A 144,179-nucleotide genomic window follows, 5' to 3' on the forward strand; every position below is an offset into this window, starting at 1 on the left:
TTCTGGAGTAGAAACCTTTTCCTTTTTGGCCTTGAGGAACTTCCTAAATGGTTCATTGATTCTATAGATCTAGAAGGACATCTGAAGAGGGGGGTAGTTGTTCCTTCGGTGATTGGGGAGTGCCTCTGAAGGAAGGCAGAGAGTCCCATATAAAAAAGCATCCTTTTTGAATGATGGCTGGAACCCAGGAGTCTTGAGTTGTGCTTTCCCAGACTGGCAGAAACAGAGAGGGGTGCTGGGAAAGTGGAATGTGAGTGGGGTGAACAGGACAGTCAGAAGTAACCAGGCTTGTCTGGAAAGGGCCGCTTCTGAACCAGAGTTACAGGGGCATTAGGCAGAGGAGGGCGGGAGTGCCTACGTACAAAAACACTCTTTGCTGAGTAATTTCTATGGACAAAAATGTGCTTTAATTCCTGCTTCTCCTTTCCCTTTTCCAGCAGAGATTTAAATAAACTAGCAGCTGCAGGACCAAATAAAGTGGCTGGAGTCCTAACCAGGAGAATCTGCTTAAGACAGAGCCTGAAGCAGCTGCCCTGGCTGAGGCCTCTGCAGCATTATAGCTGCATTTGATGGAATGGTGGACTACTAGAGAGGAAGCTCCAAGCAGGGATGCAGTCAAAGTCTTATTGTCTGGAGTCAGGTAAATCTAACATGATCTGAGAGAGTTGGGAGAGAAGGTCAAAGGCAAATTTGGTCATATGTGTCTGGTAGTTAATGGCTCTAAATGCCAAAGTGGCTGATGTGTGCACGTTTTTGCCTAGTCTTTCCAGGTTCTTGTTGCCCTCATCTGAAAGACAGAGGTTGAAGATAGTAACCTGGATTGATTGTCTGAAGCCACTGAACTCACCGATGGATCTGCTGAAGGACATCTAAACATGAACTTGCAGTCCTCAGGGACATTGTAAATTTGGCCAGACTTCATAGGAGCAGAAGTCTTGGAGTCTGGGTCCTTGGAAGCTAAGGTGATGGCATCCAAGAAAGCAAGAAATACAGGAGGAGTAGCTGAAGGACTGGGTGATTCCACCTGCAGAAGATTGTAGTACATTTTTTGTACTTCAGATACCTGAGTACTATCCCATTTGAAATTATCTCTTATTTTAACTAAAGTCTCACCAAAGGAGAGTTCTTCCATGGGTGAGTCAGTTCCATTGAAATCTTTCTCCTCCTCTGAGGAAGCATAATCTAGAGGGTAGGTGATCTGTGAGGAGTAAGCCAGAGATTCCTCTTTTGAGGAGGTCTCTTCATCTGAGGAACCTCGCCTCTGACTCTTTTTTGTGGAGATCTTGTACATGGTGTTGTAGGGGACTGAAACCCCCAAGGGGTGCTCAAGGGCCATAAGGACCTTGAAAAAACCTTGGTTGAATTTTTCCCAGTCACTATGAGGTTCTTTTGGAGGGATTAATCTGCCTTGGGAAAGACATCGGTATGAAGAGATGTAGCAGCTGCTTCAGGCCTTGGACTTTTGGCCTTCTGCTTAATGACCAACTCGACCTTGGCCCCTGAGGATCCCTCCATCTCGCTCTTCACTGATAACTTTAAGTGCTGGTTTTCCAAATAAATGGCCAGGGAGAAAAGCCTCCTTCTAAGGGTCTTGGGTACAAAGGCCTGTGAAATGGGACAGGATTTGTGATGGAAGGGTATTTTTTTCCTTATATTTTCCATGGGAAGAGCCTCCCTTTTCATGTTAAGGCTCATTCTACTAGGGCTGACTTATTTGGGTGGTTTCTTTAAGGGTTTGGATAGTAATATCATTGCTACTTGGTATTCCATACATACCTTCACCAAGCATTACAAATTGGAATGCATCTCCAGATCTAGTGCTGGTCTTGCTAGATCCATTCTTCATTGCTTTCTAGAGAGCTATTCTGGTTCTTCCTCAACCCAGGTTTCCTCTTAAGCTTTGGTACTCTCCTCATGGAAAGAATACTGCAACATTAGACTAGAAGGACATAGAATAGCAGTGTAAAATCTTACCATAACCATATATGTCCTTCTCTATGCTGCAGTATTCTATCCCTCCCTACTTCCCCTCAGTGCTTGCGTTTGTCCCGGATATCTGACAACTTTCTTGTTTCCTTAAACTGGTGTTTTTCCTGGGGCATTCAGTTCTGAGGATTGTACATGCTGACGTTGCTTTTACAGCTGATGTACTCTTAAGCCACCCATGTGATGTCTCACATACTAGCAGTACTTAAAAGCTCTTATATACTGGCAGACATCAGGTCACCCTTGGCGGAGGAATCCTTCATGTAAAGAATACTGCAACATTAGAATGGAGAGGCCTATATTGTGATGGTTAATGCAGTAATGTTTCTAGGGATACTAAAGAGTGTGTAGACAGATGCTGTAATAGAAGTAGAAGGGTTTCAAGCTTAGGTTGCAGCTGACTAAGGGAGGAGTAAGAGGCATTTTTGGGAATCTCTGCAGTTTTTCTCTAAATGTGCTGCATGCGGGGAAGTTAAGAATGTCACCAGGGAGTGAGTCCCATAATTTAGGTCCAAACGCTAACAGTGTATGATCTATAGTGGTTATAAATGTTGAAGCTCTAGCTGGACAGTCACACTGTCAACTCAGGAGGACAACTGCTTATGGGATATGTTTAGTAATTTGTCAATGTCTTGAGGGCTAGAATGCTGTCACTATCTAAGGCTTTATACATGAGACATAGTAGAAAGAGATCAGCACACTCTTTTACAGGTAGCCATTTTGTTGGTTGGGATGTAACACAATTGTGTTTAGAGCGTTGTGACATAAGAATGAAACAGAAGAGTCTGTTTGAGAGAATTTGCATTTTTTGTGATTTTCCTTGCAGGCATAGGTAAGCAGGTTTAAGCATTGTTCTAACTGCAGAAGTAAAATATTTTTGCTAGTGCTTAATATATTTACTATTCAGTTAAATGTTTATAATGTAAATGTTTTAGCATAAGTGCTGTTTGATATACACTAAGAAGAAGGGATATTAAGCAGAGGAAGACATCAGTGAAGGGGTTTATTGTAAAAATGGGTACTGTATGGAAACAGTGGCAATAGGTTTGAATCCGCTATACAATTCTGAATCCTGGCTACACTCTTGGCACAGAGCCCACAAGATGAATCGGCAAAGCAGCACCAGATCATGAGTCAGATGAGATACCCTTAACACTGCTTTGACCTTTGGCTTTTGTCAGATTATTTTCCATTTCAAAACAGCACATGAGTGTAATGGAATTCACTGTGTAATGTTGAAATTCCTCTTATTGGTGACCTTGCCAGTTATCAGCTTATTTCAACAAAACTTACAAACAGGGTAAGACTTCAAAAATAGAGGTAAACAGGGCCATTACATCTGCAAATCAGAATTACTTTCTACTGAGATTATTTTCACAAATGTTTAATATATTATGATGTCATATATTTTTTTTTACTGTAATAACATTTTTGGTAGCTGTACAACTCCAGTGGGCATACCTCTCTACCTCTTAAGAGTAAGGAATCTGCAAAAGCCATAAAAAAGGGTCTATGTTATAAGAACAAAAGATTAAACTCTTGAACGTTCACATGAGCAAATATTGAAAAACTTGAAATCGCTATCACTCCCTGCTAAATATATATTTCAACTCCGAGATCACACTACAGTGAGGAAAGGGCAAATATTCTGATCTTCAGTGGTGGTGCTGCAGTAGCATTGTCGCCTCACAGTAAGACATCCTGTTCGATTCTCAGCTAAAGTGTCTTCTGTGTGGAGACATGCGTGAATGGGCGTACCTTCGTTGAAGGTTGTGCGTCAGGGCTGACAACTTGGCACGTAAAAATCTACTGCCAATCATTAGCGGACCGGAGTTCCGCTGTGGTGACCCCTAACCGGGAAAAGCCGAAAGACACAACAAAAAAAAAAAAAACTGTAGTGCAAAAAAAAAACCAAACAAAATTGAGTTTTTAAATATTCGCTCATGTGAGCGTTCGAGAGTTTGATCTTTTGTTCTTATAACAGACCTTAAAAAAAGTGGTACAAATAGGGACAATTTGATATTACAAACTTAGAAAGTTGATAGAATAAAAGGTTTTGCATTAGCATGAACTTTCTGAAGGGTATGAAGTCTAAAACTCAAATGTCTGTCATTATTTTCTAACTTCAGTCTTTAATGTTTGAATAACAGGTTTTGCATTAGCGTGAACTTTCTGAAGGGTATGAAGTCTAAAACTCAAATGTCTGTCATTATTTTCTAACTTCAGTCTTTAGTGTTTGTCACAAATTTGCCAGACAGCCACAGTTTTATGAAAGACGGACCAAAAACATAAGGCAAAAGTCTGGACATTCTGCAAAAATCTGTACGGTTGAGAGGTATGCCAGAGGGATATATATATATATTTTTTTTGCTGGTAACAATAATATTCACATTACTATGAATTATCAATTGCTCCATTCTGTCTATTCAGCTTTTCCCTGTCTTGCTGCTACCTTCCATTCTATCGCTCTTACTTTTACATTTTCCATCCTTATTCAACATTTTCTCCCTGCTTCTCTTTTTTCCAACCTGTTTCAGTCTGCTTTCACTACCTCCTACACATACACCATCCTTTTGTATATGTATTTTTTCTTTTGTAACTGAAAGATGTATGCAAAGTTTCAATACTAACCATCATTTACTGCCACTTGACACCTATTTTACAACTTCATACATTTCATGCATAATGTTTTGCTACATATAGAAAGTACAGTTGTGTACACTTAACATTAATATAGATGTTCAAGTGTATTCACTGTTGCAGTAATCACATTTGTGTTATCCCTGCCAGGGTAGCCCTTAGCTGGCCCAAATACCACAGGCTTAGTATTTCTGCATCGGTTGCTGTCGCTTGAGGACTGACGTCAGGTCGTCAGTAGTATAAAGTAAGACAGCCGATGCCATTAAATCAGTTTTTCTTGCCCTAACCTGTCAGGAGCCCCCAAAGTAGGAGGCCATGTTCTAGTGGAAGAACACCACTAGTGGAAAATAAGAGAAAAGGGGGATGGAGGGAGGGAAACCAGGACTGCAACAGTGAATAGATTCGAACATCTACATTTATGGTAAGTGTACAACACTGTACTATGTTCTTCATGTTTCACTGTTGCAGTCATCACATTTGGGTAGATTCCCAAAGCTGAGGAAATGGGTGGAGGCAGTCGAGGAAACTAGGGGCTGGCTAGGATGCCCTGCAAGACTGCAGAGGCAAGCCCTGTCCTGGATTTGGAGAAGAGAGGCAGGTGGTAATGCTTGGTAAAAGTGTGAACAGATGTCCAGGTGACAGCCTCAAGGATGTCCCTAGTGGGGACTCCTCTTAGGAAAACTGCAGAGGTGGAGGCTGCTCTGGTGGAGTGTGTCCTGACCCTCTTGCGGGGAGGCTTTCCATGTTGTTTGTAGCAGAGCTGACCAGGAATTGATCAGACTTTCTGAAGGATTTAGTCCTGTCCAGATATACTCTGAGCTGTCTGTGCACATCTAGAGAGTGAAGAATCCTTTCCCCCTTGTTCTGGGGATTAGGAAAGAAGGTGGGCAGATGAATGGATAGGTTGAGAGCCACAGTGGACACCACCTTGGGCATGAAGGATGGGTTAGTTCTGAGGGATACCCTGTCTGCATGGAAGATGATGAAGGGTTCCACAGCCATGAGTGCTTGCAGCTCAGAGACTCTTCTGGCTGAAGTGATGGCCAGAAGGAAAGCTGTCTTCCTGGAGAGAAATTTTAGCTCTGCAGAAGAAGCTGGTTCAAAAGGGGGCAGGGTGAGCTTTTCCAAGACAAAGTTAAGGTCCCAAGCTGGCATTGGTGCCCTTCTGGGGGGCCTCAAGTTGCTAGCCTCCCTGAGGAACTGTTTGATCAAAGGGTGTGAGAAAGAGGGACCACTATGTAGTAGGTCAGCTATGTAATCCAGGATAAGAGAGATGGAGGGCTGTGCCATATTGGCTCCCTTAGCCTGGTGCAGTACCTTTTCCATTTATCTGCATAAGACTGCATACGACTTTCTGGTGCTAGGATGTCTGGCCTCACAGATAACATCCAGAACCTGTTTACTTAGAATGGCAGATTGGATCAGGGTTAGGGAATAAGCCAAGCTGCCAAGTTGAGTGTCTGCAATTTGGGATGCATGAATTCCCCTTCCCTCTGGGTCAGGAAGTTTGTAATCTGAGGAAGATGCCATGGAGCCAGCAGGGACAGGCTGCACAGCAAGGGGTACCAGTACTGTTGGAGCCAGTCTGGAGCTATAAGAATGGCCCTTGGTTTTTCCTCCCTTATTTTGAGCAGCACCCTGGGGATGAGAGGTAGAGGAGGAAAGGCATAGACCAATAGATTGACCCAGGGGGAGGACAGGGCATCCACTTTCCAAGCCATTCAGTGATGCTCTCTGGTGCAGAATGTTCTGAGCTGATGGTTGGTGTTGGAGGCAAAGAGGTCGACCTTTGGTGTTCTCCATTTCTGAGTTATTAGGGTGAAGGTACTTTTGTTGAGTTGCCACTCAAGTGGGTCCAGAATGTTTCTGCTTAATTGGTCTGGCAGAGAGTTGAGGGAGCCTGGTAGGAATTGTGCTAACAGGTATAGTTTCATAGAAGAGGCTGTGAGCCAAAGGGTCATGGTCAGCCTGCATAGAGGGTAGGAGTGAGTCCCTCCCTGCTTGTTGCTGTACCACATCACAGTGGTGTTGTCTGTTTTGATCAGAAGAACCCCTGGAGAGAGAAGGGGTTTGAAAGCTATAAAGGCATGCTGCACAGCCACCATCTCTTTTTGACTGATGTCCAGAGGGATTTCCTGAGGGCTCCATTGGCCCTGTATGCACCTGCCATCCAGGTGTGCATCACAAGTGTAGCCTGATGTATCTGTGGTGAGGGTCTGTGTGGTGGGGGGTGGGAGAAGGGCAGCCCCTTGTTGTGAGAGCATGCTGTTCCCCACCAAAGAAATTCCTTTTTGAGGCAAGGAATTATAGGTAGAAGAGTTTCCAGGTCTTCAGAGTGTTGAAAGGCTCTTTAGGTACCACTGAAGTTTCCTCATATGCAGTCTGGCACATGGAATGAGTAGTATGCAAGATGCCATGAACCCCAGAGCTTGCAGGTTCTTCCTTGCAGATAGCTAGGGCCTGGTGGCTAGTTGAAAGAAGTAGGTTGCCAGGAAAACTTGTTTCTCTGGTGTAAGCAATGCCATCTGGGATGCTGTGTATAGATTTGCTCCCAGGAAGATTATCCTTTGGGTGGGCACCTGTTTGGATTTCTCTTCATTGAGTGTGTATCCCAGGGAGGTTAATATAATCTTTACAAAAGCCAGGTCCTTGAGCAGCTTTTCCTGGCTGTCTGCTTGAATAAGGCAGTTGTCTAAATAAGGGTAAATTTGAATATTTCTTTGTCTGCAAAATGCAATGGCCAGAGCCAGACATTTTGTAAAAATTCTGGAAGCAGTAGATAAGCCAAATGGAAGCACAGAGAACTGAAAGTGTTGCGATCCTGCCCTGAAGCAGAGATATTTCCTGCATGATTCCCTGATAGGAATGTGGAGGTAGGCCTCTTTTAGATCTAGGGTGGCTTGCCACGCGTCCTTGGATAGCATGCATAGCAGCTGTTACAGGGTGAGCATTTTGAATTTTGGGATCACCAGGAAGGTGTTTAGAATTGATAGATCGAGAATCGAGCACCAGCTGCCCTCTTTTCTGGGTACCAGAAAAAGTCTGGAGTAGAAGCCTTGGCCTATCTGTTCTGCAGGAATGTACTCTATGGCTCTTATAGAGAGAAGGGAAAGGATTTGCTTTTGGGCCTCTGCCCACTGATTTGGTGGAAGATTTAGAAACCCTTTTGGGGTTGGAAGGGTATAGAAGGAAAACTTGTATCCCTGAGACACAATGTTCAGAACCCATTGGTTCTTGATTATGGTGGCCCAGGTGCTTGAATGAAATGAGAGTTTTCCTCCTAGGGATAAGTGAGGGTGGGCAGAGGGGGGAGGAGGAGTTGAGTCATTGTGAGTTCTTACCATAAAGGGGTGGCTTAGTACTCCCTGGTTTTGAAATGGAGGTGGTCCACTGCTTGGATCTCTGCATTAATTGGAACTGCTGTCTCTGTAGTCTGCTGCCATGCGGCCTAGTCTGGACTGGTTTACTCGGAGCAGGAAAGGTCCAGTGCTTGGAGTGGCAATGTCTGCTGAACCTAGGGGGGCTGGACTTGTAAGAAATCCCTAACTGTTTACATAGATTTTGCTTTTTCTTCCATCTTTTTTTAAGAGCTCTTCTGCCTTTGTGCCAAATAAGTTATCTTTGTGCAAGGGGGCATCCAACAATTTAGATTTGCATGGTCTGGCAGGGTTGTTCCTTAAGCCATGCATATCTTCTAATGACAGATCCACTGACTGCTGCCCTGCAAGAAGCTTGTAGGGCGTCAAAACCACAGAGCAAAGTGTGTTTAGTTACTTGGCTTGTAGAATGCATTGTCTTGTAAATCTTTAGATTTTGTCCAAGCAAGAAGGGAAGATATTTTTTGTTTAAGGAGTTCCAGGGTATGCTGCTGAAATATCAGCATACAGAACTGACAATTTAGTGCCCTGATAGCAAGAGTAGCTGAGGTGTATTCTTTTTTACCCCATCTGTCCAATGCTCGGGAATCCCTGTATGAGGGTGTGGGATTCTTAGCAGTGGTTGCTTTAATCCCGTTTGGCCCTTGAGAAATGACCTCAGGGTCAGCTGTTGGATTTTTAAAAAAATATTTGTGTGTCAGGGACTCTGTAGTACCTGTCTGGTTTTCTGAGAGCAGGAGGTAGGGCATCAGGAGTCAAGCTGGATTCAAGGAAAACATCATCTACAACATCCAGGACTGGGGGTATGGCCAAGGGTCTGTGCTGTGGAAGATCTAGGAATTCCCTGAGTCGCTTTTTAGACTGAGGGTAGTCCTGACTCTCCCATCGGAAATGCTCCCTTAAAGTATGCAGGGTTTCCCCAAAGGAAAAATCCTCTGGGGGAGAGGCTGAAAGAATGGAGTCCTCTGCATCAGAATCCTCATAAGTGGAGAAGGGTTGCATGTCTTTAGAGTCAGATACATCAGATTTATCTGACTCTTGTTCGGACAAAACTACAGGGGGAAGATCTCTTTTCCTTTTTGAGGGGGTAGCTTGGCTACCCCTGATCAGCATGATAAGGTCGTCTGCCATTTTAAGCCTTTGAGACTGAGGCAAGGTAGCAGGTGCCTGAGAGTGGGTCGTCAGTTTCTTGAGTGTGGTACAAACCCTGGGCCTAAGAAACTCGGTCGTATTTGAAAGAACGGTAGTCACAAAAGAAGACATTGGTTTGTGTTGAGATTCGGTAGTGCAAAGGACTTCCTCAGATGCTGGTGCCTGCTCAGCAGCTCTGGACCCATTCAAGGTAGAGACAACTGCAGGATCCTTAGTCGAAGAAGAGTTTTGCAGCATACCAGACTCAGAAAGGGTCTCAGTAGCGGCCTGCAAATCAACAGAAGTGGGCATCAGGGGCTGGGAAAGCGCCTCACTGAGTACCAGAGAAAGTACAGTTGTGTACACTTACCATAAATGTAGATGTTCGAGTGTATTCACTGTTGAAGTCATTACATTTGGGCAATCCTGCTGGCAGGTTGCCTTCAGTCAGCCTGAATTCCAAAGTCTTGAGTCCTGCAAAGGTTGCTGTCACCCCTTCCCTGACGTCAGGTCATCAGGGGTATAAAAGATGCAGCCGACACCATTTTCTTCAGTTTTTCTTGCCCCAGATGTCAGGTGCCCCCAAAAGGGTAGGCTAGATATATAGATATATATTATATATATATAAAACATACATGCACCAAAATAAACTTTACCTTCATCTACAAGCATATACACCACATAGGTTGTATAGATCAGAGAAGTAAAGATAAGTTCCAGCAGAAATAAGGGGGATGGCGGGTGGGTAACCTGGACTGCAACAGTGAATACACTCAGACAGCTACATTTATGGTAAGTGTACACAACTGTACTATGTTCTTTGTGTTTCACTGTTGCAGTCATTACATTTGGGTAGAGTCCCAAAGCTATGGTTGGGGGGCTGGAGCTAAACAACATTAGGAGTGGCTATGAGGCCCTGCAGAACTGCAGTGGCAAAGCCTGCTCTGGATTTAGAGTAAAGTGGAAGATTGTAATGCTTTGTAAAGGTGTGCACTGAACTCCAAGTAGCAGCCTGTAAAATGTCTTTGGTTGGTACTCCCCTGAGAAAGGCTGCAGAAGTGGCTGCAGGTCTGGTTGAATGTGGCCTAATGCCCTTAGGCACTGGATTGCCATGCTGAGAGTAGCAGAAATGAATGCAGTGACCTATCCACTTTGAAATAGTCTGTTTGGAGATAACCTTTCCTTGTGATCCTGCAGCATATGCCACCAGTAATTCTTCTATCTTTCTGAAAACTTTAGTTTTGTCCAAATATAATCTAAGTTGTCTGTGTACGTCAAAAGAATGCAGAATTTTCTCCCCCTTGTTCTGTGGATTTGGATAAAAAGTTGGCAAATGAATAGTTTGGTTAAGGGCTACACTGGACACTACCTTAGGCATAAATGTAGGGTTTGTCCTCAGAGAGACCCTGTCTGGATAAAAAATGATAAAAGGTTCCACAGCCATGAGAGCCTGTAGCTCTGACACTCGTCTTGCAGAAGTTATTGCTAGGAGCATAGCTGTTTTCCAAGATAAAAATGTATATCCGCAGTAGCAGCTGGCTCAAAAGGAGGTAGGGTGAGTTTTTCCAAGACATAATTGAGGTCCCATTCAGGCATTGGCGATCTCCTTGGAGGCCTTAAATTTTTGGCTCCTCTGAGGTACTGTCTTAATAAAGGATGAGAAAAGAGTGGTGGCTCTGTATTGTAATGAGCCGAAATGGCAGAGGCATGAATTTTAATTGATGAAAAAGATAGGCCTTTGTCCAGCATCTCAGTTAAGTATTGCAAAATCTGAGGAATATTTGGTACAGCTGTGCCAGTTCCTTGAGCTTGGTTCCAAGCACAAAATCTCTTCCATTTTCCAGCATAGGATTTTCTAGTACTAGGCCTTCTGGCTTCCAAAATGACATCCATCACAGCTTTACTGAGAGGTGTGCTTTGTATGGCTACATTATCCGCCATGCTGCCAGGTTTAGAGTCCTGAGTTGGCTGTGCAGAATCTGATCGTTTTGTTGGGACAGTAGGTGAGGTATTTGAGGTAAGGTCCAGGCTGGGCATTGCGACAAGTTCCTTAAGATCGGATATCAGTACTGGCGGGGCCAGTCTGGGGCAATCAGAATCATTTTTGGTTCACCTTTAGGAGTACCTTGGGGAGGAGAGGCAGTGAAGGAAATGCATATATTGATAGGTTTTTCCAGTTGAAAGATAAGGCGTCTACTTTCCATGCTTGTCTGTGATAAATCTTTGTGCAGGATCATTTTGTTGATAGTTGTGATGGGAGGCAAATAGATCTATGTCCAGGCGTCCCCATTTCTTTGTTATCATGCTGAAGACTTGTGGATCCAGGTGCCACTTGTGGGGATCCATGAGGTTTCTGCTTAGTTCGTCTGCCAGAGTATTGTCCTTTCCTGGCAGGAATTGTGCCTGCAGATGAACTTGGTAAGTCAATGCTGTGTCCCATAAAGCCATGGCTAGTCTACTAAGGGGGTAAGAATGCATGCCCCCCTGCTTGTTTATGTACCACATGACCGTGGTATTGTCTGCCTTTATCAGCCGTTGTCCTGGATGAATTAGGTCCTTGAAGGCTGTCAGGGCATTTTGAACAGCTAGCATCTCATTTTGATTGATATGTAGATGCATTTGATTTGTGGGCCAGGTGCCCTGAATGCCTCTTCCTGCCATGTGGGCCCCCCAGGCATAATCTGATGCATCCGTTGTTAGGTTCTGCCCAGCTGGGGGTAGTGAGAATGGCTGTCCCTTGTTTTGGTGACAAGCCTTTGCCCACCATCGAAACTCCTGTTGCAGGCAGGGAATGAGAGTAATCATTGTTTGTAGGATGTGGCAATGTTGTGTCCAGACACTTTTTAGGTACCATTGAAGTTTCCTCATATGCAGTCTTGCATATGGAATTAGTAGGATGCAAGATGCCATGAAGCCCAAAGCCTGCAGAATTTTTCTTGCAGATAACTGGGTCTTTGTTGCCATTGCCTTGAAATAGGTAGTCCGTTGCCTTTGTTTGTCTAGCGTGAGATAAGCCATCTGGGCAGTTCTATTTAAGCTTGCACCTAGGAATATTATCTCTTGTGAGGGTACTAGTTTTGATTTATTTTCATTGACTGTGTACCCTAGGCATGTTAAAAGTCTTTTCGCAAATGCCAGATGCTGTAGTAGAATGTACTTGTTCTCTGCTTGAATGAGGCAGTCATCCAAGTAAGGATATATTTCTATTCCTCTTTGTCTGCAGAAAGCAATTACTGGTACCAGGCACTTTGTGAAGACCCTGGGCACAGTAGATAAGCCAAAGAGCAGTGCAGAGAATTGGTAATGCTTTGAACCAGCCTTGAATCTGAGGTATCGTCTGCATGATCGTCTGATTGGGACATGCAGGTATGCCTCTTTTAGGTCTAAAGTGACGAGCCAAGCCTTTCTGCCCGGCAGCATGGGCAGAAACTGCTGTAAGGTCAACATCTTGAATTTTGGTATATCCAGGAAAGTGTTTAGAATAGATAGTTCCAGTATTGGTCTCCATGTTTTGTCCTTTCTGGGTACTAAGTCCCTGCTCTTGCTGTGGCACTTGTTGAATAGCCCCCATGTCCATGAGGGATGAGACTTGTTTTTGAGCCTCTGCCCATTAATTTTTTGGCAGGTTTGGCCAACTGTTTACCCTTGGCAGGGTATGGAAGTGAAACTTGTAGCCTTGTGACACTATGTCTAGAACCCATTTATCCTGGTTTATAATGTGTCAATTTTGAGAAAAAAAGTGCTATTTTTCCCCCTAAGGGTGCTGCCAGTAGATAAGTGCTTGGTGCAGACAGGGAGAAGTCATTGGGACTGTTTCCTGTATGGTTGTGATTTGTCTTCTCCCTTTTTGGAGGTAGAAGCACCCCATTGCTTAGACCTGTATGAACCTTGCGGCTGGGATCTGCCTCTAGGCCGTCTGGATCTGCCCCTTTGAGGTCTGTCTGACACTGGAAAGGACCAATTCTTTGTAGGCCAGTGTCTGCTAAACCCAGGTGGCTGCACTTGTAAAAAATCTTTGACCATTTGCATAGATTTAGCTTTGTCCTCCATTTTCTTTAACACCTCTTCTGCCTTAACACCAAACAGGGTATCATGCTGTAATGGTGCATCTAATAATTTAGCTTTGACATGCTCAGGCAGATTTTGTTCCTTTAACCAAGCATGCCTCCTAATTACAGAACCCGTAACAACGGCCCTGCAGGAGGCCTCCAGAGAATCAAAACCACATTGCAAAGTATGCTTTCCAACTTGTTCAGCTTCATGCAATAAATCCTGTATTTCTTTGTTATCTGCACATTCAGAATTTACCAACATTTTCTGTTCAAGCAGTGTCATGACATATTGCTGATATTTGAGCATATGAAACTGGCAGTTTAAGGCCCTTATAGCCAAGGTAGCAGATGTGTAAATCTTTTTTCCCCATCTATCCAGTGCCCTAGAGTCTCTGTCAGAGGGGGTAGGGTTTTTTGCAGTGGAAGCCTTAACCCCTTTGGGACCCTAAGAAATAGTTTCTGGGTTTGCGGTTTTTGAAAAGGAATTTATGAGAGTCAGGAACCCTGTAGTATCTGTCAGGCTTAACAGGAGCTGGAGGTAAGGAGTCAGGGGTCAGACTAGACTCTGAAAACACATCATCTACAATGTCTAACACAGGTGAAATAGCTAGAGGTCTGTGTTGAGGTAATAGAAGGAAGTCCCTGAGCCTCTTCTTAGATTCTGAAAAATCTTGGCTCTCCCAGTGGAAATGCTCCCTCATGGTATGCAAGGTTTCCCCAAAGGAATAGTCCTCAGGAGGAGAAGCTGAAGGAATGGATTCTTCATCATCAGAATCCTCATAGGGGGGAAGAGAATATTCCTGATCAGAAGAGGAATCAGAGGAAATGGAAACCTGATCTGAAGATTCATAGTCTGTCTCTTGCCTAGGCCTCTTATCAGGAGGGGGATGGGAACCCATGATCAAGGTAATTAAGTCTTCGACCATTTTGAGCATCTGTTTTTTGGGCATGGAGGCCTGTCCATGTGGCTAGTGAACTTGTTTCTTTGCTTTTAAAGGTGCTTTAGTCTTTGCCTTTGAAGCTGTAGTCGGTTTAATATATAATTGTTTAGGTCTGAATACACCCTCAGAAGCCGATGCCTGCTCAGCGGCTCCGGACCCATCTGAGGAAATAGTGTCCGAGTCTCCAATACCTTGAGTTTCCAGCAGCCTGACCGACTCCACGTGGGAGTTGGTAGCAGCCTGCGACTCTAAAGTAGTGGGCGTCAGGGGCTGCGAAAGCGCCTCACTGAGAACCGGTGAACCGGCAACTGGCTTAGTAGATGCTTCGTTGTCGGTTTTGGACCTCGGTTGCTTGTCTTTTTCTTTGCATTTTTTTGTGAACTCTGGTAGTCGGATGGCTGTCCGACGACATTGTATAATTAAATCTGCGCACAAAATAGTTTAGTGCAAAATCGTACCGATGCTTAATAGTGCGTTGGTTAAATCTAGCACAAAACCGACAACTTGAAACGTTGTGGTCAGGGCCTAGGCAAGGAATACAGTAAGAATAAAAGTCCTTATGAGGTATTTGCTTCCCACAAGAAATACAATTATTAATTTTTTCTGACATCGGTCTGGAGCAAGAAAAAAGTTTCCCCACTTAGCTTTTAATAAAGACTTCGGATCTGAAACTCGAACACGAAAATCTCAGGAGTCAGCCGACCGGCACTTGCAAACTGCTTTTGCTTCGGGCTCTGCGTGGCAAGAAAGCCTGAAGAAAATGGCGTTGGATGCATCTTTTGTACCCCTGACGACCTGACGTCAGGGAAGGGGCAACAGCCATGACGCAGGACCCAAGACTTTGGAATTCAGGCTGACTGAGGGCAACCTGCAGGATTACCCAAATGTAATGACTACAACAGTGAAACTTGAAGAACATCTGACGAGTAGCTTAACGGAAGTGTCGTCGGTAGGTTTGGACCTGTGTGGTCTGTCTCTGTCTTTATCCTTACATTTTTTCGGAAGATCTGTTGTCGGACGGCTTACTAAAGCCATATCGGAATTTGAAGACTGTAAACAAAAATATCTGGCTAGAATAAGGGCCCGATAGTTTTGGTGTTGAACAAAGCACAGAAGTGAAAATGGGGGACATCGTGGTTTGGGCCTAACAAGTGATGCAGTAAGAGTGGAAGTCTTGGTGTGGTATTTGCTTTCCACAGGTGAGACAATTGTTAACTTTTTCTGACATCCATTAGTGCAAGAAAAAAGGATCCCCAATGGGGTACTTAGCTTCAGAAGACTTCAACTTCAATTCAGAGACGAAAACCCAGGTAGCAGCCAACTGGCACTTGTGCTAACTGCTTCAGCTTCGGGCTTCATGGCAAGAAAGACTGATGTAATGGCATCGGCTGCCTTACTTTATACTACTGACAACCTGACATCAGTTCTCAAGTGACAGCAACCGACGCAGAAATACTAAGCCTCTGGTATTCGGGCTGGCCGAGGGCTACCCTGGCAGGGATAACCCAAATGTGATGACTGCAACAGTGAAACACGAAGAACATCTGTACACACTATACACTGTGACTGCTCTCAGGCTCACCCTGAAAAAAGGTCCACACGGATCAATATTATTTTAGTTTTATACAGGTGATTTTTGTGGAAAATTGCTGTTCTTGAATGATTGTTTGGATAAAAGTACAGACAGCATAAGATCATATAAGCTTGTACTCTCAAACTTGTTTTAAATTAATAAAGTAGCACCTCAACCATCCACATTTGTTGACTCTCAGAATATTCCTAAAAATTGATATCACCACTGAACTAACCATGCATCTCTACTTGTTATTAATGATCTCACATGCATGCGCAAAAGCATATTAGCATTTACAAACAGTCTGGCAACATTAATGTTACTTAGTGCTGGTGAAGAAAAAAAATCATAGCACAACCCTCCTGGGGGTAAGATAAATGACCGTGCTGCAGCCTTGGTAACATCATTCTACTAAATGTTAAACGGAAATTGACAGTTCAGTGATCTCTCTCCTTTTCCTCCTACCATTGGTTGTATACTGATGTTATACCTTCTGCACATTCACATACGGAAACTAGTAAATGCCTGAAGGCAGTACTGTTTACATCCATAAATATGCCTTGTGTAACTTTAGTAGCTTATCTTTTCAATGGGGACCATTGTTGGTCATAGATAACATTCACAAGTACATAAAGTATATACTGTGCTCCTTTTTTAAAGTAAAACTCCATTGCTCAATTTATATGGTTGTGAAACCTGAGCTACTTGGGCAGGAATCCACTGGAATATGACATTTTGTTACTTACAATTTTGAACCATGTGGAAGGGACCAGAATCTTCTTCCATAAGTCTATATGTCTGTTCTATTTGCAATATGAAAACAAAACGGATGTTTTGTTTTCATATTGCAAATAAAACGGATGTTTGGTGCTGCAAATATTTTGCAAGGGATGCTGTGTCCACAGTACCTAACAGATTAGACTAAGTTGTGCCATGTTTGCTCATAGATAACAGAAAACTGTAAAGCCCAGAATGAGCTGGATAAGGGAGAGCACTTAAGTGTGGTCGGTAGGACCATTGAGCAAATAATGTACTAGAAGACCACTTACATAACTACGTAGTTTATATTGCTACCTTTAACTTGGCCACTTATAAGTCCCTCCAAAGATTCTGACTTCTACTCCATTGGTGACAACTGAGACAGGAGGTACAATTACATACCCGCTTCACCTCCTGCATTGCCATTTCCAAATGTTACCAGCAGACAAATGCAACACTAAACAAATACACACAAGCTCATTAGCAACCTTATATGATCAGACAAAACAAGCTCAAACGTACGATCAGGTTCAAGTTCAGAGAACAGTTTCTAAACCAACCTAGTTCTTCCACGTTTGCAACTGCAAAGTCATATGATCCTAGCGTTTACACACAGTGACATTTTTTAATACTCTACATCGCGGCCTATCCCACTGAATAACAGTCAGTGCTGATTAGGCATTGTTTTTACATCAGAGCACATCAGAGTACATGTTTTGCTATTGACTGTCTTCAATATGTGGACTAAAACCATTTTTTTCCCAGGCATTTCAAGCAACAATAATGACTCACTTACATTAAGTAGATGAAAGTAGCTTCCACAGCGATTTTCATTTCAAGAAAAGTTTTATTGAAAAAAAAAATTGTAGAAAACTTGATGTACAAAATGCATTCAAAATTTACAGAGATTCAATGTACATTTATATCTACAATACAGAGAATTACAGTATATACAGAGTGCTACTGTGTGAGAATAAATGCTTCATCACTGAGTGCATAGCCTTTTCTGTGGTAAAAAGAACCACCAATTACAGCATTCTGGACTCAAGTCTTCAGTGATTGTGGTCCTATAGCAAGAAGTACATCTGCTGAATGTTCACTGGTTCAGAAAGGAAGGTAAGAGTTAAAACTGGAAGTCTTTTCACTCCTCTGAATGTTCATTAAGGATGGAAATGGAAGAGTGCAAACCCCTCAGATATGGTTGCTGTCTCCACTGAGCAATAATTTTGTTGCCTTATGTAAACTGAACAAACTACTTATTTGTAGATCAGATAAATAGGCTGGTTTGTGGGCCCTTTTCAGCCATGACCTAGGCTACAATAGCAAGGGTATTTAAATAGACTCTGAGAGAGAAAATTAGTGTAGCCAGTCAATCAGCGTGCTTTGGGAAGGTGGAAGAAAAATAGATTACTGGAGAAATCCACAAAGAAAACATGAATTCTTCATAAAGACAATGACAAAAGGTCAGAAAGGAACCATGTACTCTGGGGATGCAAGGCAGAGACCATTCCACTTAAGCACCATGCTGTCTAAGTTACACAAGGCAGCTCTTACCATTAATCTTTGCATAAATGCCAGACTTCCTGTATTTAGAATTATTCAGCTCTCTCTTTAACAGTAGGCCTCACAAGCATTCTAGGAAATTACATCCCAGGACTACAATGGATGTCTGAGATGTCAGTGGTGACAGCAAAGTGAACAGGAGCTCATGAGTATCAGTAACACCATAGAAAGACATTCTGGAAATGGCACCAGCCAAACTCATTTGATCTAAAACTCTTGAATCAATGACATGTATAGGCAAACAGATAATGAAAGTAGGATGCCTAAAAGGGGTATCTAAAAAGTTTCAGCGTCACACTGTGATGATCTTTAAAGAGCTAGGCCTGCAAGACAATACAACTTAGCATTCTCAGCAACAACATGTCCATGATACAAATACATTTCCGAATTAATTTTTTGAACATTAGTGACATTTAGAAGCAAAACGTACACAAAGTGCCATAGCAAGGTGGATGCCACAAAAATCATGTTCTCTAGGCAGTGGGCTAATGCGTTTGCACACCTCATCAAGTTTTCTAGCCTTTGGGAAGGTCTAATTTGATAAAATGAAGGCTTTAAATAACTTTTAAAACAAAACTGAAAAACAGAAACACATGGGAAAAATGCCACAGTAAAACTCATGATGGTATTAGTTCAAAAGGCAAATACATTTGAAACAGTTTTTCTCTGAAAAGTTAATAGGAGGCTCAGATGTAAACTCTGTCATATGACTATATTAAACAACTGAACACATACTTCATAAACTGTATTCATTAGTACCATATATATTCAATTGCAAGTAGCCTGTATTACTTATTTTATTTTTACAAAATTTAGTAAACGTTCCTGTAAACAGCAGGTGGATTTTAACTGCGTATACCTGATCGCCAGTGAAGTAAACTACAGCAACTCAGATAAAATAAATCTGATTTACTTACTGGCCATAACCTCTTTTTCCCATTTTTTCACATGGGGTCAGGTGTACAGCCAAGGTTTACATTGCCAGTTGGCTAGCCCTGCTGTAGTAGTTCTTCCACACAACACACTCGCAAGCACACTCGCATCTATAGCCAATTTAGAGTGTCCAGTCCACCTACTCTATGTCTTTGGAATGTGGGAGGAAACTGGAGGAAACCCACATGAACACAAGCAGGACATTCAGACTCAGAACAGAATGCACCCCAGATGAGAATCAAACTGGGCAACCTCTTGCTGTGAGGCAACAACACTATCCAGTGTACCACTGTGCCACCCCACTTACTGGCCTATTGGTCTGTGAAAAACATGATTTGCTCTTACTCCCTCATCCCAGCTCAACAATTCACACACTCACACACTCAAATGTTCATAGACACACTAATAAAGGCACAAACCAGACATTCAATCATACAATGCCTACAAATGCAAATACTCTTTTGAATATGCTCAAAAAATCAGGCGCCAGTTCATTATGCCATTCATTAAAGCACATACACATTTTAACATTCAGTCAAGCAGCACTTAGCATACTCATGGATGTATGCTTACCCACCCAACATGTCATGGATTTATTTTCTTATTCATTAAATGCACAGCTGACACTCATTCGTGCATCTCATACAGCTCTAGCCTCATACCTGAACATGTCAGTCGCAGTATCCCTTCTGCACATTCATTCCCAAGGCATACAATGAACCACATTACAGCCAAAAAGCAGCATACAAATAAAGTAGAATGAAATTTAAAAAAACAATAAACAAAGAAAATGTAAACGTTAATGGTACACTTTTTATCTCCATAGTGCAAAAGACTGTGGAGTGGTGTTAGTAAAACTAACCGACTCTGAGCCTACAGCCAGTATCAGCCAGTGGCTTCTAATCAGAGGCACTCTGTAACTGAAGATATATGGTACATGTATTTTAATTTACTGGTAAAGTTACACATACCGTTTGAAAAAATTGACGAGAAACATGATCTGTTAATAGAAATAAATTCATTACATTGGAATTGTATTTGTCTTCAAAGTTCACAAAGACAGAAAGAGACCTAGGGCTACAGAACAAAAGTAAGGAAACCTGAGACATATGTGTGCTACAAAAGTGCAACTATATTTATCTCTGCCACACCAAAAGTCCTGCCATGTCATTAAACATCCAACAAAACTTGTATTTTCTACTTTTCACAAGGACGGGACAGTTGGCATGAATATAAGCAACCCTGAGAAATGATGGTGCAAAGTCTGGGTATGAATGCAAGAAGAGGTCCACACAAAATGATGAAAGTGGTTCTAATCATATTTCATGGTTCTGTTTCTAAAGATGTCTGCCAGCTACGGCCCAATAAGTATACAGCAATATTTCTAGTGTGTACTGCAAAGACACATGGCAATATTAGGTCCAATTTATGTTAGAAAAAGAAACAAAAGAAAAAGTATAAGAAACACACAGCCTTAACCAAAATGTGTTAAAATAAATACATGGACCTTCCTTTAGACTGTTTAACTGAATTTCTAAATCACTTCAGTATCAAATACCATATTCTTGTAGTAAAATAAATAAATTAGAAGAAATAAATTAGAATGGGCCTGTTCAAATTGCTTCAAAAATTCAGATCTATTCAGCATATTGATATTTTCTTAGAAAAAAGAAATAAATAAATTAAAAGAAATAAATTAAAAGAAATCTGTCAAGAAACAGGCTCAAGCACTAAATCGGATTTGCAGTACACAGCATGTGGACCTTTAATATACTTTTAGTTGGACTCATTTTTTCAAAGAAATGATTACCAAAACTATAACCAGAGCCCACAAAAACAAAATAAACCTTTGGCACTGTGACTTGATCTAACAGCTACACACTCATTGTTGTATCACAAGTTTTCAGTTTTATGACACCAGGCTTTCCTCTGGTATGCTGAAAAGTGGCTTTCTCATACGTTGCTCTCAAAAAATATACAGTATGTGCCCTCAGTGGTACCAAAAATATTTAAGTGGGAGTTCCCAGTACTGGTTGTGATAACACCACAGGTGTCGAAAAATCAGCGGAAGTGGTAAACAGTAGCAATGGCTTTCACTCACAGAAAAGACAACAACAAAATACTACATTTTTAAAGGAGTCAGTCATCATTTTCTTTTGTATTTTCATTTCCGCCAGCGGAATTCATATATTGCTAACCCGTTCCCGAATTTAGTGCTGTGCAGTATTTTGTTTGGCTCCATTTCCAGCACCATGTTTACCTCCAGCGTGGGATGTAAAAGGCAGCAAGTGTATCAGAGATGAAATTATACAGTCCCACCCAAACAGCTCGCCAATGATGTCGCTCTCGTTCTTGTTGCTGAAAAACACAAATGCAGAAGAAGAATTAAATTCACTGAACTGATGGCAGCAAGCTCTAGTAATCAAAATGTACACAGCTTTTAAACTAGATATGTAAAAGTTCAGTGTGTTCATCATACAAGCTGTGTTTCAAATGTGCTCCTATGGTACCCCAAAAACCCAATATATTCTTGAAATGACCTTTCTAACCTTCTGTAAAATGGACTTTAAATCGATGATAACAATGTGCAGTTAGCATCACAATCTACAGCAGAGGCATTCGGAATTATTGCCGAACTTACCATGGCTGTCATGAAAATCTGGGCATAAAAACTGAAAAAAAAAAATATTTTCCATTTTGTACGAAATGTGTTTTGTTTTTATCCCTTTAATTAGTGAGCACTTTCAGGTCTGACCCCAGAATCCTGGCTGGTTTTGGCTATTTTTGCTCTTTGCATTTAAAACCCGTACCTCCAAAAAATTCAGCATTTATTTATGAAATGTTCATTGAATTTTACAGTATTTTTTTTTCTTGTGAAATGAAATGCAAAAACAGAACACCCAAATGGCTCCTGGCAATAAAGGCCCATTTCTCTGAAACTGTACAAAGTAGTATAGCAGATTTCTCAGAATAATGGATCATGACCCAGAACTACAAAATGCAGTTAACTGCTGACTCCAGCTCTAGAGACACTTCCACAACTTCAGCTAATTGCAACGTGGTTTACTGCACGTGTCTAAATGAGAGGGAGTCATAAGTCCAGTAACAGATATAGATGCATTCAAAAGAAATATATGGGATTTTTTACTCCTGATGTAATGACAACTTGGAAAAGAAGCACTTCTTGCCATCACTAAATTCATGATATTGAGCTTAATTTCAGCACTGAACCCACAACAAAAAACGAGTAACAAAGTAAAATGTCAAACTGTGGCAGTACTGGCATGTGGACTAAGGCCATTGGGCTTTCAAAGGCTATATCCCTATTTCCCCCTTTTTGGAGATTTTTTAAATGACATTTTTAGGTAATAATAACAGAGGGTTCAGATAAAAAAAATACATACTTAAGACTACAACTATAATCTCAGTACTTCCAGTGCAGTGCACCTCTGAATTTGACCCCACGGCTTCTCCTACGATATGTGACTGCCAGAAGTGGTAAAACAACAGACACAGTAATGTACTTCTACTTGCTGCTTTCATAGACGCCCCCATACATTTACATAAATAATAAAGAAATAAATATAAGCGTACAGTGATTTGTGTGCAGTATGTACTGTTAGCAATGCACACAGATCCTTCCTGTCAGAAAAAAAACAAACAAAAGAACATATAATCACAGAAATGTATTTCAATGTGTAGCTTCCAGAAACTTTATTCTGTTCCTCCAAGCCATGGCAATAATTACTTTATTGTGATTAGTCTAACTATCCTTTGTTTCTCACAAGAGACTACATCCCCCCTCGCCAAAAGCATACCTTCCAACTGTCCAGATTTTGCAGTTTGCCCACATTTTTGCCTTGTATATTTCTGGACTATTCCTCACAAAATGTCTGATTTTCTTGCAAATCATTGAGGATTATAGTCACTAAATAATGACAGAAATTTGAGTTTCAGACTTTATACCCATCAGAAAATGTTTGTTAATACAAATATTGTTATTCTAGCAACTTTCTAAGCTGATCACATCAATGTTTAAAATTTGTCCCTGACTTTGGGCCTTTGCTACCCGTTATGCTAGGCTTTGTCCAGAACTCTTGCAATAAGAAGTTGAGAGTTATCCCCAAGAGACATTTACCTCCTACAATCGTCTGTGATGTATCACTGCCACAGATGCTGAAATCACAGCCAGAGTAATCTAGTTTTAAGTTGTTGCTACAAGGCATTCCCCACAATGATCACAGCAAAATTAAACAATGAAACAATGCAACTGCACTTTGCTGTTAGCACCGGAACTATATCTTGTTTCCTAACAGAAAAAAAAAATAAGATCCAAGCATCTGTAGCTCACAATAATCTATATGAATGTGACGAGAGACTGCCAGGAAGGTATTACAATCAGATGCTAACAGTAACCAACTGCAGGTGCCTAGCATTAGCTACCCATGTCTTATTACTATGTCATGGAGTAGAGGTGAGAAATCATGTTAATGAATACCATGACTTCCCAATACTGTGTTGCATTTCCGATTGAATTTAATCGGAACATAGTAACTGTTAAGTGCTGAGTATTCTCCGCATCTGCATTAAACAGGATAGCAGCTTACAAGTGTAATTTTCCAGTACACATTTCATTTACTTGTTTATATATATTTGCTTACCAGGGTAGTGCACTGATCTTTGCAGCCAAAGCCCAGGTGAATAGGATCACATAAGAAATTAACAAACACATTTACAGATACAAGGACATGCTTTAAAACATTACACATTTACAGGTGCAAAAATATGCTACAACATTTAATTCAAGAAGCAGTTTACAAAGTCAAAACGTGAATGGAAAAATATAACTAAATTTAGCAGAGCCTTTTAGATAAGATGTAGCCATAATGACGGAGATGGCTTATGCTACATAGATAGCAGCAGATCACTATTTACAGAGATATGAAGACATTAGAAGAGGCAAGTGAGAACAGTTACAGTAAAGGACACCATGGGAAGAAGACAGAGAAATGGATAGAGATGCATGCAACCGGAAGAGGAGTAGAAAGAAGAGAAGTGTGAGAGATGCAAAGAGAGGAGGGAAGCAGGATGAATGAGAGGCAGTAAGTGAGGGGACGACAATATGAAATAAGGATGAAATATTCCTTCTGCGAAGACAATAAATTAATATTGACATGTATGCTGGCATAAGGAATAAACAACAGAGTAGCATAGTAAATAAATGTGCCAAGCTATATAAATAATAAATTTGAGAGTTCAGGAGTGTGATTTTATCTTATAACAGATGTCACATTTCAACTTAAGACATATTTTTGAGGGAAATTACATGGGCAAAGTAATGTTTTATTTTCTACCAATGCATTTTACAGTTATTTAATGTTGTCAGTTTACTGTTTTACTGTTCACAGTCAAATTTATTTAACCGAAAAGTGCTTATGTTCATTAAGTTTAACTGATAGACCTAAATCACAATACTTCACTAAGTGAAGTTTATTACATTTCAAAATTAAATGCAGCAAAAGGAGACACTCTTCTTGCAAAAGCATGTTGCCAAATTGGTCTTAGACAACTTTGAAAGTAACACTACATGACGCAGTAGCACTGAAACAATAAACAATGTAAACAAGAAAAGGTTTAATATATAATTTCGTTTTGATTACTCAGAATGCTATGTGTACACATCACTGACTAAAATCCTTTAATGATGTCAATGGTTGGGGGTGTGTACATGCAGAAAAACTGAGCAGGCAATGGAAAATAAAACATAAAAAGATAGACACTATAATTTTCCATTTAACAAACAGCATGAAATGAAATAATATTCATTGTAAAATAATGCACTACAAAATAAGTAATACAATTTAAGAACATTTAAAAAATCATTTTCAGATTTGTTTTCTTTAAGCAAACTGACTTTTTTGGCTGACAAAAAGAATCATCTGGACATGGTAAAGTGAAGTACACTGCGAGGATTTAAAAACTTTAAAAGGTGAAAAAAAGCCTGAATGACCATGGCAATCAATCACACACAAAAAATACATTTTCTAGTGCCATCTATCTACGTTCAGAACAACTGCCCACCAACTCATGTCACAATAAGGACGTCCTTTGCACAGCATCTACATATACTTAAAGGTACTTCAGTTGTGAGAAGTACGCTGCATAGATCACAGTCAAGTACAATGTGAAAACAGCTGTAATATTATAAAGAACAAGGAGGCATGTTTAACTTTGCCCCCTTTTTTCTTCTAGATACTAAAACTGTGGTTTCCACATAATCAATAAGCCTAGATTTTATATCCTAAATTTACTTCTTGCCTTTGCAGGGTTAATTCCAAAATCTGATGCACCGTTTAAAATCATCATTCCTCACATGAAATACAGTGAATGATTTGTATGAGATCTACATGAAATATTTCATTTTTTCCATGCCTGTTAAGAATCCTGTAGATTGTGGATAACAGGCACATAACATGAGACTTGTGCAAAGTGGGGCACCATTAAGCCAAGCGACTCATATGCAAAGTGAGGCACCACTAAGCCAAGCGACTCATGTGCAAAGTGAGGCACCATTAGGCCAAGCGACGCATGTGCAAAGTGAGGCACCATTAAGCCAAGCGACTCATGCAAAGTGAGGCACCATCAGGCCAAGTGACTCATGTGCAAAGTGAGCACCATTAAACCAAGTGACTCATGTGCAAAGTGAGGCACCATTAGGCCAAGCGACTCATGTGCAAAGTGAGGCACCATTAGGCCAAGCGACTCATGTGCAAAGTGAGGCACCATTAGGCCAAGCACTTAGAAAAAAGTGCTTTAACTCCATGTAGTTCCTTACAATTCTCCTTCTTGAAATGCAAGCTAGTTTTCCATCTTACATTTAAAAAAAAACTGTAGCAATATTGCAAGACTCTTGTATAATGGCAAAATGAAATGGCCATACCTCTCAACTTCTTAGAGCAAGAAATCTGTATAAAGTCTAAAATGATGGGGGGGGGAGGCCCAAAAATAGGTACAGATGGTTCATAGGTTCATAGGTTGGTAGTAGGCTATCGCCCTATGGCCTATACAAGCCTAGCCATAACAATTCCCTGGCTATTTCTTCCCACACTATTTACTTCCCTGTACCCCTGTCTAGCAAGGCGACTGACGTGATCCCTGGGGTGAATTTCCTTTCTCCCATCCAATATTGTTCTTATAAACTTAGCTTTTACAATAACAGAATGTGTGCATTTATTTTCTGAAGGATATGAAGTCAAACTCAAATGTACGTCATTATTTAGTGACTGCAATCCATGGTGATTTGCCAGAAAAACATATGTTTTATGATGAACAGATCAAAAATATGCGGCAAAAATCTGGATAGTCTGGGAAAATCTGGACAGCTGAGAGGAGCTGAGAGGTATGGAGATGTTTGGTCAAGCACCTGGCAGTCACTGTGGAAAATATATAGCTCTGTTTTGCCTGTTGCAGCTTTCAATCCTTCTAGATGTAGTCAAAAGGAAGAATTACCTGTCTTGGATGTAAGTATTGCATACTAGTGTAAATGGTGATGTCCCTTCCTCCCGTGTGCGTACATGCACACTTTTACCAATGAACTCCAAATAAACAGGTTACAGACAGAAAATAATTTTTTAACAGGATTAAACATTTTCCCACGTTCTGTTATCCATGATGTGAGCTATGATCCCTCCTTCAGTATTTTACTTCAGTTTCACCCAAGCCTGAAAGAAACCTTACAATACAGCAACACGGTCTACAGCCAGACTTAGACAATATGCAACTGCTTGAAAACCATGTTCTGGCACAGCAGTTGTATCAGACCCACAAGCACTGTCAAAGATGACTCTCTGTGGATCCTGGTTTGCTTCTTGCCTTATTACACGGTTAAGTTTGTTTATTTTGTTCTGTGTTGTGTAACAGTGTAAAGTTCACTAAACCTATATAATTACACCGCAATTACCTTTCAAAATATAGCAATGTCATTATCCAAGCCTTGATACACCTGAAGAGTTAGTCTGATCACTTCTGATGTAAACATTTACACCATAAAACAAAGTCCCCATGACTAGCAAGCCCCTACATCTACGTAGCAAACAGAAACAATCACTTGATAACTGATACTGCTGCCATCTTAGGCAGCAAAGCACATTTCAGTTCTGACTACTGAAACAACTACAAGTATTCAGAGTCAGTGGAATACATTTAATAGGCTTTTATACAATTTTGCAAGGATCACCACTTAAGGGAATTTTTGAAACATGAAGTATGACAGCAGTGTCCCTAACTGACAAATATTAAATGAAAGTCCCTGCATGGCGCACAGTATGGAGCAAAACAGAAAAGAGGAGTTGCAGACCTGGAAATGTGTTTACATTACTATGGTTGTAGTAATGGAAGCAGAAGGCACACCTCATCCCGGGAGCATCAGTTTGGACAAGGTACACTCACATCTTGCAGTTAAAAGGTCCTGAGAAGTATGGTGGGAAACAAAATCACTGCAGTTGGTTTATGCCTTTAAATGGGCAACAGCCAAGCAATTAAAGGACACGGTCATAAATTAAGCAGTGGTGTTTCCCATAAGGACACTTTGCACATTATGTTTGTACCCCATGAGACATTACCATACTTCTCAGAAATGGGTTACAATAATGACAAGTAAAGCCGAAAAAAAATGGCAATATCTTTGAATCAGGGAGTAACACTGCAGATTATGTAAAATAATTTCATTACATGCAGAGATTTTTCCTCTGCTCAAATTACAAAAGAACAATAATGTTTAATAACTGCGTCAACAAACAGGTCAGACAAACCTGTCAAACCAGTCAGCCCTCTAGTTCTCATAAGCAGTTCTGCCTAGTACACTGCACTACAAAAGCAGAACAAAATCTGATTTCTTTACTCTATAGTCTATACTCTTACAAGTGCAATAGCAAAACAAATACATGTAATACAGCCCTTTCCAAACTGTAACAATGACTAAGGTTTTTGGTAATGGCTTCATCATGTGCATTTCTAGAATATGAAAAATGAATGGGTCTTGATTAGAGAGACATGTTTTTCTACAGAGGAAAAGAATAAGACAGACTAAATGCTAAAGGTATTCTTTTCATATAGGATACTGTCTGCAGAAACAATGCTCTCAGTACAGAAAAGTAGCATTTTTGAATAAGGTAAGAGTCCCAGTGAGAAATAGCAAATTCCCAAGGCTTGTTATCTGATGCAAAATTACAATGAACTCCAAATGTGCCATACCCACGTTGACTGCTAGAAAGAAGTTAGAAGACAGAGACAGACCTCTTGCTGACATGGTACTCCTACTATCTTAACCAAAACCCACTCCTGAATTGGATCTGTTAAAAGCCAGGGTATGGTTAGTCCTAAACTTTTAAAAATCCTTCCAGCTGAATCAATAATATCTCTACTAGGTGCAACACTCTCTACTTGTTGTTTAATCAATGCAACTTTATCCAAGGATACATTGGCTCATGCTTCCATGAGCTTCTCCCATTACCCACGGCTTTTCTTGTCAGTTCAAGATTTAGCCATGACTACTACACCAAGAACATTCAATGCTAAGGAGCTGCATCTGAAAATTCTGCTTTAATGTGATGTTGAGTCTAGAAGAAACTGACCACCAAGCTGCAAAGGCAACAGAAAATGTTCCATGCAGTATCAGTTACCGACACAAAACATGAATAACTTTCAACTGAAAACAAGCAGTTAAACGTTCTTCTGACTGGATGTCAGATTTTTGGGGGCTTTAGGAACAAGGTTTTGAAATTTGTAGATGGTACAGTTGTGATAGGAACTTATAAGTATTGTAGAAGTTTGAATATGTTCACTGTTGCAGTAATAACTCTAGAGACTTTTGCCACAGAAGGCCCAATGGCCAAACCTTCCACAGCTTAGTACCTTTCTCCTTCTAGGACTGGCAGACACCCTTCCCATGTGAACATCAGGGCATTATAGGTGCATATACAGGAGGATGTCTGTCAATGCCATGTTTGGTTCTTTCTTGCCATTGTAACACAGTTCTGTATGGTCTAAAGTCACAGCTCTGACTGTCCTGCCTACAAGTAATCCCCATCAAGGTAGTTCAAGAAGAAGCGGCAAGAACCACCCAAGCTGCTTTTTCACATTCTAGGCAAACCTGAGGAGGGAATGTGCCTAGTCAAGATAATAGAGGGGGAAGGCAGGAGGAAAAGTACCCAACGTAACCTAGGGATGCCTGCAGAAAGAACAGAAGAAGGGCAGAGAGTGGGAACTGGCACTGCAACACAAAGCATCAACAATTATGTTAAATACCTAATACAACTGAATTAAGGCCACTGTGTTTAATAGTGCTGTACAACTCCTGGGAAGCTTACCAAAGATTATGGAGCAACTGATGGATGATCAGTGGTTTCAGAAGTCTCTGAAGAATGGCTGTTGCAAACACTGTCCTAGTCCTAGATGCAATGTCCAGCCAGTTGTGCTTGTAAAAACTGTGGCTAGGTAACCACAAAGCTGCTCCGAGGAGAGACCCGGTACTGTATTGCCAGGAAAGGATTAACAGAAGCAAAACAGTATGCCAGCCATTCGGAAATAAGTCTGTTTACTGACTGGCTTCCTTCATTCCTTGCTCTTTGAAAATTAAGTGAATAACTGTTAAGTATTTCTTATTTCTTCTGTACTGCCCAAGTAAAATCTAAATTGCCTATGCACATCCAGGTAGTGCAACATCTTTAACTTTGTTCTGGTGTGATGAAAAAAAAAAACAAAGGGAAGTGAACAGCCTGATTTAGAGATAATGAACCTATAGAGATAATGAATCTATGAACCTATATTATCACCATTTTCGAGATGAAAGTAAGATGACTACGTATAGTGACCATATGCTTGTGGAAGATGAGAAATGTTTCTTTGTCCTTGAGGATCTCTAACTATGAAATCCTTTCCAGATTAAATGGGTAGGTTGTGGTACTGAGAAGCTAATCCAAAGGTTGCCAAAGTTAGTTTCTCTACAACATATTTATTTATTTACCAGCAAAGTCTGACTTGGAACGAAACCAATTTTCAGCGAAGGCCCGGGGGAGAAATGCTCCAGACACATGTCTTTGTAACATGGGAGGAAACCGGAGCACCCGGAGGAAACCCATACGAAAGCGGGAAGGACATGCAGACTCTACACAGAAAGCACTCCAGCCAAGAATCACACTGGAGAACCTCTTGCTATGAGGTGACAACACTACTGATGTACCACTGTGCCGTCCATGAAGTCCCATAGTAGAGTGAGTTCCCTCATACGGTTTCAACTGCAAAACCTCCCCCCACAAGGAATTGCTTTACTGGCAACAAGGAACAGAGTGGGGGATCTTAAGGTATACAAGCTAAAGTGGTTCAGCTGAGACATGCATTCAACAAACCATAAGACAACCCTGTTTAGTAAAGGCCTGACAGAGGAAAAAGACTTTATTACTGATACATTTATAAATATGGATAACAAATTTAATATACTAACTTTCTATAATTTATATTGGGTTATTTGCTTAACTGTCAATATTTATTTCATCAAGCACAGTAAATAACTTACAAAAGCAAGCCTCTAGTAAAATGAAGATGTCAGACTTGATCTAGCCTTCAGTCAATTAATAATGGAAGAAACTCAGCAATTCAATTCTCTGGCACATAAGTAGACTAATGTTTCTTTTCACATTATTCTAAAATGACTTCAGAGCTGACTACCTCAGAGACAAAGTGATAAAGATGAGCGTGTTAAGGTTAAAGCACCATTGGTCTAAGGTGCATTTCATCAACATTTGACATACTAAGGTTGACGTGCCGCTTAACGTCCAGGATGGGTTTTATCCCATTGAAAGGTAAGCAGCGCAGACATTAAGTGAACATTGTATTCTTTACTTTGTGCTTTGCTTAACGTCCAGCTGCACAATGTCCGACCGCATTTATGTCCTCTTAGTACAGTACGGATGTAAATGACTTTGCACACTGTGTGTAAGGGCATTAAGCAGCGCACACCTTTATATGACATCAGGAACAGACTGTGTACCATTTTTCAGCCCTTTAGTTCTATCTGAAGAAAGTGAAAGGGAAAACAATGTCCTGCTTTCTACTGGCAGTATCTTGCTGTTAACATCTCAAGTGTCCCATTATGTCTGCTAGCTGCTCATCGTGATGCTTATTCACTGTTAGGTCATCTGACAAGACTACCCCGGATCTCATTCCATCTTTGCTGTTATTACTACTTCCCCTACAGCTATGTACTCTCACCATGGAAAGAAGTCTATTTTGTTGCTCAACATTTGAATTGGCTCGATTCATATTAATCTCTCATAATAACCACCCTCCTTTTTACTCTTACTGTCATTCATGTGTATCACTCCTGCCATCTCTCTATCTCTCTCTAGCTTTCACTTTGCCATCTGTAAAAAAACTTGCATCTTCCCTTAAGACCTTTCATAATGTTACTTGCTAAGACTGAAAAGAATCAGATTTAGAGATGAGTACTATAGCACACCATTAGTAACCGATCTTCTTCTATGAGAAGATGCAACTTTCGACTGCCTCTGTGTATTTATTACCTAACCAGTGTTTTACCCATGATACCATGCAAGTACTCAGACCAAAGTTGTGTTACATGTGCATTCACCTTTGATATGCCATTGCATCTTTCTGGTCAACTATTCTGTTTGACTAGTCAAGGGACTGTACAAGGTTCATCTAATACAGCACTACTCCCTCTGTGAATCCAAATTACCTTCAGATTCGTTCATAGGTTGGTACTAGGCTATCAACCCAAGGGCCTATACAAGCCTAGCCATAACAATTCCCTGGATATTTCTTCCCACATTATTTTCTTCCCTGAACCCCTGTCTAGCAGGGTGACTGACGTGATCCCAGAGGTGAATTTCCTACCTCCCATCCAATCGTCAAGGTTCCTTTTGAAGAGGGCCAAGGAGGCGCTCTGCTTGACATGTATGGGCAGTCTATTCCAGAGTATGGGGAGTCTCTGGGTCAGGAACCTATCCCTCCAGCATGTTTTGTTCATTGTGGTGACAAGGTTTAGATCCCTGAAGCGTATGGCTCTGAGGGATTGGGATTTCTTTAAGTGAAGCATGTCCAACAGCTCAGGGCTTGACATGGCCTTGTACATTAAGCAGAGATCGCCTCTGAGTAGACAATATGCCACAGAGTATAGCTGAAGTTTTTTAGACTTTCAGCATAGGGCATCTGCTTTAGGCCTGTGATTCTTTTAGTGAGGTATTTCTGCGGCCTTTCCAGCTGTTGCAGATGTCTTGTGAGGTACATACCAAATGGGGAGTTGTACTCTTATAATGAGTCTAATGAGGGATGAGTACAGTAGGGCAATGACCTCTTTTTTCTGGATGAAAAGCCCTTAGTGATGAAGTGTGCCACATAGAAGGATTTCCTGATTGTTGTGGCAATGTGGTTATCGAAGGTGAGACCACTGTCCACCTGTGTCCCTAAGTCTCTCATCACACTTTCGGTGTTTAGTGTACTGCCACCTATGTGGTAATTCATGGGTACATGGTTTTTCCCAAAGGGAATAACTATACATTTCTTGGCATTAAGCTTGAGCCCATGGCTCTGGCACCAAACATCTGTTTCTGTAAGGCCCTTTTGTAGAACATCCACATCATTTGGGGATTCAGTAATGGCTCCCAGTTTGCAGTTATCTGCGAACTTTGTTAGCCAGAGTCCCTTAGTGTTGGCCTGTACTTCAGAGAAGTACATGCCAAACAAGAGAGGTCTCAGGACTGACCCCTGAGGTACTCCACTTGTCTGGAGCTGGACTTGGAGTCGGCTACTTTTGCAGTGTGGGTTCTGTCAGTAAGCCAGTTGGCAACCCATCAAGTGATGTAGGGATTTAAGCCCAGTAAGTTTATCTATGATTCCAGAGTGGGGGATGGTGATGAAGGCCTTGGCAAGGTCCAGATAGGCTGTGTGGGCTGCCTTACCATCGTCCACAGCTTTGGAGACTGATTCGAAGAAGTCAATCAGGTTCAGGAGACAAGATCGGCCCTTCACGAACCCAAAGTGGGTGGGGTCCAGTGTTTGAAGGTTGCCAGTGTCTTTGTTTTTAAGTTCATTGATATTGTGGTTCATGCCCTTGCAGAGCAGGATCATCAGACTGATGGGATGGTAGTTCCCAGGATCCAAGGTGGATCCCCCCTGGTGGAGTGGGATAACTGTAGCTGTGCGCCACTCAGGTGGGCACGAAGCCTGAGGTGAGTCTATGATTAAACATGACACTTAGGTGAGGTGCCAGTTCATTTTGTAGTTCATGTAGTACACAACCTGGGATGTCATCTAATTCCATGGATGCTGTATTCTTAGCTTTGGAGAGTGCAGTTTCTACCTGTGTGGCCATGATTACTGGAATTTGGCAATCTTTAGGTATTGAGATGGGCCTTTTAGGGGGTGAGAGGGGGGTGAAGTTGGCACTAAATAGATCTGCCAGGATATTGGCAATATCCTTGGGATCACATGCTTTGTCATAAACCACAAGTCATTCCCTGAAATATTACCTCATGGTTAATTGTAACTCTCAAACCTTTATCTCCACAATTAGGAGCTAAGCACAACATGATTAGGGAAAAAGTTCCCAAATTAGGGACACTATTTTAAATATTGGTGCTATTAACTTAGAAAGTTGATACAAAAATGATGATGTGAATTGATATATATTTTCTGAAACAAAAGAAATGTGTAACTAGAATGATTACCTGTACTTACTGACTGTAGTCTATCACCTTTTCTCAAAAAATGTTTTTAAGAGAAATGGAACAAAATTTTAACTACAATTAGTGATGCCCTAAAAATGTCAAAGTCAGTTGTCTGCATTTCCATCTCTTGTAAAAGGGGGCGGGCCTGCATCTGTCTTCTTAAAGACATCATGGACGTTATATTTTCCCATTATATGATAAAAAGTTAGTGATTCTTCCTGACAGATCTCCTTCAGTTGTTTTAAGAATTTCAAGATAAGCTTAAATCACTTTCTATTACTTGTCCATCTTAAGTTTTGGAAGTGGAGTTCATCCATAAGCCTATCTTTTGTGAAAAGCATAGGGAAACAGTCTTGCCTCTGGGAGTTCAGCTGAATGGATCGAATGACTCCCATTTTCTAACTTCATAAATACTAAGTAACATAGCTCATACCCTGCAGACTTCAAAATGTGGAACACTACGTCTCAAAATGTGGAGCACTACGTCTCATAATGTCTAATGCTATGTCTCAAAATGTGGAACACTGAGTCTCATAATGTGGAATATGATGTCTCAAAATGTGGAACATTGCAAATCATAATGTGGAATACTACGTCTCAAAATGTGGAACACTATGTTTCATAATGTGGAATACTAGTCTCATAATGTGGAATACTACGTCTCAAAATGTGGAACACTACATCTCAAAATGTGAAACACTGCATCTCATAATGTGGAAAACTATGTTTCAAAATGTGGAACACTACGTCTCAAAATGTGGAACACTACATCTCATAAAGTGGGACACTACATCTCAAAATGTGGAACACGGGTCTATATCAGAACATCGAAGTATTAAAACTTCAAATGTTCTGATACTGAACACTATTCACCGAACGCTAAGAATAGCGAAGCTGCAGAACAGCGAATTCTTTCCTTGGGAAAGAATTTGGTTGGCCATTTCTGTGGCTTCGCTATTCTTAGCGCTGTGGTGGAAAGTTACTGGTTGGGTTCAGGTAAGTGTGCGATTGTTTGTACGTTAGGGTTAGGGGCGGGTTAAGTGAGTTAGGGTTAGGGTGCAGGTTAGGCATGTGTGCAACAGTGACAGACTTTAGCGTTAGGGGCGGTTTAAGTGAGTTATGGTTAGGGCGCGGGTTAGGTGAGTGTGCGATAGTGACGGACCTTAGGGTTAGGGTTTGGGTTAAGGTAAGTGGGTAGATAGTAGTGTATGTTTAGTTTAGTGTAGCGTTAGATGTAGGAATTTAAGTGTATCTGTGTGGTTGCTGTTTGTTTGATGTGCTTGTGTTGTGTGTATGTGTTTTGGAGCAGCAAAGTTTTTCCATGGGAAAAAAATTTGCTGTTCTGAATGTTCGATATTTTCATGTTTAGATGTTTTGGGGCTGATGAAATAGTGTTCGCTATTTTCATCTTTCGATAACATGATATAAACGCTGGAACACTATGTCTCATAATGTGGAACAAAGGAGCAAAATGTGCAGTGCTTAACAACTTCCACCTAGGAAGTTCACAGCATGGTTAATAATTGTTTCTTCACACATACAAAAAGTTATTTTAATTGATGAATACAACTCAATATTATTTACTATAGATATCTGCTTAAAAAAATAACAATGAACATTATCAGACCCTTTTAATGTGGAACAGCACAAAACATGGAATTTTTAAGACTCAAAATATGGTCAACCATAAAAAACTTCTTAATACAGTAACCCCCCTAAACATCTCCACCCCCTCAATCACATGGTTCAGAAGCTACTTATCAGAATGCCAACAAGTAGTAAAATGGCAGACCCAACTATCCCCACTTCTACCAGTATCCTTAGGGGACCCTCGGGGCTCCATACTGGGTCCACTACTTTTCTCTTTATTTACCAACCAGCTCTCATCTGCCATACCCAATGCTGCTGTACAATACGCTGACAACACCACCCTCATATGTTCATCCCACACACTAGAAGACCTTCACTGCATAACCCAAAACGGCTTCTCATCAGCTGAATCCTGGTTCACTAACATCCACCTTATTCTAAATCCAAATAAAACAAAACTTCTTTTTGATCCCAGTAGATCCCCTCCCCCATGTGACATTCACTATAATGTCTAAGAACAATACTATTATCACCCCTACCTCCCACACTAAACTATTAGGAGTAGAAATAGATTGCCTAAAATTCGACAGTCAATTAGCCCAAACTATCAAGAAGGCTCAGAAAAAACTAGGTCTCCTTTACCGGAATAAGCAATTTCTCACTAATCACACCAAAACGACTATTGCCAGGACACATCTGTTGTCTACCCTCCTCTACGCATTCCCAATTCTAACCAACCTCCATAAAACTGACCTACAAAAACTAGAATTTTGTTGCAATAAGATTGCTAGATTTGCAACTGGGATTCCTTCTAGGACCCATCACTGTATAGCTCTCAAACAACTAAACTGGATAGAGTTACATCACCTACTGAAACTCAATCAACTGACATTAGCCCACAAACTATATTACCACCCAACTAAAACTCCGGCTCTTGAAAACCTAATTATCCCTTATTTTGCAACAAAAACATAAAGATCTAGCAACCAAAACCACCTAAATATCAGCCAACATAACAACGATGCAGGGAAATCTCTCTACAGCTATTCTATCTCCAAAGCCTGGAATACACTACCTACCTACCTGACTTCCATTAGCTCTACCCCACTATTTAAAAAGCTGCTCAAAACCTATACTGATGCATGGCTATGCTCCTGTGACACTCCAGGATAAAATACCTACTGTACAGTCTATTTTTACTCTTTACCAATATGCACTACTAATCCCTCATCTACCTAACAGTACCCTACGACTTAACTGGAATCTTACTTTACACAACATGCCTGCTTCTCTGTTTCATCTCATCCACTAATAATCATTCCATATTAGCTGCAGCTTTTCCACACCACCTTCAAATTTAAAAGTATTGTACATATCATATCTATACCCCCATGTTGAGTTGCAAGGCTCATACATCCTAAGACCTGCAAAAATGGGTTAATACACTAAATCTGTTAATAGCAAAACTAGAATATGCATGTGAATCCCATTAATAATTATTGATTTCTTTAGCTGTTTTTAACAGCACTATTGCAAGATACACTTACTGTGTTATAATACTCTACAAGAAACTACCTGCAAAATGTTTATATTTCTCATCCTGTTGCTATGTGACATCTTAGGAATTTTATTTTATTTATTTTATTGTTTTACAACATAATATTCTTAATATATGTCATAATAAATAAAACCAAAAGTTACCCCCGAACGTAGGATATCACACCAGCAGAGACAATAAGTAAATCTTTTTTAAAGAATTTGTTGCTCCACATTGCTATTGTTAGCGTGGTGATTACTTTTTTGGAAATATTGGCAGTTGAAAAGTGGATTCAGTGAAGGACTTCCTTTCACCTTACAATAACTGTTGGTGCCTACCGTCTAAGTATTGGAAGAGGGCCGTTTTACACCAGCAACCGCTGTTTTTTGGATTTACTTAATATATGTCATGTTTATATCTGATTTCTCTCTGATTTAATGTATTATATCATATCTAATTTAATTTATGTTATAATTTTATGATTTTATGTATTATGTTTGGTGCTTTTCTCACCAGGCCTCCGCTGAAAATGGACCTATGTCCAGTCGGACCTTCCTGGTAAACAAATGTAAAATAAATAATAAATAAAAATGAAACCAGCCTTTTTTCAGTTTCAGTCTCACCTCCTAATGTATTATTATGTAGCATCATTTCTTTTGTTTGCTATTAACTTAACATTTATTGACCCAACACTTAAGTAACAGAGCTCTAAAGAAATGGCTCCTGTCATCTCAAAACTACCAACGACCTCCTTCCCTTTCTTGTTCTAGATATCTAAGAATCAGTTACATCCTGGACAACATGATTCTGTACTCTTTCACTGGTAAGCTGTACACTTGCTCACTCTTTTGCATTCCCCAAATACACCAAAGCTCACTGTTACACATCAACAAAGACAGATTAAAAAAAAAACACTGAAGTAGCTGAGAGGCACTAACTCCCAAGTCTTAATCTAAAGGTTATGCAATAGTAACAGTCTCTGCAAATGTTATTAGGCATTAGACATTCCTAAAAACAGAAAGTCTGACCTTGTGTCCTTTCCACTAACTCAGAGAATGTGCCTCAGATCACGCCTGCTCTGGCGTTCCACATACACTTCATACAGAAGCAACCAAATTAAGAGGGATAAAAGTAACGGAGCAACAGAGAAAGTACAGTTGTGTACCTACCATAAATGTAGATGTTCGAGTGTATTCACTGTTGCAGTCATTACTCTTGGGTTATCCTGCTGGCAGGCTACCCGCAGTCGGCCCGAGTTCCAAAGTCTAGGTCCGGCGTCGGTTGCAGTCGCCTCTTCCCTGACGTCAGTGCGCCAAGGGGTATAAAAGATGCAGCCGACGCCATTTTCTTCAGTTTTTCTTGCCCCAGATGTCAGGTGCCCTAAATAGGTAGGCTGAAAAATATATATATCAAAAAGAAATGCATACACAAAAATAACATTTCCTTCATCTACAAGCAAATACACCAAAAAGGTTGTATAGAATAGAGAAGTGCAGATAAGGCCCAGCAAAGAGAAGGGGGATGGTGGGTGGGTAACCTGGACTGCAACAGTGAATACACTCGAACATCTACATTTATGGTGCACAACTGTACTATGTTCATCGTGTTTCACTGTTGCAGTCATTACTCTTGGGTTGAATCCCAAAGCTGAGGAAGGGTGGCTGGGCTAAATAGGATTAGGAGAGGCTATGAGACCCTGCAGAACTGCAGTGGCGAAGCCTGCTCTGGACTTAGAGTAGAGAGGCAAGTGGTAGTGCTTTGTAAAGGTGTGCACTGAACTCCAAGTTGCAGCCTCTAAGATTTCTTTGGTTGGTACTCCCCTGATAAAGGCTGCTGAAGTGTCTGCTGCTCTGGTGGAATGAGGCCTAATGCCCTTAGGCACTGATTTGCCATGTTGAGAACAGCAGAAACGGATGCAGTGGCCTATCCATTTAGAAATAGTCTGTTTTGAGATAGCCTTTCCTTGTGATCCTGCAGCATATGACACTAGAAGTTGCTCAGTCTTTCTGAAAGCTTTAGCTCTGTTCAAGTAGAAGTGTAACTGCCTGTGTATATCCAAGGAATGCAGAATTTTCTCCCCCTTGTTCTGTGGATTTGGATAAAAGGTAGGCAAGTGAATGGTTTGATTGAGGGCCACACTGGACACCACCTTAGGCATAAATGAAGGGTTTGTCCTCAGAGAAACCCTGTCTGGATGAAAAATTATGAAAGGTTCCACAGCCATGAATGCTTGTAACTCCAAGACTCGTCTTGCAGAGGTAATGGCTTGGAGCAGAGCTGTTTTCCAGGATAAGAATTTAATATCTGCTGTTGATGCTGGCTCAAAAGGAGGCAGTGTGAGTTTTTCCAAAACAAAATTGAGGTCCCAGGCCGGAACTGGTGCTCTCCTTGGAGGCCTAATGTTTTTGGCCCCTCTGAGGTACTGCCTTATTAAAGGGTGAGAAAAGATAGGTGGTTCCGTATTGTAATGTGCAGAAATGGCAGAGGCATGAATCTTAATTGATGAGAAAGAAAGGCCTTTGTTCAACATCTCAGTTAGGTATTGTAAAATCTGAGGAATGTTTGGTACAGACGTGTCAATGTCTTGTTCCTGGTTCCAAACACAGAATCTCTTCCATTTTTCTGCATAAGAGTTTCTGGTACTGGGCCTCCTGGCCTCCAAGATAACATCCAAAACTGCTTTTGAAAGGGGAGTGTTCATTATGGCTACATTATCCACCATGCTGCCAGATTTAAGGTCCTGAGTTGGCTGTGCAGGATCTGATTGTTTTGTTGGGTCAGCAAGTGAGAAGTCTGAGGCAATATCCATGCTGGACCTTGAGACAAGCTCTTCAGGATTGGGTACCAGTGCTGGCATGGCCAGTCTAGTGCAATCAGAATCATTTTTGGCTTATCTTGTCTGACCTTTAGGAGTACTCTGGGAAGGAGAGGTAGTGGGGGAAAAGCATATACTGTTAGATTTTTCCAGTTGAATGACAGGGCATCCACTTTCCATGCTTGCTTGTGGTAAGTCCTTGTGCAAAATCTCTGCAATTGACAGTTGTGAGTGGAGGCAAATAGATCTATGTCTGGGCATTCCCATTTCCTTGTTATCATCCTGAAGACTTGTGGATCCAGTTTCCATTCCTGGGGATCCATGAGGTTTCTGCTTAGTTCGTCTGCCAGAGTATTTGTTTTTCCTGGCAGGAATTGTGCTTGCAGGTGTAGTTGAAAGGCCAATGCTGTGTCCCATAAGGTCATTCTTGTCTGCAGAGGGGGTAGGAATGAGTACCTCCTTGCTTGTTTATGTACCACATGACCGTAGTGTTGTCTGTCTTTATTAGTAATTGTCCTGGATGAAGCAGGTCCTTGAAAGCTGTCAGGGCATTTTGAACAGCTAGAATCTCTTTTTGATTGATGTGAAGATGCATCTGGTTTGCAGGCCATGTGCCCTGAATACATTTTCCTGCCATATGGGCCCCCCAGGCATAATCTGATGCATCCGTTGTCAGTGTCTGTCTGGCTGTGGGTAATCTGAATGGCAGACCCTTGTTGTGGTGACAGGCTTCTGCCCACCATTGAAACTCCTGTTGTAGGCAGGGAATGAGTGCAATTACTGTCTCCAGGCTGTGGCAATGCTGAGTCCAAACACTTTTCAGATACCATTGTAGTTTCCTCATATGCAGTCTGGCATATGAAATTAGTAGAATGCAGTACGCCATGAAACCCAAGGCCTGTAGGATTTTCCTTGCAGATAAGTGGGTTTTTGTTGCCAATTTCTTGAAGTAAGTAGTCAGTTGTTTTTGCTTGTCTGGCGTGAGATAAGCCATCTGGGCAGTTGTATTTAAGCTTGCGCCCAGGAATATTATCTCTTGAGAGGGCACTAGTTTTGATTTCTTTTCATTTACTGTGTACCCTAGGCCAATTAGTAATCTTTTTACAAACGCCAGATGCTTTAGAAGAGTGTCTTTGTTCTCTGCTTGAATTAGGCAGTCGTCCAAGTAGGGATAAATTTGAATTCCTTTTTGTCTGCAAAACGTAATTACTGGTGCCAGGCACTTTGTAAAGACCCTGGGCGCAGTAGATAAGCCAAAGGGCAGTGCATAGAATTGGTAATGCATTGAGCCAGCTATGAATCGGAGGTATCTTCTGCAAGATTGTCTGATTGGGACATGCGGGTATGCCTCTTTTAGGTCCAGGGTTACTAGCCAAGCCATCTTGCCCAGCATGGGCAGTAGCTGCTGAAGAGTCAGCATCTTGAATTTTGGAACTTCCAGAAATGTATTTAGTACAGATAGGTCCAGAATTGGTCTCCAGGTTTTGTCCTTCCTGGGCACTAGAAAAAGTCAAGTAAAATCCTTGCCCCTGCTCTTGTTGTGGTACTTGCTGAATGGCCCTCATGTTCATGAGGGCTGAAATTTGTTTTTGTGCCTCTGCCCATTGATTGTGTGGCAGGTCTGGCATGCCCTTTGACCTTGGTAGGGTGTGGAAATGGAACCTGTAGCCTTGGGACACTATGTTCAGAACCCAATTGTCTTGGGTAACCATTTGCCAATTTGATAAAAAAAGTGTTAGTTTTCTCCTAAGGGGGCTGTCAAAAGGAAACTGCTTGGAACTGGAACAGGAAAGTCATTGGGACTGTTTCCTGTAAGGTTGTGACTTGTCTTCTCCGCTTTTGGAGGTAGGAGCACCCCATTGTTTAGACCTGTATGAGCCTTGGGGCTGAGATTTGCCTCTAGGATGCCTGTATCTGCCTCTTTGTGGTCTGTCTGAGACTGGAAAGGACCAATTTTTAGAAGGCCAGTTCTCACTAAACCTGGGTGGCTGTACCTGTAAGAAATCTTTGACTGTCTGCATGGATTTTGCTTTATCCTCCATTTTTTTCAACACTTCTTCTGCTTTAGTAACAAACAAAGTATCATGCTGTAATGGTGCATCTAATAATTTTGCTTTAACATGATCAGGCAGATTTTGTTCCTTTAACCAAGCATGCCTTCTAATAACAGAACCTGTAACAGCAGCTCTGCAAGAGGCCTCCAGTGAATAATAACTACATTGCAAAGTATGCTTTCCCACTTGTTCAGTTGCATGCAATAAATCCTGCAATTCTTTGTTCTCACAACATTCAGTATTTGTCAACATTTTCTGTTTAAGTAGTGACAGTAAATATTGCTGATATTTAAGCATATGAAATTGACAATTTAAAGCTCTTACAACCAGGGTGCAGGTGTATACTTTTTTGCCCCATCTGTCTACAGCCCTAGAATCCCTATCAGAAGGGACAGGGTTTTTAGCAGTAGCAGCCTTAACCCCCTTGGGACCCTGAGATATAGTTTCTGGGTTAGCAGCGGGGTTTTTATATAGGAATTTATGAGAATCCGGGACCCTGTAGTATCTGTCTGGCTTAGCAGGTGCAGGGGATAAAGAGTCAGGGGATAGTCCGGATTCTGAAAATACATCATCTACAATGTCTAAAACAGGAGGAATGTCAAGGGGTCTATGCTGAGGAAGTAGCAGGAAATCTCTGAGCCTTTTCTTAGGATCAGAATAATCTTGGCTCGCCCAATGGAAATGCTCCCTCATAGTATGCAGTGTCTCCCCAAAGGAATAGTCCTCAGGAGGAGAGGCCGAAGGAATGGATTCTTCAGCATCAGAATCCTCACAGGGAAGCATGGAAAAATCCTGTTCAGAAGAGGAATCAGAGGAAATACATACCTGATGAGAAGAGTCATACTCTGTCTCTTGCCTAGGCCTCTTATCAGGAGGGGGATGGGAGCCCCTGATCAAAGTAATTAGGTCTTCGGCCATTTTGAGCATCTGTTTTTTAGGCATGGAAGTCTGAGTAGGAGAATGCTGTACTTGTTTCTTTGTCTTTAGAGCTGCTTTAGTCTTTGTCTTTGAAGCTGAGGACGGCTTAATATATAGTTGTGTAGGTCTGAAGACACTCTTACAAGCCGATGCCTGCTCAGCGGCTCAGGACCCATCTGAGGGATTGATTTCCGAGTGTCCAATACCTTGAGTTTCCAGAGGCCCAGTCGGCTCCATGTGGGAGTCGGAAGCGACCTGTGGCTCTGAGGTAGCAGGCGCCAGGGGCTGCGAAAACACCTCACTGAGAACCGGCGACTGACCTAGAAGAGGCTTCGCCATCAGTTTTGGACCTTGGATGCTTATTCTTGTCCTTGTCCTGCGTTTTTTGTAAACTCCGGTTGTCAGCTGTTCCACCGGCATTATATAATTAAATCTTCGGCCAAAGTAATGAAATGCAAAATCGAACCAACGCTTGATAGTGTGTTGGTTGAATCTAGTGCAAAACCGACAGCTAGCAACGTTGTGATCAGGGCCTAGGCAAGGAATACAGTAAGAGTGAAAATCCTTAAGAGGTATTTGCTTCCCACAATAAATACAATTGTTAACTTTTTCTGACATCGGACTGGAGCAAGAAAAAAGTTTCCCCAACGGGGTACTTAGCTTTAATGAAGACTTCGGTTCTGAAAATCAGCTTTGAAAATCTCAGGAGTCGGCCGATCGGCACTTGCGAACTGCTTTTGCTTCGAGCACCTCGCGGCAAGAAAGACTGAAGAAAATGGTGTCGGCTGCATCTTTTATACCCCTGGCGCACTGACGTCAGGGAAGTGGTGACAGCAACCGACGCCGGACCTAGACTTTGGAACCCGGGCCGACTGCGGGTAGCCTGCCAACAGGATAACCCAAGAGTAATGACTGCAACAGTGAAACACAATGAACATCTGGGATCACTGCAGTGGCTCTGCTGGACAGAGGCACAGGGAACTAAATGCTCTGGCTTCTTCATTGCTGCTGATTTACAACCCTTTTTAAGACTGCATGGTGTTTTATGATTATCTGTTTATCTGTCTAAATGTGTACTTTGTTAACATATTCCAGTCCCTCTGAATGAAAACAATTGTTAGAAGTAGCCTTTTTCAAGACACTGTATGTACCAGAATGTAGTTAAGATAGCTACCTACTAGTCACAAAATTTGAAAAGCCAAGAAATAAAAAAAGTTAAAAAAACAGAGAAGAAATTAACTGACAATGTATCAGAAAAAAGTAGAGAATACAATACAACAAAGTATCAAAATAAGGAAGGATAGCTACTGTTCGATTCACTGCTAGTGTCAATAGTGACTATAAAGAATTACTAGCAGTCTGTAAGTCTGCCATGTAAAGGCAGTTTGGGCAGCATAGGACAGTGTCATTTTTATTTATTTACCAGGTCATTCACACTAAGCGAAGGTCAATTTACATGGCAGACCTCAGGAGAAAGCCTTTAAATACAAATAACATGATGAGCAAAAAAGACGTCACTGTAACACTGTCTGTTACTGCATGGTTGATCAAGTGTGAATAGTACAGCGGTTACATTAAGTTTGATATGAGGTCATCCCAGTATTGTTTTAATACAGTGGCAACAGTGTAAGTAAGAAAATTAGACAACGTTACAATGAGAAAACAGTGGCAGCATTCTTAATCAGCATTAGATGGTGGGTCAGGTAACAAGAAAATAATTCAAGTGTACTAGCATTACTTTTGTAATGAACAAACATACACCTATATAATAAACTGAAGTAACTATATACAGGTCAATAATGGTGGTAATAACAGTCACAGTTGGCAACTCGTATTAGAAAGCTTAAAACTGTGAGCAACTCAGCAGAAGATTCAACCATGGGACATCAGGGATAAACTATAAATCTGACACATCTGCCCAGTGAAAGGAGCACATGAAGAGCAGGAAAGTATGAATGATGTAACTGTATGAAGATTCAGAGAGGGGACATGATCTTTAGACAAAAAACATATTTTGAACTATGGGTTACAGACAGTAGGAAACTTTAGGATGAATGACTAGATTAGGTCTATGTGCTAAAAAGTGAGGTTGAATGCATGCATGATATGATATATGTACAGAAAAGAAGCAGTTTACACACACACACAATGTGCATTTAAAAGGGTAGGGTTTGGCATAAAGGTTAAGATGTTTACCTCCCAGACATAAAGTACAGGGTTTGATTCTCACTTTAGGGTTGCGGGTGGCAAAATGGTTAAGGTGTTTAATTCACAGATATACAGCTGTGTGAGTGCACTCAGTACAACAGTGGATGAATGAATATAAAGATCACTGCTACAGTCGCATTCATGTTTTGGAATTAGCCATAGGAGGATGTCATTCATATGGACTGACTTCCAGAGCTTTGTACCTCCCCTGAGTGTGGCTAGTCTCCTCCTATGCCAAGGATGTCAGTAGAATGTACCGTATAGGACAGACAGTAACTTTCAATTCTTTTTTCATATGATCAAAACTGTCACCAACAAATGTGCTGTAGCAGTTTGCACAGGTAGACCTGTCCTATTCAGTTCTGATTTTTGCAGTCTTCCCAAATGCTGAAGGAGAGAAGGGCAGGATATAAGAGAGGGTATCTCTATCACCATTAAGCTCTTTGTTTTTTTTTGTTTTTTTTTTTTTTTGACTGCAAAAGAAAAAAGGAACATCCTAAGGAGGTTGATGGGTGGGAGTCTTTACTGCAGCAGGACCTGCCTCCCGCAAGCATTTCCTGTTAGGGTAGGTGTGCTCATAGAACTGTACTATATATCAAAAGGGTCTCTTCTGCAATATCAATCATCATGCTACATACTTAGGCCAATGCATGCATCTGTATTCTGGAAGTTGGGAGGACACACACAAGTTCTTCAAGACTAAAATGGCAAATTCTACTCTGCCCCTAGACATAATGTGCAGTTTATAATCCCTAGAAAAAGGAGTGGATAGAAAACCAGATAGCTGCTTCCTAAATTCTTTGTGCTGATACATTCTGGAGGAATGCAGTTGTGGTTCCTGCAACCACTGACTAATGAATTGCAACTTGCTCCTGCAAAGTTTTCCCATGTTTGTCATAACATAAGATAACATAACATACCATAACATCTCATAACATAAATAAAACATAACATAAAACAGTGACTAGCTAGCCCTTTACAGATGGACTGTTGAAGAGTGGTCTCTCTTGTTTTCCTAGCATAAATAAGACAATCAGCTTGTCTGTATGAATACTTTGGTTCTTATACCATAGCTGCCTGTGCACAACCATTATACATAAGACATTTTCTTCTTTATTCTCAGGGGCTGGATAGAAGATTGGCAAATGAATGGTTTGCTTCAACAGCATTTTAGAGATCACCAAGGGCAGGTAGAATAGACTAGTCCAAAGCCACCTCCTCCGAGAATGGATTGGTCCAAAGTCACCTCATCCTTGGAGAATGGACTGGTCCAAATCCATGTCATCCTCTTATAATGGACTCGTCTAAGGAGACCTCATCCTGTGGAAAACTATGGAAGCTTCTTTGCAAATTAAGATCAGCAGTTTGGAGATTATCATAACTGAGGTAATTGTTGCCAAAAATAATGTTTTCCAGGACAGGAACTTGACACAACAACTGTGCTGATGGGTTCAAATTAGAAGAGTGTCAAACTTCCCTATTACAAAGTTGAGATGTTAAGAAGGTGAAGCAGTCTCCTTGTGGGTTTCTAATGAAGTACTCTCTTTATTGAACCACCTGACTAGAAGGATGACTTGAAATGGAAGTAACAAGGGCAAGCAAGCTGAAAGACCTGACAGAAACACTTTAAGACAGGAGTACCTGAAGCCCTTGCCTAACAAGGGCTGGCAACTAAAACAAGATGTCCTGCACTGTGGCTAACTTAGGTTGAATAGCATCCTCACTACACCATGAATCTACTCAATTTTGCCAGGTAAGATTTCAAGATGGTAAGCCTCTTGTCTTCCCATTTACACTTCATAATACATTAAAAAGAAAGTAGTTCTAGCATGGGATCAAGATTGAACTCTTTAGGTTTTGGATGTACAGGGGTCCCCAGATTTGCACAGTACATTATTAGCAGAAAGTATTTCCTTAGCAGATGGACTGGGCAGCACAATGTTTCTTGAGGCCCTGCTTTCAGAGCTCTGATCCAGTGGTACAGGTGGGCCCATGCTCCTTATCGTGCTGTTGAAAACCGTTTGTCACTGAATGCCATTATGTCCTGTAATCTTTTAGCAGAGATGTTACAGCACCCAGAGGCAAACAACTAATTTTGTTTAAAAAAGACTAACCATGTCCTTTAGTCAGCAACAACGACTCAATTAGCAGACTGCTTATCTAAGAAAGACTGTACAGTCTTAGACCTTAATAGCTCTGTGCACTGTGAGTGATGAAATATGACTATAGGAAAGGCAAAAACATTTTGCTGTAGATGTTATGCAATTTTGGACTATTTATACATTTTATTTCTTGTATCAGAAACGTGTTTTGCACTGTATATGTGATTCTTGTTTTGGAGGGCAGATAAACCTGAGATGGACTATCTGGCATCAGTGTTATATGTCTGATGTAGTCAATGGCCGACAGGATGGCATTGTTAATTTAAAAACTGCTGTTTGGATTACGCATTTTAAGGTTTTAGGCCTAAAAGGTAAGTGTAGGCTTCTATCTCTTGAAGTCACCCTATGTTTATTAGCAAGTGTGTTGTACTTTGCCATTATGTGTGAACTGGTAAAGCTTAATGCATTGTTTGTTTTAGTTAAACACTCAATTGCATAAATGTTGCGTTGCTCTAAAGTGTATATATAGTCCATTAAACCACAGGCAGTCACTTTGGCTGCCTGTTCAATAGTGTCATACTGACGATGAAGATATATATATATATATATATATATATATATATATATATATATATATATATATATATATATATATACATATACACATACATACACACACACACACACACACACTATACATATATATATATATATATATATATATATATATAAAAGGGATCCTGCATTTGGCCTAAATGCTTGTTTGTCAATATTTGTTTAATCAGCCGCATTTGGTCAATAAATGCAGATGGTCGATGGGTGTTTGACCCTGACAATCCCCGTCTGGAGGAATATTGGAATATTCCTTTTCCCTGGGGATTGTGTGATCTCGGAGTTAGTATATATAATTAGCAGGGAGTATGGGAAGGAAGCTGCCTTCTGCAAAAACTGCAAAAATTAATGTTATTGTTTTTTGTGTGAAATTTGCATGTGTCCAGGTTTTTTCTTGAAGCATGTGTCCTAGTGTGTTGATGTCTACTTTGTCAGCCTTCTGTGGTCAATGTTTCTGATGGCAATGCATGGGCTACTGGAATAAAGTGAGCAGACTCACATAAACATTATATATTTGTTGACAATGTATACATGCATTGTTAAGTATCTCTTTTGTGATGCAAGTGGTTGTCACTATATATAACAGACATGCTGGGTTCACCAGAGTGCTGTGCATATGGGGAGAAGTTTATCAGTGAGTTTTCTAGTGTATACAGGTAGACATGTTTAGCAAGTATTGCAAAGGTAAGTGTGGAATGATTTGTTAAAAGTGCACTGTGGATGGGGATTTGTTAGTGTTTGAGAGATATCAGAAGTGTGTGTGTGTGTGTGTGTGTGTGTGTGTGTGTGTGTGTGTGTGTGTGTGTGTGTGTGTGTGTGTGTCTATTTGTGTGTGTTTTGAAAAAGGTTTTGGAAGACTGGCATGGACTACATGATATGGAGCTCGAGGTGTTTGTATACAAGAAGAGTTACAACATGCTTGCGTTGATTGGTTCTGTGCAGTGAATGAGTACAAGCAGGGAATGCAATGTTGTTCTGTAGTGAAGACTAAGAATTGTGTGTTTGTGTGTGTGTGTGTGTGTCTGTGTGCATACACACGTGTACACATGCTTGTATCTGAGTGTGACAGCATGACTGTTTATGTGTGTGTGTGTGCAGTTGTGAAGATGCAGTACATGCCTGGACATGTCTGTTAGGTGTGTTTGATACAAGCAGTATGAAAAAAGTGTCAAATGTATGCTGTCCTAGTCAGCTGTATGTTGTGTGATACAGATCACTATGCAACTCTGCATCCTCAGAAGTACTTACTTCAAGTGCAATTTCAGAGATGTTACTTAAGTATTATGGGAGTGCAGGTGGTCTCCCTGCAGGCTGGAAGTATGTTTGGTGCATTTTGTGTTTTACTTTGGTTACGTGGATTTTGACTAGCATGTGGTTTGTGTGTTCCCATGCACACATGTGCTATGCATTTGTGATGAGTACTGTCAATTTACTGTTGATGCATTTTTTTTTGTGTGTGTGTGTGTGGGGGGGGGCTGGTGCTGATGAGCAATTTGTGCCTGGTCTTGATATAATAGACCATGCAATTTGCAAACTATTAAAATATTAAATGCCTGCAACTGCTAAATAAATTACTGAGCAAAAGTATTTCATAAAGCTTTAATGGTATAGGCTTTTGGTTGTGAGACGTAAATTAGAAAACCAGAAGCAAAAACATAGGATGACCAAGAATAAGCTTTGGAGAATAAACCACTGCCAGTCCACAAGGAGCAAGCACAACTGAACAAGAAAAATAAAATATAATAAAACGGACCACCAAGGTCAATTGCTCCACTTTATTTGGACACACCAACCAAACGAACTAAGCGCTTTCGCCAGATACCAAGTCCAGCTTCAAATGTTGAAATGTTCAAATTTTTTTAAAAAACATTAGGATTAATTTAGTGTTTTCCTGCATTTTCACCCATATATTATTTGATAGGTTTTAGGTGATAACACTTTATGAATATATTTATAAGTTTCATGAACTGTTCTTTTAAATGTGGAATGATATCTGTGTAAGGTCACTAACAGAGTACCAATGATTGGTTCCTTGAATGACTGATTATGTATTTAAAAACTGAATTAATGTTTAACCAAACGACTCTGATGAAGCTGGACTTGGTATCCGGCAAAAGCTTTGGAGAATGCTTTTTAGGATGGATTAGGAAGGGGATACAGCATGCAAAACATAACCTCTGGGAGTGACACTACCAGAAATTACAAAAACATACTGCGATCCAATTGAAGTTGATTTGTGACACTGTGCGTAAGAAGACTGCATGGTTGATAATATCAACAGCTTTCGACAAAACAATAAAAACAACAAAAACAGGATGATCAACTGCAGAAGGACCACACTACACAAACTGGAAGAAAACAGCAACTGCTCTGTGGCTTGACCAGAAGCCTTGCTGATTCTCACAGACAGTGTTGTGTAAAGTAATCTGGTAAAGCTGACACTATTACTTTTGATTGGAGCAGTTAAAAGGAAAGACAGAACAGCAGTTGACACAGTGGCCCATGGCACCAGCTTACAGTGTGAGTGTAACTTGTGTCTGCTTCCTAACAGTGGCCCATGGCACCAGCCTACAGTGCAAGTGTAACTTGTGTCTGCTTCCTAACAGTGGCCCATGGCACCAGCCTACAGTGTGTGAGTGTAACTTGTGTCTGCTTCCTAACAGTTGCCCATGGCACCAAACTACAGTGTGAGTGTAACTTGTGTCTGCTTCCTACAGCATTAGGACTTGACCTAGGCAAAGGGATTTACTGAGAATTGGTGCAAGGGAACTGAGGTGCAACCCATGACAAGACACAGCACAGAAGTGGGGGTATCTTGTCTTTTATATTTTTGGGAGCATTCTCAAAAGGAAGAAATAGTCATTTATAAAAATATCTCAAATTGTTCAATATAATTCTGTTTGAAGTTAATTACAACATCAGTAAATCATTTGCCTCTGAGGTAACAATGTAATTGTAACATTAAGCCCTTTTCATCTAAGGTAACTGCAAGTTTTCTACTGAGCTTGTAATTAGACAAATAACCAGAGCACTGGGTAGTGGTCTCCCACCTCTGAAGGATGACAGCTTTGTTCAAGAACCTTTTGGAAAAGGAAAAGCATGTTTACTTACTTACTTACTTATTTAGTTGGGTTCCAAGCTCTGTAGCATTGAGTCCAAGCCTCTGCCAAAGTATGACTTCAACTGGGCGTTTAAAACCACTGGTCTGTGGATGCTAATCCCCTAAAACTAGGAACAGGTTTGCCACAGGAGGAGAAGTCTGCCAGACAGTCACCACTGCTACTGCCAAGCCTAGTTTGTCAGTTTTACACACGGCTCTACCTCTGTTCATGCCAGCTTCAGTTATACAGACCATTTTGTGCATGCCAGCTTCAGTTATACAGACCATTTTGTGCAATGGGACATGTCTAGAAGACCCTCCATTGTGGGCCTTAGGGCAAATAATGCTTCCCCAACCTTCCTGCATACTAAGCCTACCAGCCATTCTTAGTTCTGCTTTCCAACAGAGCTACAGAATGTGACCTTCCTACACCAGCACAGGATTCTCATCTCTTAGTTTCTCCAAGAAATATGAGTAGGCAAAGTGTCATCACTCTGTCTTGTCTCATACCAGCTAAAGTGGGCGCTTGAGCCACAAGGCAAACTCAGGTCACCCAAGTCACAGACAGGGCTTTATCTCTCTACGTCAACAAAGCTAGCACAAAAAAAATCGACAAATCTAAGGTTAGAATGCTACTGGAAAAGAAATGTTCTAAAACAAGGAAAAATGAAGACAAACAGACAAAACAAATGAAGGAAAATGCAAGCAAGGATCAGTCTTTCAACATGATAACTGGTAAGGCATCAAATGAACTCATATGACACACTGCAAGTTTAAAAAACACCAGTGAAATCAAGTTATGTGTAGAACATGCAAAGAATTCGACTGAGCTATAATAGGAGAAAGTGCTTTATTAGCTAGAAACAGCTTATCCAGCAGCCCTGGAAACTGTCAGAGTACATCAGCTAAGCAGCCACTTATATGCCACCCAAATCTACATTCCTAATATGTGCATGTTTTCAGTCTACATTGTTTCAGCAACTGTAAATGCATACAGTTAGACACAGTTACATATCCATGTGCAAAAACAGAAGATGCACATGAGAATCCTTCAGATTCACTTCATTTTCCCTGTAGCGAACTCATTAATTAGTTAGACAATCCCTGAATAATACTTGAAGCACCATTTAAAACAACATTCTTGTTAACTAATGGAAGTATCTGTGATTTTAAGCAGTGGGTTTAATCAAGAAGACAGATTTGGCTGTGTTACAAATTTAACCCAGGGTCATTCTCTGGGTCTACTGCGGAACACCATATTAAAAATCACTGATGTTCACTACTAAAAGTCAGATTACAGATACAGACTTCAAATAAAAAGGTGAAAAAGCATTATATGCAAAGGGCAAATCCCACCACACCTCCTCAGTGTGGGGGCTGGACTGCCCACACATATATTCCTAATCCAAAGTCAAATTACGACAAAGTTAGGGAACACCCACTAAAGTAAAATCAGTATTTATGAATCTGTGCTTCATTATGACCAGACAACTTTAATACTATGAAGTAAGGACAAACTTCTTTAAATAACAGCTGCTCAGGAATTTGGTAAAAATAAACTTTTGTCCTAGGTGCCTTAGGTGACTATTACTTACATTACTAGTGTTATTTATTCTGCTAAAGCACCAACTCCTCCAAGATTTCATTACTACAAACTTCATTATAGGAGTTCAGGGTCAGATCTGTACTACTTAACAGCCTCCTTAAGTAGATTGATAAAATTGGAAACATTGATGGGAGGTGAGAGAATAATTTACCTTAGAAACCACATGCTTCACTTACTAATTTTCTTCACTGCCTGCTTAAACATAAGCAATCTACTGATGAAGCTGAATTCTACGGCACAACTTCCTTGTTATAAAAAAAAAAAATCTACATCCGTGTTTTGCCCTGCACTGAAAATATGACCTTTGTGAAAAAAATACCATGGAGATAGTGGGGTACCAAGTGGCAAGTGCAAAGGCTTTAAAACAAAGTACTGAAGGCTATTCATGTCTGTGTATTACTAGCAGACCTTACAAAAACGCAGCACAAACTGAGGGCAACAAGTTCATTTTTGTAGTGGGGTGGAACAAGGAAGTCCAGAATATGATATCCTATAGCTTAATAGTTTCAGATGAAGAGTTAAGCTGAAGTCAGGTTGTTTGTTTGGAAAGAATGGGCAGGGCTAAGCCCTCAGGCCACAGAGACGCTGTCAGGAGACAGCACGCGAGCAGCTGGGTTTGAGTCAGAGGATATAAATAGAACGGGATATATAATACAAGGACAGCCATCAAAAACCACTCTGCTTCTGAGCTGACACAAGCATCAAGAAACAGTAAGAACCAAACTCTACACCACTACTATCTGTTGACCTTCAAAATAAAATCTCCAAAGTAGTTGAAAACTAATGCTTAAAGTTGTGTTCCAACTACAAGAAGGATCATTTCATTAAAAAAAAAAAAAAAAAAAAAACTATGGTGGGGAATGGGGGATGGGGAATGGAGGGAAGCAAAGGTTTGAGAAATCTCTTAACACTGGCAAAACATTGTTGTGAAAACTGTTTTACAGTTTCGCTATCTCACAGTGACTGCATCAGCAAAACTCGGCTGCATAATATTTTGCAGTAATGGGAATTTCAGAATGCGTTACGTTTATTTTCCTTAACATTTTCACAAAAATAAAGTCCCTTTCTGTTTAATTTACCCAAATTAAAATTATGGTTTTCTGCCTGCAGCTATATAATGCAGATATAGTCATCTTAGGGTCCCAAACACTGCACTGAAAAAGTGCAACAAAAGACTGCAGGGTAGGATCCCATTTTCAAGCAAATGTTTTTACCATAAGCAATGTTATGGTCTAACATATTTTGTGAAGTCCTACTGGACATGACTGAAAATAAAACCAATTTTTAGTATCTGCAGTAAATGTGGAAAAGTGCTGAAGTTTCACAATGCAAGAAGTGAGTCTTTTCTTAACAATATCCAACTATGGCAAAGTCAGCCTAAAGCATTACAGAACAAGTTGGTTGTTTTAGTTAGTGCCCAGTTCTATGCTTATCCTCATTTGGCACTTTTTTTTAACATTTTACACTAACCATGTCAGACCTAGTAAGCCTACCTAGTCTACTATTATTCAAAATTCCACCTCCCTTCATCCTTGTTTCTATATTTGTCCCTTACCCACTTGAATATCCATGAAGATTCCCCTCTTCGTGTGGATTCAGGAAAGTCCATTCTTGAGTCCAGCACCCTCTCTGTGAAAAATAATGTTCACAGTTCTGGGAAGAAGCTGGTTTGAATAAACTGCTCCCTATGTCCCCTCTTGCTTTCACTGTACTTCCTCTTCAGAATGATTGCTTCATAAGTCTATGGCATTATACTGTCCACCCATACAATGCCCCCTAGTCTTTTGTGGTCTATACCAAGAACAAGTCTATTCCTTCTAGCCCCTAGTCATATAATTTGCCCTTTAACCCGTGTACCCTTTTTATGACTTTGTTTTGCACTTTTTCTACCAACTTGATGTTCTTCAATTTATATAATGTTTGGAAAAGCTGAGAGGACTCACATTCCACTACAGATTAAATATTACCCTGCAGATGACAGGATTCACCACTGAGCTGGACAACCCATGAAGTACACCACAGAAAGCAGGTAAATTCTCCCAGCAAAAATAACTGTGTCCATGGCATACACTTTTTGGTATGACTACATCTCAGATGACCAGGTCTGATCAGTATGCTCTGTAGTGAGTTTGATCAACATCCCAAGTACTGTTAAAGCCAGCCAGATGGGAAGAAGGATCCAGTAGCTACTTGTCCAGCCTGCCATCCTGGGGGAGGGAGCTGATCAAATTCTGTTTTGGCAGTGCAGTTACCATACAACTTGTCTTTAGCACAAGCCCAGTTAGGCAGTATCCATTCTCAGACTAAGTAATGCAGGTGTGCAGAAGTCAAAGGCATAGCTAGTTCAAGTGCCCTGTGCTGATCACATGATGTTGCAGCCTACCCCCTCAGCTCTTCAACCAAAGAGTGAAAAAAGGACTTCTGCATTAAACAGTAAAGAACCCAGTCCTTGATCTACTACACCCTTACAGCACTTCAACTACAGAGCAGGAAAAAAAAAAGGTCCACCCCTGGCCAGATATCACACCCTCCCTTCTGCATCAATAGCCAATCATGTTTCACTTCTGTGCCTTACCCCCAACCCTATTTCTTCCTCACATTTTCATTAGTAAAAAAAAAATATTTTAAAATGGAGCAAACTGCTTGCTATGATGTACCAAGAAATTGCTACAGTTTAGAAGAATTATAAAGCTAAGGTTTAAGTAAAAAAAAAGACTGTAGCAAACAGTTGTTACAATTTCGACCACACATTAAGTGATACAGTTCCCAGGTTTTGACTGCAAATGCAACACCAGATTTTAAAAGCCAGTATTCATTTAAGAGCAACCAGGATCGGAAGGATTCTCCACTTAACGCTTTGCACCCTACACTTTTCACCCTGTCCTACCTACTCTTCTGTTAGAAGCAACCTCAGGCAAACAGTAAGCCTAGTGGACACTGCAATGTAACTGGGGGTTTGTTACCTTCAAAAAATCCATTTTCATCATCCTATGATAGTACTGATCCTCAGACTTTGCTTCTTCCTTCTAGTATATTCTAACATAAGAAATGTGGAGGAATAAGATGCTGACTTTGAGGGAACATGGGCAAAATTCTTGGCTGGGCTTATAAGGGCCTCCAGGCCAATAACCTAGTATCATCCTATGAACCTAAGTGTGCCAGTCAACCACGGGTGCTACAATGGCTGTAACATAAGATCAGCAAAAAAACCCATGCTACAATTTAATGAAACAAGCATAGGTTTAACAAAGATTAAATATGAAGATGAGATACAAGTGGAGGATAATTCAGCTTTCTATTCAAAGTTATTTACTAAAGTACCCAAATTCCAACTGTGAAAGTGAAGCCATGAAGAACCTTAAAGAGATTTGAGTCTTTGGCAGCTACTAGCACTGCACTGGTAGCTGCTACAATCATTTGAAGTGTTCTAAGGGATAAACAGTAGAGACCAGTGTGGTCACCACAGTTCAGGGGGCAAAAACCTGTTGTCCATCCTTTACAAAGCTACAAAAGAAAAGCTATGACAACCTGAAGCTCCTGGCGCAGTTTTGGACCACAACATATGTCATACTTTGCACTCAGCCCTGTCTATCACCATTTCAGCTTTATTAGGCAAGTCTGAAACTAAGCTATGTATATCTCAAGATTACTGAAGGCATACCATGAAGCCCTGACCCTTCAAGTACTACCTGCAATGCATGCAAGATGTAGAACATTAGTATAGCAATTTCTCCATGACACCAGCATTTCAGTAAAGAATGTTCTCCTTTCAAAGGCTGCACAGTGACACAGGATGCTTCACTTTTATTCAAAGGTTCTGCTATAAAGTCAGGTGAGTGGGTTTTTCAGAAATCTTAACACTAGCTACATCAAACCCCATGTCTGTAATACTTGGATTACAATGAAGATCATTAAAAGGGGAAGACGTTCTCTGGAATTCCACACAGAAACTATAATTCTACATGCTGCATAGTATGTAAGCCAATGCATGGAGTGTGGGCTTGTAATGAGTGACAATCGTGTGTTCTTATTTTAGCTACAATTTCAAAAAAATGGCATGGCCTTTAAGAAAAAAAAAACAGTTGCTCAATATAAAAATATGCAAGTCATCTTGCAAAATTACAAAAGTTAAATACAGATTGTGGAGGTCATTTCTTAATGATTGCTATTCTTTCACAAACAGATAATGTACTTGCCTTTGATTCAAAAAGCCCTCGAGAAATAGCTGTGGAGTGAAAGGATTAGTACTGGGTTTTGGGTGAATCTTGTTTGCGTCACTTACAAAGGAAAATAAAATATTTTTTTTGTGTACTGGGTGTAAATAATTGCTACTTAGTTGCCTAAAGGTGCTCACGCTTACACAGAAAAGGTCATTGTTAGCAGTAAACAGCAAAGGTGACTGGCCCATGGCAGAACTTATCTCACTTTGTCTTTGAGAATGCTATCATCTGTTCATATTAGAATAAGGTGTATGCCTACACTTCAACTATTTCCAAGAACTGTTTTTAAGTGTACCTGGAAAGATAAGACAAAAAAATTACTGCCTTAAGGCAACTGCTGTTGTCACAGTTGCATTTGCTTGCAATTCAGAGTGAAGTGTGCAAATTGCAGATCATATAAACACAAATGGTAAATAATTATGAGCATAGTTGATGCACTTCAGTCTTTTCTCACCTGTACATTCTAACATTTATCAGATTTCCAATCAAAGATAAATGCAAATAAATATTTCTACTGACACGTTTATATGTGGGTGTGGGAGGAGGGTTCAAGGCAGCTGAGAGTAAAACAGCTAAGTAAACCTGAACCGACTAGGTAATGATACATTTTGCTTTGTACTATTTGTGCTAGATACTACAGAGTAGACGACACCAAGAAATCTCACTTATTACAATATACTCTCACTATTATTAAAAAGAGTGAATATGTATAGAGCAGTAGCTAGGCCACTAGGTGTTCTAGGAAGTTCCCAGTTTGGCATCCACCTCAACCCGGAGCTGCTGAGGATGAAAAAAAAAAAAAAATACAAAAACTTGTCCTCCCATCCTCCATAAGTTGAGAACCAACAAATCATTGAAATTGTAGAACTGTAGCAAAGAACTTCTACTACAGTTAAACCCACCTAAATACATTCAATTGAACAGCCTTGTTACTGGCTATGGCTCTTTCGATGAATGCTGATACTGCAGTCACAACAGATCAGCAACTCTTCTAAGGAGCTGATCACCCCCTAACAGTTTACACCCAGGTTAGCGCCCCTTCATATCATCCTAGCTACAGGATTATTTTTTATGAAACATTTAAAGGTCCATTAAACTGCTAAGAAGCATCTCTTCTAATAAAAATCCATAACAGAAAAAGAATGAGCCACAGAATTTTTTTTCAGACTTTTGACAGCCTTCTGACAGATAGTAAATTATGCACTTGAGCCCATTAATGAAATATACCAATGGCTGGTGTCATTACAATGACCTTAAGCTCAATGCCAAAAAAATGTGTCATCATCCCCTTTGGGAAAAACCCTGTTCCCATAAATTACCACATCGATGGTAGTCCACTGAACACACAAGGCTTTAAGAGATCTGGGAACACAGGTTGACAGCAACCTCTCTTTTGACCACCACATTGCCAGTGTGGTCAGAAAGTCATTCTATGTAGCACATCTCATTACTAAGGGCTTTGCATCCAGGAAGAAGGAGGTCATTGTCTACCTCTACTCTTCCCTCATTAGGCCAATCATTGAGTACAATGCCCCATTTGGCATGTACCTCACTAAACACCTGCAACAACTGGAGAGGCCGCAAAAGTACCTCACAAAGAGGATCCTAGGCCTTAAACATTTGTCATTTATGGACAGACTCAAAAAACTCCCAACTATTCTCTGTCTCATATTGTCTGCTTAGAGGCGATCTTTGCTTGACTTGCAAAGCCATGTCTGACCTAGCTCTGTTAGAAATGCTACATCTAAAGAAATCCCAATCCCTCCACACCGCACGCTCCAGAGACCTCAACCTCATTACCACAAACAGAACATGCTGGGACAGGTTCATAATCCAGACACTGCCCATGCTCTAGAATAGACTTCCCATGCATGTCAAGCAGAACACCTCACTGGCCTTCTTCAAGAGAGCTCTTGATGAGTGGATGGGAAATAGAAAATTCACCATGGGATCACTCCAGTGGGTCTACTCGAAAGAGGCACTAGGAACTAAGGTCAGGTGGTACGAAGCCAGGGTAATCCTATGGGCTAGGCTTTTAAAGGCTCCAGGGCCATTAGCCTAGTACACACCTATGTACCTATGAACCTATATTGTTTACACAAGTTCTGCATAAATAAGCCACAGTGCCTGACAGATATGGAATTACAGGGAAACGACATAACTCCCACAGGAGCTGTGATGGCCAATGTCACAGGCAGACGACCTTCTTATCCTAGAAGGTTCATTATATCTTTATGATGCTCACAATGAAAAGTCCACTTATGGTCTCTGCATTCATTTTTAGTGCAGTACTGTGTTTCATACATTGTATTTTACATTTAGGGTGCCCAAGTTTGTTGTTGCTACTTGTAAGGAAAAACCTCTCAATTTCCTTCTTAATTTTGTTGACTCTTACACATTACTGTTTTCATTCCACATCTTCAATACACTGGCTTTATGTCTCCATCTCATGAACTATGAACGGTCACGGAGCAATTTTGTTTGATAATGTTTCATGATCTAAAAGTGACATAATTCTGCAATGAATCTGCCCCCTCCCTTTCTCACACCCACTACCTCTCTCACTAAGTAAGTATGCTAACTTAACTTCTCCCCATCCCACTCTACCTTTCCTCTCTTCCCCTTACTCGTATCGCACACTACCCTTACTATTCCATTCTCCCAAACCCTTTCTCATTTCTACACTGTTTCCTATTTATCATATTTCTCCCAACACTTCAACAGCAACTCATTAATCATTACAAACTTTAAACTCTCCTCCCTACGCCATCCTTCTTTATTATCTGCTTAACCAGGCTATACTATCAACAAACCACATTGTATTAGTTCTTCTTTTCTTAGACCAAGAAGCAAATAATTTCCTTTCCATATATATTGTTCTGTATGTAAATAAGTCTCTCTCTCTCTCTCTCTCTATATATATATATATATATATATATATATATATATATATATATACATATCCAATGTTTTTGTAACTTATCTTGTAGTACTACATATACTGTACTTTTACTACTCTGCATAAAGTTTTATGTATTAACTATCATGTCAAGCTTTTCTCCCCAGGCTTCTCCTGAAACGACTACTTGTCCAGGCAGACTTTCCTGGTTAACAAATGTCAAGCAAATAAAAATAAATGATTTCTGAACAACTCACAAGATGGGGAATCACAGGTAATAGAAAGACTATGTCTAAATTGATCAAACTTCCCTAAATGCATTTCTTAAAGAGCTGCAGTTAAAGACTGTACCATAAAAAATTCACTCTGGGAATATCAGAGACTGAGAATCTGAAAAAACATATGATACAAAAACAAAGTATTTTTTCAGACATCAAGCCCACACACACCGCTCACATTCTTGTATCTGTAAATATACTGAGATCTCAAGAAACGTCCTTCATCCCACTTCATGAACTGTACAACTGTCAGTGTACAGTTCTACCTAAAAATCTAAGTTTGCCAACCAAATCCAAGAGGAAATGTTTGGACAAGAGTTATGTAAAGGTTTGAGGTCATAGCTGGCATGTTGGATATTTATGGGAAAATATTAGAAAATGATTAAGTTATTTCTGCTACTAAAATGTCATTTTTCTTTTTGTTTTTTTTTTTTTTTATTTCAATGAGTCAGACAGTATGATTTTTCTTAGAATATATTTCCAGTATTTAGAAGTTGTAATTTAGCCACCAATTAGTCGTATTTGCATTGTGTCTTCCTGTTGGTTCCTCTAATGGGAATTTTAAGTATGGCACTTTGCGTGATTAGTTAAAAGGTTATCCAGTTCTTTCAGCCATGCTTCAAAAGAAATATGATCTTTACTTGGAAATGCGGGCCTCCCCAGCTAGGCTAGCTTCACTCTTTGAGAAATACAGAACTTAATTCATAGCTTTACTTCTTAGGAAGAGAGTGGGTGCCACTGTATTAGCTTATAACTCTAGTGAAATGAGTTTGCTGGTTTGTACTGTTCTATAGGTATTTAATAAATGCTGCAGTGTGGGGGCACAATGTTATCTATAAGACCCTGTCTCCAGAACTGTACCACTGCACTGTAGGCGTCCACGCTAAAATGCAATTACATAAACTAACTCTAAGCAAGTGGACAATGACAGTACTGCCATTTATAAAGTAGGAACAGCACAGATATTGTCAAAACATCTCGTCTACATTTACTAAAAGTGCTGAAGTTATAAGCCTGGCTTTAACTTAATGAATGCCTAATGATATTTTTTTTTCCTGTTTTCAATATTCCATGGTTAAGGTATCAACAAGACATCTACAGGACCTAAATCATGATCCTTGCATTTATCGTTGCATATCTCTAACACTACAGCCAGTACTTTAGGCACTGTATGAAGACACCATCCTGGCAGAACTGAACATTCTTGAAATTTGATTATATGTACAGTATGTATGTATGCTGAACATCTGGGACAAAATGTGTGGGGCCAGATTATGAATGCCTACACTAAGTGTACATGATCTGTATTCAAGACCATCCCTTCCACATTTTTTTGTGCTGTCTATTCCCTCAGAAAGATTAGACTAAGTGTAGATGTAGCCTACTCATTGGTAACCTTTATGAATCCCCCTCGATAATTAAAGTTGCAAGAAAATCAGTACAAAAACTAAAATAAGGAGGAAGAAGGTCAGAGTTATGCTTCTGTTGTCTACTCGTTCAAAATGGTGTACACTTAGTGTAGGCCTTATTTAATCCGGCCCGTAAACAATAGAACTCATGAGCCTGTTTACAATTTATCATATCTAACCTTGCAGCTTTCAGAACAGCATCTGGATATACAACGTGGCCTTTTTTTGGAATACTCTGTAGTGTAACAGATATAATGAAATCCAGGCTGATGTCTTTCCACCAGAGGGCAGTTTTGGTTTTCCTTTGTTACTATCAACCTTCAGAACAAAATGTACTAATTACTGATGCCTTGTTCATTAAACACTAGTATCATGAGCCTGTCGATAACTTGTTAAAGTTATCATCTCTCTTAACAGGAACTACTACTGCCTTGCTCACTTGTAAATAAGAACCATAAACATTATAGTCCTGACCGTAACTTAATACATTGTCTCTGTCAAGTTTTAATATCTTGACTGGAAACGTAGAACCAAACCATTTATTTCGATCACTTTATGAATATGCCAACTACCACTTCCATGCAAAGATCAAAATTATTATGTTATGTTATATTATATTACATTGTATTATACTATATTATATACAAATATGAGCCTTTTTACTACTTTTGCTAAAACAGAAAAGTTTAACAAAAGATAACAAATCTCTTGAGTAAATCTAAAGAGACCAAACAATAAGCCTGCATTTAATGTGTGGGGATTTTTTTTTCAGTAAAACAACATTCCCTCACTCCCCTCCTCTCTTTGTATTGTTTTATCAAAAAACGTTGCCAGCAAACTAACCATAGACACTTCTCATTCCATACTATCTGCTTCCTAAAATAAAGAATCCCATTCTCCCTTCTCATATTGTTCCAGTTAAAAAAAAGGATAAAGTTCTATTGTTGCTTTTCTGCAGCTTTATAATTTGCCTACCAGACCCTTCTAAAAAGGAACAAACAACCATAATCTTCTAGACTTAATAACTCTTTAATGGTACTAGACTACGCAACAATGCTATTAATAAGAATATTTACATGAATGTATTTGTATCTAATTTCGTATGTTCAATGCAAATGTCAAGTCATGTATATGTAAACCTTGTAATTATAATCACTGCTACATATTAAATGTGGAGCTTTTCTCCCCAGACCTCCGCCGAAAAAGGATTTTTGTCCAGTAGGACTTTCCCAGTAATCAAATGTAAAACAAAAAAAAAATAAAATAAATACAATCTTCTCAGAAAGCGTATATGCTTCCCCTTATCAGGAACAACTGGACGGAAGTGTTATAATGTATCCTTAGTGGTTTATCAGACTTCAGCGCATTTCTATGCGGTGGTGGCGGCATTCAAAATTTTCCACATTTGTCAATAAACTTATGTGTCACAGAAAGGCATTGATCTAAAGATAGTACAAAACAACTGAAAAAGAACATTTGTCAATATCACGATTATCAGTTTTGAAGGTCACCACAAAACGTTGTCAATTTTCAATAAACTGTCTCAGACAATTGCCATAGGTATTTCACCACAAACCTTTAGCTATTTTCTATAAACTGTCTCAGACAACTGCCAAAGGTACTTCTTCACAGAGGTTCTAAAACATGACAACTAGAACTAAACAGATCCTCAGAACGACAGGTGTTCTTTCTTCTACCACACATATACACACACTCACACACTCCACTGTATACATCGTGCTATAATTTTTTTTTTATCATATATAAATCAAATGTAAGGTGATTCTCAAATAGCTTTGGCTGTTGTGGTTCTGTAATATGTAAGAAGTATGTTTTTTTAACAAAGTTTTTTTTTCAGGCACTGGCTCGTTCAGACTCTGGATAGGCTTTTAGCCAACATAAAGGATGCACCCGTTCACCTCCATCCTGTGTAGTCAGATGGGCTGACTGTGTGCCAAGAGACAGTAAAGACCAAAAGCAGCAGTTCAGGCAGTGAGTGATGTGCAACAGATCATGTACACTTTATAAAAGTACCTCGGAGTCTGCTTCCAATATATCAGCATATACTCCTAAATACTGCCAGCTTAAGGACTGTGGAAGCACTAGGCAGTGTTTAAAGTAATACCACTGTGCATCAGTTTATCAATTTCTTCTGTGCTGGACTGAGCTACTTCCACTGCAAAGAAGAAATGGGCCTAGTGTGCATGTAGGCAGCTAAAAAGGTAGTCAGGTACACAACTAACCTATTTCCTTTACAGAACCCTCCTCTGGAAATGAAACACATCCTACATACCAGGGTTCCACTTTCCCAACCTCACTCTAGTCGAAATTACCAGTTAAACAGACTAATTAAAGCATGCACACACATACACACAAAATGAAGTCATCCAGATTTCACAAGAAACAGGCAGAGGTAGAGAAGACATAAGTTTTTTTTGTTACAGCTCAGTAAAGTAATTATAACAGATAAAAACAAAACACTGTTCTTGAAGTAATACCACTAGCGAAAGAAAACAGGAGGCTGTACAAAAGCTACAAAAACAGACTATTTTGTACTTGATTAGGATGTTTTTCTGTAAAATATAACTACATATACCCACAGTTTTGCAGTCACCGTCCAGCTGCAAACTCTGCTTCCTACACTTGCAAAGAAAAAAATAACAGGCCTTTTAAAGAGTGATGACAGTACCTTTTTAACCGTTCCAACAAACACATTCTTATCATCACTTCCTAATCAGCCATTATGATCTCACTGCCCTTTATGCACTGCTGTCTTTCATTTGTATTAAATCAGTAACATGGAAAAGAAAAAAACGGTGTAAAAGAGCAAACAGCATCCTAGGCTCTCTTCTAATATTTCTGTCTTGTTTTATTTTTTTTTCCAATGTTAAGGTTGCATGGACCTCATCAGATCGGAATAAAACAAAGCAGACTATTTAATAATGTCTCTAGCTGTTACTCTAGCTTGAAGAAGAGTAGAAATCAATACACTTTCTAAAGCTATGCAGTGATGCTCCCTGGTGCAGAATTTGTTGAGCTGATGGTTGGTGTGGGAGGCAAAGAGGTCGACCTTCGGGGTTCCCCAATTCTGAGTTATTAGGGTGAAGGTACTTCGGCTGAGTTCTCACTTGTGTGGGTCCAGAAGATTTCTGCTTAATTGGTCTGCCAGAGAGTTGAGAGAACCTGGTAGGAATTGTGCTAACAGGTGTAGTTGCATGGCAGAAGCTGTAAGCCAAAGGGTTATGGCCAGCCTCCATAGAGGGTAGGAATGAGTCCCTCCCGGCTTGTTGATGTACCACATCACAGTAGTGTTGTCTGTTTTGATTAGGAGAGCCCCTGGAGAGAGAAGGGGCTTGAAAGCTATCAAGGCTCGCTTCACAGCCATCATCTCTTTTTGACTGATGTGCAGAGGGATTTGCTGTGGGCTTCATTGGCCCTGTATGCACCTGCCGTCCAGGTGTGCACCCCAAGCATAGCCTGATGCGTCTGTGGTGAGGGTCTAGGCGGGGGTGTGTGTGGAAAGAAAAGCAGTCTCTTGTTGAGGGAGCATGCTGTTGCCCACCAAAGAAAATCTTTTCTGAGGCAAGGAATTATGGGTAGAAGAGTTTTCAGGCCTTGAGAGTGCTGACACCAAAGGCTCTTTAGGTACCACTGAAGTTTCCTCATATGCAGTCTGGCATATGGAATGAGTAGTATGCAAGATGCCATAAACCCCAGAGCTTGCAGGATCTTCAATGCAGTTAGCTGGGGCCTGGTGGCTAGTTGAGAGAAGTAGGTTGTCAGGAAAATTTGTTTCTCTGGTGTAAGGTATGCCATCTGAGATGCTGTGTCCAGACTTGCTCCCAGGAAGATTATCCTTTGGGTAGGCACCTGCTTGGATTTCTTTTTGTTGATTGTGTACCCTAGAGAGGTTAGGAGGGCCTTTACAAAGGCCAGATGCTTGAGTAGCTTTTCCTGGCTGTCTGTCTGAATTAGGCAGTCGTCCAAAGTATAGATACATCTGGATATTCCTTTGTCTGCAAAAGGCAATGGCCTGAGCCAGACATTTTGTGAAAACTCTGGGAGCAGTAGATAAGCCAAAGGGAAGCGCAGAGAACTGAAAGTGTTGAGATCCTACTCTGAAGCAGAGATATTTCCTGTATGATTCCCTGATAGGAATGTGGAGGTAGACCGCTTTTAGATCTAGGGTGGCAAGTCAAGCGTCCTTGGACAGCATGGGTAGCAGCTGCTGGAGGGTGAGCACTTTTAATTTTGGGATCACCAGGAAGTTGTTTAGAATGGCTAGATCGAGGATGGGGCACAAGGTGCCCTCTTTTCTGGGTAACAGAAATAGTCTGGAGTACAAACCTTGGCCTATCTGTACTGCAGGAAAGTGCTCTACTGCCCTCATAGAGAACAGGGAAAGGATTTGCTTTTGAGCCTCTGCCCACTGATTTGGTGGTAGATCTGGGAACCCTTCTGGGGTTGGAAGGGTGTGGAAGGAAAATTTGTATCCCTGAAACACAATGTTCAGAATCCAGTGGTCCTTGGTAATGGTGGCCCAGGTGCTTGAGTCAAAGGAGTTTTCCTCCTAGGGGTAAGTGAAGGAGGACAGAGGGATGGGGTGGTGGAGGTGAGTCATTTGTGAGTTCTTACCATAAGGGGGTGGCTTAGAACCCCCTGGTTTTGAAGTGGAGGTAGTCCACTGCTTAGATCTCTGCATTCCCTGTAGCTGCTGTCTGGGGGCGGGGGGTCTGTTTCCATGGGGCTTAGGCTGGGCTGGTTTACTGGGAACAGGAAAGGACCAGTGTTTGGAGGGACAATGCCTGCTGAACCTAGGAGGCTGGACCTGCAGGAAATCCTTAACTGTTTACACAGATTTTGCTTTTTCTTTCATCTTTTTTAACACCTCTTCTGCCTTAGTGCCAAATAAGTTATCTTTGTGCGAGGGGGCATCCAACAATTTAGATTTGACATGGTCTGGCAGGGGCTGTTCCTTATGTCATGCATGCCTTCTAATGACAGATCCAGTGACTGCTGCCCTGCAAGAAGCTTCTAGGGCGTCAAAACCACAGTGCAAGGTGTGTTTAGTTACTTGACTTGCAGAATGCATTAATTCTTGTAAATCTTTAGATTCTGCCCAAGCAGGAAAGGAAGACATTTTTTGTTAAGGAGTTCCAAGGTATGTTGCTGAAATGTCAGCACATGGAACTGACAATTTAGTGCCCTGATAGCAAGAGTAGCTGAGGTGTATACTTTTTTACCCCATTTGTCCAATGCTCGGGAATCCCTGTCTGAGGGGGTGGGATTCTTAGCAGAGGTTGCTTTAATCCCCTTTGGCCCTTGAGAAATGACCTCAGGGTCAGCTGTAAGACTTTTAAAAAGATAGTTGTATGAGTCAGGGACTCTGTAGTACATGTCTGGTTTTCTGGGAGCTGGAGGAAGGGCATCAGAAGTCAAGCTGGATTTGAGGAAAACATCCTCTGCAACATCCAGGACTGGGGGGGATGGCCAAGGGTCTGTGTTGTGGAAGATCTAGGAGTTCCTGAGTCTCTTTTTAGACTGAGGGTAGTCCTGACTCTCCTATTGGAAATGCTCCCTTAAAGTATGCAGGGTTTCCCCAAAGGAAAAATCCTCTGGGGGAGAGGCTGAAGGAATGGAATCCTCTGCATCAGAATCCTCATAAGTGGAGAGGGGTTGCATGTCTTCATATTCAGATGCATCAGATTCATCTTACTCTTGTTCGGACAAAACTACAGGGGACAGATCTCTTTTCCTTTTGGAGGGAGTAGCTTGGCTTCCCCTGATCAGCATGATAAGGTCATCTGCCATTTTAAGCATTTGAGACTGAGGCAAGGTAGCAGGCGCCTGAGAGTGGGTTGTCGGTTTCTTGGGTGTGGATCATATCCTGGACCTAAGAAACTTGGTCGTTTTTGAACGAACGGTAGTCGTGGAGGAAGACACTGGTTTGTGTTGAGATTCGGTAGTATGAAGGACTTCCTCGGAAGCCGGTACCTGCTCTGCGGCTCCGGACCCATCCAAGGTAGAGATGACCGCAGGATCCTTAGTCGAAAAAGAGTTTTGTGGCATACCGGACTCCAAAAGGGTCTCAGTAGTGGCCTGCGAATCAACAGAATCAGGCATCAGGAGCTAGGAAAGCTCCTCACTGAGTACCAGAGAACTAACGACTAGCTTAACAGATGCGTCATCGGTAGGTTTGGACCCGTGCGGTCTGTCTCTGTCTTTATCTTTACGTTTTTTCAGAAGATCTGCTGTCAGATGGCCTACCAAAGCCATATTGGAATTCAAGGATTGTAAGTGAAAATATCTGGCTACAATAAGGGCCCAACGAAGGATAGTTCTGGCATTGAACAAAGCACAGAAGCGACAAAGGGGGTCATCGTGGTCTGGGCCTAAACAAGTGACGCAGTAAGAGTGAAAGTCTCTGTGTGCTATTTGCTTTCCACAGGCGAGACAATTATTAACTTTTTCTGACATTGGTTAGTGCAAGAAAAAAGGATCCGCAATGGGGTACTTAGCTTCAGAAGACTTTAACTTCAATTCGGTAGACGAAAACTCAGGTAGCGGCTGACTGGCACCCGTGCGAACTGCTTCTGCTTCAGGCTCCACTGCAAGAAAGACTGATGTAATGGCGTCGGCTGCCTTACTTTATATTACTGACGACCTGACGTCAGTCCTCAAGCGACAGCAACCGACGCAGAAATACTAAGTCTCTGGTATCGGGGCCGGCCTAGGGCTACCCTGGCAGGGATAACCCAAATGTGATGACTGCAACAGTGAAACACGAAGAACATCTTTCCATTTAAAGCGACAGAAGAAGTAGCAACATTTCATTTCTGTCAGGGAATAGCCAAAAGAATGTTAGAATGTTTCTAGACTACAAAACAGTTGGGATATACTGCATCCCTATGTTAGGGGGAGCAAACTATGAGGTTTGAGCCCCAAGATTAAGCCCCACCATTCAATTATTTTTCCTTTGTGTAGAGGTACGGTACAGAAAGATTTCCAGGTATTGAGAACAGTGGATTCTTGGATAGATCTGTTTACTAGGATTGAGACGGGGAAGGCTATAGAGTGGGCTGCAAGTTTAAGAAAGACAGCAGGGAGGTTGTCAGTAGACTGTGAGCATGGTTTTAGTTTTAGTAGAAGGGACTTGTAGTGGAGAGACGTTTGAGAGAGAAGGGGGTGGTCTTGTTTGCAACATGAGTTGTATGACAGAAGTGTTGATTTTGATATGGTTGGATTAGTTTTTGGATTGATTTAAAGAAGTGATTATTAAGTAAGATGGCAGTTTCATGGCGAGTATTGTTAGGGTAGGGGTTGGGAATGATAGGTTCACCAAAGTGCAGAATTTTATTGATGGAGTGCCAGGATTTTTTTTGTTGGAATTATGGATAAATTGAGCATTATAACAGAATTTTTTCTTGTCTATTTATTTGTTTCTTTGAGAGGTTACAAAGTTCTTTACATTTTTGGAGGGATGTTGCAGACTTAGTTTTTAGCCATTGTTTCCAATATTTGCCCCCATTTTTCATGAGAGTGAGGGTGTCTTTAGAGAAAAAGGTGAGTATGTTGTTTTAATTCTGTTTTCATACAGTTGCTATACAGTCTAGAATATTATGAGAAGTGGGATTAAATTGTAGAACTGCATCATCGAGAAGAAGGTGCTAGTAATTGGTGAAGTATTTGAACTTGCGCTTTAAATTTAGAAGTATTGCCTTGGCTTTGCTCTCTTTTTTTCATCTGGGACCTGACTTGCTGCATGATGCAGAGCCAAGGAGGCCAGCACTACACAGAAAGCAGTGAACACCTTTCTGTGTTCTTCTATTTCAAGAAACCTAACTCGGGTAAAACCTTCCCTGTTTTTCCTGCAACACAAAGTATGGGTAATAGAGCACAGATGAGTTCTCAGTGCATGTAACCAAGGCTGGCAACAAGCTAATTTAGACAATCATCATGGCTTCAAGAATGATGCCACAATTCGCATAAAGAATGAGTCACTAACAACTGACTACGAGAGTCATTCTAGGGGGAGTCAGTGTGTGTGTGTGTGTGTGTGTGTGTGTGTGTGTGTGTGTGTGTGTGTGTGTGTGTGTGTGTGTGTGTGTGTGAGCTTTGGATGCAATTGTCAATGGTCCTGCCTGCATTGTCAGTGATGGTAAGCACCTTAACCCGTTGTCAGATATGGGTAAACAGGTTAAGATTTTATGTCATTATGTAATGTGCCTTTGTCTCTTTAAAAATAAAATTTCTACATGCACTCTTCTACACCGCTTTTAAAAATCAGGCTTCGACAGTATAATTCTGCAACTCTAGACATCTTTGAATATCTAACATATACACCGTACAAAAACACTTTTAAGCGGGATGCAAGATTTGTAAAACATGATCAAGGATTGTACAATGGGCATAAAATAAATATTCTGTCAACTTACAGACAAGTGACAAGGACAATAAGGAGCTGACACATCATGATTTTATCTGGGTGGTGACATGGACAGCCTTCAGGTCAGTCCCTTTTGAAATGGGCTAGCATGTCTAGCCATCTCATGTGATTTCGTTTATGAATATTTTTACTTTACATCATACAGTGGACGGGTCTGACTTCTATTATAAATGCACTTCATTCTTGTTTTTAACAGCAGCTGTGCATCTTGTCTCCTATAACAGCTGTGTAATTAAAATAATACAGAACAGTAAATGTACTATGATAATAAAGGTTAATTTCATCTGAAAGTATTAATTTTCATAAGTGGTTTACTTCACCTTGAGGCTTTCTGCGTTTGGGCTAAGACGTTTTCTACTTAATAGTGCCTTTTTTAAACAAAGTCGGTCATCTAGACCTTCCAACTCAAATTCTCAGACTTCTATCAAATTGGCACTGCTCAACGGCAAAATTTTAAAAGCAAAAATGTGCATTCTTGAGGTATTCATAGATTATAGATTAGTAGGTTCATAGATTAGTACTAAGTTAACTGCCCTTGTGAGCCATTTTAAGCCTAGCCAGTTATCCCTTGTGAGACTCAAACCCCACACCTTGTGTGTGTAAGGCAAACACCTTAACCATTAGGCCACCCTCCCAACCCTGCCTTTTGAGCTATGAAAGAAACAGTCCTGCATGATTTCTTACATCTTTGAAAAAAAAAAATTAGCATAGAAACCTGCTCTAAGGGCCTAGACCTACATATGGTATTAACAAAACTTATTGGTGATACCTCTCCAAAAGGATTCCCTGCCTCTGGAATGAACTTCCACTGCACATAAACAAAGCAGCTCCCTATCTTTACTTAAAAACAAACATGGATGACTGGATGGGGATCCATAAATTCAGTCACAGGATATGTTTCCAGTCATTGACAGATAAAAGGATCAAACAGTGGGATTTGAAGTGCATAAGCTTCTAACAGTTTACTGGAACAACTGCCTAGCATGAACCTATGAACACTGATAAATACATATTTATACATATAGTTTTGTTTGCTTGTTTGTTTTTTTTGTTTAGTCACATAGCACACAGCAGGCAAGCAAACGTCTACATAACTGTAAAAGATAGGAAAATACAGTGCATGTTACAAACAAATGTCTACAATGCATGCACAGCAAGGAGAAAGAAAGCTAAAAGCACACAGCATGGACTGCTGCAGTACTGAGAAGAAAACTAACATTTTCACTTCACCCATGTAAAACTGACAATCAACATGGTTACTATCCTGAGCAGAGAAAGAGAACACACACACACACACACACACACACACACACACACACACACACACACACACACCTGTGTGTGTGTGTGTGTGTGTGTGTGTGTGAGAGAGAGCAAAGAGTCTGTATAGGCAAACATACACATGCAGCTACATGCAACACAGTAGCAGATTTATAGTAAAACACATATCAAAAAGAGTGTCAGGCTTGGAATTTGTAAATGCAGTGTATTTTCCATGCATTTTACTTAGTGCTTTGTAAAACAGGATAAGTATTTTTAGCAAGAGAACATACCCGCTGTAGGTAAAGTGTGTAAATCTCGTCACCAATGCGCCTGAGGTGAGCACCAAGTTCTCTTTCCCGCTGTACTTCCTCTTCTCGTCTCAGCTCCTGCAAGGGGCTTCTGCTACGCACTGCGTGATTTGCATGATCGGCCTGCTCCCTCACAGCATCTTCCTGTGGCATTTCTAAACAAATTAGTAATAAACTGTTAAAAAGAACAGCCTTTTATCCATCACTTTTTTTTTCTAGAAATCACTCCAGGAAAATATGAAAGCCAACTGAAGTATCTACGTAGGATGTATAAATCAAATGTGAGGGAACCCCAGCCACTATACAATGATAATAATAATAATAATAATAAAATAATAATAATAAATAATAATACTAATGGAAAGAAGTGTAATACTTCTACTATTAAAACCTAGCCTGGGACCAGATGCAAGTAACTTTTAACAGTAGTGCTTACTGAAACGTCCCATTAAAAAAAAAAAATAAGAAAGAAAGAATTACATACATATATGCATGCAGAGATAAACAAAATTAAAAACCAAAACATAGAGGAAGATATCAAGGTACCAAGCTTTGAGTAGTCATGCTGTAATTATCCTGACAAAAAGGAAACAAACTAACATCTCTGAACAAAAAAATATGGCAGTTAAATACATTCCATAGGCACAAAACACTTCTGTAAGCAGTTCAGGAACAGTTACACAACTCCTGTTCATTCCCTGTCAAGGGCAAAATTCTGTGGAAAAAAAGACATACTGCAAGGTGACATGCAAAGAACAAAACAGGAATACTTTCTTGCCAAGAAAGATAATGACCTTCATCTTCTCGTCCTGGACTCGATTTCTTCCGCTTCCACTTACAAACTGTGTGATACAAACTGTGTGACTCTGGAGAAGTCACTGGAACCAGGCAGTGCTCTTGGGTTGCACCTGAAAATGGACACTTATGCCCACTAAAGTTACCCTCTTAAAAATGCACACACACACACGCACACACACGCACACACACACACACACACACACACGTTTTTAAATGAATCACCTGTGCAAGTTTTCTTTTTTTAATGACTATATTCAATGAGGGAAACTGAAAACAATAGAAGTTTTATGATATTAACAAAAATGGTGAAGGCTAAAGAATGACAGTCATAATAATAGTTGCACAATAGTGCTTTAAATAACAGATTTTTCCTGTAAAAAGAACACAGAGTTTTATAAAAAAAAGTGATGTTACAAAGACGTTAAGCTATATGTGTGTGCTCATATACATATAATTTTATATATATATATAGATATATATATATATATATATATATATATATATATATATAGAGAGAGAGAGAGACAGAAATCAGAGGTGTGTGTGTGTGTGAGAGAGACAGAAATCAGAGGTGTGTGTGTGTGTGTGTGTGTGTGTGTGTGTGTGTGTGTGTGTGTGTGTGTGTGTGTGTGTGTAAGCTCATACATAAATAAATATACACTTTTTTGTTAAAATTTGCTTTGTAACCTAGAAAAAGGCAACTTGTGAACTCAGTAAAAGCTATATTTGAGTTACATCTGGGCCCAGTGTCTTCAAAAAATACAGACGCATGCAAGCACACACACACACAACACTTGGGAGTTTGGTGTGACATATGAAATACCCTGTGTTTCAGGTTTTAGAGAACACATGTTACAACGTATGACAAGCCCATGAGTCACAACACAAAGACCTTATGCCATCAGTGTAAGACAGTACTTCAGATAACACACAAACTGGTCCAGTACATATTCTATTACTATATTTTCCTATGTTTGTTAATCGTTTAAGTTCAATCCTTGGCATATTTTAGTACTGTAATGAGGATTATGTTAAGATTTGTTGGTTTTACAGTTTAGGATATAAATTAAATGCAAATATACATGAACACAGAGGGCACTCACACACACACACACACACACACACACACACACACACACACACACACACACACACACACACAAAATTTGCTTGTGTATCTAACAACAAACCTGGTCTAAAAGAAATCAGCCATTTTAAAAACACACTAAAACAAAAAAACGGATAAAATGAGAATGGAACACTTTTACTGATACAAGGAGTTAGTGCTTTCCAGACGAATTAGAAGTATAAAAAGTTGTGGGATGAAAGTGCCAACTCTTTGTATCAATAAACATGTTCTGCTTTGATTTTAGCTGCTGTTTGTTTTATTTACTCTGCATGTGAAGTTAAATACAGAAAGAGTGTGCATGTATAGAACACGTTTGTACACATGTAGATTTTAAGGCAAGATTAAATATTTTTACTTCATCTCACTTGTCCGTCTTCTAAAAAGTAAATACAGAAGTGAAAGGTTACAGTCCTACATTCGTTATCTAACAGGGTGGATTAAACCATAGATTGTATGCTACTGTTACAGTCAGTGGCTGCTACTGTCACTTTACATTGTGACTCAAAATATTGGCTACAACTATTAGGACTACATATAAGATGTCAAGTTCCTCTTGCCACAAAGCCTACTGGCATAAAGCCCAGGGGACTATGGGACAGGATATGCCATACGGTAATGCCTCCCTGGGACAGGACTCTGCAGTTGTCAACAGGAAATAAAAGAACAATTCCCACAGATGTACAGCAAACTGCTATAACCGCAGTACTGAGACTGGAGTTGAGAAACTCAAGTTTATCAAGCGGAAAAACTTTCTATCACATGAGAGGTCATCAAAACTAAATCTGCACTGAAGTTTACCTTAATTTACCTTTAGCTGTTTAGAAAAAAAAAAAAAAAACGGTGCAACCTCTGGATCTTTGTAAAGCTGTTACTGCATTTTACTATCAAGCAAGAACTAAACTGATTCACCCACCTTACAAATCAGCAGCTACTGTTTTTCAAATAAAATCCATGTTAAGTGACAGGATCACCTATCAACACTGAATGTTTTAAAGCAGTAACTTCATAATGACCTTGTACATTTAATATACGACTGGAACATTAAAAAAACACTAGGAAGGCTCAATCCTTTTTTACTCAACAGGACCCAGACCTCCTCCATTCACCCAACTGCAACTTCACCAACTTACCTCCTGCACAGAGGACTACAGCTATGAATGCACAAACAAGGGCAACTACTCACTCAACTTATTTACTGCCTAATAATAAAAACAAAATAAGAAACTATAATGTCTCTGGGCATGTGAAGTAATAACAAAGACATGACCTTGTGCTCCTCACTGTAATGGGTACCTTTACTCATTCCATTAGGTTCATGGCCATGAGGAAACTAGAGCATGTTCCAAAACCTAATAGGCACAACACATAGAAAGCTATCCTGGGCAGGAAACCAGACCATCGCAGGATGCGTGCACCCACATACACATCCTGGATACGTACCCACACACCCATTTCAAGATGCCTGGACACACACACACACACACACACACACCCCTTGCGAGATGCATGGACATACACGTTCACACCCATTGTAAGATGCATGGAGCCACACTCACACACACAAACACACCCACACGCACTACACACAGAGCAAGCTCTCTTATGGATAAACTGAGGGACCTTCAGTTCGCTTACAGAACATTTTTAGGATGTAAAAGGAAAACAAATCACCTAGTGGAAACTGATGTGGACACAAGCAGAAAATGCAGACTCTGCAAAGAAGGCACCTCATCTAAGAACCAAATGAGAGACCCAACTAACGTGAGGCAGTAATGCACCCCAATGAGCTTTTTAAGAACATCGTGAAAAGGGACAGTGCCACTGATATCACACTTACCAAGTTCATATGCTATAAATTCATAGCACAGCGCACTTCACTTTCTCTGTCTCACATAAACCTCCTGCAGTTTGGACTGCCTTTTACTATTCTGAGTCTATTAATATCTCCAGATTTCTCACATGTTTTCAAGATACTAGATGTTTTTGAATGCATTTATAATGCAATGAGCGTTTATACCAGAAGCAACATTCCTCTCTCTTATCAAAGAGTGCTGAAGACTTGAGTTGATCGGTTTCATGCAGCTTCGTTAAGACTTCTCCAGCACAACTTACCCAGCTGGTACAGACATGAACATGAACTAACAGGACAGGAAAAGGAAATAAAGATCACAATAAATAAAACACCGACCCTCTGTCTGCTCTTTGACAGTACTTAGTTTAGTGTTCCAAGACTTGTGTACCAATACGTCTGGGTGTCAGTGCAAGCTCCTCTCACATACAGATTCAGTAAGCGTTTTTGTCAAACAAAAAATACTTCAAACCTTGCCCCCTCCCCTTAAGAATCCCAAATCACAATCAAAGCCTACACAGCTGATCTCATTTCTATGGCATGCTAATTAAAACAAAGTTAGTTTAGACAGCATACACTGACAGAGCATGTTCACACACAATAGTGTGTGCATGTGTGGGTCTCAAAGCTGTTTTTAGTCAGTCCATTCACAGTGTGTGCCATGTACTGCTAAATGGATTACAAGGGTATCCTCATCTTCATATATCGCATTACTCCATTTTACCTATCCACCTGCACTGCATGCCAGGCTGATACTTACCTTTTCTTTACCTGTATTTATGTTGTCTGCACAGCATTCTTTATTTTCTGCATTACTTTCCCCATATATTCCCACTTACCCATCATTCACCCATCACCTAGCTATATGCCTCAGTGAATCTAATTAAAAAAACGTTTCACACCCATAGCCATGTTGAGACCCTTGAATATAACCTCAGATAGCTCCTTTGCCACTTCACTTCCTGCAAACTTCTGCTAGTTAGAAGAAAAATAATTCTCAATTTCTTTAAGAACTGTTGTGAAGACTGAGCTCTAACTTCTAGAGCAGGGAGTTTATAAATAACAACTCCAGCAGGAGTAGCCTAGCAAGGATACCAAACGCCATCTAGTGTCGTTAATATAAACCTACCTACAGCAGAACCAGCTCACAGTGAAATAATGTGCTCCAATGTGTTTGTTTTAGCTTAATTTTCCTCAAACACCAGCTCCCCTACCAAGAATAATGAATAGTGTAATGCAGGTATAGAAAAATGAAGGAATGACTAAACAAACAGTGCCCATGTTCCTATTTCTAACCTTATTGACATAAAATAGGACATAAAGACTTTCTGTACTGAGACTTCTTTCTTAGCATGTCATGCTCCTGGTTACAGATTAGGAAATTACAACCCAAACTGGTATGACAGTATCACTAACATCTCACTATTAAGGCATTCTTGTAATCTTAATTTTCCTTCTTTTTGACAAGGAAGATTGAACAAGATATGACATCATCTCACACTGTGCTGCACTCAGTAACCCTTCAGGGTCTTGTGAAAGCTACAACAAGCAACACATTTTTTAGACCTGTAGTCAATACAAAACAAGTATTCACTGCTCTGAGATCTGCCCCCAGTTTTTAAACGTGCAACATCTGTTAGTAAACTTACACACACACACACACACACACACACACACACACACACACACACACACACACACTCACACAGACCTACACAAGAAAACTGGCAAATAGAAGTGTGTCATTTTTCATCTATCACATTAGTATGCTGGTTTCAGACAGTCATTTTTCATAAATTCAGTGCAAAAATATAAACACTAGTTCTTCCCTTTCACTGCAGAAATCTGCTGATGTACTTTTACAGCTAAAGCCATTCGGACTTAGCTGACTGGCCACACAAATAAAATCATTTTACTGAATGCAGAACCTTTATAATTGGATACTGAAGTTTTCAGTGCCTTAAAATAACCTGAATCAAGCAAGGAAAGGAAGCACTGATACAGCATGTCTGAACATGTCCAAACACTGCAGGTCAGTGAGTACATATAGTGCAGTGAAATGTCTAGTTCACATAAAATCTATGAACCTAAACAATCTTCAAATCCCAGCTGTTACACAAAGCACCTCCAGTGCAACCAGTAACCAATGAAATCACACTAAGGATGCTGATGAGACTCCCCAGTTAAAAAGGGATGCTGAGTTGCCAAGGGACAAAAAGCAATGTGATTGGCTGACAGATTTTACCAGGAGCCAATAACTGTGTTAGGATACTAGCAGAGAGCTCTCAGCAACAGACTAAGTGAAGTATTACTCATGAAGGGGAAATCCAAAGCTCACAAAGCTTCACTCTCCCTTATATTCTCCCCTAAGACAGTCTGAAAGGGAAGTGTCCTATTTTAGAGAGAGAAGGTATTGGCATGCCATATCTTATTCTGCATGACAACAGCCTCGCCACTGTCTCACATGCTAAAGCAGGTGTCTGCTTTGTAAAAAGTGGTAAATCGTCAACTCCAAGCACATGACAAGCACACAATAAGGAAAGAGCAAGCATGTATCAGAGGTGCTGTAGAGGCTGCGGTAATCTGTTTGCCTTAATCCAGGAAAGGAAAAGTTATTTGCATGAAGAAACTGTGTATGTCTGACTCTGTTTTACACAAGCAACAGGACAAAAGCAATGTATGTATGAATGCCAGTTATAAAACGCAGAGCAGAGCTGGCTGTTCGTGCTGAAAAAAACCCTTGAAAATAAGAAAAACATTGCTATTAACTATGCTGAAAATGTTCTTTCATAAAATCTCTGATCTACATAGTCAAACAGCTTAAAGTGACAAACTTTTCAGATCAACAACTTTAACAAATCAGTAGTATTAGCAATCAACAGTATCAGAATTCAAGTCAAAAATACCCCACTGCATCACACTGGCATGTGTAGGCAGGATAGTCTATGGGCTCAAAATACATTGCAAAACACAAAAAGAATAATGACAAAAATCAAAACACAGAACACTACACTAGCTGACCCTGACTGTCACCTAGGTGACCTTGCTGTCTAACGATTTTGATGCTGGACAAGGCAGTTGAGGAGGTGTGGGGGTGTGAACAGCCAACTTCAGCTCACCCACCCATGGGATGACAGTGGTACAGCCTACTACTGTGCTGACAGCCTGTGCAGATTGGGTATCACAGCATTCAGCACAGTGATAGGTCCACAGTTCTGCCAGTCAGCTTGTTTGTGTGCTGCCGTAATCATCAAGCATGCACAGAAATAAATGCGTGCTCTACTGACAGCACAGCAGGCTACCACTTCGGTGAGTGTGCACATTAGCCATGGGGAGGGTCTAAATCGATGCCAAAAGTCCCATGATGACTGTCTGGAAGACAGCTGTGCTGCAATCAGCTCCAGCCCCATAAAAAGGAAAAAGTATGTATGAGCAAAACAGCTGATGGAGAGAGAAATGGAATTGAAAGAGAGCAAGAAACTCACAACACTACTCATGGCAGAAATTATGAACAAACAAATAAAAAGCAAAACAATGAAAAGCAAGTGAAGGGCACTGACCGTCATGCTTTACACATGAGGAGAGCTCCATTTGATGGGCACAAAAGATTCTTTACTGAATGCATCACAGAAACTCAGCAAACACAAAGTCCCCAGGCTTAGTCCCTCCTCCAGTGTCCCATTGTGCCTAAATTACTCCCTTCCTTTCCAACTCTTGCATGTTCTAAAAACTGTCACAGAGCCAAAGGCAAACAAAAAAAGAGTGCAGGGAAACAAACTTCTCACAGGTGGAGTGCTACTCAGAGATTTAGTGTTACAATAATTATCCATAACTTTTGGATCTGATGTCATACAGTTCTACCTGTAGGACACACATGGACTCCTTGGAATATACACTTGATCCTAGTTAATGTGAAGGTACATGTGGACCAGAAAGCCATGGCCAACTTGGCATATTTTGCAAGGGGGACCAAGTTGCTGTTGCACAAATATTATCCAAGGAAACACTGAGGAAAACAGATCTTGATGTGTGAGCACTGTCCACGTTGAGTGAGCTTTTGGCAGTGCAGCAGTCAGTTGTTTCCCAAACTTCTCATATTAGAACAGTATAACCATTCTAAAATGCACTGTTTGGTAGATTTATTTCCTTCATAGACCTTGTTGAGGGGTTCAAATAGTTGTTAATCCTTTTGTATGGTTTTGTTCTGTCTATGTAAAACCTTAGACATCTATGAAAGTCCATAATGTATAACAAGTATTTTTTTTTTTTTTGAGTACTGTGCAAAGAATACAGGATGGTGCAGGATCTAATCCAGGTTATTTTCTGTAGCCACATTAGCTAACAGTGAAGGGCAAGTATGCAAGAACATCTTGTTCCTGTGAAAAGTCCTTATCAATACCTTCATAGTGGGAAAGAACTGAAGACTGGGGGAGGGCCTAAGGCACTTATAAATGCTGCGAAACAGAATAATCAGCATGGGAATATTCAATATGCTAAAACATCCTGACACCTGCAGCATGGAGCCCTATGTTTCCTGCAGCCACAGCTCTACAATATCAGATCTGATATGTATAATGCTGCTATAAGCAGCCCCTAATATAAATATTTTCTCCAAATCACAGTAAAGTGTATCACTAGTAAGACTATTTCATAATGTTCCCACACAGCTATTTCTATGCATCATTCTATAAATAAAGCAGTATCAGTGTACGCCCAGTGTCACTGCTTTCTACCTGTGCTACTCTACCATTAGGAATATTTCAGTATTACGTAACTCAGGGATCTTTCACTCTTGGATTCTAATACTCCATAATTCACAGCAAAGTTGTGTCCAAAACTCATGAGAGATGTGCAGCTGCACTAATGCTGAGATTCAGTGCAGAGGTGGACAGCTCCAACAACATCTTGCATGCTCCTGGCCACAGGCGGAAGTATATGCAAACATGGCAAGAAACAGAAAGAGAATAAAACTAGTCCAGGAAACGGGAATCAAACAAGATTTACTTACCACCCGATAACCACATGGGTAGACTAAGACTACAGCTAAGACATGCACAACAGAAAAGATGAAAAGGGTCATTGAACTAGCCTACCTACCTAGTTAATAAAGAAGTTAAGAAAAATCAAACACGCAAGGCAGTAACATAATGCGACTGATAATTTTTTCCCTTGTAATCACAGGCTGCAGCCGTTTTCAAGGTAGCATCAAGATATGCTATTATATTAATAACATATTCACAAACATATGCAAACAACAGACCCCTTCCAAAAAAAATGCAGTGTTTAAATCAAAATTACTAGTTTTACAATGTTATTTAGTTGGCAGCTAAAACTGCAGAAGGATTTTCCTTCTGACAAAGATGACACACAGAAAGTGGAAAGGGTAGAACAGTTCTTTTAAGGTTCCAAGTGGGGTGCAATTCAAAGTATAGATGTGGGATACTGGGGTCTATGTTTAATCATCGAAGGTTACATTCACTGAACCTCAGATGATCGAACACAAAACTGTGAATGTTCACTCATTAAACGTTCACTTCAGAGAATGTGTGAGATGGGGAAAGTAACTAGCTGGCCAACATTTCCCCATCATATACACCGCATACTTCAAACCCACCCACGTAGGGGGTTGCACCCCCCCCCACAATCACCCCTAACTATGTACACCAACTCTGAGATTGCACTGCAGTGGTGAAAAGGGCAAATTTCTATATGTTGGCCAACTACTTCCATACTCTTTTCCCCACTGTAGTACAGTCTCAGAGTTGTCATATATAGCTGGGGGTGTGTGCAGGGCAAAGCCCCCCACATTGGGGGTTGTTTGGGGCAAAGCTCTCCACCTGGGTGGGTTTGAAATAGTGTGGTGTGTGTGACGAGGCAATGTTGGCTAACTATTTACTTTCCCTGTCTCACACATTCGCTGAAGTGAACGTTCAATGAATGAGTGTTTGCTGTTTTGTGTTCGATCATTGAAGGTTCGATGAACATAACCTTCGATGAGTAAACATAGACCCAGAATATTCTAGGTGAACACAAAGAAGCAGTAATGATTTACATTTGTTCTTGAGGGATGCCCTTAGAGTTGCACTGCACAAACTGGATCCATATTACTTTGAAGGACAAAACTATGCGCTATGCCAAATTCAAACACACTGAAATGGAAAATTAACATTGTGGCACTTAACTCCCTTCTCCACACCCCACCCAACTGAATATATTAACTATGGTAGCCTAAATTCACAGCAAGTCATAGTTCAATGGGGGAGGCACAGAGATAGTGTGTATCAGAACATTGTGTTCAAATTGATGTGTACAACACTTTATGCTTTGGGCTGGTATGGTTCACAACTGTTACTTCACACTCTAAGAAAGCAAAGAAATAGGTGACAAAGGTATATCTCAATAAGACAGGGAACAGTTCTCAACTATTCACTTGTGAAGGAACCAATATATTAGTAGCTAACAGATCTATTATATTCACCATTAAAGGAAAATGTATATTTAAAACAATGGGGCTCTGCAATTACATAGACGTAGCAATGTGGTTAAGTGGAAACAAACTGCAGAAAACATGTAAAGGTCTTGATACCTTATCTAATGCAATGGATGCACGGAGTATAGCACAGATATATGATCATCGTAAATTCTCCACATTATCCCATGGTATTGTAGATTGTACACATGACAGCCTTCTCTACAGAACTAAATATTTTCAGTCTGTGTAGACAGCTAAATGGCTAACTATTACAATGTGCATGTTTATGTTTCCAGCTCCCCATTCCAAGCTGCAGCACCTGGATATGCAGGAAAACAGGCTCAGATACCTGGAAAAGCCTGTGGTTTGAAAACAACCCAAAGTTAGACTAGATCCTCCAATGGTCAGATGTGTTTTCTTTGAATGTGGTTTCAATGCTGATTCAACGAATGTGAGTTTCAAGGGCAGAGATGTTTACTGTTCATGCTGTCTGTTGCCATTGTGAGGCTGTATTGTTTTGTTTAGCAAATGGCTATCAATGTCTATACTATAAAATTTGATATAAAAGCTTTAAATTAAATCCGAATATCTCTAATTATTGTAGAAGTAAAGAAAAAAACAGTATGTACACTGACAGGTTTGAGCCATGTTTACGGTAAACGGGGAGAAACAGCCAAGAAATGGGGCACTGGAATGGCTGCCATGGGGGGGTGGGGGTGGGGGGGGCTTGATCCATTACTATGCCCAGGGGCTTATCTGACCATGACAATGATTCAGCTCTTTCAGTAGGTATTGACTTCTATAATAACAAAGAGTAAATCAGACACTAGCTGGAGAAGACAGCCCAGTAGGATGGCATGGTAACCCGGAAGCAGTAAGTGCTCATCTGACTAATCAGACCTTTTTATATACTATACGTGCCAGATCAGTTAGCATGGGGTTATGCCCAGGGATAAGTTTTGAGAATGAATCCAGTTCTCTAACACTGAACATCAAGTGCCGGTTTTTGATAACACTGTTTTTATATAAACTTACTTAAAACAGAGCTAATGGACAACAAAGATACTGGCAGTCCAGGAGAAGCTTGTGTTTACTTTGCTGTTGTCAGTAAAACAGCTCACTTATCTACTCTATCTGAATCCTAAGCATCTAGATCAGCATCTAAATAAACGTTACTTCAGATGTACTGAGCACAAACATGAAGAACAGCTGTTGGCCAATGGGCACAGACAACATGCTACTGCAGCTCAGGTTTTATTTATTTATTTACAGAGAACTGTGATGGCTGTTAGCCAATGGGTACAGACAACATGCTACTGCAGCTTGGGTTTTTATTTATTTATTTACAGAGAACTTTGACTGCCTTCAGTCAATAGTCGCAGACAACATGCTGCTGCATTTCAGGTGTTATTTACTTACAGACAACATGACAAGGAGTAAATCCAGAGTAAAACATACCATGTAGTCATGGACTAAATAACATTTAATGCTAACTTTTGATCACATGAAAGCTGCGTTTTCTAATGTTGCATGTGCATTAAATATGTGATGACAATTACTCCAAAACATATATCTTGTACTCCACAATATATCAAAGTATACGCTATAAGGAAAAGTAAGGTCTAATATCAAGAACTTAATTCTCATTTTTTAACAAATCTATTTAAAGAAGTTCATTTTATGAACTTGCATCTGTATCCATGGTAACATGCAATACTGCACACCAATGATCTTTCTGATTAGAGCTCTCTAGTTTCTGACATTCAAGCTGATTTATATATATATATATATATATATATATATATATATATATATATATATATATATATATATGGGATCACTACATAATCTCAAAAAATCTTGAAATATCGAATTTCAAAATCTCGAGACTATACATCTGAAACCCCTAAATGCCAAAAGACCAGAAGCGCGAAATTCAAAATCCCGAACGTACAACACACATACAGCACACACATACACACAACTTCCCTCCACAATCAAACATATAATCCTACACTACAGATAAGCAGGGGGGCAAAGCCTTCCTGCTCCCCACACCCCCCCTACTTAAATATATTAACTCCAAGATCACACAAACAGACACACAAAGGAAACTCACACCCACACATTTTACAGTCACACACACACACACACACACACACACACACACACACACACACACACACACACACACACACACATCACAGTCACAACACACACTAACACACACTAGAGCCCCTAACCAACACACTTACACATTGATACTTGAATTCCACCTATCCATCAACAAACTGCAACACCAGAAGCACTACTTCAATATCATCGTACATCGGGATTTTGAATTTCCTGCTTCTGGTCTTTCGGTATTTAGGAGTTTCGGCTACATAATCTCGAGATTTTGGTATTCGGTATTCCAAAAGGTTGAAATTATGTAGTGATCCTATATATATATATATATATATATATATATATATATATATATATATATATATATATATTTTTTTTTTTCCTACTTATGCATTCAGGCATTCATAACAAGCACGACAGTGCACTGTGTAACCTAGTGTGTCATACAGCTTAACGTAGGCATCCAGACATCATCTTTACTTTGTCTCTGTGTTTTTGCTCTATCCAGTCATTTCTTGCTCCTTTGCCATACAAGGTTATGCATATCAGATGAATACCATGTTGCACTAAGTGCGTTTTTTTAGTTATACCAGAGTCAGATTAAATACACACAGAACTCATCCCCATGTATTTTAGTAGAGTGTATATGCCCACATTCACCCTAATCAGATAAAAAGACCAGTACTCAAGCGAAAGCATTTTTTTTCTGTGCATCTTTCAAAATTACTGAGGTTTACAGATGTAAGAAGATGTTTGTAATGGAGTAAAACTTAAACACACAATAATACACAAATTATCTCCTTAAAAACAGGGTTTACTCATCTGAAAACAATGTTGTTTTTTAAGCAGTAAGGGTAACAAATTGAAACATACAGAAATGAGGTGTAAAAGGATAGAATTTTAAGACAGTTATACAACTGTAATTGTGACCTGGAAGCAAAAAGTGAGGTTCTACATAAAACCTTGAATTTTCTGGCTACACTCTAGATCCAGTTCAGGAAATCGGTGAAAATAAATGAGTGTTTCATTTACATAACTAACAGTACTTTTTGCAAGACTGAAGAATAGTACAGTTAATGAAATATTCTTCTTTTCACCACTGTTGTGATTTTGGAGTTGGTATTTTAAGTAGCAGGGTGTGAAAGGGGTGTCCTACATATCCCCCCTGCAAAAACACTTGTTTTGAGTGTTTTTCTTACTTTTGATAAAACATTCTGTCAATGTCAGCTGTCTATCAGGTGCCAGAACCTGACACATAACACACTCACTCAGGTCACTCCATAAGTATGACTCTGTCATTGTCCATGTGGGTGTGAATGACCTGAGATGCACCTCCCTGGACTACATGAAAAGAGACATGGTGGAGCTCTCAGATTATGTGGCCTAAACAGGTATGACCCTAGCCCTGAGCAGTAACCTACCATCACCCAGAATGATACCGCAGTATAAACAAAAAATGATTGACTTCAACAATTTGCTAAGTTTCTGCTGTCATTCTTAGGGAATCCAGTATCTGTCTGCTTGGGATGACATAACTGACAGACCTCGATGCTTTGCCAGAGATGGCCTGCATCTGTCAACCCTGGGTTTCTGGGTACTGGCTAAGGCTCTTGCCAACCCTATAGTGCCTTTTTAGGTGGTGTTCAAAGACCAAATTACCACTGTAACAGCTATAAATAAATGCAGTCTGAGGGTCATGCTGCTCAACGCTAGAAGTCTAAATCTCAAGATGCACTCGCTCGAAGCGCTCCTCAAAGTGGAGAACACTGACATTTGTGCTGTAACGGAGACCTGGTTTAAACTGGCAGAAAGCACCCCTGCACTACCAGGCTGCAACTCATTCCACACCTTTCAGCCTTGAAACATGGCCCGCAGCTCCAAAGGCAGTGGTGTCTCTATATTCATAAAGGATATGCACACCTCCAGACTAGTAGCCCAGCATAACTCATCGGAGATACTTCAGTTACTACTAATATTGGGTAATATGTAGATGAGAGATCAGAGAGACAGATGATGGAGATCCAGGTTATAACCTACTGTAGATCCCCAACCATGTCCCTATACTCTCACTCCACGTTCCTAAGCACCCTGGAATCTATCAAGGTCCCACCAACACTCTCATAGTAGGAGACTTCAACTACCCCTCCATCAACTGGGAGAACTACTCAAGCACCAATACACTGGCCCAATGCTTCCTGGAATTCATCAATTCCAATGTCCTGGACCAGCTCATTCTGACCCCCACTAGAGGAAGCAACAACCTTGACCTGGTTATTACGCAAAGGTAACCACCTTGAAAAACTTCTCCAACGCTGACTTTGGGCTCCTAAAAACAGAGGTGATTAACTTCATTGCACCCATGCCAATGGAAAATAGCTGCATGTCTGCCGAATCATACACCAATGCACTGTACGAACATGTACCTAAATGCATGGAACTAGCCATACCCAACAGAACCAAGACGCTCTCCTCCAAAAAAAGGAAGCCAATCTTGTGGTCCCCTGCCATTAATAAACCCTACAACAGAAGGAAGAAACTGTTGCAGAAAAAGGTGAATTCCCAAGACTGGAAAAACTCCCTTATTAGCCTCAACAAAAAGTTAAGATCCCTCATCAAATCCTCTAAAGCCAGCTATGAAGGCAGAATTGCGGCAGACACTAAAAACAATCACAAAGCCTTCTATAGTTACATCAAGAACCTCCATGGCAATACCCAGATTTGCTCTGAGTTACTGCACAATGGCACCTCCTATACTGAGCCAGCAGATATTGCCAACATACTATCAAACAGATTCAGTGCCAACTTTACCCCGCCCAAAGGACCAATCACAATACCGGAAGAATGACAGGCACCTAGCATTACTGCAGCACAGGTTAAAGCTGCATTGTCCAAAGCCAAGAATACAGCTTCCATGGGACCCGATAATATTCCTGGCTGTGTTCTACATGAACTACAAAGCAAACTGGCACCACATCTGTGTGCCCTGTTCAGTCACAGCCTCACCTCAGGCTTTGTCTCATCCGAATGGTGCACTGCTACAGTCATCCCTCTACATAAAGAGCAACTACAGACCCTGGGAATTATCGCCACATCAGCCCGAAGAGTCTGATATGTAAAGCTATGGAGTGCATCATCATGGACCCGAGTAACAAAGATATAGGAAATCTCCAAACTCTAAACCCCACGCAATTTGGTTTTGTGAAAGGGAGATCATGCCTGCTCAACCTGATTGACTTCTTTGAGTCAATCACCAGGGCTGTGGATGAAGTTAAGGCAGTGCATACAGCATACCTCGATCTGGCCAAGGCCTTTTATACCATTCCTCATGCGGGAATTATTAATAAACTCACAAAACTAGGCATCAACCCCTATATCACTAGGTCGGTTGTGAATTGGCTCACAGATAGAACACACAGTGTGAAAGGAGTAGACTCCAAGTCAGACTGCTGACCAGTCATGAGTGGAGTCCCACTGGGATTGGTCCTGGGTCCTTTCCTGTTCGGCATCTACTTCTCAAAAGTCCAGGCCAACATAAAGGGACTCGGGCTGACCATGTTCACAGACAACTGCAAGCTGAGAGCCATTATTAACTCCCCAAGTGATGCAGACATCCTACTGAAAGGCCTCACGGAGACTAAATGACTGGTGTCTAAACCATGGCCTTAAGTTTAATGCCAAAAAATATGTCATCATCCCCTTTGGTAAAAACTCAGTTCCCACTAATTATCACATCAATGGGAGCCCATTGAACACTGAAGGCGTTATAAGAGATCTGGGGATGCAGGTGGACAGCAACCTCTCCTTCGATCACCACATTGCCACTGTGGTCAGAAAGTCCTTCTGTGTGGCACATCTCATTACCAAGGATTTTGCATACAGGAAGAAAGAGGTCATCATCTCTCTCTACTCTTCCCTCATTAGGCCAATCATCGAGTGTAATGCCCCATTTGGCATGTACCTCACTAGACACCTGCAACAGCTGGAGAGGCCACAGACAGACTCAAAAGACTCCAGCTATTCTCTGTCTCATATCGCCTACTTATAGGCGATCTTTGCTTGACTTACAAAGCCATGTCTGACCTAGCTCTGTTAGAAATGCTACATCTACAGGAATCCCAATCCCTCCGCACAACATGCTCCAGAGACCTCAACCTCATTACCACAATCAACAGAACATGCTGGAGGGACAAGTTCCTCACCCACAGAATGCCCATGCTCTGGAATAGCTCGCTGTCCCTCTTCAAGAGAAATCTTGATGAGTGGATGGAAAACAGAAAGTTAACCCCGGGGATCACTCCAGTGGTTCTACATTTTAGAGGCACTGGGAACTAACGTCGGGTGGCATGATGCCAGGGCACATCTATGGGCTAGGTTTGTAAAGGCTCCAGGGCCATTAGCCTAGTACACACCTATGATCTATGACCCTATGTAAATTAATCAACAGAAGTTAGTCAAGATTCTGGAATTACAATGACTTCTTATATGTAAGTATGTGTGGTTAAAAATATGAATTTATACTTAGAAAAGAAACACACACATCCATAACCCCTTTTCATATTTTTGCACATGGGGTCAGGGTGTCACTTTAACACTGACAACCATCTATAGCCAAGGTTTATACTGCCAGGTGGCTAGTCCTGTCACAGTAGTACTTCCACACCACACACTCACAATTACAGACAATTTAGAAGTCCAATCCACCTATTCCATTTCTTTGGAATGTGGGAGGAAATCAGAACACTTGTTGGAAACCCACTGAAACACAGGGAGGACATGCAGACTCCACACAGAAGACACCCCAGCCGAGAATCAAACTGGGGAACTTCTTGCATTGAGGCAACAATGCTAGCCACTGCACTACTGTGCCAGCACATATATGACTGTGTGAGATTGTGGTACACTGGTGATAGGGGGTTTGCTCCTTTCCTTACTGTAATGTGATCTCAGAGAGCCCTCCTGCAAAAACACAGATTGTGTTTTTTTTCAAACTTCTTGGTTTTCAGTGTTCCCAGTTCAGTTCACTCGTGTGTGCGTGTTCATAGGTTCATACTAGGCTATCTGCCCTCGGGCATTTATAAGCCTAGCCAGAGTGTGTTTGGCTTTCGCCACCCATTTTAAATCAATTTTGCTATGCCCTTTTTCGAGGTAAGTATACTGTGCCTCTGTCTAACAGTGACACAGAAGTAATACCCGGGGTAAACCTATGATCCCCCATCCACTCATCGAGATTCCTCTGGAAGAGAGTCAATGAGGGACTCTGCCTAACCTGGACTGGAATTTTATTCCAGAGTGAAGGGAGCCTCTGGGTTATGAATCTGTCCCTCCAGCATGTCCTATTTATTTCAGTGCTGAGGTTCAAGTCTCTCGAGCACGTAGCTCAATGGGATTTGGATTTTCTGAGGTGCAGCATGTCCATTAATGCCGGGTTGGACATGGCTTTATATGTCAGGCACAGATCGCCTCTGAGCAGGCAGTATGCCACTGAGTAGAGCTGGAGTTTTTTTAACCGGGCAGCATATGGCATCTGTTTGAGCCCTTTGATCCTCTTGGTGAGGTACTTTTGGGGTCTTTCCAGTTGCTGCAGGTGTCTGGTAAGGTACATCCCAAAAGGGGCATTGTACTCAATTATGGGCCTGATGAGGGATGAGTAAAGAGGCACGATGACCTCCCCTGATCTAGATGTGAATCCCTTCATGATTAGGTGGGCTATATAAAATGTTTTTCTAACCACTTTGGCCACGTGGTTGTCAAATGAGAGATTGCTATCAACTTGGGTCCCCAGGTCCCTAATTACTTCTTCCAGATTAATGGATTACCACCTATGTGGTAATTTGTGGGCACTTTGTTTTTGCCAAAGGGGATGACTATACACTTTTTGGCGTTTAGCTTGAGGCCATGGCTCTGGCACCAGTTGTCTGTTTCTATGAGGCCCTTTTGGAGGATGCTTGTGTCGGCTGGAGAGTTGATTATAGTGCCCAGTTTGCAGTCGTGTGTGTGTATGTGTATAAATATATATATCAACATAATATATACAGCTATAGATACAAATACAGTTAAAGATATGTATGTATATATATATATATATATATATATATATATATATATATATATATATATACACACATATATATATATATATATATATACATATATACATATATATATATATATATATATATATATATATATATATATATATATATATATATATATATATATATATATATATATATACATACATATATATATATATATATATATATATATATAGAGGAGATCTATACTGTCTGCTGAACAACTGTTTCACCGAAAGTGAAATGGCCGCGCATGCTTTCACGAAAGTGCCTTTCACCAAAAAAAGCACTTTTGTGATACTGTGCTAAAAAAAAAAAAAAAAAACCGCAGGGAAATGGATGTTGCTGAGATCGTAACACAGTGGGGATAAGGGAATATTCCCTTTTTCCCCACTGTAGTGCGATCTCAGAGTGAGAATATAAAAGTAGGGGGGGGTGAGGGATGCAGCCCCCACATGGGGGGTGCACCCTGTGTAAACGTGAATTCTATGTTTTTTTCAATTTTGTTATTTTTTTTTTGCACACTTTAGCGAAGGTGCTTTTACGGTGAAAAACACTTTCACTAAAATATTTTCGGTTGTTTTAGTTTTGGTGTTATGGGCATTCGGTAGATTGTCCTAGATCCATTTATATATATATATATATATATGTATATATATATATAAATATATATACATATATATATATATATATATATATACATATATATATATATATATATACATATATATATATATATACATATATATATATATATACACACACACACACACACACACACTCACGTGTGTCAGATGATCAGGTTTTCAGAAACTCGAAATTCATACAGACGAAATCATATGACTGAGTTTCCGAAAACTAAAAAAAACTACTTTTTTATATTTATGTAGGAGGGGGCAAGCCCCCCTACACCCCCCACACTCCCTGAAAATTATATAAATCAACTCCGAGATCACAATACAGTGAAGAAAAGGGTAAATTTCCCAAGCCTAGCTATACCACAATCTCCATTCAAAAGCTTTGAGTTTTCCAAAACAAGCTCATATGGTCTTGACCACATGAATTTCGAGTTTCTGAAAACTCAATGAACTGATGGGGAAAGATTTCTCTCTTTATGTCTATATATCTATCTATATATATATATATATATATATACACATACATACTCGTGTTGTTAGTTGCCAATGTAAGGTGATTTATATATACTGTAAAGTAAGTGAAAATAATACACAATAAATCAATATCAAATAATAATGTGAAAGACACAGATTTGTGACTGAAGGTAAATGAATGCATGATCTTGAAAGCACAAAACAAACAGTGATGAATAATACTGCAGAATTCCTACAATGTTTTATCAAAAGATATTAGCAAAAAAGTAGAAAAACAGTTCAAATGTTAAACTGTCTTGCCTTTCTTCAACAAATGTACATTTTCACACCATATTAGTAAAAATTAACAACAAACCATGTACACAACCATGAATGTTAATTTCCTTACTTATTCTGGCAACAATTCAACTTCCACAACTGACTCACTTGGCTGACTTTAAACAGCTACTTGTTTTAAAAGGCCCAACAGGTTACAAAGGCAAGACCTCATTTTTTTGTAAAAATTGTACAATAATCTCATTTTTTTTTTAGTCTGGCCTTACATTTTTTGTTAATGTTAAGTTGAATATCTCTGTAAATTTACTCTTGCTTATTTGGCTATAAATGGTCTCACCAGAGGAAAATCTGTTCCATGTCACATATGATTCGACAGATGGCAGACTGTGATGAGTGTCCATAGATGCCAAACGTGGATTATGACTGGTGTTGTTCCGTGGAAGATCACAGCACGTATACTGTGCATTAGGTTCATACATGTCCTCTCCCTGGCGTATGTTGTGAAGAACAGGTGAGCTCCCACTGCTACAAGGAGGCCTAGGTGAGAGTCCTTCAGTAGAGCAGTTTGCCCTCGCTTCAGAGTTGTGTTCCTGCAAAACTTCAGCCATTGGAAGGCCTTTCAGTTTTCTAAAAGAAAAAGAATACAAACACAGAGTTAGTACTATTCTCTATTAATAACACCTAATCTAGAAGTAAAACGAAGTATTTAAATGGTGAAACTGTGTCAGAACACCTGCTGGTATCCATGTTTTAAAATTAACAAGAAAACAAAAGGACCACTTAAATTTTTCCAGAGATCTACACTTTGTTTATGTTCCTTGAAGAGAATGGAACAGCAAGACATTAGCTAACCATACTTACAGTTACATTGCTATACTTTGTGGCAGCAAATTTCTTTACAATAAGTACAGGAGACAGCATTAACAACTACTGAAACATTTATATTGGCATTCTGTTCCCAGTACCTAAAGCCAAGAAACTATGCGTATCTCCTATAAAAATGATGTCTTGGTATGTCAGGGAGAGTATCCCAGAGTTCAGTCCTGTCTAATGTCTTTTTTCATCACATGGAATAAAAGGACCTTGAAGAGAAGCCGCCTTTTGCAGATCTCACTAAAAGTAGTAAGAGATACAGACCCCTAAATTACAGATGGGAAGGTAGGGCTCAGTTGAAAAAAGAACCCAGGTACTAGGTATATGCATACTCTCTAAAAATAAAACACATCTTGAGAATTAAAAGACAGTTGGCAGATGTGAAAAAGGCCCTGGAATAACCATGATGGATAATCTGTGACTTGCTTAACATTACAGCATAAATACAAAGACAGTCAGCAGGAAACCTGGAGGGCACAGGTTAAGCATTACTAGCCAAAGACTTTATGGGCTGTTGCTACTACACGAAGCAACTGCAGGGATCGTACCTAAAACAATTCATCCCGTTCAGATGGTCAAGACTCTATAAATCAACAGCCATCTCAGACAAAGGTGACAAGATCACAGCACATATGAAAACAGAGATGGGGGGGGGGGCTCTCACTATGAAAAAGATGGAAGCAAAGGGGAGAAAATGTTATTTGAGAAATACAAATCTCCACTACTACTTTTTAGTGTTTTCTTGTAAAGGTGCACCATGACATGGTTAAATGTGCACAAACTCACTGCTGCTATATCAAGTATCAAAATATGTTGCACAGAGATGTGCTAAAATGGTTTTCTTTAATATCCGATTACAACAGCAAAGAGGGAGTCAGAGAAAGATACTTGTCATGTAGTACGTTTTGTCAGTCGCATTCACAGCCCCACCCCGATAGCATATGGTAAAATGCACTGAAAATTAATCCATAACGCTTCTTTTTTCCACTTTTTTGCACATGGTGTCAGGGTATCACAACAACAGTTACCATCATTTACAACTAATGTTCCTACCTCTGTTTGGCTATATTCCTGATTATCCAATATCACTTGTCCCTGCATGTTCCTTTGATACAAGACATAACCTGCTTATTTTATTTAACTGAAACAACAATCCCAGTTTCATGACTCATGAGTAACCCAGCAATGATCTTCTCAGGGTCCAATAATAAGAGAGGTGTGACACAGGAACTGAGTCTGAGACTTGGCTGTACTTTACAGTCGCTATGACAACGCTGTACACTAGGAACTTTTACAAGACTAAAGTATAAAAATAAATATATAATTCAAATTCCTCTTATAGTCAAAGGGGAAAACTTCAACCCCTTCTAAACAAATGAAAGGTTATAAACAAAACAACGCTAGTGCCAGGAATGCCTCATTTGACTGTACCACAGCTTTTAAAGAAGGATAACCTGAGATTCAAACAGTCTTTCACAAAGCAGTATGCCCTGAGTAGCCAAGGCAAGAGCTGAATACTTCACGCAAAAGTTACAAAGTTACTTTTCAGCTCAGGGTACTGTGGACCTACCACATATACATGCGGTGGGGGCAGCAATTCACACTTCTGATAGTAAGAAAATGTACCATGGTTATTTCACTACCATGGGCACAGCAAAAAAAAAAAACACTTAAGATTAAGTAGTTTTAAACCACACTGGTAAAGTCTGCAATACATAACAATGAAAATCATGGTTGGTTACTCGCCACACTTTTCCCAAACATATGTTTCTCTACTATCAAAAAGCACACCATTAACAATGACAATAAGTGACTGGCTTGAGCTAAACTGGCTACCAACTTTGCCATAATGCTTGCATTTGTGAAGTTTGCAGCCCATGACCTCTGAGTAACAGATTCCATTTCCATAAACTGCATGAATGTCAAGTAATTGACTACTGTGGTAACAGATCAAAAGACAGACTTAACCCACATACATTCTCAAAAACATGAATAACAGCACAAACATAAGATAGGCATACTTCATAACTGTGGACAGCAACCTAGTCACAGAATTTAAATCATCACTGCTCCCTTACAGGAACAAGCTAGTTTCCTGCTGCATACCGTGTAAGCAAATTACTTCCCATGACCGAATGTCAGCCATCAGCCTGCAAACAGACACTTGTATTTTTGCAGGTCATACATTGTCATGAATTATCAAGGGCTGCATTTCACTCATTAAAGTGACTTAATTCTGTCAACTCACAAAGTGCTAGTAACCAAAAATATCAAAGAGATGGTGGGGCACCTTGGAATCTATTTCACATGCCATTATTGTCTGTCTGTAGACTACTTAATGTTGTGAGGTGCCATCCTATTTTACCACTGTCTTACAATGCTATCACCAACTTATTACTGTTTTAATGACAAAAACAGTGTTTTATTAAAAAGTCTACGAATTACATACAACACCTGTAACTTTCTGCACTAAGCCATGTACAGCTTGGCATTAGATTTGTAAACCTCCCAGTCTACAGAAAATCCTGCTACACTAACTTTTCCCAGAAGGTCATAGAAAGACCAAAGGTTATCATACATTGAGACAAGTTAGCACAGCTGTACTGCATTACCAATCCAATTCCCTAGGCTGATGAGGTATTGCAGCTCCAATGTTCAGTGACTACGTGCCAGGGTGGTTTTGTACTTTTTTATTCTACAATCACCATAGCAATACCATAACATTACACATACATAAGCTATAGAATGTCAGAGGGGAGTACCGTCATCTTATGCAGGCACATAAAAAAGCCAAAAAATAAAAATACATTCAGAAAATAAAAGTGTCGGATCTAATAGTACAGTAAAAAGAAGACATTTATACACCACATAACTGCTGAAATAAGCAGCTGGACATTTTGCTCATTACAAAAATAGTTTCCAAAGTGCTGCAATCTCATTAGCCATTGGCATTCCAACATATTAACTTAACTTGTTCCACCATGCACTGTTTGAATGGTGGGCAAAGTTTTCCTGACAGCATTCCTGACATAACTCATGCAGAATGACTGGCATAATGTAAACTGATTCAGCATTAGCAATCTTTGAACAGGTGCAGCAAGAACTGGAACTGTAATTCCAAGACTCGCCCTTCTGAACAAGAAAAAAAATACATGCTTAAACTTTCTCTTACAAAGTGTTTTACAGCAGCAATGAGGCACACCAAGAATTAAAAATTAGCAGTGGTTGCATTTGCACACGCCACACAGCCAGAGCTGACAGTGTGTAAATACATCACAATAGTTTACAGATAGACTCTTACTGGCTGTTCAGACACTATTACAGTATACAGTGGACTTTTACTGTGAACAGAAACTAGACATTCTCAAATTCTGCACAATATTTCCAAAGTTGCAAAGCTGCTAAAAATTGCAATTCCCTACCCAGCTCTATCAGAACTATTTCCAATCACATATCATTCAAAAAGTCTCTAAAACAGCATCTCTTAGCCCTATGGCAATGTACATGTGGCTACGACTACAGATCTTCCCCCCACCTGATCTCACTAACTTTTTTATCCCCTCTGCTTAACAGTTATGCAACTATCTCTTGCTGTCTTCACTCTACAGTGTCCAAAGCAGATAACATATTGTACTTTGTATATTTTGTATATAATGTACACTGCCTTTGTTACTCTAGCTAGAAATTTATGATAAGATTATATGTCTGATTTTAAGTCGTTATCTCTTTATGTATGTAGAAAATGTGTTTGTACTTAAATTTCTTTTGTATGTGGAGCTTTTCTCCCCGGGCCTCCACTGAAAATGGGCACTTTTTGGCCCGGTGGGCCATCCCAGTAAACAAATGCAAATAAATATATAATAAAATATTTCAAAGCATATGGTTATGATACCAAACTCAGGTTTAACAGCATCTGAAACCTGTACAAGCTATGTGAGCAACAGGCAAGAGCAAAATCAACTCACTTACACATCAAAGGTGACTTCTAGAAGGCAAAAACAATGTGGTAAAGAAAAAAAAAATAACAATTAACTGCATGATTAAATATGTTAAAGTGTGGGACACCTTGTCATAGGCTCCAATCATATTTCCGAGTAAGACAGTGTGTGTGTGTTACTCAGCAAATCAGACCATGATGAAATGTCCTACATTCACAAATTTTCCTAAAAAAAAACGCTACAACATCAAATCTTACTGTGAGAGGCTGGCCCCTCCCTCAACAAACAGGTCAACAGAAATCCATGTTTTAATGGATGCCTGATGTACCAGTCAGTGTATTAACTACTCACAAGCTCAGTCCCAGTATGTATAACTACTGTTAACTGTACATCATGCACTATGACGCACCTTACTGACATTACAAAAAACATTCAATGAAGTTCAGTCTTAAAACCACACTGCCCTGTATATTAGTATTACACTCCCGAAAGATGTCATAAAGCACAACTCAGCTACTTTAAATGTGTCCTCAAATGAATACCGAAGAAAATAAAAACAGAAGCAGAAAGGTCTGTTAAAGACAATGAACTGATATTCTCAGATTAATATTGTAGAAAATAAAACAAATGCAGATGACCAAGCAGTGAACTCACATGCAACACCCGTCATAGTTACAACACAGACTGTAAATAATCATTTGTATAAATTACAAAACAAAATGTACGCACCCGTTTTATAATAGTATACAATAACAACTATAAATAGTGTGCTGGCTTGTTATCACTTTGCAATTATGAACTCAAGTGTAATTACCGCTTCACACAGGTTACAAATATTTAACAAGCTGTAAGTAAATGCAAACCAAGAAAGACCACTATAACTGCTCTACGGTCGCTAGCCTAGTAACCTCCTATGAACTTTGGTAGTCACACCTGTGCATATACAGTATGGCTACAGTCTGAACACATCCACAGCTGTCCAAAAGATGGTACCAAATATACGAATTTGAGGGGAAAGAGGTTTGCATAATGATTAAGGTATTCGCCTCATACACCGAAAATACAAGGTTTGACTCCAGTATTGAGTTACTTACTGGTCCTTCAGGGCAGTTAACATAGCATGAACCTATGAAAAGGGGTGGAGCACTTTTTCAGTTTCTCATTGAGAACCCAATGAACATTATGTACAGGAAAGAAATGAGACTATTAAAATCAAGATTTTTTACTAACCATAACGCTCCAGTACTTTCTTACAAGTCTATCATTGTAGAACTAACCTCCACCAAACATGAACAGCTATACTAATACTTTTAGCTGAGCTCGAGTTTCCATAGCTCTCGAGCTCTAGTAATGGATGGGGGGGGGGGTCAAAGCCTCAGAAATATGAACAGATTTTAAATATTGGTCTTAGAAAGTTGCTAGAATAAAAGGGCTTGTATTGCCATGCATTTTTTTAAGAATATGAAGTCTGAAACTCAAATGCTTGTTATTATTTAGTGAATTCAGTCCTAATTGATTTGCCAAAAATTTACAGAAAACCACAAATTTTATGAGGAACAGACCCAAAATGTGAGGTAAAAATCTGGACAGTTGAGAGGTATGCTTTCCCATCATGACAACATCAACAAGGGAAAGTACACCACTTCTGCACCTGAACCACTGAATGTGAATGACAAACGTATGTGCCGATAACATTTGAAGGGGCTCTTCTCGTCTGTCGTAAACCTACAAGATTAACCTTAAGTGATCCGCCTTGTATGTCCATCAAGAGCAGATTATACTCACTGAGAATAAAGGACTGCCTGCATTTGCCAAGCTACAGTAATGTAACTGGTTGTTGAAAAGAAGGGTCTATTAACAATGCTGAGGTCCGCCAATGGTTATTACCCTGCGTGCCACCTCCCCACCCCCTCCTCCAGCAGTCACACACATACACACACACACATACACACCACTGGTGGGGCCCCCAGAACTATAATGGCGACCTTGTGGCAGCTTTAAACTGTACGCGACCTTAAAGAGACAAGCACGAAGCCGTCACACACTTTCCCACTACTACAGCCTATAGCGTGAGTGTGCGTGCGCGTGTTATGTTTTCCTTCACAGCACACTGCAGCAGCCGCGCGATCTGTCAGCTCCGGCAGGTGTCGATGTCGAGCGAAGCCTTACTAATGTTTGTAAACAAAGACAGGCGGCAAGGCTGCGACGGCACTGTCTGCCAAACTCTACGGCGAATCACGAGTCGTCTTACAAAGTAGGTATGACGACAGCCATGCAAAGAAAACAGGAACTGCGGGAAAGGATCGGCTGTCGTTCCCGCCATCGTAGATTAGCGGACCGGGGCAGTAACCTCGCACTGTTCGGTTTCTACTACTGCAGAAACTGTTACGGGATTGCTCTGTAATACTGGTATGGCCCAATGATAACACAACTTTCAACAGAAAGCTTGACCCTATGACAGTACATTATAAATAACTAACGAAGAGAGAGGGAACTTCTGACCATTAGTTTGCATTTATTAATTAGACTCTCTATAGCTCACGGAACAAAATACCCCAGTGCATGCATGTCTCCCGCTCTAGTAAATAACACTTCGTGAATGGTGGGGGGCACTCAAGCCACACTTACCCGGTTACCACATATATAAAATCAAAATATTACAGTACACCAACAGATTGACAAGGGTGGTGTGACAGAGTGTACGAAGTGGGCAGTTGTGAAAACACCTGAAGACAACCAATAACTAAGCAAACGGGCTAAGAAGCGGACATACAGGGCAGGGCCACGTTGGTCATTCAGTTATCTGTCACCTGCCTCTGCAGTCCCCAGAATATTCAACCCCTCCCCAAATAATTTCAAGGAATACAAAACACAGGGCTCCAAACCTCTTATCTGCATTTTCTGAAGCGTCCTGATTTGACTCTGATTTGAATATTCAACCCCCTCCCCAAATGATTTCAAGGAATACAAAACACAGGGCTCCAAACCTCTTATCTGCATTTTCTGAAGCGTTCTGATTTGTACTCCATTCCTTCTAATATTTCCGATTTCGGGACGGAACAGCGATGACACTGACTAAGGTAAACAAGTAACGCCAGACAGAGCTAAAGACCCCTAATTCTTACACGAAATACAAACCCAGTTTACTCTATCAAGGTACAGTGGGAATAACATCGGTGTTGAAAAGTAGCATTAATTTAAGTATGCACCAATTTAAGTCACTTGTCCCCGACTACTTAGGGGGGTTATCTCTGATTTCTGAGGTAAAATGTGAAAAGGTATGCCGTGCACGGTGACTTGTTTGTGAGTGCATTGGGGTAAATAAACGCAGCACAGTTCCAGCAGCTTGACTCTCAGTAACAGCTTACTCAAAGGTGGTGAGATATGTGGGTCTTCCAGGAAAACATAAGGTAACGCGAAAGCTAGTCCAACATTGAAAACAAGACCATCAGGCAAGGTTAGATGTTGACAACTGTGTGCCTCAGTTAAAGGTGTTCAATGTTTCACGAATTCACGTCTAAAAACGAGGAAAACATCAATTGCTGCACTCACTTTTTCAGAAAGTTGTAGGTCCTCTGAGGTTGCAGTGCTCACTTTCGCGTCAGCCACACAGCCTTATTCGATAGTATTATATATGTATAATTTAACGAGGTAAAAGTTCAGTGTTTAATGGGAACAAGTTCATTTTGACAGACAGAGCTAACACTGCACACCATCCACTTACCAGGACCCAAAGAGAAGTACCTCACAATTAGGATACGACTGTAAAGTTACTCCACAGAGCATAAAGTATGCTGATAATGTTTACCCAAGTGCACGAAGGAAGCACCCAATTCCTCGTAACTTGAGGCAAAGATGGAAAAGAGTGAGGGGTTTCGATACGGTCTGAAACCCAAAATGCACGAATGTCTACACAAAGTGACTAGAAAACGATATGCTGCAAGTCACTGCAGCCCTGTCACACAATTCTGCAACCTTAGGATGCCAGGTTTTATGGAACCAACCCGTAGTTGCTTCAAGACTGCTCTTTACAAGAGTATGTTCATGTTAAATAAAGAAAGCCACCGCCTTCAGAAATGCCAGAAAACTATAGATATAATCACCTTCCAGGACTTTGAAGACAGGTCCTAGTTCACAAAATTGAGGTGTACAGCCAGGTAACGGACCCTTCACCTTGTCGAAAACACTGATTTTCCAATAACAGTGTTATTACAATAAACCGTCTTGACGTTCATGCAACTGACAGAAGTTTTAACAATTAAGTTTGCAAGCCCGACAACACATCTGTGGAGAAAAATCAGTGATGTATGAATGATGATGTCCTTCACCAAGTATAACTCCTACTCACTCACCGTCTTGAATGCACCGTATGTCTGTTGCTCTTTTTTGCTCTACTCTGCCTGCTGCAGCTCGAGCCCTGTGTCGCTCGTGATTCTACAGTCGCCCGGTAGCACGGATTGTCCTGAACGTCGCTCTCACTGTTTTCTATTTCATATCTCATTTCACTATGAACAACCCCATCCCTCGACTCGCGCTTCTCCAGACTTGTTATTGTCCCGCCCCTCAAGTGATGTCAGCACTACTGTGGCCTGACAAGTCAGGACTTGTGCCTGTAGTAACAGAAACTGCTGCGGTAGACGCGGAGCATTGGCCGTACTAGAGTCGTCTGAGGACACAAAGCAGAAGTTAGTTCGCCTCCCTTTTTGTCTTAGTGTCGCTATAACAGGACGTACGGAAAGGAGGCTACTGTAGTATTTATTTACTATGCCACACTGTATACGGTTGTATCTCTGTTCAAACAGCAATTTTCATACCCTATTTGATACAACACGTAACTCTTCAGATGGTCCAAAAACACATTTCTCCATCGTCCAGATAATGTTTTAATTGTCAACCCACGAAATGATTCTGTGCCTGCAAAAAGCTTATTAATAGCGGGTGTGGGTGTATTTTTTCAGTTCCGGATTATGTTGACAGCCCTGCTTGAGTACCAACAGCACATCTTGTACTATAAAATGACTTTTTATCAATAAACCATCCAGCATTTATCTTCTGGAATTTCTGCAGCTGTCGCTAAAGTGTAGAAATGTTGTTGAAATACGGTTAGGGCTTTCACTACTCCCTGCGGTCAGAGTTGGTGTGTTTTTATCTGCAGTTGTTATCTGGGAAATTCCAGCCAGGCAGAGCACTTTTTCATTGGTGGACTAGTGAGAAAAGCTTCAAGACAACAACAGTTAGCATGTTAGACACCTAATACAGCTGATTGCATATATACAGAGGGCAATAGGAATGAGAAAAATAGCACACCGACACAATATTTATTTATGTATTTTATTTATTTATTTTTGTTAACCAAGTAGGGCACTGCCAATTACTAGGTTACATCTCAACTGTCACTGGATTTAGCAAGTATTTTTGTTATGTCCCTGTTAAGTTTTGAGTTTCTGGTGAATTGAGGATTACTATCAGTGAATGATGTCATAACTTAAGATTTTGGTGTTAAGAAAATGCACGACTATGCAAAAACGTGTAGTTGTGCTAAAATGTAAAGTGAATTAGAGTAATATTTAAATATTGCCCTTGGTTTGGGGTCTGTCCTCCTATTATTTTTTGTCTTTGTCCCTGATTATTGAGCAAAGAGGTTGAGAGCTGTGCTGATCCTGAAACTGGTTATCTGTGATCAATTTTCTACCCCTTTAAACAAACTTAAAAAAAACATGAAAACAAAGTAACTATCTTTAACTAGTGCTAGTGTGGAGTTAATAGTTAGTCATAGCAGTTATATACAAATTGCTGAGACAGTGAAGTTTTACTGCAAACTTGCCAGGCTATATAATACATTAATAAAGAAACACAAAATTATTATTTTTAAGCTCATAGTAAGATTTAGCAAAGTATTTATAGTTGTTGCACTTTGGAGTAGCAGGATTTTATGCTGGCTGTGCCTCAGCATGGCACAGATGTGATTCACAGACAAGCAGCTGCACTTAGGCACAACTTAACCTTTTAGACCGGAAAAACTTAAGTTACCTACTTTCACATCTAACTTCTCTAGTGTACACTGCAGTGTTTAGGATAAACTATTTTTTTTTCATCTTACCATTAAACATCCCTGTGACTAGTACTTGCTCTAATACCTGCTGGAAAGCACTAGGAAGCCTTAAACTGATACAAGCACTCAACTCTCCTTGTTAATAAGGAGAAATTAATCATAGGTACTAAGCCTATAATTGTAAAGTAGCTTGCTAAGGTAAGTGAAAACAGCTCCTGTACTTTACAAAAAAAGCACCAAACCAGGCATGTCCAAGGGTCAGCTTCCAGTGATTTCTCCTGTCTACCTGGTGAATCTGAGAACACTGGGGCAATGCAGCAATTGTCTCATGTACACAGACAACCCTCTCCTCCTACCACCCAACACTACAACCTGTGAGAGATGCACTTACATAGCCAAACAGGAAGCAAAGCTCTGTCCACCCAAGATTGTGCTAGACAGTCAAGAGGAGAAGGTTAACACCCGCACTACACCTCAAGCAACACATAGCCCTTCTAAACCCACACCACCAACACCCACACATAGCAACACTAAATCCACATATGCGGAGGCCCTTAACTGTAACCTGCCCAAGCAACAAGGACCTCTGAAGCTGAAAAGCAAGCAAACACCAATCACAACCAAAGTGTCACATAGCTCACAACACCAGTGTGCCACCCAGCAACAGCCCCTAAGACAAGACAATGTACCTAACACTTTAGTCATAGGTGACTCTATAGTCAGGCACACTGATGTCCCACTCACCAGGCTGAACAAGGAGAAAATTACAGTCAGCTGCCTGTCGAGTGCAAGAATCCGCCACATAACACATGCACTCAAGTCACTCAACAACAAGTGCAAATATGACTCTGTCATTGTCCATGTTGGAGTGAATGACTTGAGATGTACCTCCTTGGACTATATGAAAAGAGACATGAAAGAGCTCTTGGATCATGTGACCCAGCCCTGAGTAGCATCCTGCCTTCGCCCAGAATGATACCACAATATAAGGACAAAAAGATTGACTTCAACAATTGGCTAAGCTTCTGGTGTCATTCAAAGGGGGTCCAGTATCTGTCTGCCTGGGATGACATGCTCGAAAGACCACAATGTTTTGCCAGTGATGATCTGCATCTGTCGCCCCTGGTATTCAGGTTACTGGCTAAGGCTCTTGCCACCCCTATAGTGCCTATTTTAGGCAAAGTTCAAAGGACAAAACCACCACTGTAATAGGTACAAACATGCAAAATCTGAAGGTAATGCTACTCAATGCTAGAAGTCTAAACCTCAAAATGCACTCTCTTGAGGCACTCCTAAAAATGGAGAACATCAATATTTGTGCAGTAACTGAGACCTGGTTCAAGGCTCCAGAGAGCACCCCTGCAATACCAGGCTACAACTCTTACCACACTTTTCGGCCACCAAACTAGAATCGAAACATTAAAGGTGGAGGAGTGTCCATACTCACCAAGGATATTCACACCACCAGGGTAGTTGCCCAACACAATGTGTCTGAAATTCTCCAGGTGCAACTAACACTAGGTAAAACTGCAATCCAAATTGTAGCTTGCTACAGATCCCCCACCATGCCCCAAGATTCTCACTACACCTTTCTAAACATACTGGAAAATATTAAAATACAACCAAACACCCTAATACTGGGTGACTTCAACTGCCCTGCCATTAACTGGGAAAACTACTCGCGTACCAACACCTTTATCCAACGGTTCTTGGAATTCATAAATTCCAACGCCCTGGATCAACTAATCCATTGTCCCACCAGAGGCTCCAATACCCTAGACCTGGTCATTACTAACATGGGAAATCGATGTTCCACACCTATGGTCACCCCCTTGTTGGTCAGGTCACACCATAAGCTAATCACCCTTAACATCCACATCCCACCCCCTCCCCCCAGTAAGGAACCCTCCATAAAAAGTTCTCCAAAGCCAACTTCATGCTACTCAAGTCAGAAGTGACAAACTTCATGACACCCATGCAGATGGGAACTGAAAGGTCAACTGCTGAATCCTACACTAAGGCACTGTACGAGCACATCCACTCATGCATGAATCGTGCCATCCCAAATAGAACCAAGATGCTCTCTGCCAAAAATATCAAGCCATTCTGGTAGTCCCCTGCCATAAACAAACTTTACAACAAAAGGAAGAAACTGTTGCAGAAAAGAGAAAAATCCCAGGTTGCAAAAAACTCCCTTACCAGCCTCAGTAAGAAGCTGAGATCCCTCATAAAATCCTCCAAAGCTAGTTACGAAAATAACATTGCCAAAGATTCCAAAGACAACCACAAGGCATTCTATAACTATGTCAAGAATCTAAATGGCAGTGCTCAGATCTGCTCTGAACTACAACAGAATGGCATTAAATATACTGATCCCAAGGATATTGCCAGTATCCTGGCAGATTGATTCATTGCCACTTCACCCCCCTCTCACACCCTAAATGGGCCATCTCAATACTGGAAGATTGCCAAATTCTGGTAATAATGGCCACACAGGTAAAAAACGCACTCTCCAAAGCTAAGAATACAGCATCCATGGGACCAGATGACATACCGGGCTGTGTACTACATGAACTACAAAATGAACTGGCACCTCACCTAAGTGTCATGTTTAATCATAGCCTCACCTCAGGCTTCGTGGCCACTGAGTGGTGCACAGCTACAGTCATCCCACTCCACAAGGGGGGATCCACCTTGTATCCCAGGAACTACCGCCCCATTAGTCTGATGAGCCTGATCTGCAAAGCCATGGAACGTATTATCATGGAACTTCTAAACAAAGACATTGGCAACCTTCAAACACTGGACCCCACCCAGTTTGGGTTTGTGAAGGGCCAATCTTGTCTCCTGAACCTGATTGACTTGTTCGAATCAGTCTCCAGAGCTGTGAACAAGGGTAAGGCAGTCCACACAGCCTATCTGGACCTCGCCAAGGCTTTTGACACCATCCCCCAATCTGGAATCATAGATAAACTTACTAAGCTAGGCATTAATCCCTACAGCACTCAATGGGTTGCCAACTGGCTTACTGACAGAACCCACACTGTAAAAGTAGCTGACTCCAAATCCAGCTCCAGACAAGTGACAAGTGGAGTACCTCAGGGTTTAGTCCTGGAACCACTCTTGTTTGGCATCTACTTCTCTGAAGTACAGGCCAATACTAAAGGACTCTGGCTAACAAAGTTCACAGATGACTGCAAACTTGGAGCCATTACTGAATCTCCAAATGATGTGAATACTCTACAAAAGGGCCTTACAGAAACAGATGCTTGGTGCCAGACACATGGGCTCAAGCTCAATGCCAAGAAATGTATAGTTATCCCCTTTGGGAAAAAACATGTACCCGTGAATTACCACATAGGTGGCAGTACACTAAATACCGAAAGTGTGATAAGAGACTTAGGGACACAGGTGGACATTGGTCTCACCTTCGATAACCACATCGCCACAACAGTCAGGAAATCCTTCTATTTGGCACACCTCATCACTAAGGGCTTTTCATCCAGAAAAAAGGAGGTCATTGTCCCACTGTACTCATCCCTCATTAGACCCATTATAGAATACGATGCCCCATTTGGTATGTACCTCTCAAGACACCTGCAACAACTGGAAAGGCCACAGAAATACCTCACTAAAAGAATCACAGGCCTAAAGCAGATGCCTTATGCTGATCATCTTAAAAACTCCAGCTATACTCTGTCGCATATCATCTACTCAGAGGCAATCATTGCTTAACATACAAGGCCATGTCAAACCCAGAGCTGTTGGACATGCTACACTTAAAGAAATCCCAGTCCCTCAGAGCCACACACTCCAGGGATCTAAACCTTGTCATCACAATAAACAAAACATGCTGGAGGGATAGGTTCCTGACCCAAAGACTCCCCAGACTCTGGAATAGACTCCCCATACATGTCAAGCAGAGTGCCTCTTTGGCCCTTTTCAAAAGGAACCTTGACGACTGGATGAGAAAAAGGAAATTCACCCCGGGGATCACGTCAGTCGCCCTGCTAGACAGGGGTCCAGGAAGTAAATAGCGTGGGAAGAAATAGCCAGGAATTGTTATGGATTGGCTTGTATAGGCCCTAGGGCCAATAGCCTAGTACCAACCTATGAACCTATATGTTGAGTAAAAACATATGCAAATAAGGCTATACTGACATGTAAATGAGGAGTGTTGCTAATTCTGCAACTATCTTATGTGTGAATCAGTCACTTCTTTATGCAGTGCCAGTGGTGTAACTCACCTGTACTGGAGAATGTTGTTGGTTATATTCTCTCAGCAGGTGCTGCACTCCTGAGTTTATCATCATTTGGATGAGATAAACCAAGGCCCCATCTGCCTGAGCTAATGGTATCTTAGGTGGATGTAAAAAATCCCATGGCACCTATTGAAAAGAGTAGGGGAAGCTCCCTGATGTTGTGGCCAAAGTTCCCCTAGTGAATATAAGTACTACCGTGGGTCTCCCATGAAAAGAGGCTACTAATCTGATTAACAAGGGATAAATCAGTTTTTTGATGATATGTGCAAACATACTATAACAGGTGAAGTTGCACTTTTTCTATCTACTTTACAATCAGCAAATATGCTTGCTGTAGTTGCTAGCTTTGCTATGTCCCACTGTGAACTGCTTGTTTTGAACATGCAAAAAATGCAGACCTCCAGCAGCACTTACTGGCTGAGAAAGAGCATGTATAGACAACGACTGAATCATTTTAACTTGCTCACCAAGTAATTCTTGATAGATTTAGAGTTACCAGGATATAGTATGGACTTTAGTGAGTATGGCCCACAGATGAGGACTGGGGGATCTATGGTTTTCATATATCTGTGGATATCAGTGTAATGTATAGCCCTCAATGTAAATGTCTATGAAGTACTTGGTACAATAGACTGCACCCTTGTTGCCATTGGGGGCCCCATTTGGACCATGATGGAAGCAGTATTGAAACAAGCAGGGTTATTATTCAATTAACTGCCAGTAAGTGTGTGCTGCATTGGGTCACATCATTAATGTCTCAGCCCAGCATCCTGGAAGTACTCATGATTCTCTCATCTGGCACACAAGCTCACTCTACAGCCTCTTCCTGCAGGGTAGGATACCCCGTGGTCACCTTGTTGATAAGTGCAACCTTTTTCTATTTATAGCAGTGCCTATAGGTACACTTTGGAGAATGTATTGTTTAGTAGTAAGCCCCTCTTCTTTTGTTGTGTCACTTCCCTTTTTCTTTTATTGGTGATGCAGGCTATCCACTTGAACCTTGGCTACTGATACAAGTCCATAAACCTAGGGGAGTGGCTGAGGAATGCTTTATCACTATCCTGTCCTAGACCTCTATTGCCATTGAGTGAGTGTCTGGTTTGTTAAAAGCCCATTTCCATTGCTTGGATTAGTTTGTGTATGGCCTGCAGTATGACCCTTTTACTGCATGCATGCATGATGTTTAACACATGTTACATTCTGCACTTCAAGATTGTGCATTAGTCTGCTGTACAGCTACTATATGATTGCTGTGGAGATCCTTTCACCATTGACAATACTGATGGTGACGAGCTAATGATAGTAGTAGGGGGCCCTATACTGCAGGTTTATGCATGGTACATAGCAGCATGAGCCAAGAGGCGGTGTTTAGTTCACAACTATGGGGCATGCCATTCAGGTGGTGGTAATGTTAATAAAAAATCACATAGATAATATTTGATTCATGCAGTATTACCCATGGGATATGATGTGTGGTGCTTGGTCTAGTGTCATTAAAGAATTTTTTTTTCCAAGAGAATTACTTGATTGCTTTCTGTATTTTATTTACAGGCAGCATAGCTCCAGACTGATGCCCAACTGTCAGCCGTAGGCTATAATAGTAAGAAGCATAAAGACTAGTAGGTCCATAGGTGGGTACTAGGCTATCTGCTGAAGGCATTTATAAGCCTAGCCAGAATGTGTTGTCTTTCGCTGCTCCCTTAGATTAGTTCCCTGTGCCTCTGTCCAGCAGAGCCACTGAAGTGATCCCTGAGGTAAACTTTCTGTTTCCCATCCACTCGTCAAGGTTTCTTTTGAAGAGTGTTAGCTAGGAGCGCTGCCTAATGTAGATTGGGATCTTGTTCCAAAGCATGGGAAGTCTCTGGGACAGCAATCTATCCCTCCTGCATGTCCTATTTATTGTTGTGATGAGGTTTAGATCCCTAGAGCATGTGGCTCGAGGGGATAAGGTTTTCTTTAAGTGGAGCATGTCCATCAAGTCTGGGTTGGACATGGCCTTATATGTCAGGCAGAGATCACCTCTGAGTAGGCGGTATGCAACCAAGTACAACTGGAGTTTCTTCAGTCGAGCTGCATAGGGCATCTGTTTGAGGCCATTGATCCTCTTGGTGAGGTACTTCTGTGGTCTTTCCAGCTGTTGCAGGTGTATTGTAAGGTACATCCCAAATGGGACGTTGTACTCTAAGATGGGTCTGATGAGTGATGAGTAGAGGGGCACAATGACCTCTTTTGATCTGGATGTGAACCCTTTTGTGATTTGCTGGGCCACGTAGAAGGATTTTTTAACCACTTTGGCAATGTGATTATCAAAGGTGAGATTACTATCTACTTGGGTCCCCAGATCCCTTATTATGTCTAATGTATTTAGGGGACTACCACCTATGTGGTAGTTTGTGAGTACTTTGTTTTTTCCAACGGAGATGACTATGCACTTTTTGGCATTTAGCTTGAGGTCATGATTTTGACACCAGGTATCTGTCTTAGTGAGACCCTTTTGGAGGATGTCTGTGTCAGCCGGAGAGTCGATTATAGCCCCCAGTTTGCAGTTGTCTGCGAACTTGGTCAGCCATAGTCCTCCTGTGCTTGCCTGTACCTCTGAAAAGTATATGCCAAACAGGAGGGGTCCTAGGAGTGAGCCCTGGGGAACACCACTTGTAACCGGTTGAGAGTCGGACCTAGTTCCCGCAACTCTCACCATGTGGGCTCTGTCAGTGAGCCAGTTGTCAACCCATCTTGTGACGTAGGGGTTTATGCTCAGGCTGGTGAGTTTGTCTATAATACCAGAATAGGGAATGGTGTTGAAGGCCTTAGCAAGGTCTAGGTAGGCTGTGTGTACCACCTTTCCCTCATCTATAGCCTTGGTAACTGTCTCAAAGAAGTCCACCAGGTTTAGGAGGCATGATCTACCCTTAACAATGCTAAACTGGGTAGGGTCCAGCGTTTGGAGGTTCCCAATGTCTCTTAATGAGTTCCATGATGATGCGCTCCATAGCCTTGCAGACCAAGCTAGTCAGGCTTATAGGGCGATAGTTCCCAGAGTCTGTTGTGGCTCCACTTTTGTGGAGCAGAATAACCGTTGCTGTGTGCCACTCTATGGGTATGTAGCCTGTGGAGTGCCTGTGTTTGATCAGTGTGTTTAGGTGAGAGGTTAGTTCATCTTTGAGCTTGTGTAGGACGCAGCCTGGGACACTGTCCACGCCCATTGATGCTGTGTTTTTGGCTTTGGAGAGGGCTGTTTTAACCTGAGTGTCTGTGATTTCAGGAACTCTGCATTCTTCTGGTATGGTTATGGGCCCTTTTGGGGGTGAGAGAGGAGTGAAGTTTGCGCTGAACCTGTCTGCCAGGATGTTGGTGATATCGGTCAGTTCAGTGTATTTTGTGCCATTCTGCACTAACTCCAAGCAGATCTGAGCATTGCCACTTAGATTCTTGACATAGCTAAAGAATGCCTTGTGGTTATCTTTGGAGTCCTTGGCAATTTTTCTTTCAAAGCTCGCCTTGGGTGATTTTATGAGGGATCGTAGTTTCTTGCTGATACTGATCAGGGATGTCTTCCCTTCTTGGGATTTTACTCTTTTCTGTACTAGTTTCCTCCTTCCATTGTATAGCTTGTTTATGGCAGGAGTCCACCAGACTGGTTTCCTTTTCTTGGAGGAGTGAGTCTTGGTTTTGCTTGGGATGCCACGATCCATGCATTCTTGTAGCTGCCCATAGAATGCATTAGTAAAGGATTTTGCAGCTTGGGCAGTGTTATCCTTCAGCATGGGGGCTTTGAAACTTTCCACCTCGGTCTTAAGTAACGTGAAGTTTGCTTTTGAAAAGTTTTTCACGGTGGCTTTCTTGTCCAGGGATGGGGGCGGAATATGGATATCCAAAGTGATTTGTTTATGGTCAGATCAAATCAGCGAGGGGTTGACCTCTGGTGTGGAACCCTGGTCGCCTATGTTGGTGATGACCAGGTCCAATATGTTGTCACCTCTGGTGGGAGTGTTGACCAGTTGAACCAGGGCATTTGAGTTTATAAATTCTAGGAAAAGTTGGGCAAGGGAGTTAGTACTTGAGTAGTTCTCCCAGTTAATGTTTGGGTAATTGAAATCACCCAATATTAGGGTGTTTAGTAGGACCTTTATGTTCCCAGTGTTTCCAGAAACACGGAATCGGGGTCCTGGGACATGGTGGATGATCTGTAGCAAGCTACAATTTGAATTGCAGTTTTGCCCATTGTTAGTTGCACATGGATGATCTCTGAAGCATCGTGCTGTGCCATTAACCTGGAGGTGTGGGTATCCTTGATGAATATGGATATGCCCCTGCCTTTGTATTTCGGTTTGGGTTCTGTGGCCACAATGTATGGTATGAGCTGTAGCCTGGTAGTGCTGGGGTGCTCTCTGGAGCCTTAAACCAGGTTTCTGTTACTGCACATATATCGATTTTCTCCATACTGAGGAGTGCCTCGAGTGCGTGCATTCTGAGGTTTAGACTTCCGGCATTGAGTAGCATTACCTTCAGTTTTTTGTTACTTGTGCTATTTACGGTGGTGGGTTTGTCTTTTGAGCCTTGCCTAAAAAAGGCAGTATGGGGGTGGCAAGAGCCTTGGCAAGTATTCGAAAGCCTAAGGGTGACGGGTGCAAGCCATCTCTAGCGAAGCAGCGTGGCTTGTCGAGCATGTCATCCCAGGCGGACAGACGCTGGATCCCCTTTGAATGACACCAGAAGCTTAGCCAATTGTTGAAATCGAGAATTTTTTCTTTATACCGTATTATCATTCTTGGTGAGTGCAGGATGCTACTCAGGGTCACGGTCATACCGGCCTGGGCTACATGATCAGAGAGCTCTTCAATATCTCTTTTCATGTAGTCCAGGGAGGTACGGCTCAGGTCATTCACACCAACATGGACAATGACAGAGTTATATTTGTACTTGTTCTGGAGTGACCTGAGTGCTTGTGTTATGTGGCAGATCCTGGCACCCGACAGACAGCAAACAGTAACCTTCTCCTTATTCAGCCTAGTGAGTGGGACATCAGTGTGCCTGACTATAGAGTCACCTAGTACTAGTATGTTGGGTATGTTATTTTGCCTTAAGGGCTGTGATTGCATGGCACACTGGTTTTGTGAAGCATGTGTTTCATGGTTTGTGTTGCGGGGGGGGGGGGTGGAGGTTGCTTGGATGTTTGCTTTGGAGGTCTTTGTTGGTTTTGCAGATTTTTATTTAGAGCCTCTGTGTATGTTTCCATGTATTTATGTGTGTTTTTTGCTGGTGCTGGTTTAATGGGTTTATGTAAGCCTGGTGGTGTGATGCAAGTATTTCCCTTCTCCTCTTGACTGTCTGATCCAGTCTTGGGTAGAGAGAGCTTAGCCTCTAGTTTGGCTGTATAACTGCATCTTTCACATGTATTAGTGTTTGCTGGTAGGAGGAGGGGGTTGTCTGTGTACATGAGGCAGTTGTAACATTGCCTCAAAATGCCTGGATTCACCAGTTGGACTAGAGAGTACACCTGAAACTGCCCTTTGGACATGCCTGGATAGTTACAGTGAACTGTTTTACTGGATTGCTGGTAAGGTCGGATAGAGAGCCTTGTCCTTCTGTACAGTACAGGAGGGTCTAGTGCTAGGGTTTAAAAGTGGTTGTTTTGAGCAAATGCCAGGCAGAGAAATGAATGGCTTGAGTGCTTAAGTTGAAAATTTGTCTAGTTCCAAGGGAAAAATTGAAAAAGAGACTTTGTGGAGCCAGAAATAGTTTTACCCTAGCTAACTGGTGCTGCCAAGCATGCAAAACTGGGCAAATACGGTATTTATAGCAGAGAAATGAAATATATAGACATTAGCCCAAAATGGCCAATAAACTACTAATCTCTGGGCTGAAACCACTCCTCCAGGGATAGATAGGCTGCTCAAAGCTCCCCTCTCTCACAGGTGAACAGAGAAACTTCCTTCTATCCAAGTAAGGTATGGGCAAACACAGAGATTTGTAACACAGCCCTGAATTCAGCACTAACCTGAAAACTGGACTATACTAGCTTAGAAAGGCGGGAAACAAGTGTATGTATATATATATATATATATATATAATTTTTTTTTTCAGAAAATAAAGCAGATGCACTCAAAAAAAAACATTTTAAAAGCACAGTAAAGGATACTTATTGTTATATATCGCAGATCAGAGTTGTAGTCAATGCCCCCAGTAATAAAGTAGGAAGAAACACAAATACAGTAAAAGCAGATAAATAAAGTGCACTCTTATATATATATATATATATATATATATATATATATATATATATATATATATATATATACACAAAACAATAGAAAATGAACAAACTGATTTAAACAAGTTACCCAATTAACCAGAAAAAAGTCTCAAAACTGAGCCCTGTTCCAGCAGTCTTCAATCTTATTAGGGTGCAGGGGAACCTTCTCCAAAAAAAGATGGCCTGGATCAGTGCTCAAGTTATACAAACAAAGCTAGATTCAGCAGGCCTGAATCTCGTCTATGCTACAGCAACAAGGCGCACCAATTTCAGAAATAAACTGTTCAGATAAGCAGTCACAATAAGCCTGTGACCAGAAATTCTCAGCTCAGAAGGGCAGAATCCAGCCTCTCCTCCCACAAGAGTGCAGACCACAAACCTTCTTAATGTAGAATAACTGGCCTGAAGCCCAAAGTGCTTAAGCCAAAACTAATGCACTTTTAGAATAGCAGACACTGGGCCTTCAGTCAGCAATTCCCAGCTCAGAAGGATGTAAGCTACCTGTCCTGCCACAACCGTGCAGACCACACACCTTCTTAATGTAGAATAACTGGCCTGAAGCCCAAGTGCTTAAGCCAAAACTAATGCACTTTTAGAATAGCAGACACTGGGCCTTCAATCAGCAATTCCCAGCGTAGAAGGATGTAAGCTACCTGTCCTGCCACAACAGTGTAGACCACAAACCTTCTTAATGTAAAACAGCCTGTATGAAGCCCAAGTGCTTCATACAGTAAAGTGCTTCATACAAGTAATGTTGAAGATAACATATTAAGCATGCATTTAAGAAAGCTGTTCATATGAACTATTGCAGAATTTATTCTCATGTGTAGCAGTGGTGCACCAGGATTGTTTATTATCTGATAGTTGTTCATAAAGGATTGCAAGCAGCAATTAAAGGAAAGTCTACTGGATAGGTGCAGTTTTCCACTTAAGAGATCAGGATGACATCACTGTAGCATGAAAGTTGTATATTAGATTTCTTGTGTGTTTTGCTGTCTCCTTACTCTTTTTCAGATGTAACAATGAAGACATTTATTCATCCACTTGTGATTTACCTTATTAAACATTGAACTGAACCTCACATATAACTCGTTCTGCAGATGTATTGCTGGCTGTGATGTGTGGTGTATGTTCACATGAGACTGCACATCAGATTAATTACATCATTTTTTGACACAAAACCTTTTTGTGTCATCATAAGTCATAACAGTCCTCATATTTGCAGTGCTGAGAATAAGCTGGCAACAATGTTAGTTTTGATTGCAGAATTACGTGTGCATTGGACTAATTCTACATTCCTCCCTACAAAATAACCACAGAATACTACTTTAAGCAATTGTTTGCACAACCATATGAAAGTGTCCCAATTTTTATTTTTTCCCTTTTTCCCCTTACTTTTAATTGCTCTGATATCCATGCTTGAAAATGTGCGGTTTTGTAAGGATAATGTTGGTGATGTTCCCAGTGATCATGGACAACTGCTGGCATACAAGCTTGATGCTGCATTACTGTGATGGTGTGATTGAATGGATACAGGGGTGCTGCTAGACACTGATATGACAGTGCTACAGGACTGAGACCTCAACTGAGACATTCCTCTCTATGTGTTGTAGAAGGTGGACAAGGCCTATTTACCTTCTTTGGGTTACATCTCCCCTATTACTGATAGCACTTTCTTGAAAATAACAGGAGTGGGGCCTCATCATCCTCCACATGTGCAGAGTCTCCTCTTCATGTCTAGTTGAGTTTCCAGTGTGAATCTGGTAAGCCTTTACTACAGTGTACATGGAGGCAGATAAGTATATATTCTGTGTGTGCCACCATAACTTGCATGAGAGTTATCATAGCATCATTTTCTACCTCCACCATTCCCATACACTGATGAAATTCCTCACTTATACCCTGCAATTCTCTACCTGACTGTCTGCGGCAGTGGTTTGTGCCTGAACTATGTCAAGGCACATCTGTTGCTGGGCAGGCAAGGCCTTGTGTGTCTCACAAGATAACTGTGAAATATGTCTCCACCTTGCAACCCTTTCTACAGATGTGACAGTGGATACTGCTAACTGTGAAATGGTGACATCTTCCTCAGGGTGTCAAGCTTATTTGCAAGACACTGGTGTTGATCTAAGCAGTGTGTTACTCTCCCTGGTTGTAATGTTATGTTCTCATTCTTGTATGTATCTGAGCCTATATCACTGCCTATTGATTATCCACTTGCTGTCGGGTTGGAGGACCTGCAACTACACCCTTAGACTATTTGCCACTTTTCTTAGGTTGTGTCATGATTATGAAATATATGGCATTATTGTTAATGTCCATTCTGCTGTCCATATTAGCCTACTGTACTTCTGCAGCACAAGTGTTTGGTTCTAATGCTGACCATGTGAAGAAATAAATGATGACATAGTTACACATAGCTTTAACAATAACAATGATTTATCTATAAATAGATGAATGAATGCCATACCTACCATGCAGACAGTGGGCACTTTTTTGTATGACTGATGTGGATGGGTCACCTGGTGACTGAAAATATTATGGGTTATATGTACACACATATTGTAAGCAGTACTTGTCAGCATAAGGTATTGCTATCAGCTATGCACTAACCTTCCACATTTCATGACTGTGGCTGCAGTGGTCTGATTGGTGTCCACACTGCTCTGATGGTTGCTATGACATCCTTGCTTGCATCAAATTCATCACCCTTATGGGGAGAAGGTACTCATCAGGTGTTAATAGTTGGTATGTGGATGGGACCCCAGCAGTGCTGCTATGGGTAATTGCATTCTGCTTAGCTTTGACCCTTGCATCTCCCACTAAGTCATTTGCTCTTTTCTTACACTGTGGCAATGTGTGGTTCTTTCCCCATATTGCATTGATATCAGTTACTATTTGAGTCCATAACTTAGCTCTCCTTGGCTGCTTTGGCATCTCTTTCCCAAATAGACATTTTCAGTATGTTCTCAGAACACCCATGAGGATGTGGTTCTGCTGTGGACTAAAGTTGTCTCTCTACAGTGTCTTAAACCCTGCCATAGCATGTTAGAACCTGAAAGCACATATGCTAGCCCAAAATTTAATTAGTCTGCTACATGACACCTATACTTTACTAATAGATTACTAATACAAATTACATAAGTGTATTGATTTATCACATGTCCTGTTTAAGCCATTACAACCTGTACTTAACTTTGAAGTGTTATATGTATAAATGCTGTATGTTATGGTGTGCTTCTTCATATCTTTAGGTAAAGCATTAACATTCTATGCTTCTGGCCTACATTCCTGTAACCATTATTCAAGGCCAGATAGCATCCGAACACATTCAAACAATGGTAAAAAATGGCACCTTACACATTCCCAGCCCTGTCATTCATAAGGCACTAAATACTATTATCTTTCATATCCCACTGGTAAACAAATGCTTCTTGCCAGAAAAATTTACTTAATTTTACACATATTGTGCTGCCCAACTAATTTGTTTATTCCCTCTGTTACTAATTGCTTACAGCTTGTTCGTGCTTTACCAAGACTGTAACTGATAGCTGCAGCTCAGGACAGTTGAAAGTGCTGGACTTAAGCATATGGGATAAATTGGTATTGATTTAGAAAGGTATTAATGCAAATGAAGTTGCATGAATATGAATAGCACTGTAGCACTAATGTGCATCCCTTCCAATAGGTGTAAAATGACTTTGGCAGCATGGGGCTGAGCTGTATTCATGTGCGCTGAGTGCAGGAATGTATGTGAGATAATAACACACCTCAGTCACATCTTCTGTATATTATCTAGTACCTTAGCAGTCAATTGAGTTTGATTCTGTCATACTACCATTAGAATAGCTTAAAAATATGTAGAGTTTACATGAAAGGGAATTAAGTTAAGTACTCATAGAAACAGACAACTGGTGCCAGAGCCATGGCCTCAAGCTAAATGCCAAAAAGTGTATAGTCATCCCTTTTGGCAAAAACAAACTGCCCACAAATTGCCACATAGGTGGTAATCCATTAAGTACAGAAGAAGTAATTAGGGACCTGGGGACCCAAGTTGATAGCAATCTCTCATTTGACAACCATGTGGCCAAAGTGGTTAGAAAAACATTTTATATAGCCCACCTAATCATGAAGGGATTTACATCTAGATCAGGGGAGGTCATCGTGCCTCTTTACTCATCCCTCATCAGGCCCATAATTGAGTACAATGCCCCTTTTGGGATGTACCTTACCAGACACCTGTAGCAACTGGAAAGACCCCAAAAGTACCTCACCAAGAGGATCAAAGGGCTCAAACAGATGCCATATGCTGCCCGGTTAAAGAAACTCCAGCTCCACTCAGTGGCATACCACCTGTTCAGAGGCGATCTGTGCCTGATGTATAAAGCCATGTCCAACCCGGAATTAATGGACATGCTGCACCTCAGAAAATCCAAATCCCATCAAGCTACGCGCTCGAGAGACTTGAACCTCAGCACTGAAATAAATAAGACATGCTGGAGGGACAGATTCATAACCCAGAGGCTCCCTTCAGTCTGGAATGAAATCCCAGTCCAGGTTAGGCAGAGTCCCTCATTGACTCTCTTCAAGAGGAATCTTGATGAGTGGATGGGAGATCGTAGGTTTACCCCGGGTATCACTTCTGTGTCACTGTTAGACAGAGGCACAGTATACTAACCTCAAAAAAGGGCATAGCAAAATAAATTTAAAATGGGTGGCGAAAGCCAAACACATTCTGGCTAGGCTTATAAATGCCCTAGGGCAGATAGCCTAGTATGAACCTATGAACCTATAATTGTACTGCTAACACCTTTGACATCATTAGCAGTTACTGCAAAATGAAACCACAAGTTATATTAACAGTTCACCCCATGGTAACACAAATAATGTGATTAAAAATTATTAAAGAATCTAGATATGTATATATTTTTGAAATGTATGTATACAGAAATGTTTCACCTTCCAACACCCCCCCCCCCCCCCAATAAAGGAAGCCCAGCAAACTGTGCTGAAGGAAAACTGTACTGTAGGAAAATTTCCATTTAACTAAAAATACAACAATATGTATGTTTGTACAAAATACAACAATACCACTGAAAATAATCGATAGCTGTCCATATCAGTGCTGCAGTCTGGTTAAACAAAACCATACCATTTCCCTCAAGTAATTGATAGCAGTATGTACAAGTTTTCCCAGACCTGCATTTATTTACAAAACAAACTTAGCCAAAATAACTCATCATCTTGGAATCATGGAGCTTCCATTGCACTTCACCACACTACTTTTAATGCATTTTACAATATGTCAGCCAAATGTATTGTGGACATTTCTCACAGCTCTTCACTTTTCTGTAATCAGACGTTCTCTCAACTAAGGCTGGAATTCTATGTAGGTAGTTAAATCTTTTATATGTGGGTGCAGTGATTCCTAGAGTTTGGGACCAGTAACTGAGAAGCTGTGATTAGTGCGATTAGTGCATTTTAGCTTAAGTCTTCAGAACCTTTACTCTGAATACTTGTTTGAAAGATTATCTTGGAACCACTCCTCATCGATTACCCCTGCGCATACATGAACTGAGGTTCTATGAAAACCACCTTTAGTGTGAGGGGAACGATGGTGGGGATAGGAGAAAAGAGTTTAGGTGATATGGCCTGAGGCAAGACAAGTACATTGTGCTTATTTGCAAATATGACCTTTTAACTGGGGTTGGAATTTTGTGTAAGAAGTTAAATGTTTTATACATGGCTGCAGTGATTTCTAGAGTTTAGGGCTAAGAATTAAGAAGCTGTGATTATTCCATTTTAGCCTTAAATCTTCAGAACTTTTACTCTGAAGACTTGTTTGAAATATAATCTTGGAACCATGAGTAGACTTGTAGAGGCTAATACCTAATTCAAGTACAAAGTTGGCGTGAACGACTTGAGATGTACCTCCTTGCACTATATGAAGAGAGACATGATTGAGCTCGCTGAATATGTGTCCCAGGTAGGTATGTCCCTAGCCTTAAGCAGCATTCTACCATCACCCAGAATGATGCCTCAATACAAACAGAAAATTATTGACTTTAACAATTGGCCTAGTTTCTTGTGTCATTTCAGGGGGATCCAGTACCTGACAGCCTGGAAAGATATGATTGACAGAGCACAATCCTTTGCTAGAAATGGCCTGCATCTGTCTCACTTGGGCTTCAGGCTTCTGGTAAAGGCCCTTGCCTACCCCATAGTGCGTCTTTTAGGAAACGTCATGAGGTTGATGCTATCAACATAAAAATTTCAACAAAATGCAAATTAAAGGCCAGTCTGCTAAATGCTAGAAGTCTAAACATGAAACTGCACTCATTGCAAGCATTCTCAACCCTGAAAGATGCTGAAATTTGTGCACTCACAGAAACCTGGTTTAAAGCTGTGGAGAGCACCTCAGCCTTACCTGGTTACTCATCCTATCATACAGTCAAACCCCAAACTGTGGGCAGCTAAGCCAGAGGAGGTGGAGTTTCAATATATATATTAAAGGCAAACACAAACCTCTAAGCTGATCCAACAGTATGACACACAGAAGACTCTCCAGCTGCAGTTAACAATTGACAAGACCCCTATTCAAATCATAGCTAGCTACAGGACCCCCAATTTGACTCAAGATGTCCACTCCACTAATCTGGACCTCTTCAAATCTATCAAGATTCAACCTTTTACCCTGATCCTGGACAACTTTAACTACCCAAGCATAGACTGGAAAAACTACTCATGCCAGAACACAAATACCCAAAGATTCCTCGATTTTATCAATGCAAATGCCTTAGAACAGCTAGTCATTACCCCCACAAGAGGTGATAATATCTTGGATTTGGTATTATCCAAGATGATTAACCACTGCAGCACCCCTACAGTATCATCCTCCCTGGTAAGATCTGACCATAAAGCGGTTACTTTCAAAGTCACTATCTCCCCTGACCCCCCTTTAGCTAGGGTCAAACAAAAAAACATTCTTCAAAGCTGATTACAACCTCCTGAGGGATGGTATAAACAGCTTCAAAGTCCCCTCCCACTCTGTAAGAATTGGCGCCAATGTCCAAATCTCCAACAAAGTACTATACAAGCATTTATATAGATGCATGGTATCAGCAATGCCCAAAGAGGACAAAATCATCCTCCGCAAGGAAGAGTAAACCTGTCTGGTGGACATCTGCAATAAATAAACTATATAACAAAATGAAACATTTGCTGTTTGGGACCAAGAAGGAGCAGGTGCCCAATTGGAAGCAATCTCTCCTTAGCCTGAACAAGCAAATAAGAGCACTAGTGAAATCCTCTAAAGCCAACTTCAAGTCCAAATTGACCACATCTACTAGAGACAATCATAAGACCTTCTTTACATATGCCAGCAGTCTTAAAAGAAGCACCCAGATCTGTTCAGAACTATTGGTCCAGGGCACCACATACACAAATGCTGTAGATATAGCCAAACTACTGTCTGACAGATTCAACAAAAACTTCACCCCTCTGTCCCTCCCCATCAGTAAATCAAGACATCCCCAGTACTTGCCCCTCTCCCCTTATCTCTAGGGAACAGGTCATCACTGCCCTCTCAAAAGCATAAAATACAGCCTCTATGAGATCTGATAACATCCCAGGCTGAATCCTACATGAACTTAGGCATGAACTTGTGGCACCATTAGGCACCCTATTCAGCCAAAGCCTAAGTACCGGCTTTGTCCCAGCCAAGTGGAGGACAGCCACTGTCATTTCTTTACACAAAGGTGGAGCATCCACCGATCTGGAAAAATATAGTTCCATCAGCCTAACTAGCCTGATCTGCAAAGCCATGGAACAGATTATCATGGACCTCATTAACAGAGACATTGGCAACTTCAGAACACTCGACCCCACACAGTTTGGCTTTGTCAAGGAGAGGTCATGTCTGTTAAATCTGGTGGATGTCTGAGACAGTCAACAAAGCCACGAACAAGGGGAAGACAGTGCACACCACCTACCTTGACCTGGCCAAAGCCTTTGACTCTATTGCCCACTCAGGCATGATAGAGAAACCATTTCAACTAGACATCAATCCATATGTTACCAGCTGGGTAGCAAACTGGCTCACTAATAGAACCCACCTAATCAAAATAGGGGAAGCCACCATAAGCAGTAGACCCGTAATGAGCAGCGTACCCCAGGCATCAGATTCAGGATATACTTCTCTGAGGTGCAGGACAAAACCAGTGGGCTATGCCTGACCAAGTTTGCAGATGACTGCAAGCCGGGCACAGTCATCAATTCCCCAAGTGATGCGGACATCCTCCAAGAGGGTCTCACCCAAACAAATGACTGGTGCCAGAAATATGGCCTCAAGCTGAATGCCAAAAAATGCATCATCATCCCCTTTGGGGAGAGTGACATCCTCACATATTATCACATTAATAACAAAGTCCTAAGTACGCAATCAGTCATGTGGGATTTGGGCACCCAGGTTGATTGCAACCGGACTTTTTCAACATGGCCCACCTCATAAGTAAGGGTATCTCATTCACGGACAAGGCGGACATAACATCCCTGTATTCTTCCCTTATAAGGCCAATTGTTGAGTACAATGCTACCTTAGGCATGTAGCTCACAAAGCACATGCAGCAGCTGGAGCGACCACAGAGGTTCCTTACCAGGAGAATCCAGGGCCTCAAACATCTAGCCTACATATATAGGCTAAAAGCCTTATCCCTCTACTCAGTTTCATACAGACTTCTCAGAGGTAACCTCTGTCTGGCATAAAAAGCAATCTCAGACCCCGCCTTGATGGGACTGCTGCATATCCACGAGTCAAGCTCCACTGAAGTAACCCACATATGCAACCTCAACCTGGTCTGCGACATCAGTAGGACTTGTTGGTGGGACAGATTTGTGTCCCAGAGACTCTCTCTTCTGTGGAATAGACTCCCTCTCCATGTGAAGCAGAGTACCTCATTATCTCCTTTTTAAGAGTAACCTGGATAACTGGATGGGAAACAGAAAATACACCCCTGGGATTCCACCTGTGTCCCTGCTGGACAGGGGCTTTGGGTGCCGACTTCAATAAACATGGGCTAAACACTTGGGTAGGCTTATAAGGGCCTCAGAGCAATAGCCTAGTAACTTCCTATTATCCTATGATCCTATGATTTAAAATGATTTGGTGATCCACAAGATCGCAAGCCTTGTAAGTTCTGTAAATAGTGCACCAGACAGCGTACCTTTATCCATATGTAAAATATCATCAGTTGGAGTCCATACAGCAGTCATTTTGTTGCAGTTTGTCCAGAAGCCATGTTGTTTTACAGATAATAGTTTGTATTGATCAAAGTACTGTGAGACCTGATTGTAAATTATTCTCCTAGTATCTTTTCCTAACATGGGTAAGTATAATATAGGTCATAAATGAGAGACATTTGAAGGTTTGAGCTGTTTAACTAAAGTTTTTAGTGTTGCAGTTTTCCAGATGTTAGGCATAGCATTTTGGGATATACAGAAATTCTAGATATGTAGGAAATGTTTTACTAAGTGCTCTCTATAACAATAAATGAACCATAAAGTTTATTATAAGACCCTGTTGGAGCATCTTTTAGAATTTGATCTAAAAGTGGTTTAATGTGTTTTGATTTAAGTTGCTAGAAGTAAAAGCGTGAAAACAAAATCCGAGGATGGCACCACGAGGTAGAACCGGCAAACTTTAATATGTCCAAAGATAAAAATGAAAAGATGTGAACACGATCGCTTCATCAGACAATTTAACAGCCAGGTTTATGCCATATTTAAATGCTATTTCAGCCAATGACAAACCACCATTACTTAACTATTTAGTGGCCATTACCAAACTTAAAAAAAAAAATATATATATATATATATATATATATATATATATATATATATATATATATATATATTATAGCATAATATAATATTATAATTTACTGACTAAAATATGCATCCATAAAAATTCTAAATAAATGAAAACTTTGCAAGAAACCAATACTAAAAATACATTGCTAAAATGCATAATAACATACATTAAATGCATCTTCAGTGTTTTGATGATCTATCAAGTAAAAATGGCTTTAATGAAACCCTGTCATTGAGCCCATAACCCTTATCTGCTTGCAACCTAATGATCCACCTAGCCTCTATCTGTTTGGTATGATTTTTAAAATTCCCTAAACGAAGGCTTCTGGTGGCTAATTCTAAAACCAAAAATTTAAACTTATGTAATAAGTCATGATTTAAAACATGTTCTGCTAGTGCATTGGTCTCATCCTTTTTATTTGTGACATAAAGATGTTCCCTCACCCTTTCACGTAGTGCCCTTTTAATTTTTCCTACATAAAAGCAGGAACATCTACAACAGGAAGTTAGATACACCAAGGCACGTGACTTGCAATCTGCATAATGATGGAACTTGTAAATCTTCTGTGTTGCATGATGCAGGAAGATGTCACTATTTATCATATATGTACAATGATTACATACCCTACAAGGAAATGTACCCATGCGACTAGATTGTCACCTATTCTGACTATCATGTTTATAGCATAACAGTCTTTCCAGTGAGTTGTTGTTCTATATACATATTTAGGCATAAGGCCTACAATGTCGCTAATTTTCTCATCAGTAGTTAAAATACACCAATTTTTGATTATAACTTCATGTACCCTTTTATTATTATTAGAATAGGGAATGGTTACCCGTACATCAGAATGATAACTTTTCTGTCTGGTTGCAGTTAACATATTATTAACACCCTTCTTAAAAAAAGGGTTTGCCTCTTTTGGATCTGTCAATGAAATCTGCATTCCTTAACCTTGTGGTTTCATTCACTTTTTATCCCCTCAATGAAAAATCTGTTTCTAGTTCTCTAAGGGCTGTTCTACATTTATCATCTGAAGTAGTTAGCCTGGAGACCCTAAGCCCCTGGCCTTGTACAATATTATTATAGACATGAGCTGGGTGCATACTATCATGGTGCAGTAAGTTGTTTTTCCTACAAACATTTCTAAACATCCCAGTTTCAATTGCATCGTCTTCTTTCCAAATACTTACATCTAAAAACTCAATTCTCTCATATGACCATTGTGCAACAAATTTAAGAAAATCTGTGGTGGTATTAATATATGCTAGAAAAGTCTCAAAAACTTCAAAAGGACTATCCTAAATCAAAGCAACCAAATCAAAAAACACATCATCTACGAACCTCTTGTAGTAAGAAACATACTTATCATACTTAGCATTAAACACATATTGCTCAAGGAGTCCCCATTGCTACACCTTTTGTCTGCAAAAATATCTATTTTCAAAATAGAACATGTTGTTACTTAGTATAAGATCTAACAAAAGGGTATATCTCAGGATCTTATCATTGGGGACACCCTTGCTGGTTAGGTATAGCCTAATAAAATCTAAACCAGTTTCATTTGGAATGGCAGCAATCAAGGTTTTTACATCAAGGGTGACAAAACTGTAGATCTATAATTACCAGAGTGAGCATACAATGACAAACATTCTGAAAAATGTTGTGTGTGTGTCTCTCACTATAGTATATGTGCTATCTACTAACTCTCTAAGGTGTTTTTCAAGATAAATAGAAAGAGGTTCAGTCAACCAGCCATTGCTAGAGACTATGGGTCTTAGTGGGGGGGGGGGTCAACATTATCTTTGTGCACTTTGGAAATGCCTTTAATAATAGGAATACAAGGAGTATCTACCAACAATATTTGTAAAGTTCACAATCAATGACATTGTTCATTAATAGATTGTACAAATCACTATTTACATTCTGTATCAATTTATTAAGGTTTTCACCAGTCATGAGTTTATAAGTAGAAACATCACTCAATAGGTCCTTCATCTTGTTGGCATAATGAGTTCTATCCAAAACAATGACAGTCCTCCCTTTATTAGCTTGTCTAATAATAATCTCTGAATTATTCTGTAAAGTACTTATAGCTTCAAATTCAAGTTTGGTCAAATTGTAAAACTTTTTCTTCTCCCTGTAAGCACTCTCTAGCTTCAAATTCAAGTTTGGTCAAATTGTAAAACTTTTTCTTCTCCCTGTAAGCACTCTTCAGTAATGCCAAAAAATCCCTCTTGCAAGCTTTCTCAAAAGCTTATAACAAGGGGTGACTGGGATGTATAAATGAGCTAGGTTGCTTAAAGGGACAGGGTTGCATGTTACTATTGCCATTAAACAGCAATTTTAATGCAATGTTTCTCACAAACAATTTAAAGTCTATGATAACGTCTACAACATCAGTCTTTCTTGCTGGAATAAATGAAAGGCCCTTATTCAAAAGGAACCTTTCAGCTTCAGTGAGTACATAACTAGAAATGTTAGAAACTAAATCACACTCATTGTTCACCATGTCCTTTTCTGGTACTTCATTTGCCTCCCCTTGTCTTCTAAGGATTTGCATCTTTTTCTCCCTCAACTTAAGTTCCTTTGCTGCATTGATGGTCTCTTGAATGGTAGTGGAAGAGGGTGAAAAACTGCCTGTTTATTAAACAAATTTAGAACGAGTTCCTTGCATCTGACATCATTCCCTAAGTTCAAAGTAGCAGAGGACGATGTCACAGAACCACCTGAAAGATCTACTATTGGCGCCTTATGTCTGTCGTCACCATTGGACTGCATATCAGTGTGAGCTTCTTCTTCTTCAATGGGTTTTACTATGGTGTTACTAGGAGCCACCCTTATATTCGCTGATTCGTCTATAGTAGGGGCAGGACCACAGATTGTAGCCCTGATTGGTTCTTTAGGCCAAGTAAAGATGTTTCCCTTGTGAAAATCTCCACAATCATGCTCCAATTTGTTCTTCTTTTGATGGAGCATTTTGTGCTCATAAAGGGAAATATTGGTATTTAAATCACATAAAAACGTTTTATAGTTGTCCGTGGTTAACGTTTTTATAATCACTTGCTGCAGCTCTTTAACTCTTACTACTATTTTCTTCTCCTGTGTCATAAAACACTCAGTCAATAGTCTCATATAACTGAAACTAGTCTCGAGATTAAACTTTTGCCATTTAGCAAAGAGATCTGGAAAAGTAGCTCCATGTGTAGGCATTTTTAATACCCACAAACCACGAGGAACAACCTTAAAGCAAAGGCATGCTTCCATATGTTTCCTCTGCCACTGTATGTTTTTTTTAACTTAAAGAGTTTTGTCTCAAGATCTTTTTTCAGTTTTAAAGCATAACAAATATTATTTTTATTACCATCATGGACTTGCCAATTCACCCTTCTTAAATGCTAGCAGTCATTTTGTTGCAGTTTGTCCAGAAGCCATGTTGTTCTACAGATAATAGTTTGTATTGATCAATGTACTGTGGGACCTGATTGTAAATTATTTTCCTTGTATCTTTTCCTCATATGGGTAACTATAATATAGAAAACAAATAGATGCCAGCAGATGAATAAATCCAATAAATAATTTATTGCAAAAAGAATGACATCATATCAGTCAGACCGGTTTCGGCTGGCAAAAAATAGCACAGCCTTCTTCAGTGATGAAAAAATAATCAAAAATGATGCATTTATATAGTAGCTAAACTACATCCTGTTGATGCAATTATAATTGCTCATTAAGTCCAGGTGTAAATAATGCTCCTAATATAGCAATTCATTTCTTTTCTTTAGTATCAAGCAAAGAGTGCCATCCTGTCTTATTAAATCTATTGTCCTGTATAATATCAATAACTGTAAAATAAAATTTGGCATTGGGATGTTTCAGACAATGTTTGAACAGAGCATTATTTGATTTTCTAGTTCTGATATTGCTCATATGTTCTGAAATGCGAAATCTTAAAGGCCTAGAAGTCTGGCCAACATAAAAAGCACCACAGCTACATGTTACAAGGTAAACAAGCCATTCACTACTGCATTTGGCAAAAAATAATATTTCATAAACCCTCGGACAATTCCTGCTGGTGAACTCTTTTGTCTTTGCAATCTTGTCACAATTACTGCAATGTCCACAGGGAAAACATCCTACCACTCGTTCCCCGGTTAATGTTGTTTGTACAAAAGATGTATTGTCAGTATGATGTGTGTGCTTGTAATGATTGAAATGAGAAGCCAAATTTCTCCCTTTTCGAAATGAGAATAAACATTTGTCAGATAATACCCCCGATAGCTCGGGAATATTAGACAAAATATTCCAATTGGTATTTATACTATGCATTAAAACATTAGTATTCCTGGTATAAGTAGTTACAAACCTGATTGGCTGTGTGACACTGTTGTCCTTATTTTTATATTTCAAAAGCTCTTCCCTGGGGGCGTGTATTGACCCAATTGCTTGCTTTCATGACATGTCCCATAGGATAACCTCTGTCACGGAATCTATTGATGAGATCAAGTCTATCTTTTTCAAAATCCTCTGGCTGAGAACAAATTCTTCTGGAACGAATAAATTGTGATTTAGGTATGTTTTTGGCAATGTGCGGAGGATGAAAGCTGGAGGCGTGAAGGACAGTGTTGTATTTGGCATATTTCCTAAACACTTGAGTGGCCAAAGTGCCATCTTCCTGTCTAGTTATTATTCCGCCAAATGTCAATTTCAGGGAGGTAAATATTATGGCTAACATCATATATGATATGTACACATCAGCCAATCAGGTTCCAATTGGACATTTTAGGAAGAAAATAAATATATTGGTTGGTTGAATCAGAAATAGTTAACTGTTGTAAAGTGAAATCAGTAATGAGGCCAGTATCCCTAGCACAACAAAGAAAATTATAAATATTTATATTTATTTTCTTCCTAAAATTCACAAGCACCCCACTAACCCGCCTGGAAGACCTATTGTTTCCGGCCGTGGATATTTAACTGAACCATTATCTTTGTATTTGACTAAACATCTCAAACCTTTGTTGACACATGTTCGCTCACATTTACAGGATACAACTGAATTTTTACAGATTATTTCTGATGTCCAATTGGAACCTGATTGGCTGATGTGTACACTGGATGTAAGTGCCCTTTATACGAATATACCACATCAAGTGGGGCTGAATGCCCTAGCTTATTGGCTCAATATTGCTTGCATTTATGATGAAGACTTTAATATCTTTCTTGTCCGTATGGCTGAATTGGTTCTAACTCAGAATGTGTTTTTTTATCAAGATGTATGTTTTTGGCAGGTGAAGGGTACGGCCATGGGAGCATCTTTTGCTCCCATTTATGCTGACCTTTTTATGGCTTACATTGAAGAATATATCATATATGATGTTAGCCATAATATTTACCTCCCTGAAATTGACATTTGGCGGAGGTATTTGGATGATTGCTGGATGGTGTGGAGGGCAGATGCTGAGTACTTAATGGAATTTGTTTCGTACCTTAATAATAACATATGGGGTTTGCAATTTACTATTAACTACCATGTTGAAACAATTACCTTTCTTGATGTACTAATAACTAGACAGGAAGATGGCACTTTGGCCACTCAAGTGTTTAGGAAATATCCCAAATACAACACTGTCCTTCACGCCTCCAGCTTTCATCCTCCGCACATTGCCAAAAACATACCTAAATCACAATTTATTCGTTCCAGAAGAATTTGTTCTCAGCCAGAGGATTTTGAAAAAGATAGACTTGATCTCATCAATAGATTCTGTGACAGAGGTTATCCTATGGGACATGTCATGAAAGCAAGCAATTGGGTCAATACACATCCCAGGAAAGAGCTTTTGAAATATAAAAATAAGGACAACAGTGTCACACAGCCAATCAGGTTTGTAACTACTTATGCCAGGAATACTAATGTTTTAATGCATAGTGTAAATACCAATTGGAATATTTTGTCTAATATTCCCGAGCTATCGGGGGTATTATCTGACAAATGTTTATTCTCATTTCGAAAAGGGAGAAATTTGGCTTCTCATTTCAATCATTACAAGCACACACATCATACTGACAATACATCTTTTGTACAAACAACATTAACCGGGGAACGAGTGGTAGGATGTTTTCCCTGTGGAGATTGCAGTAATTGTGACAAGATTGCAAAGACAAAAGAGTTCACCAGCAGGAATTGTCCGAGGGTTTATGAAATATTATTTTTTGCCAACTGCAGTAGTGAATGGCTTGTTTACCTTGTAACATGTAGCTGTGGTGCTTTTTATGTTAGCCAGACTTCTAGGCCTTTAAGATTTCGCATTTCAGAACATATGAGCAATATCAGAACTAAAAAATCAAATAATGCTCTATTCAAACATTGTCTGAAACATCCCAATGCCAAATTTTATTTTACAGTTATTGATATTATACAGGACAATAGATTTAATAAGACAGGATGGCACTCTTTGCTTGATACTAAAGAAAAGAAATGGATTACTATATTAGGAGCATTATTTACACCTGGACTTAATGAGCAATTATAATTGCATCAACAGGATGTAGTTTAGCTACTATATAAATGCATAATTTTTGATTATTTTTTCATCACTGAAGAAGGCTGTGCTATTTTTTTGCCAGCCGAAACCGGTCTGACTGATATGATGTCATTCTTTTTGCAATAAATTATTTATTGGATTTATTCATCTGCTGGCATCTATTTGTTTTGTGGATTTACAATTTGTTGCCGTGCAGTTTTCCTACGTGCAGGAGAGTTTTTCTGATTAACTATAATATAGGTCAGAAATGAGAAACATTTGAAGGTTTGTGCTGTTTAACTAAAGTTTTTAGTGTTGCCATTTTCCAGATGTTAGGTGTAGCATTTTGGGATATACATAAATTATAGATCTGTAGGAGACATTTTACTAAGTGCTCTCTGTAACAATAAATGAACCATAAAGTTAGATTATAAGACCCTGTTGGAGCATCTGTTAGAATTTGATCTAGAAGAGGTTTAATATGTTTTGATTTAGGTTGCTAGATGTAAAAGTGTGATGTGAATGTAGGTAGTAAAGGGGGGGGGGGTTGGTAGAGATTAGGATTGCATTGAGGAAGGGTACTGAATTCTTTAAGAAAGCCAAAGCTTGAGTGTTGACCTTGTCCAGCTCAATATGTTGGCTGGTATAGAGTTAGTAGGATCTTCTGTCTGGTGCGAAGGTTCACTTTATTCCAGAACTGCTTTGATTTATCTCAGAGAGATTCTTTGCTTGTCTTTTACACTAGTCACTTTGTGTCTTTTTATGGCTTGTTTCTCTAGCTTAATGGAGTTGCATGAAGGGTTTCTATATTTCTTTAGCTGAGCATTGAGTTTATTTTTACCAGGCTCCATTCTTGTTGTCAAGGACAGTCTTAAACTCTCGAGTTAAGTGATTTTTATTAGACTTATATAGTCCAGAGATTATAGAGGCAAATTTGTTTTGAAGTTATAAGAGGGTGTTAGGTTTTCAACTGCTCAAGTAGGGTCTTGCGATGAGTATTAAAAAGCAGTCAAGTGTGGTATGATTTAAGTATGTAGATATTTTTAGTAAATTTCTTCTTGAATTAATTGAGTTTGGGGCTAGGGGGCCTGTTATAGTGCTATAATATTAATTTATCAGGTGATAGGACAGTGACTACTAAAGAAGGAAAGATCATAATTCCTGTTGGATTGTTGTTAATAAGTCAAAAAAGAGAGCAGTGATATTATTTAATGTTGGTTTATGTGGGTTTCTGAACAAGTTGAGTAAGATTAATAGCAGACAGAAATGTTATGATATCATTACAGGAGGGTGAAACAAGTTTAAATGAAATCACCATGGATGATAAAGATTTGTATTTACTTGCTGCAGCAATAATATTTTGAATAAGAGATTGGATTTTTTAAATGGAGAACTTAGGAAGGAGGTACACAACAGCAGTATATATATTGGGTTGCTATTAGTCAGTGGGATATTTTAATATTACCCAGTTGGGAATCAGAGTTTGAGGTAGAGTGACAAGTTTTTAATTAATGTGAGGCTCAGACTGAGGTACCACATTCATTTTTGTGACCTAGCATCAAAAGTGCAGTTTAGCCATCAACAAAGTGGTAGATATTTGGAATACCATTTTTAATCCAGAATTCAGTTATATTTACTATGAGATGGAAGTGGCTGGAAAGAGGCCTTTGGGCCTTGTGGGACTAACCTTGTCAGCAAAGTGTAAATAAATAAATAAACAACATATTTGAAGTAGATGATGGTGGGGAGATGTTAATTGCTAAAGTTGTGATTATTAAGAAGGAAGTAGTAATGAATGTTGAATTGTCAAGCAGTATGTAAGTAGTTTAATGCTAATATGCAAAGAGTGTAAAAGAACGTTAAAAATTTGCACTGTTAAAACCAGCAACCATGTTATATAAAGCCATAGTTATTTACAGATATTTTGGAGGTGCACATGCACTTCCCATATTGAGAAGCCATGCTCAAAGGTAGTCAGTACTGTATTCTGGAAAATGTGGAAAAAGTAAGTGTATAATCAGACAGCTGAGGTACATGTGTTCAACTATATGTATAGTGCAACAGTATATGGAAGATTCTGATTATAACTGGGTCACCTATCGCAACCAGTTTGTCAAAATATTTGAAAATGGATTCAAGAAATTCTCAACCAGAGAGAAGTTTAAAGATCATGTTCAAAAGTACAAAACCAAATACCACATCCACATTTTGTTTCTGTCTTACATGGACAGTCATTGGTGTCAGTAATATATCTTATTTTCAAATTAAACAATAATTTTATCTGAAAATAACACTTTTACAAAAGTTCTGCAATGGGCATAAAGTGTCGATGCTGTTTGAAGTGCAGAACGCTTCTGGTCTTGGCTTTCAAAATGTACAGTATTAAGCAAGAAGCCAATAGTGGTGCGCAGAAAAAGTATTTAAATGAAGATCACAGAACAAACACTCTGACAAGAAGAATATTTAATAAATAATCACATTATTTCTTAAATAATACTTTCATTTGGGTGCTAATTTTGTGACTTTCCTTTCTATTTCTTCTTCTTTTTTTGTTCTGCAAACCACTGACAGTTTATCTCCAACTACAACTGCCTACAGAATTATATCACGTGCTGCTAGAAGTGATGATGTCATGGACTGAGTGCATGGGTGTGTTGTATGGCATGCATGTTAATGTGCTGTTATTATATTTGCATTTTACTTTGTGCATTTATTTTTGTTGTTTTTGCTTAAAGACAAATTAGGAATTGGTAGACAGATAGCATCCAACAAGTCTGCTATCTTCCATCTTTATCAGATAATTCAGAGCTTTGAACTTTTTCTTTAGGAGTTGAATTTTGAATCCATTTCTGAAGCACATTAACAGTTACCATTGGATATCTAATCGTAATTCGTTGTAGATCTTGAACCTTTAGATGCCCCAGTATACTGCTACTAGCAGAGTACAAAAAAAAAAAAAAGAATAACAAAGTGTGTTATAGATTTAAAGGTCGTAACACACTTTGCATTGCCACACAGGTAATAGGCAGAAACTAAGTGTCCCTTTGACCAAGAACAGCTTTAAAAGCTGTTGGATATTTCACATTAACACATTTTTTATTTAAACTAGTTCAGAGACCTGTATGTGCTGAGAAAACGTCTCAGGAAACACAATAAATAGTAAATCCCAAAACAAAGAAGTGTATCGAGACAAAATAAGGCTACTTTCATAAAACAAAAAGTATTTATTCCAAAATGACATAAGCACTTTCGGAGCTACATATACTGCTACATCAGATACATCTGATGAAACAGCATATGTAGGTGCGAAAACGCTTGTGTCATTCTGGAATAAATACTTTTTGTTTTATGAAAGTAGCCTGGTTTCATCTTGATACACTTCTTTGTTTTGGGATTTTTTATTTATTTTTGTGTGTATCACCATGAAGTGTTTTACAGCTTGTAAAGCTTCTAAAATATTTCAGATGCCATTCAGGTCACTGCCGTATGAGTATTTTAATGTGTGATCCACCTGCAACAGCTGATAAAGGTGCAGACATGTCCAGTTTATAGTACCACTCACCAAAGCTTATAAACAATGTCCATCTACTTCATCTTCTAGAACTACCTGACACAGGCACTAGTTGCTCAGCATCTTTAAGAGTTTACTGTGCTCTAATTCCTCCCTAGCTCCCATAATGCTGTGCACCTTCATGCATCTGTAGATCAAGGATGCTCTTCAACAACAAGCACAGACAAATTACCTTCAGTAGTATATATGCAGAAAATCATTCAGCATCTTCTCTAACATTCTCCAAAGATCTATCCAGGTCTTTTAGGACCAGGGATGGGAGCGGGTGTGAGGCATAGCTCTCAACTTCTTTACTCAAGAGTCAGGGATAAAGCCAAAATAATGGGGGGTGTAGGCCCAAAATCAGAGACATTTACATCAACATGTATTTTACAAAGCATAATAAGTTTGAATAAGTTTGAAAATTCAGTGTCTGGCATTATTGCCTGACTTTAATCCTTTGAGATTTACCAGGAAATGATGACAGCCTGGGCAAGATGTGAGGGAAAATTAGGGACATTTGAGAGCTATGGAGTGAGGATATGTAGAATTAGATGGATATGAACCTTGCAGCTCTATCATTATTATAAGTTTATAACTTCCATCTCTTACAAGACCCAGTCTGTCCTTATCAACCTGTAGGACAGCATCCACAGCGTATACTGGAGTGTTAGCATTACAGAGTGCTTTTTTATGATAGTAGACAAAGTTTTTTTTTATGATAATAGATCCAGAGGTTGACTCATCTTGTTTATAGTATTGTGTGAAAGTGTGCAGAGAAAATTATGACAGAGCAGCAAAAGTGTCATCAACTGAAGCATTTTAAAAAAAAAAGGCCTGAGAAGTAGCTACTGCTTTACAACATTGAACTTTAAGCTTGCCAGATAACTTTTTAGCACAGTTTCACGTTTATATATGTTAAATTTTATTTTATTATATTTATATATTCATACTTAACTAATAATGTTATATTTTAGACAAGAAATAGGAAGCTTTGACGTAGATGGAAGTGGAATGTATCCATCCTAAAATTTAGCCCTCTCCCCAACTTTAGCCCTATTTGTAGCTATCTCTGCATCCTTTCCTCTTAGAACAAATTGCATCTGTACATTATAAGCACCAAGACTCTGTTGGTCTGTATTACTATTATCTTTACTATTGTATAATTATTGTCTTACTTAATGTGGTTGTATCTTGCTAATAGTAGATGGGATTTCCAAACATTCCTTTGCAGGAAAATGATTATTTCTGGTATTATACATGTTTGGTGTTGCAACCCTCTTCATTTGCCCTTGCTCCAGCAGGGCACACTCCATTTCCCTACCCCGCCTCCATCTCTCACTCACCCCTTTTCCTCTTCTTTTATACTGACAATAGTCCCACCCTTCATTCTTCTACACTAATCACAATTCACTCCCTATTATCCAATCATAAATGTACCTGGTGAAACTCCTCCCCAGCAAGTAAACATCTCTTCAAAACTTATTTCTTACATATACACCCACTCAAACCCCATCCCAATCCCCTTTTTCCTAGAAACTCATGTCCTTACCATCCTCATTTCTATCATCTAACTGACTAACATTCTACCTTTTACTTAGTTCTCTTTTAGAATAACCATTTTGTCCATCCAAAGGCATTGCCATGGGCCAGATTCTAAAATGCTTGCTCTCAGAGAAAGTCACTTACTGTGAAACTTGCTGTCACAGTAAGTAGCTTACACTGAGATTAAGTCTTTCTGAATCTTTGTCCCTGGTGTAAGCCTGTTTATGATAGTGGGCTACGTACACATTGGTTTACAAAGTCCGTTGAACATGTGGGAGAAACAGAAAAATGTAGGTTTTATAAAACAGGATTGGAAACAGTTGGACACCTTATTGCTGGTTGCCAGACTGACTGTATACTGAAAGGCATAATAACATGGTGAGACTGTTGCACTGGGGATTGTGCAAACATTATGGCAATGAAGTGGCTGAAAAACACTGGAAACATGAGCCAGAAAGCATCATAGAAAATTATAAAGTCTACATCACAATGGATCATCCATTGCCGACAGTTCAAAAGATAGATGCTAGAAAACCAGATACAGTGGCTCAAGAAAAGAAGACAAAAGTAGCACTGATCATTGAAGTTGCCATACCCAGTGACTACAGTGTCTTGCATACAGAGAGACTCAAAGTCATAACATCTCAGGATTTGCAAGCAATAACAAGAGCAATGTGGAAGAAAGATACCCAGACAGTCCCAACAGTAGTAGGAGCAACAGGTCTTATAAAATTGAGTCTACAATCATATTTCGATATGCTATCAATGCATATAACTCCATATGAATTGCAAAAGGAGTCATTACTGGGTACATTGCGGGTGCTGCAAAGAGCACTTCTGGCTGACATCAAAGAGTGAAACAATACTAATTTCATGAACTTTAATCTTACTTTGACTTGGGAATGGGGTCCATTCCCATAATGGTATTAGAAACCCAAAAGATTTGGAGAAATTAAAAAGAGAACAAATATTTTGGAATCTGGACCAATATTTCTATTTTGTTAATAATGTAATGCATAGTTTTATTGCTTCCTCTGTACCTATACCACCTATATTATTTCACTGTCTCCTGGCACATAATCATGCTCCTCCTAAGTATAATTCACCACTCTACTTGTTAGCTAATATTACAGCTTGCCACTGTAACATACAACCAATTAATATCTCTCCTACTGTTAGCCCTATCACCAATCACTTGTTTACCTATTGCTCTACCAAAACTGTGCCCAGCCTAAACAACCTTTTCCCCAGCCTCTGTTACAAACACAAAATAATTCACTGTAATCCCAAAGTAAAACTATAATTAAAATCTCAAATAAAATACAAGCTTCACTTCTATTATATTCTCCAAAAAAATCTCTGTATGGTGACATCCAACTTCACCCAGGTCCCTTGAAGACACATTCCTTTTTATATATTACCTCAGCAGCCACCAAATACTCTGTACTGGTCAGTGTCCCATTACAATACCCTACAAGCAGCAATTTCACCCCTACACCCACTTCAACTTCAGAACATCACTCTACAGATAGTTTCCATACTTCTTCACAATATTCCTCCTATAAAACAAGTAGCACCCACTTCATTTCCCACTTCAGCCCATCAACCTCTTCCTTCACCTCTCCCACCATAGGAAAGAACATTGTCGCCATAAACATCTGTAGGATTTGTAAGCAAATTACTGAATTACATGTCTGGATTGCCCATAATACTCCTGACATCCTAACTATCAATGAAACATGTCTTAAGCCTAATATAAAATATACAGAAATACTACCATCCATGTATAATATAACTAGAGCCAACCATCTCTGCAAAAAGCAGGTGGAGTAGCCTTACTATATTCCAGTTAGTACAAGCTCATATTATACACTAATTCCATTCCTAACTTCAACAACATAGAATTGTTTATAGCTCTATTAAAGTTAAACAACTATGAAAGTTTTTGTGTTATTGTTCCTTACATGTCCCTTCAAAATGACCTATCCATACTGGAAGTTATACTTTGTTGGATATCTATTAACAACACTAATGAAAAATCATATTGGGAGATATTAAATTTGATTGGCAAAACCTCACCACTGCTTTCCCCACTTCTAACATAGATATCTTTGCTCTTACATACCTTTTACTACCCCAACAAATTAAAAATAAGGGCCTAATACTAGAGTGGATAATGGTGCCTCACCTTAACAAATTCAAAACTGCAGGAACTCTCCCAGATTCTTTAAGTGCCCACCTACCAGTGCACCCACACAGACAGGCCTGTCAGCTAGCCAAAATGCACTACTTTAAAATGACTTCTAACCTCTCATATTTCTACACATTTTCATACCCACCTTAAAAGCTTTCAGCTGGTCTGTTCTGAAAACCATCCCTTTAAATGAAGCCATTTTTAGATTCAGTAAATATTTCTAGACAATTCAGATAAGCATGTCATATTATGTTGCATGGAAAACAAAACAAACAAACAAAAAAAAACAATCATGCCCCACAAATATCTTACAAAAGTAAATGTTTTTACTTAACAGTGACAAGTCCTAAAAAGATTGTTAAAAACACAGAACAACTCATCATTTTCAACACTTCAAAGAACTGTGTAACCTAGTAAAGAAGAAAGTTGGCAATGACAAGAAGCGATATTTTAACCACCTACTAATTAACAATAGAAATAAAACTTCTTGTAACCAGGTAGTGCACTATTATAACCTGTTTAAAAAAAAACAACCTTCTCCCTTCTCTAACAGCTTTCCCATAAAAACAGCAGTGGAATTCAATGCAGCTCTCATGAAGGAAATCTCTACTTCCCTAGATCATTCCAATCCCCCCTCTACCTGCTCTCCTTCATCTACCTTTACTTTTCTCAGCATCAACAATTACCAAACTATCACATCTTATCCAGCCTACTGTTCTTCAAATTCTGCATATATAGACTCTCACCAACCTTCTCCTAATCCTTCAAGCTTTACTCTAAAATCTGTTCCAATTTGTGGCAAGTGCAATAAAAAAAAAAAAAAAAAAAAAAAAATAATAATAATAATAATAATAATAATAATAATAATATCACTCAAACTTAAGCCCATTTCCACTGTTGCAGACAACCTCCCAAATGAGTACCTTAAATTAGCCTCTGAGCCATAGTCTATCCAGTCACCACCCCAATCAACAGATCTATAGCAGACTCCTTTGTTCTCTCCCTCTGGAATAAAAATTACACATCATCCCACTCCATAAATGTGGCAACTCAATACAGGTGTTCAACTTTTGATCTATCTTAATTCTTTCAGCAATACTAGAAAATTATATGTAGAAACAGCTTCTCCATCACTTAATTCCTACTCAACATGTTTTAACCAGCCAATGGCATAACTACTACTCTGTTATCCTTTTTTAATACTATCAGTAAAGTCAGGTACTTCACAAATTCATCTCCTCATTATTGCTTGGCCTGTCTAAAGCTGATGACACTGTATCCTGTAGCAAACTCATTAAACCAATTTCCTAATTTCCTCTCTGGCCCTATCACTTTCTGCACTTCACTGATTGAATAGTTACTATTTCATAGACATCAGTCTATAAAATGGCAAAACACAACCTTTCCCTATCTGCCTGTCAACACTGGTTTACCCCAAGGTTCCATTCTTGGTCCTGTCCTTTCCAGTATCTTCATAAGTAATCTTCAGACCTCTTTCTACCATGCCTCCCTTATTCACTATGCTTTTGACTCCAGATTAATACGTTCTTCTGATAGCCCAATATACAATCAGCAAATAACATGAGATTCATTTACCTTTGTCAAAAGCTGACTCCACAGTGCCCAGTTACTGCTCAAAGCCAATACAAAACAATCTAGTGTTATTCTTCACAAAAATATGTATTGCAGACAAAGCTAAATTTAAAATTAAGTCACTAAACAATACAGATATCAAAGTCATATCCTGCATAAAATTGCTTGGAATGACAATAGATTATAATCTTAAATGTGATCTCCATATTCAAGATAACTTGCTGTAGGGCTGGCCACCCGGAGGTGTGAACATTGGCTGTAGATGGTTGTCACACTGTTGATGCGATACAAAGACCTCATATGCAAAAATGAGAAAAAGGAGTTGTAGATGGATGGATGGATTCAAACTAATATTTAAAAACGAAAAATCACCAAATGCTATAGTTATTCTATGGAAACATTAATTCCTCTCAAATTCTTTCAAAGCACTTCATCCATCACCTACTTCTTGCCCTCACTTCCTTATGGAGCTGCAATTCTCAATAATCTTCAGGCCTCTCTTCAAACCAATTAGAACAGTGTTACAATAATGTGGCAACATTTGCTGCTAATAAACACTATCAAACCTACTACTGCAAAGCACTTAAGGAACTGAATTGTCTGGAACTACAACTCCAATTGACAAATATTCGGCCAGTTACTTTTCACGATATAATAAATAAACCTTCAGCATGCCAGGCTCTCAGTACCCTTCCTCACAGCTACCACCCCAGCAGATCCCAACAGACCCCTCTGATATAGTGACAAACAGCTCCTCTGCATCTATAAACTACAAAAATCCACCATGCTTAGTCTGTCCCCTAGGTCTGTAGCCAAGACCTAGCACTAAGATCCAGTCTCCATTAGATCTACAACAAAACTACATTGCTTTAAAATAATTTCTGTTCAAGTCATGGCTCTGCTGCTGCTCTGTTACTGGATACAATCCTTCTTTCCCAGGCTGTTCTTCTTATTGCATTCTTTCTATTTAACTGATCTGCTTATTCACTTTTCATTCTCTTTCTCTTACTACTGACTTTGCACTTTCATCTTTGTATGCCTACACCTAATTCATTCATCTCTGACTGTAACTTCACAGCACATTTTTAAATTATTCTTACGCATGCATGTCATATGTTGTATTCTAAGATGCTTCTCACCCTATAAATGTTGAATTCATATTTTCTCTGTAATTTGAGTAAGCATGTATTCTTATTATACTGCATTACACACACACACACACACACACACACACACACACACACACACACACACACACACACACACACACACACACACACACATGCACACACATGCACACACACACACATAGGCACACACACACACATACATGCTTGTGTGTGTGTGCTTGTAAATATTGGTATATAAGTTGCATTCCTGTTCTGTTTGTAAATTGTATCATCATGTATTTTGTGTTGCATTTTTACTGCTTCTTGTATATACATTGTAAATTTGTTTTCTGTTCTGGAGCTTTTCTCCCTGGGCCTCCACTAGAAATGGGCTCCTCAGCCCAATCAGACTCTCCCAGTAAGCAAATCTCAAATTTGATGGCAGATGGATGCATAATAAGCTTATCTTTTTGGCATTTTAGAAGTATAGTCAGTGGTCTGTCCATATATAGCACATACAGTGTTACTCCACTCTGTGCATATAACGGTAATTAATTAATTAATTTGTAAGGGTAAAGTTTATGGAGACCTGTATGTTGGGAACTAGAAAAGATAAAACACAGTTCTGATAAGACAGAAGCTAGACATCAGAGTAGCTGAATATGGAGCTACATTATCAGCAAGGAATATGTGGGGTGGATGTGAGAGAAAGAGCAGAATGAAGGAATTAAAGCAGTACAAATGGAGAGCACAGAAGAGTGAGATGGAAAGGAAGACATTACTGTATAAGGAGGTAGTATGTTAAGTATATAGACAGAACAAAGACTGCTGCTAATCAGTAGATAACTGGCAAAGTCAGTAACAATGATTTAAAAAAAATGCAAGTTACGAAGCAAAGAATAAGATGTGAAGAGAAGGTAGGAAAGAGGGGAACTATTGGAGAGTACATAGGGTATGCAGTCAGAAAGAAAACACTAAGGAAGGTAATATCAAGATTAATAATGACGAACTGGCAGAAATGGCAGTTAGAGAAAAAAGGAAAGTATGGGTGGACACAGAAATAGGTGAGAGCATATAGGGGGAGAATGAGCTTTAGTAAAAATAAATAGATATTAAATGGCTAGCAGTGCTAGCATAAGGTTTGATGTGGACCTGCCACAGCCGTACACCAGCGTGATGGTTAAATGAAGATAAATGCATGAGAGAAGGATTACGAGGGAGTGATACGGTTATTCCATATGATGATACGGTTATTCCATATGACTGAAACTACTACAGGGAAGGCAGAATGGACAATGTGATTAAATCTAGTGGAGACTTGAAAAAACGTTTAGAATAAGAGAGCCTCAGAGACCAGGGAGAAGAATGAAAATATAATTTCAGACTGCAGCTGAAAGTTAAATATTTATGGAAATAAAAAGACAGACAGCACACTTAGTCAGCCATCCGACTTTGGTCTCTCTCAGAGCAGCATGCTGATATGTTCCAGGAGAGTGATTCAAAGCAAATTTGGCAGTAGTAGTATATTGTTGCCCCATTTTAAGAGAAAAAATAGAAGATGAATATGAAGATACATAAGAAGATTTGTGAAGACATTCAAAACATACAGATGGCTAGGGAGAATGGCACTTACTTTTGGAAAGGTGTGCAAACCTTATCAAAAATGTTTTAACTCTGTACTGCATTCCCATATTTTAATTATTATGGGAAATAGCTGATTTAAGATTGTAAGAGAAAGTTGTGTGGCTAAATTTGGGACAACTGAGACTTATTTATTTATCTAGTTATTTATTTATTGCTTCTTTTGCAAACTACTAAGTTTTGATTGCACTAGCAGATGTTTTAGTGATTCTGCAGTTGATGCTGTTGCACCTCATGTGTGTAGGGCAGAATTAGGGATAGGGTGTAAAACAAACAAACAAGCAAACAAACAAAGAAACAAACAAACAATATCTCCTTTGTAGCAGTATGATGCTGCACTGAGACACCTGGACTTCTTCAGCCCTGAAAATCAGATTAGGTCTAACCAACCAACTAACCAGCCAAATCTGCCCATACCTTACTTGGATAGAAGGAAGTTTCTCTGTTCACTGTGAAAGAGGGAGCTTTGAGCAGCCTATCTGTCCCTGGAAGAGTGGTTTCAGCCCAGAAATTAGGAGTTTATTGGCCATTTTGGAGTAATTTCTATCTCTTTCATTTCCCTGCTATAAAACCCACATTTGCGCGGTTTTGCACACCGAGTAGCGCCGGGAAGCTAGGGTATAACTATTCCCGGCTCCACAAAGTCTACTCTTCAAGTTTTCCCTTGGAACTAGACAAACTTTCAACTTAAGCACTCAAACCATTCACTTATCATACCGGCACTTGCTCAAAACTCATAGCAAGCACTAATAAAACTTAGCACTAGACCCCCCCTATACTGTAGAGAAGGACCAGGCTCTCTATTTGACCTTACCAGCCAATCAGTAAAACAGTTCACTGTACCTATCCATACATGTCCAAAGGACAGTTTCAGGTGTATTCTCTGGTCCAACTGGTGAATCTGGGCATTTTGAGGCAATGTTACAATTGCCTCATGTACACAGACAACCCTCTCCACCTTCCACCAAACACTAATACATGAGAGAGATGCAATTATACAGCCAAACTGGAGGCTAAGCTCTCTCAACCCAAGACTGGACCAGGCAGTCAAGAGGAGAAGGGAATTACTTGCATCACACCACCAGTCTCACATAGACCTATGAAACCAGCACCGGCAAAAAACACACATAAATACACGGAAACATACTCTGAGGCTCTAAATAAAAATCTGCAGAAGCAACAGAGACCTCCAAAGCAGACATCCAAGCAACCTCCACCCCCCAAAACAAACCATGAAACACACACTTCACAAAACCAGTGTGCCACACAATCACAGCCCTTAAGGCAAAATAGCATACCCAACACACTAGTAATAGGTGACTCTATAGTCAGGCACACTGATGTCCCACTCACTAGGCTGAACAAGGAGAAGGTTACTGTTAGCTGCCTGTCAGGTGCCAGGATCCGCCACATAACACAAGTACTCAGGTCACTCCAGAACACGTACAAATATGACTCTGTCATTGTCCATGTTGGTGTGAATGACCTGAGCCGTACCTCCCTGGACTACATGAAAAGAGACATGGAGGAGCTCTCTGATCACGTAGCCCAGGCCGGTATGACCCTGACCCTGAGTAGCATCCTGCCCTCACCAAGAATGATACCATGGTACAGAGAAAAAAATTATCAATTTCAACAATTGGCTAAGCTTCTGGTGTCATTCAAAGGGGATCCAGTGTCTGTCAGCCTGTGATGACATGATCGACAAGCCACGCTGCTTCGCTAGAGATGGCTTGCACCTGTCACCCTTAGGCTTTCGAATACTGGCCAAGGCTCTTGCCAACCCATAGTGCCTTTTTTAGGCAAGGCTCAAAAGACAAACCCACCACCATAAACAGTACAAGTAACAAAAAACTGAGGGTAATGCTACTCAGTGCCAGAAGTCTAAACCTCAAAATGCACGCACTCGAGGCACTCCTCACTATGGAGAAAATTGATATATGTTCAGTAAAATAAAACCTGGTTTAAGGCTCCAGAGAGCACCCCAGCACTACCAGGCTATTACTCATACCATACATTTCGGCCAAAAAACCCAGACCAAAATACAAAATATGGGGGAGTATCTATATTCATCAAGGATACCCACACCTCCAGGTTAGTGGCACAACATGATGCTTCAGAGAACATCCACGTGCAGCTAACAATAGGCAAAACTGCTATTCAAATTATAGCTTGCTACAGATCAGCCACCATGTCCCGGGACCCCCACTCCGCATTCCTGGAAACACTGGGAAACATAAAGGTCCTACCAAACACCCTGATATTGGGTGATTTCAATTACCCAAACATTAACTGGGAGAACTACTCAAGTACAAACTCCCTTGCCCAACATTTCCTAGAATTTATAAACTCAAATGCCCTGGATCAACTGGTCAACACCCCCACCAGAAGTGACAACATATTGGACCTGGTCATCACCAACATAGGCGACCGGTGTTCCACACAGGAGGTCAACCCCTCGCTCGTTAGATCTGACCATAAACTAATCACTCTGGATATCCACATTCCACCACCACCCCCAGTCAAAGAAACCACCGTGAAAAACTTTTCAAAAGCAAACTTCACGTTACTTAAGACCAAGGTGGGAAGTTTCAAAGCCCCCATGCTAAAGGATAATGCTGTCCAAGCTGCAAAATCCTTTACTAATGCACTCTACAGGCACCTACAAGAATGCATGGATCGTGCTATCCCAAACAAAACCAAGACTCACTCCTCCAAGAAAAGGAAACTAGTCTGGTGGACCCCTGCCTAAACAAGCTATACAATAGAAGGAGGAAACTAGTACAGAAAAGAGTCAAATCACAGGAAGGGAAGACATCCCAGATTAGTATCAGCAAGAAACTACGTTCCCTCATAAAATCATCCAAGGCTATCTTCGAAAGAAAAATTGCCATGGACTCCAAAGATAACCACAATGCATTCTTTAGCTATGTCAAGATTCTAATAGCATTTCTCAGATCTGCTCGGGGTTAGTGCAGAATGGCACAAAGTACACTGCACCGACCGATATAGCCAACATCCTGGCAGACAGGTTCAGTACAAACTTCACCCCCTCTCACCCCCAAAAGGGCCCATAACTATACGAGAAGAATGTAGTGCCCCTGAAATCACAGACACTCAGGTTAAAACAGCCCTCTCCAAATCCAAAAACACAGTATCAATGAGACAGGACAGTGTCCCAGACTGCATCCTACACAAGCTCAAAGATGAACTAACCCCTCACCTAAACACACTGTTCAAACTCAGCCTCTCCACAGGCTATGTGCCCACAGAGTGGCACAAAGCAACAGTTATTCCACTCCACAAAGGTGTAGCCACAACAGTCCCCGGGAACTATCACCTATAAGCCTGACTAGCTTGGTCTGCAAAGCTATGTAGTGTGTCATCATGGATATCATTAACAGAGACATTGGAAACCTCCAAACACTGGACCCTACCCAGTTCGGCTTTGTTAAGGGAAGATAATGCCTCCAAAGTAAGGTGGACTTCTTTGAGACAGTTACCAAGGCTATAGATGAGGGAAAGGTGGTCCACACAGCCTACCTAGACCTTGCGAAGGCCTTCGACTCCATTCCCCACTCAGGTATTATAGACAAGCTCACCAGCCTGAACATAAACCCCTAAGTCATGAGATGGGTTGTCAACTGGCTCATGGACAGAACCCACATGGTAAGAGTTGCAGGAGCCAGGTCTGACTCTAAACCAGTTACAAGTGGCATTCCCCAGGGCTCAGTCCTAGGACCCCTCCTGTTTGGCATATACTTCTCAGAGGAACAGGCAAGCACAGGAGGACTATGGCTGACCAGGTTCACAGATGACTGCAAACTAGGAGCTATAATTGACTCTCCGGCTGATACAGACATCCTCCAAAAGGGT

At 40.2% G+C, this 144,179-nt stretch overlaps 1 protein-coding gene across 1 annotated transcript; it reads right to left on the reverse strand.

The window, feature by feature from the left end:
- Positions 1-17,300: 17,300 nt before the first annotated feature.
- On the reverse strand, positions 17,301-100,297 carry BBC3 (BCL2 binding component 3). The gene is made up of 4 exons (XM_044090549.1): positions 100,065-100,297; positions 91,239-91,528; positions 71,047-71,219; positions 17,301-21,313 (listed from the first exon to the last, which is right to left on the reverse strand). Exons 1-4 carry the CDS (start codon positions 100,211-100,213, stop codon positions 21,212-21,214), a joined length of 714 nt encoding a protein of 237 aa, XP_043946484.1. The 5' UTR covers positions 100,214-100,297; the 3' UTR covers positions 17,301-21,211.
- Positions 100,298-144,179: the final 43,882 nt, after the last annotated feature.

Source organism: Protopterus annectens, chromosome 1.part0 (genome assembly GCF_019279795.1).
Source record: "Protopterus annectens isolate FY-2018-M chromosome 1.part0, PAN1.0, whole genome shotgun sequence".
In the NCBI taxonomy this organism is placed as follows: Eukaryota; Metazoa; Chordata; order Ceratodontiformes; family Protopteridae; genus Protopterus; species Protopterus annectens.

What these genes read in the sequence shown, in the direction of transcription:
- BBC3 (XM_044090549.1), bottom strand. Translation starts at nt 100,213, where the DNA reads ATGAGATATGAAATAGAAAACAGTGAGAGCGACGTTCAGGACAATCCG. An exon ending in ATGGAACAGATTTTCCTCTG is followed by an intron (nt 71,220 to 91,238) that starts GTGAGACCATTT and finishes TAATTTGTTTAG; the next exon opens with AAATGCCACAGGAAGATGCT. An exon ending in ACACACTTTACCTACAGCGG is followed by an intron (nt 21,314 to 71,046) that starts GTATGTTCTCTT and finishes TGTGTTTTTCAG; the next exon opens with CAACAAGAACGAGAGCGACA.